This window comes from Gopherus flavomarginatus, chromosome 19, assembly GCF_025201925.1.
Source record: "Gopherus flavomarginatus isolate rGopFla2 chromosome 19, rGopFla2.mat.asm, whole genome shotgun sequence".
Classification (NCBI taxonomy): domain Eukaryota; kingdom Metazoa; phylum Chordata; order Testudines; family Testudinidae; genus Gopherus; species Gopherus flavomarginatus.
Genome location: NC_066635.1, coordinates 13,468,164 through 13,609,924, shown reverse-complemented (window position 1 = coordinate 13,609,924; position 141,761 = coordinate 13,468,164). Strand labels below are relative to the sequence as shown.

The 141,761-nt window shown below is 45.5% G+C and overlaps 6 protein-coding genes across 11 annotated transcripts in view; 3 read left to right on the top strand and 3 right to left on the bottom strand.

Annotated features, from left to right (window-relative positions):
- Nucleotides 1-19,994, bottom strand: part of SLC13A5 (solute carrier family 13 member 5) — a 28,431-nt gene extending 8,437 nt beyond the window's left edge. The window contains exons 1-10 of one of the 2 annotated variants that reach the window (XM_050929612.1): nt 19,739-19,994; nt 15,898-16,026; nt 14,169-14,305; nt 11,983-12,197; nt 9,585-9,756; nt 7,609-7,731; nt 6,696-6,908; nt 4,181-4,302; nt 3,338-3,456; nt 1,118-1,279 (exon numbers count right to left, since the gene is read on the bottom strand). In XM_050929612.1, coding sequence (XP_050785569.1) covers nt 1,118-1,279; nt 3,338-3,456; nt 4,181-4,302; nt 6,696-6,908; nt 7,609-7,731; nt 9,585-9,756; nt 11,983-12,197; nt 14,169-14,305; nt 15,898-16,026; nt 19,739-19,843 — 1,497 coding nt within the window. In that variant the 5' untranslated portion in view covers nt 19,844-19,994. The remainder of the gene's footprint in view (nt 1-1,117; nt 1,280-3,337; nt 3,457-4,180; nt 4,303-6,695; nt 6,909-7,608; nt 7,732-9,584; nt 9,757-11,982; nt 12,198-14,168; nt 14,306-15,897; nt 16,027-19,738) is intronic. The other variant, XM_050929613.1, reaches the window with a different exon arrangement.
- Nucleotides 19,995-33,226: 13,232 nt separating this feature from the next.
- On the top strand, nt 33,227-44,600 carry XAF1 (XIAP associated factor 1). 2 transcript variants are annotated; one of them, XM_050929357.1, is made up of 8 exons: nt 33,227-33,310; nt 35,856-35,991; nt 36,781-36,837; nt 37,829-38,087; nt 39,464-39,531; nt 40,312-40,659; nt 41,437-41,506; nt 42,880-44,600. In XM_050929357.1, exons 1-8 carry the CDS (start codon nt 33,279-33,281, stop codon nt 42,891-42,893), a joined length of 984 nt encoding a protein of 327 aa, XP_050785314.1. In that variant the 5' UTR covers nt 33,227-33,278; the 3' UTR covers nt 42,894-44,600. The 2 variants fall into 2 exon arrangements, with proteins under 2 accessions (XP_050785314.1, XP_050785313.1); XM_050929356.1 differs by lacking the exon at nt 42,880-44,600 and having other exon boundaries at nt 41,437-41,562.
- A 4,414-nt stretch (nt 44,601-49,014) lies between these two features.
- On the top strand, nt 49,015-51,334 carry LOC127037520 (F-box only protein 39-like). The gene is made up of 3 exons (XM_050929346.1): nt 49,015-50,028; nt 50,237-50,413; nt 51,206-51,334. The coding sequence occupies exons 1-3, from the start codon at nt 49,015-49,017 to the stop codon at nt 51,332-51,334; spliced, it is 1,320 nt and encodes a 439-aa protein (XP_050785303.1).
- A 767-nt stretch (nt 51,335-52,101) lies between these two features.
- TEKT1 (tektin 1) lies at nt 52,102-63,876 on the bottom strand. Of its 3 annotated transcripts, none has more exons than XM_050929349.1 (8): nt 63,860-63,876; nt 59,064-59,310; nt 57,980-58,145; nt 56,624-56,752; nt 55,926-56,069; nt 55,004-55,226; nt 53,928-54,124; nt 52,102-52,500 (listed from the first exon to the last, which is right to left on the bottom strand). In XM_050929349.1, the coding sequence occupies exons 2-8, from the start codon at nt 59,251-59,253 to the stop codon at nt 52,341-52,343; spliced, it is 1,209 nt and encodes a 402-aa protein (XP_050785306.1). In that variant the 5' UTR covers nt 59,254-59,310; nt 63,860-63,876; the 3' UTR covers nt 52,102-52,340. The 3 variants fall into 3 exon arrangements, with proteins under 3 accessions (XP_050785306.1, XP_050785305.1, XP_050785304.1); XM_050929348.1 differs by lacking the exon at nt 63,860-63,876 and adding an exon at nt 61,293-61,310; XM_050929347.1 differs by lacking the exon at nt 63,860-63,876 and adding an exon at nt 60,239-60,392.
- On the top strand, nt 63,720-76,191 carry LOC127037524 (tricarboxylate transport protein, mitochondrial-like). 2 transcript variants are annotated; one of them, XM_050929354.1, is made up of 10 exons: nt 63,720-63,881; nt 67,139-67,246; nt 67,389-67,488; nt 68,258-68,302; nt 69,056-69,194; nt 69,898-69,982; nt 70,227-70,331; nt 70,562-70,677; nt 71,450-71,523; nt 72,162-76,191. In XM_050929354.1, the coding sequence occupies exons 1-10, from the start codon at nt 63,767-63,769 to the stop codon at nt 72,274-72,276; spliced, it is 1,002 nt and encodes a 333-aa protein (XP_050785311.1). In that variant the 5' UTR covers nt 63,720-63,766; the 3' UTR covers nt 72,277-76,191. The 2 variants fall into 2 exon arrangements, with proteins under 2 accessions (XP_050785311.1, XP_050785312.1); XM_050929355.1 differs by lacking the exon at nt 68,258-68,302 and having other exon boundaries at nt 63,723-63,881.
- A 5,636-nt stretch (nt 76,192-81,827) lies between these two features.
- Nucleotides 81,828-131,594, bottom strand: SMTNL2 (smoothelin like 2). Its single transcript, XM_050929345.1, has 9 exons — nt 130,596-131,594; nt 99,366-99,453; nt 98,350-98,592; nt 97,594-97,656; nt 94,408-94,483; nt 92,004-92,177; nt 91,209-91,326; nt 89,593-89,744; nt 81,828-83,446 (listed from the first exon to the last, which is right to left on the bottom strand). The coding sequence occupies exons 1-9, from the start codon at nt 130,998-131,000 to the stop codon at nt 83,320-83,322; spliced, it is 1,446 nt and encodes a 481-aa protein (XP_050785302.1). The 5' UTR covers nt 131,001-131,594; the 3' UTR covers nt 81,828-83,319.
- Between the last annotated feature and the right edge of the window lie 10,167 nt (nt 131,595-141,761).

Genomic DNA, 141,761 nt, shown 5'->3' with positions numbered 1-141,761 from the left:
GAATGAAGAGTGCTGGATCTGAACAAAGGAGAACACAAATCTAGAGCCCTGCAGGAAGACTGTCACAGCAGAGAAAAAATAACATTTTACATGTGTACAGCATTTGTAATCCCAAGGGATCCTAACGTGTTTCACCAACTATATGCATTCACAGCTCAAGGCTCCATTGCCCTACACCGTGGGTCATCATTTACACTGTGCAAAGTGGGGGTAAAATGTTAAACTCAGAATGGTGGGGCTTTACACACATTTTGTATTCACTTTGCACTGGGGTAAATGAGCACACAAGGTGCAAGGCAATGGAAAAAACCCAAGCCCTTGGTACTAAACTTGCTCCTCTAAGGCAGGAAAGCATTTATGAGCATCCTAAAGTCTATCCCTATTGGCTTCGATGGCACTTAAGCATATTCATACGGTTACGTACTTCACATGTGCTTAATTTTAAGCTTGTGTTTAGGGTCTATTGACTTCAATGATGCTCCCCTGAATGAGAGACTAAAGAGGTGAAATGTTTTTGGTGGGCACTGCCTAGCATATGAGGGAAATGCAAGATAGAAATTTTAACCTCCAGGCTGCTGGTTGAATACAGCTCCAGTGACCAAAAATCTTTGCCAGCTGACTAGTGTTGGGTAAACTATTTTAAATGAGTTGATGGCTCAGTCCACTTTCCAGTGGACAAGTGCCCACATCACACAAACCACCATCGCAGTTGGCATTAACTGGTCTCCTGATGGGCAATCTCAGGAGAGGGGCCAAGGAGGATGAATTACTTTCTCATTCCGGGAGTTGGACCATCAAGGTTGATGGCCAGTAGCAGGGCAGTGCCAGGGAATTCTGCAGCGCCGCTGCCTGTTTGATACCTATCCCATGGATAAAAAAAGGACTCCAGAGCTGCAAGTCTGGCCTTTTCCCCCCAGCACTAGAGCCAGCTTTGCTATCTGATGGGTTGTTTGCTAGATGCTTTCTGGAGTAACCCTCTTTGCATATAAAGTCCCTTGGCTTATGCCACTCAGTGTGGCATTGCTCCATTTTTAAAGACTTTATCCCTTTTCCTTGATTTTTTAAGTCAATTTTCCAGATCAGCAGTGAAAAAACCCAATAAGAAAAAAAATCTTACCAAGGACGCAAAGACAGGTAGAAAGAGGGTGGCCGTAGCTACATTACTGGTGCATTCGGTGAAGACAGCAATAACAAGTGAAAGTATCACTGCAATGGCCCATGGTGGGACAGTGTGCAGTGGGGTCATCTGATCACCCAGCCATTTCGACAGACCAGAAGCCTGACAAAATCAAGAGAGGTAATTCAGTAAGACACAGAACTCTAGGCCAGCCACAGTAGCTCATACTGCATGTAATGTATTGCCAGATCCAAGTACACACATGAAAACAGGCCATCAACGTTAGTGATTAGATCATTCAAGAGCAAACCAACCAGGTCATTTATAGAACAAGTAATGTGATCTTCCTTAAAAATAGTAATAAGAATAACAAAGGTGATTCCTTGCCAGTTGGAAATTAAGTCAGATTTATTCTCTCTCATTCTGGTCAGAAAGTACTTACATTTTTGCCAAGTAGAAGCTCAATATTGAGTTATACCAGAGACCAAGGAAGCCACACAACTGCAAACATTTAATGAATTGCTCAGAGGAATCATTGAAAGAATTGCTAAGGCTTCTGAAGGTATTGAATTGAATGACTGTGTTTTCCTTCATGAATACTATCAGAGATGAACTCAGTGGCTTACAAAAGTTTTCTGCTATGCAGTCCAAAACCACCATACAGTACTTTGGATCCTCCAGATCCAATGTCTGGGCAACGGTCCAATCCAAGGCTCTGGTTTGGCCCACCATTTAAGAACAGCCCAGCCACAAAGTTTGGGAGATGGATGTGAACTTCCTCAAAGCTTGGCAGTTTGGGGAACTGGGGTTCTGATTCAGACCATCTCAACAGGGGTGCGTGAAACAGTTTTAATGGAGTCAGGATTCTTGCAAATCCTTGCCTATTTCTAGAGCTGAATTGAACCTTTTCTGAAGTTAGGAACATTGGATCAGAGAAGTGGTCCAGTGAGTCCTATGTCCTATCTCTGATGTTAGTCACTACCAGACCCTTCAAAGAAAGGTTCAAGAAACCCCCTTGCGCAGCATTTCTCAAACTGGGGTCTGCAATAAATGCGGCCCAGCTGGAGCCCGCACCCCTCACCCCCTCCTGCACCCAAACTCCCTGCCAGAGCCCGCATCCCCTCCAGCACCCAAACTCCCTCCCGGGATGCTCACCCTGCACCCCCTCCCACAACCAAACTGCCTCCCAGAACGTGCACCCCGCAATCCCTCCAGCACCCAAACTCCCTCCCAGAATGCGCAGCCCACACCCTCTCCTGCACCCAAACTCCCTCCAGTCAGAGCCTGCACATGCACCCCCTTCTGCACCCAAACTCTCTTCCAGACCCCACACCCTCTCCTGTACCTCAACCCGCTGCCCCAGCCTGGTGAAAGTGAGTGAGGGTAGGGAAGAGTGAGCAATGGGGGGAGGCGGGATGGAGTGAGTGGGGGGGCAGGAGGAGGTGGGGCAGGAGTGGGGGCCTTGGGGCTGAGCGGGAGGGGTTGGGGTCCCCAAAAAATGTAAATCAAAATGGGGGTCCTCAGGTTGCTAAAGTTTGAGAACTGCTCCCCTAGTGGATGATTATGGAGTAACCTGCCCATAGAGAGAGTTGCTTCCTTAACCCCTTCAGTAAGTGTTTGCTTTATGCCCTGAAGTATGAGGATTTACATCCCTTCTAAACAAACCCAAAACAGCTCTGACACTCTTAGATACATTGCTGCACTTCTGTTGTCTGGAGTAGAACTGGGTGAGACAATATACAGCAAGGAAGGCCACTCTCCCACTATTTGCACTAAGGAAACCTCAAGGAAGATTTCCTGTCAATATTGCAGATTCTGGAGGCTCAGGTGTTTTGGAGAAGCATGAGTTAAGCACTTGAACTCCTGGAGTTCAATCCCTGAGGGTCACCCATCCTAACCGGAGAGCAATTACGCTAGTAAATAGAGAACAGGCTGAGCTGTTAAATTGTTCAAGTTACTGTCCGGTGCTTAATTTGTAATGAAATTTGTAATGCCGTCTCTCAAGCAATTTTTTTTACATTCATAATTGAGGCAGCAAGCCCAGAGGTGCTTGAGACTATGAACTGCCAAGCCTAGAGGTGCCAGGGCTCCGCACTGGCACAAATTAAGCACTGGTTCAGATGCTGGTTTGGTATGGACCTGTTACTACTAACACCGGACCAGAAAGCAGAGCAGAAAGGTCACCCTTAGACTCAATGGCAGCTAGAGGTGAGGACATACATCGCTTCCATTGGCCAAGGCGAATCCTCCTCCTAGCAGCAGCACGATGTTCCAGGGCATTTTCCTCTGAACTACCTTCCAGTTCAGCAACGGGGCTGGGAAAAAGGGCTCTTCCATCGCTAAAAAGATAAAAGCAGAGCAAAGAATGCTGTGAGGAAAAGAAGACACCGACTTCGTTCAAGGCTGTACATGCAGATGTGCACTTACTGTAGCTACCACCCCAGTACAAAGGAAGTGCTAGAACCCAATGACACACAGTGTATGTGATAGCCCAGGACAGGCATGCTAGTGAGAAAACTGCTCATTTCAGGTGCACAGGGATATACAAGGGTTATGGTCAAGTGCCAGCAGTAACTAAGAAGTGGGATTAGTTCCCAGGAACTGTACACACTAAGGGCTTGTCTATACAAACACTTAATTCACAGCAAGCTGGAGTGTGAATCTGCCTGGCATTCCCCTTTCACACACTCACTGTCCCCAGGCTCCATGCGGATACACACTAAAAGTTCCACAGTGCACTCTGATCTACCTTGCTTTGAAACAGGAGTAGGACCATGTATACTAGGGAACTTTCAGCACGCTGCAGCAGGGTCCACACAGACAGTGTGTGGCAGGCTGGCCTAGGGTAGATTTACACCCGAGTCTGCCACATGCTCATGGTTCCTGCGGACGAGCCCTAAGTCACAAAGGACTGCTTCTTCCAGCACCGTCAGCTGGAGCTGAGAAATGGCTTCACCATCTCAGCACGGTGAGTTGTGATCTCACCACAGAATCATACAGCTGGACTGGCCAGGGGAAAACTCCAAGTCAAGCATCAATATTGTTAATTTTTCTTTCCATTACCTTCTCTGTTCTGTTCAGGGCTAAAGCTATTTCGACTACAGCAGTTGAATTTGGGTTTAGTGGCAGGAACTACAAACAGTAGGAGTGCAACAAAGAGAGCTACACTGGCATCAGTAACGTACCTAAAAGAAAAAGCAGAGGGCAGGTTAGAATACGGTACACCTTTGTCTCAACATATGGCATGCCTCCAGCATGTGTACTATTGTCCCAGCACATGGCATCCATCCAGCACACACCATTGTCTCAGTACATGGTAACCATAAGTCCTATTTACCTTTGTCTGTACAATCTCTCTATTTGGTCTTTAAAAATGTAGCAATATTTTGTACCTTGATATTGCAGATTCTGATATCCAGACTAACAAAACTCCACATATCCACATTTGTAACATCTTACTTAAAATCTCTTTGCAATTCTGTCGTGTCTTCCATTGAAAGATATCAAAGTGTCTTCTCCACCATACTTCTGTTAAGTAGGGAAGAATTATCATCCTCCTTGTATCCAGAGGAAACTGAGGCACGAAATGCTAATTAACTTGCCAAAGGTCAAAAGTTGAATGAATGCCAGGACCAGAACCCTGCTTGGATTTAGGCCCTTTGAAAATATTTCCTTTACAGACTAAGTGGTTAAGGAGCTGAAGTCCCATTTTCAAGAATGAATTGGCGACTAACAAGTTTAAGGGCAGGACTACATTATGGAGTTAAGTCAACCTAAGTTACACAACTCCAGCTACATGAATAATGTAGCTGGAGTTGACATAGCTTAGGTCAATTTATTGAAGTATCTAGAGTATTGCAAGTTTCTCCCATCCACTTACCTTACACTTCTCATTCTGGTGGAGTACCAGAGTCAGTAGTAGAGCAATCAGCAGTCGATTTAGCAAGTCTTCACTAGACCCTCTAAATCGACCCCCAGTGGCTTGATCACCACAGTGTCAATCCACGGTAAGTGTAGACGAGCCCTAAGTCTCACTAAAAGTCAGTGGGACTTAGTGTGCATCCACACTGCAATCAGAGGTGTGAGTGCAACACATGTTGTACATGGGTACTTACTCAGGCAGCTAGGCTGTGCCCAAGTCCAAGTTATTTTGGCTTCACTGCTATTGGTACCCAAGCTAGTTAGATTAAAGTTGGCTTGCATATATCTACCCATGGTGCAATCGAACCTCCAACTGCAGTGCAGACCTACCCTAGGCTTCTAAGCTGGGAGGTCCTAAATCACTTTTGAAAATGGATTTAGGCTCCAAAGTAGCTCATGTACTTTTAAAAATGTTATACTGTAGCAAATACCAAGTCCTCAAAACAACACCCAGGGCACAGATATTTAACATGTTTCCTTCATATTTCAAAGAAAAGAGTCTCACTTATGCATATATTTTATTTAGTGTAGTTGATGCATTTTTCCTTTGTTAGTTTATGTGCAAAGATTTCAAGTGTAAAAAAAAAATCCTAAACACTAGTCTCTAGAGATTGGAACTGTGAACCTCACTAGTGGGTTCTTTGAGGTAGGGGCAGCCTTTTTGTTCTACATTTGTGCAGCACCTAGCACAGTGGAGTGGCTGGGACTCCTAGGCGCTACCACAATACAAATAAATAAAAGAACAACCAACCAACAAGCAACTGCAGGTGACCAGTCATCATCATCAACAACATCAGGTGGCAGGTGAGACTGGTGCATGTGGGATGAGTAAAGACACTTCTCAACAGGAAGCCAAATGAATTCAATCACTGCAGCACAGGTGGGGTGTGCCAAGAAATGCTCTTAATGGTGTTTCCCTTGAAAACTTTGGTGCAAGGTTAGGAGCATAGAAGGAAGATGGAGAAGCCTTTCAAATATCTGAGTCAATTTCCTTGTGGGTGCTGGATAGATTCTCTGCAGATGACATTACTGCATACTAAAATGAAGTTCAATCTGATCGTAACTCAGAAAATTGAAGGGCTAATAGAAATGAACAAACAAATTGGACTGAGACACAAACAGCATGAACTCCCCTCACGTTGGCTGTGCCAGTCTTAGGCTGCAGCACCCTCGTCAGCTGTGCCTCTTTAAAGCAGAGATTGTCAATTATCTGGTGGTTTGGTGCTGTGCAACAAATGAGAACCAGGGGGCGGATCTAGCTTTTTTGCCGCTCCAAGCACAACAGGCAGGCAGGCAGCCTTTGGTGGCATGCCTGCAAGAGGTTTGCAGGTCCCATGGTTTTGGCATACCCACCGCCGAATTGCCACCGAAGCTGCGGGACCAGCAGACCTCCTGCAGGCAAGCTGCCGAAAGCTGCCTGACTGCTGTCCTCGCAGGGACCGGCAGGGTGCCCCCTGCAGCTTGCCACCCCAGGCAAGTGCTTGGAGCACTGGTGCCTGGAGCTGCTGCTGTTGAGAACTAGAAATCAGACCTATCAAACAACTTCCATGTGTGACTGGAGACAGGATCTGAATGAAAGGCCCCTAAGGATCAAACAGGAGTAGAACCAAATAAAGTATTACTAAGTCAGCCAAAACACTGCAGGATTCAAACTTACTCTTCATCTTTATTGAAGAGGAAGGTGGCCCAGCCAGGAATGAAGCCTGGGTCTCTGCTAAACCACAGGAGAATCAGGACAATGAAGAGCATGAGGACATTGAATTCAGCAAAGGAGATGGAGCCTAGTTTCCGGAACTCTGACTTGAGCACATTGAGAGCGGCTTTCTCTTTGTCAGTTCTCTCCATCCCGCAGCCCCACATTTTCCTAAAACTTTAAAAAAAAAAAAGAAAAAAAAGGAGGAAAGTTGTAAATATTTGCTTGCAAGAGAAAATTACTAGTGAATCCACTTTGACACTTGCCACATAGAGCATAGAACTATGTTAGCAACTGCCTAGAATGGCTGCAGAGTGTTATAAAGTGAATAACACCTGACTTATCCTTTGCACATAGCTGCCACTGGTTACCATCTCTTGCTGAGATGTGCAGTCTGGGGGCCAGGCACTGCACTGGGAGTCAGAAAAGTTAGATTTTTTTCTTGGCTCTGCCACAGATCTACTGTGTGACCTTGGGCAAGTCACTTCACCTCTCTATGCCTCTGTTTCCCCTCCCCTAGTTAGATTACAAGCTCTTTGCGGTAGGGACTGTCTCTCACTAAGTACAGTGCCTGGCACAATAGGGCCTCAATCTCAGTTGTGGCCTCTAGGTTCTACTGGAAAACAAACACTAATTACAAAGGTGGTTATAAGAAGCAAAGTTCAATCTCACTACAGACGGTTTTACATATGTGAAGTTTCTACTAAGATACAATGTTATGTGATGTACATCATTCCTTGTCTACACAGTACTTTTCTTTCAGATTGTAGACCTAGGCATGTACCTGATGATAAAAAGACAAACCAAGAGGGCCAGATTCACAGCTGATTTACACTTGCTGAGGATCTGTCCCCTGACATTATATTTTTATACTTACTTGAACCCCATAAATGAAAACTGGAGCCAAAACCAAGATAACGTCAACATCAGAATCATATTAGGAAACGCAAATCCAAACCAGGAAGCAAAATTCAAGATGTCACCATTTTCAGGGAACAGTCTGAGGAGAGAAAAAAACGGATTCTGTATCAAGGTCAAACCATTTGAGTATATTCTCCCTTCTATATGTGCTAATTGGAATAATATAAGAGCCTCAGGGGTCATCCATTGCTCACCCATAAGGGTCTCATCCAAAGCCAATTGAAGTCAGTGGGAAGGCTCCCATGGACTTCAGACTGTACCCTAAATGCCTTGACTGAACTTTCCACTGTTCTTTACAGAATGGTTTGCATTAATTGCACACAGCAGCCCATGTTGCTATTTTTCATAATTCATAGAGCTTAAGGCTACAATGGACCATTAGATCACCTAGTCTGAATACCTGCATGTCATAGCCCATTACATTTCATCCAGTGACCCATTTATTGAGCCCAAATAACTTGTGTTTGTCTATTTTGGACCCATATGACATAAGCTCAGTTTAAAGACCCACAAGTGCCCTATCAAAAACTTGGGGAAATATTCTGCTTGCAACAAGTCTGCTCACCCACCTATGCGTTCAGCATGCCCTTCCCCGAACGCTGTAGAACAAAGGGGAGCTTCAAGAAGGTAGGAATTTAGGGCATGATCCTGCTTCTATTGAAACCAGTAACAAAACTTCCATTCACTTTGATGGGACCGAGGTTTGGCTCTTAGTTTCTAAAGAGTTAGGACACATTTTGAAAAACAGTCTCTAACTTTGTGCCTGGAATTTTGCATTCAGTGTCAGTTGTGGATGTGACTTTATTGTCAATATCAGTTGCACATTTTCTACTGGTTCCATCTGGGGCAGATGGCATTTTTGAAACCTATTGGTCTACTGACTGCTGGGGCTACTGGTTCTCCAGCAGAAATCAGTTGAAGGACAGCAGTGGAGTCTACTGGAATTTCCCCTACAGAGACTGTAGCATTAAGATCAGGGGTTCCCAAACTATTGCATAGTCAAGACAACATCTTAGCAGAGAAAGAGCTTCTTGTAGATACCGCCTCTCCTCTTCCATAACATGCTTGTGGCTTCTACCGCAACTGCTTACAAGGAGAAATCATATTACAGAAATATTTACTGTATTTTAGCTGGCTTTTTCACATTTTGTCCATTATGAAAAGAGTTAATGACAGCCTCCTGTTTCTCATTGCATTTTCCCTTCATTCCCTTATAGATGGAAACAAGGAGAAGCCAGCACCATGTGACCAATCTGTTCTCTGCAGTCCACCAGCAGTCACTCCAAAGACTCCCAGGGTATGTCTACATTGTACACTAACTCTGGGTTCTGACTCAGGTTTGAGCCCAAGTCCCCCTTCCATCCACACATAAATCAGTTTGACTCGGGTCAGCGAGCAATCAGGACCCAGGTCCTAGGACTCTGCCAGGGAGTAGATCAGAGCCCAATTCTCGCTGTGACTTGGGTCCAAACCCTGTCATTTTGCAGTATGGATGCAGCTCAAGCTGCACACCGAAGTCAGAAGGTGTGCGTACAGCAGTATGGATGCATTAGCACAGCTGTGAGACCTAGTATAGGAATTGCGAGCTCAGCTTTACAATGCAGTGTGGACACTTCAAGCACAGGCTTGGAAACACCAGGTCCACAAGCCCAGGTCTCACAGACCTGGGTTTACAATGTAACGTAGACATAGCCCCGGTGGGCTACAACGACAGACTGTGAAACACTGATTTAGAGCTCTACCTACCTACTAGTGCTGGAGCAGAAGATGAGGAGGCAAAGCATGTCATATACATTATTCATTATGACATACAAACAGGTAACTCTTCGAGCCAACATCAGCAGCCACCAACTAAGACTTTCAGTTGTGCTGGTCAAAAAGAAGAGCGAGCCCATTTAAGAGGCTGAAGGACAAATGGCAAGAACAACTTACTGATTCATCTGGCCTTTCAAAACCAGGTTTGGCCCCGTTCCAGTGAGTGTCGCGGTTCCTCCAATACTAGCTGCATAGCACACACATAGCGTCATCCCCTTACTGATGCATTTCTTCACTTCCCTGTCACCAGGAGCTTTGTGTTCATCAGGAACATCGCCATTACCTATGACTGGAAATAACAAATATGAACTTGGAGTGGAGACCAAAAGCTCAGCACAGGGGCAATGTTCTTGGCGCTGCAATTTGTCTATGTCTATTATCTTAATTAATGCCAAGCTATGTTGATTATGTCCTCATATCATCTTATGATAATACTTATGGCAAAGAAAAGGGAGGATGATCCTGTGGCTATGGCACTGAATTGGGACTCTAGAGATTATGGTTTGATTCCTGGCTCTGTCACAGACTTTGTGAGAGCTTGGGAAAGTTGTTTTGCCTCTCTGGGTATGTCTACACTGCATGATAAGCCTGGGCTCTGACTCAGGTTTGAGCCCAAACGCTCCTTCCAGCTGCACATAAATCAATCTGACTCGGGTCGGCAAGTGCTCAGGACCCAGGTTCCAGGATCCTGCTAGTGGGGGTAGGTCAAAGGCCAAGTTCCACTGCAACTCTGGGCCAAATTCTGCCATTCTACAGCATGGACACAGATCAAGCTGCAGACCAAAGTCAGAAGGTCTGTGTACTGGACAACGGAAGTGTTAGTGTGGCTGTGTGACTTGTGTCCAGCCATGGTAAACCTAAGCTTACAATGCAGTGTGGACCCCCAAGCCCGGGTCACACAGACCTGGTTTACAATACAGCATAGACATACCCTCTGTGCCTCAGTTTCCTGCTCTGTATCATGAGGGTAACAATACTTCCCTACCACAGAGAGGAGTTGTGAGGTAAATTCATTACTATCTGGGAGGTGCTCAGATATTATAGTGATGGTGCTGTTCAAATACCAGGGCAGAAACTCACAACTAATATATCCAGAGAAAACATAGGATCCAATTCATTCTTGGTATAAGCACTAAGATCAACAGAGTCGTGTCTGCTGTATTTGCTCTAGTAATACTGTGTCCATCCTGTTGCTTTTTTTGAAGAAGGGCCTAATTTGGAAACACACGGGTATGTTGTTGGACTGCATAAAATCACCATGGAAACAGAGAGCAACTGACCCCACAGTACAGGGGTAGCTTTTTTTTTATTATTATTCAGCACCCATATTAATAGTGTATCACTGAACACCATAAGAAAACCCATTGCCACTACAACAGCTCTGAAGTTAGAAATGGGCAGCATTATTACAAAGCGCCAAGTGAAATCTGTGTAGGCATTTACATGTCCTGCATCACAGTATCTGAGCACCTCACAAACATTCACGGATTTTACCCTCCCAACTCCCTTGGGAGGCAGGGAAGTACTAACCCCATTTTGCAGATGAGGTACTGAGGCACAGTGGAGATTAAGTAACTTACCCGAGGTCAGATAGAGAATCTGGGGCCGATTCGCTTTCTGATTAATTAAATTCAGGTTTCTTGAGTCCCAGTCTAGTGCCCTATCCTCTAGAGTAGACCGTCCTTCCTCCCCTGAAAAGCACTTTAGGTCTTCATCCTACAATGAGCTCTGCATGGCTGGTCCTCTGTGCCTGCGAAGACATTAGGTCTCAGTAAGGGTGCAGGGTTCCGCCTATGCAGAAAAAATCCTGCCTATTGCAGGATCAGGGTCTCAGAAATTCCCAAAATACAAAGAAAGAGACTGTCAAATGTGGAGAGGCAAAGAATCCCCATGAGGGTGAGAATACATTTCATGGGGGTGCAGGTACCAGCTGCAGCTCCTGTTCAGTCGATGTTTGGCCAGTTTTTTATTATTTAATCATTTCCCTCACAACTTGCTTGATAAAGGAACAGCCACTGATCAAGGACAAAACAAAAAGAGAGCAGGTAAAGTTTTCAGATGTGCTTCAATGACTTAAGAGCCTAAATCCCACTGACTCTCAATGACACTTAGGCTCCACAGTGCCAAAGTCACTTATGAAAATGGGACTTAGGCTCCTAAGTCACTTAGGTGCTTTTGAAAATGTTATCCATTGGTTGTAATTTTCAGAGGCTCTGAACACCCAGTGAGGTCAAGGAGGTGTCTGGCACAGTTGAAAATTAAGCCCCAGCTGTTAAGAGCTGAGCACCCAAAGCTGGGAGGCACCCAGAACTGGGGGCCATTTTATGAAAATTTGGGCCTTAATGTATTTAATGGGTTTCTTTCTGGATAAGAACGCTCCTGGCTTTCTTAGGGCCCGGGCCAAAGCCCAGTGACATCGATACAAGTCTTTTCACTGAAGTCAGCAGGCTCTGAATCAGGCTTTTATACAGCAATTGAAACAGACTCTGATTAGGCCTGCTCGGAGGAACCTTACCCTGCACCGACGTCAGGCTCATTGAGTTCTTCTCCTCCAGCTCGATCGCTGAATTCACTTGCCCATTAGGCTGGTCCGTAATCGTCAGGTCCTGCTCTGTGCTGTTCATCTGATCCAAGACAGCCTGGACAATAGGGACCATCATGGCGGTAGTGGCTGTGTTGCTTATCCACATGGACAAGAAGGCTGTGACTCCCATAAAGCCCAGCATCAGGCTGCACATGGAGAAACAGAGGGAAGGGAAGAAAAATAACCATGAAAGCTTTTCTAGGCTTTCCAGCCAGCGCAATCTACTTTCGGGCAACCCTGTACAGCAGGCCCCACTCTGGTGTGTACTACCTGTTCCAGGAAAGGAAACCATTGCCCAATTTTTGGATGGTGCAGCTTCAATGCTTTCATTGGAGTCACTCCAGCAGAGTAGTTAGCCCCATGCAACTCCCTGTGAGTAACTCCATTGTCATGTAAGCACCTATCATTTAGCCAGCGTAAAAAAGCTATTTCACAACAGCGAACCACAAGTGAGGTTGCCTTCCTCTCTTCTGATTATTGTTGGAAATCTGGAAAATTGCAGTCTCTGATATTGTGAGCTCGACTTGCGCTGTGGATCCTGGCTAACAAGGAACAGCTGTGGTGTCAGCCGCTCCCTCACTAACGTCAGCCCCAGAGTTAATAAGCCACAGAATGGGCGCCACTTATGGTTTCCTCTCTGCTAATAATCGGCTGGAGCAGGGTGCGGGCTTTTGGCATTCATGAAAATGGAGACAGGGATCTCAGTATCACTGATATGCTGATTAAATACTGGGGCCAAATCCTGGTGTCTTGAGCACAGGGGATTTGCACAGATGATCTCTGCTGGTGTCAGGGGAATAAAACCATCCCCACAACCCCCTAGACTGAGCAGCACCCTCACAGCCACTTTATAGCCACTATTACTGCCCATGGCTTTAGTAGCAGCTGTTACCCCTGCACTCCTCCTATGCTGCCCTGGTCCCACTGGGCATGTCCTTGCCCCTTCTGGGGCTTCAACATTTGCCATCTGCCCCCTCTGTGCAGATGAAGAAGGAGCTGCCCTGGAAGGCAGCTCCCCAGCCTAAAGGCTGGGCTTACTCCCCCTGGGTGACCTCTCCATTGCCTGCCTCCCCAGTACAACAATTCTGTGAGACTTCAAAGCCATGGGGGTGGGAGGTGGGCAGGATCTGAGCCTTAACAGACTATCAAGGCATTCAGACACACACTTACAAGATCTGTTCTAGAGCCCTTTACAGCTGAACCCACCGGGACCTGACTACCAGTGTCAGATCTGGGGCAGGACAGGTGGGAAAACTCCTGGACCCTCTCAGGCTTGGGTCAGGTCTTCTCCTCCTGCCTGTGGGGTTGGCAGGGCGGTGGCTAAGTGACCTGCTCCTCTCAGCTGCCACATGAGCTGAGGAGTGCAGCACCTCTTACTCTGCAGCACAGTCAGCACAGCAGCGAGTGGCAGCCAGCAGGAGCAGAGCATGCAGCCACCGGTGCATGCAGCCACCACCCTGCTGACCCATGGTGGCACTGACTCAGGTTTGTGGGAAGGGTTGGGCCAGGTCAGAAAATGACTTAGCCCCCTCAAGGTGCGTTTGGGTCCGGTTCATGCCCAGGTTGGGCCTAGAGGAGACCTCTAGTCTATTGCTTGTGGTGGTTTTACTCTGGCTCCCCAAAAAGTCAGATTCAAACAGGAACCGAATGTCAAATCCAAGGGCACCACGTCCCCAAATGGGAAACACGAACACTTAGTGTTAGGAGCTTAACTGGGCACTTGAAACTCACACTGTGCTAGGCACTAAGGGCCTGAGCAGATTCTATAGTGATGAGTGTAATAAAAGAACCTACATAGATTAGAACAGAACAGAACCAAGCTGCCATTAATTCAACAGAAAGACTCCCCATTGACTTCAATGGAAGCTGAATGATGAGTGTCTTCCTCTGCAGCCATCCTGGGCTTTCAAACATTGCATCATTCCTCTGGGCGTACACAACCTCTGGATGCCCTTCCTAGAGCAAGCCAAACAACTGAGGCTTTTGTAGCTTTCATTCTGTGTGCCACAGTTCTCACGCTATCCCCCTAGTCTCCTGGCATCTGAAGACACTTCCGCTAAGCTTGGTTGCTCCTGATCACAGATCGATAGGAAGGCAGGGGTAACAGGGCCTCTTACAGTGGGGGTTTCACTCCGACGATCAGTAGGACCCTCAGTGCAATGCGTTTGTGCAAATTCCAGTGTTCCACGGCTACTGCCACAATCAGCCCCCCGACAAACAGCATGTTGGTGTCCTTCAAGTACTGCATACACACCTGCAATGAGAGGAACTGCCCGTTAGTGTCTGATTCACAAGTGGGTGGCTGGATTTGTCAACAGCCAAGGTACTCTGGCCCTTTTTCCACTCCCATTGACTTGTACATTTTCTCAATTCTATTTGCCTATTCAGATGCTGAGCTGCTTTGGGCAGGGGCTGTCTCTTATCTAGTTTGCACAGCACCTAGTGCAAAGGGGCCCTGATGGTTGGAGCCACTAGATGCTTATGAAATATAAATAACTGCTGAAGTATAGTAGCTCTAAATATTGCACATATGCTGTCTGATTCTCAGAGATGTTCAGGCCCAGATGGGCACTCGGTACCTCTAAAAATCAGCCCCATAATCCTACCCCTAACAGATCATCATCAGGGACTGAACCCGGCACTTTCAGAACCAAAACACAGACTTCCACCACTCCAGCTCAAATAGTATGCCCCTTAGCTGGCAAAAGTAGTAGGCTGTTATCTTCTATGAGAATCAGCTACTAAAGGAGGACACAGCAAACTCTTTGGCAGCATGTTACATACATGCCATGCTAAAAGTATCTTGTCTCAAGCATCTGAGATCACCCAAAGTATCAGTCCCTGATCAGGAGTTGCTTTTGAAATGATCCCTTGGCTTTTCAGAAGTCTGAACTCAGGAGTTTCAGCCAGTGATGAGCTGCCAAAATCTTAACAATTAGTTGCCTACCAGGTCTTCAGTGGCACTTCGGAGACGGGTCCTTCACTTGCTTTGGGTCTTCAGCGGTGGGTCCTTCAATGCCACCAAAGACCTGGAACGAGTGAAGGACCCGCCGCCAAAGACCCGAAGTGAGTGAAGCTAGAACACAAGGTGGGTGAGATAATATATTTTATTGGACCAACTTCTGTCAGTTAGAGAGACAAGCATTCAAGCCCAGGGGCAGCTCCAGGCACCAGCACACCAAGCACGTGCTTGCGGCGGCAAGCCGCAGGGGGCGCTCTGCCGGTTGCCGCGAGGGCGGCAGGCAGGCTGCCTTTGGCGGCATGCCTGTGGAGGGTCTGCTGGTCCCACGTCTTGGCGGACCTCCCACAGGCTGCCGCCGAATTCGCGGGACCGAGGGCCTCCCACAGGCAAGCTGCCAAAGGCAGCCCGCCTGCCGTGCTTGGGGCGGCAAAATACATAGAGCCGCCCCTGTTCAAGCCACATGTCTGGCTCGAAAGCTTGTCTCTCTCATCAGCAGAAGTTGGTCTAATAAAAGATATTACCCGACCCACCTTGTATCTCTAATATCCTGGAACCAATACAGCTACACTGCATACGATTGCTAGAATGTCATTTTAAAAACTTGCTTCCAGGATTTGACTGTTAAAGTCTCACTCCAGCTCAAATCTTCTCAGTAAAACCGATAAGGAGATGAAATCTAACTAGATCCTTACCTGCACCAGAATTTAGGGGCAGCAGTGTCAACCACACAAGGTGATATTATCAGTGCTACTTTCATGATGAAAAGCAACTCAGCAAATGTGACAGGCACAGAAACATTGGTGCATTGGAGTACGCTGGTCTAGTCTGGTCTGGGCCCCTGAAGTTTATGCTTAAATTGAGGCTGATCTAGAATCAATTCTTACCTTTTTAGACTCCAGGATTCCAAACATAGGAAATAATATAGCAGGCAGGAGAGCTGTGATAGCCAATGGGATGACCTCTGTGCACCAGTACACAGCCATAAGGATGATGACATAGCCACACTTGGCCTCCTGGAATACAAGCAAACAAGGGTTTAAGCACAGGAAATCAAATGAGTGCTGAATGCACAGGGTCCGCCAATAGATCCCAGGATATAAATAGCAGCGCTCTAATCAAATGGTCTCTTAGGGGAGGGAAAAGAGTTTTTTTAATAGGAGTGTTGTTATCTTCTACTCCAAGAAAAGATTCTTAGACACCCACCTGGTGCAATCTGGTAAATTTTAAAAGTAAAAATGTACTCAATTGAAGTTTTCCCACAGACTTCAATGGGGCCAGGATTTCACTCTCAAAGTGAATTTTGGGCCTGATCCTGAGTGGTGCCGAATACCTTCAACTCCCCATTGCATTTAATTGGATCCAGGCCCATCTCCACAAGAAGCCAAATCCTGAAAGAGACATTTGATCTTTACAGCTTAACCAGTTACTCAGAAACTAGCTTAAGTGAACATTCACATCACATCCTAAAGCCCGGCCTGGAAAACAATGCATGGGCAAAGCTAGGGGCGTTTTAAATGCACAAGGACTTCAGGCCAAAGCTTAGGGTGTGGAAAAACCAGAATTTCCATAGAAATGCAAACATATGGCTAACTTACATGTTCAGCTTTCAATTGGCATTTGATTCAAGCAGGAGCTTCCATGCCTACTAGCCAAGATGTTTAGAGGCAATTCATGATTTTGGATGTCTGTTTTTAGGTGCGCATCTTCAGACACTTAAAAAGGGGCCTGATTTTCACAGGGCAGATGCTGACTTTCTGAACATCAGGCCTCCTTAAGGTGTCTCAGGTTGGACACTTGACAATTGAGATACCAAAAATCACTAGTAGTCACTTGAAAAATCTTTCATCTGACTGAGGATCATTATATTATAGGTATTAAATTGTTTCTCTGAAATTATAATGTTTTCTTAACATGGAGATTGTCTAGGGTGACCAGATGTCCCATTTTTAAAGGGACAGTCCCGTTTTGGGGGATTTTTCTTATACAGGTGCCTATTACTCCCCACGCCATGTCCCGTTTTTTCACAATTGCTATCTGGTCACCCTAGGGTTATCTGGATTAGAAATGTCTAAAAATGTCCTGTTAAACTGTTGCTGAGACATTTTTATAGCCTAGTGATGCTAGGGTTTGTAAATTCAATTTTCTTATGAGAAGTAAGTATTTATTAACTGACTGCAAACATTATTTTGGCTCAGGTGTAAATGCTCCATAGTTCACAATTTGCTTTTGTTTAAAATAACAGTTTGTAGGGTCTTAAGGATGGGCAGGGGGCGCAAAACAAACAGGCTGGAAGTTGATATTCACAAATGTGCTGTAAGGTGTTTTTATAAGCCGGCATGTGTTGCTCATTTTTGCTGAGAAGCTCTTTATATGAGCAGAAATTGTTATTTACAAGTAATTGGAAATAATGATCAACTTAGAAGGAGGTTATCTACTGAGTATGCTCTGTAAAGAACAATTCTGCACAGGCTAGAGTACAGGAGAGATATCAAGGGAATAGACTTAATTAAGGTTTCTATGACTTTATAATGTGATTCTAGGTTTTGCAGCAGTAGCTAAGTGTTAGAATTTATCATATGTGATTGCATTTGGCCACTGTGTGAAAAATAGAAAGCGCTCTGAGGGTCTGAAGAAGAATATTAATCTCACAATAGAAGCACTGGTTATTTAGAATGTGGAGTAAATAATTTACTGAAAGTTCAAGAAGACAGCAATGCTTATAAATTAACTCTTATAGACACAGGCAATTCAAGCACAGTCCGGTTTAGAAAACTGAAAAGCAAGCACTAAGGTTAGAAAAATATAGTCATGATTAACGCCAACAACTGCAGAATGTTGATTTTGCTTCTTTGAACAGGGACAAAAAAAACATAACAATCTGTCCTCTTGGAGGGCAGTTGTGAAAGTGACCACTGATGAATTCTAGTAAACTGTTATGCAATCCTGTAAGCTCCTTTTAAGATGACACAATGTTTCAGCTGAATACAGATACCTGAATACAAAATACCTCACTAGACTCTCATTAAATTATAAATTTTATAATTACAAGCTTATTTATTGAAGTCTGTATTGCTACTCTTGCATACCACAGCCCCATCACAAGCTTTGGCATTGATCCTACAATATTTGCTATCCATCTAGAGCTTTTAATCTTTAAACCATATCTATGAAGTCCCCCCCCCCACACACACACCCCTCAACTCATAGGAATTTCTCTTCCACTGGAGTCTCTCGAGCTGACCAAAAGGCAGGACTGTTATTAGACAGGTAAACCAAAAAGGGTGCCTTTTTTGTTGACAAACATGCCTGAGGTTTTTCTGGAGTTTAAAATATGCCGAGCAATGTAGGTCAATCACAAATGAATAGTTGTAACATTATTATTAGAACAGACCCTAAAAGCTATGCCAGACTAGAATATTTGCTGCAGACATGGGTTTCAAATTTTACCAAAAAGAGACAAAAAACATAAAAGGCCTGATCCTACGTGGCCTTACTCCAGCTCTGCACTGGCATAATTCCACTGAAATCAAATTATGCCAGGGTACAACTGGTGTGACAGCACTGAATCATCAGGCAGGTTTTACTTCTCGCTGCACCAAGTTAATAATGCACCTACATAGATTTTCATGAGAGGATCTCAAAGGACTTTACAAATCTCAAACCTTATAACATGCCTGTGTTATGCTCATTTTACAGATGGGGAAACTGAGGCACAGAGGTGTCAACTCAGCAAGTCAGTGGTAAAGCCAGGAGTCTAACCACTAGCGGAGGTGGATGCTTCTGACAAAAATCAACACACATGAGCCTAAACTTGAAACAATGTCTTTGTGGTATCAAAGTTGTAAGACTATAAAGGCAAAAATGGCGTGTTTCATGTTTGAGTCTGTGGGTGACCCACTCCTGGCCCTGAGAGGTTTCTTATAACCCTTCAGTGACTGCATTCATTCTACTTCAGAGGGTCTTTTTGTAACATTTACTGCCTAGACAGAGCTATAGACTGGGACCTAAATGCCTTTTCCTGTTTAAAGGTTACCCTGCAAGTGATCCTAATCCAGTCCTTAAAACTTGACATTTACTAACCTGATCACCCAAAGAAGAACTATATTTCAGGAAGTAAAAGGTAAAAAACAACCCTCCTCCTCCCTCCATTTGAACTGTTTGAGTCAACAAATTGGATTTATTTAAACAAATTCCGCTCCAGATTTCTGGGCAGAAATCCATGCATTGTCCTTTCAGTGAATGAAAGGCTGCAGCAACCCAGGGACTGTGAGGTAACTTGGGAGCTGGCATGCCCTTAGTGAGGACACCCCTGGCGAAGTGGCCAGAAGTCCTGGCTGGCGCTGGAAGGGATGCAGCATTGGTCTCCTCAATTGCTACTGGGTGCTGAGCGCTTCTGAAAACGTGGCCCCAGCCGGGCCGTGGTCATGGCCCGATCTGAAGTCCCTGCCTGCCCCGTGGGCATGGGCAAGGAGCAGCCCCAGGGGGAGCCCCCATAGCGCTAGCGAGCTGACATCGGGGAGCAAGCGGCTGTTCCGCACTAGACTCCAGCATCCCCCTGGGCATCGCGGGTGCAGTTAACAAAGGGGGGGGGGTCCCTCTCCCGGAGGGAAACCCGAGAAAGCTGGAGAGCGAAAAGTGACCTATGCGCGGACACACACACACACCGGCTGGCCGGTCCCGAGGCGGCAGCTCCCAGCGATCCGGACCCCCCCGCCAGCCGCTTACCTTGGTGGGGACGAGCAGGGGCAGCGCCAGCAGCAGCAGCGGCGTGCAGAAGAGGACGACGAAGGATTTGAATCTCAGCAGGGGTCTCAGGCACGGCGGGGCCATGGTCCGGCGGGGGGGGGGTCCCACGGCGTGGAGCGGGGGGTCCGAGCCCAGCGCAGCGGCAGCGGAGGAGGGCAGCGAGCGAGTGAGAGGGACCTGGCTGCAGATGGTGGTTTAAATACACCGGCCGGCCCGGCCCCCCCCTCACCCCCCGCCTGATTGCACCGCAGTGACCTCAGTGCCGGGGCCGCTGCCTCGCCCTGCTGGGCACAGCGCCCCGCCACCAGAGGGAGCCCCCCCGCTGCCCCTCCTCTACCCCCCCGCCCCGTCTAACCCCCTTCTCAGTGATCCAGGCACACACACACCCCGCTGCCTCCCGCGAGCCACGCACAGCCCCCCTCTGCCCCCCCGTGAGCCGGGCATAGCCCCCCCGCTGCCCCCCTGTGAGCCGGGCACAGCCCCCTCCCGCTACCCCGTCTAACCCCCCCCCCGTGAGCCGGGCACAGCCCCCTCCCGCTACCCCGTCTACCCCACCCCCCGCGAGCCACGCACAGCCCCCCCCGCTGCCCCCCTGTGAGCCGGGCACAGCCCCCTCCCGCTACCCCGTCTACCCCCCTCGCGAGCCACGCACAGCCCCCCTCTGCCCCCCCCGTGAGCCGGGCACAGCCCCCTCTCGCTACCCCGTCTACCCCCCCCGCGAGCCACGCACAGCCCCCCCGCTGCCCCCCTGTGAGCCGGGCATAGCCTCCTCCCGCTACCCCGTCTAACCCCCCCCCCCGCGAGTCACGCACAGCCCCCCCCAGCTGCCCCCCGTGAGCCGGGCACAGCCCCCTCCTGCTACCCCGTCTAATCCCCCCCGCGAGCCACGCACAGCCCCCCCCGCTGCCCCCCTGTGAGCCGGGCACAGCCCCCCCGCTGCCCCCCGTGAGCCACGCACATCCCCCCGCTACTCCCGTCTAACCCCCCCGTGAGCCACGCACAGCCCCCCCCGCTGCCCCCCTGTGAGCCGGGCACAGCCCCCTCCCGCTACCCCGTCTAACCCCCCCCGCGAGCCACGCACAGCCCCCCCGCTGCCCCCTCCCGCTACCCCGTCTAGCCCCCCCCCGCGAGCCACGCACAGCCCCCCCGCTGCCCCCCGTGAGCCACGCACATCCCCCCGCTACTCCCGTCTAACCCCCCCGTGAGCCACGCACAGCGCCCCCCGCTACCCTCCGTGAGCCACGCACATCCCCCCGCTACCCCGTCTAACCCCCCCCCGCGAGCCACGCACAGCCCCCCGCTACCCCCCATGAGTCCCCGCCCGCTACCCCTTGTCACCCGGGCACAACCCCCCCTCTACCCCCGTCTAACCCCCCCCCGCGAGCCACGCACAGCCCCCCCGCTACCCCCCATGAGTCCCCGCCCGCTACCCCTTGTCACCCGGGCACAACCCCCCCTCTACCCCCGTCTAACCCCCCCCCGCGAGCCACGCACAGCCCCCCCGCTACCCCCCATGAGTCCCCGCCCACTACCCCTTGTCAACCGGGCACAACCCCCCCCCGCTGCCCCCGTCTAACTCCCCGTGAGCCACGCACACACCCCCCTGCAACCCGCCCCCTCCCTGTGAGCCACTCACAGCCCCAAGGGGGGGGAGTGGCAGGATCACGTGTCAAACGCCAACACGGCCCCCAGCTCTCCCCTTCCCGTCCAGCACCATCCCGTGCCCGTGGGGCAGGGATCATGTGCCAGCCTCCCCTCTCCCCGTGCACACATTCCTGCCCCGTGCCAATGGCAGCGTGTGGGGAGGGGAATCATGTACCAGCCAGGCACCCACCTAGTTCTCGCCAGCCCCCATCCCACGCAGCCCCCTGTGCCCATGGTCCTCCCGGGACCGGGGGCGTGTGTGTAGGGGCTGATCCTGAGCCAGGCCTCCCCTCAACCAGCCCCCCCTCCAAACCCACCCACCCCCAGTAACCTGGGGGCGGTGGGACTTGGGACCATAGGCAATGCAGCCACCAGCCCCGAGTACTCTTGCGAGCTGCCTTTCCCAGGCCCTGTAATGATGGGGGTGGGGGGGGGGTGATGGGGAATCTCTGCCCTGGCTGGTTGCCTGCTCTCTGGCTCCCGTTGAGAAGAGTCCGCTGGGGGAATGATCAGGGACTGGGATCAAACTCCTTCGAGCAACCTACTAGTACAAAGCATTGATCGCCCAGGGCACATGGCAACTCCAAGCCCCCTCCCCTTCTCCGACCACCCTTGCCAGCCCTCTTCTCCTGCAGCCGGGCAGCCCCCGCTCCATCTTCTCCTTTGCTCAGCTCCCCCCCCCTCCACTTTTCCTGCCCCCCTTCCCTACAGGGACACTGGTAAGAAGGAGCCAGGGCTGTTTGCTTCATAGAGCCCCCTCGTGGCTGCACAGCAGAAACTTTGTATGCAGCGGTGGTGTCCTGCTGGTCCCAGGCTGTTAGAGGGACAACGTGGGTGAGCTAATCTCTTTCATTGGACCACCTGTTGCGCAGAGAGACAAGCTTTCCAGCTTACACCCGGCTCTTCTTCAGGTCAGAACAGACCAGAAATTGGTCCAATAAAAGAGATTAGCTCATACACCTTGTCTCTGTGGCAGAAACTATCTCTCCACTTGCATGACAGCTCACTGAACGCCCTGGAGTGCCATCATGTTACCCACGTTAGCTGCCTGAAAAGAGGAGTTATGTTGTGATCGAAGGGGAAGGGGGCTAAGCCAGGTTTTGCCAACATGACAGTTGAAACCATGCAAGCAATTATCATATTCATGGCTGATGTTAGCTGGGCTGTTATTACTAACTCATGTTATAAAGCCATGCTGGCTAGCAGACCTCTGAGTGTTTCAGCTGCGGGCTGTCATTTATAGCACAAACAAGGAGGAGTCCTTGTGGCACCTTAGAGACTAACAGTTACAAGAAAAACCTTCTCCACGTTGCTCATGGAAACTGTGCTAGGATCCTGCAAGCAAGAAAAGCGTTTAAACGCATGCTTCCAGTTAGCGTGAGCTCTACTCCAATGTGGGCACGGCTCAGCTGCGCTGAAACATGGCTATCCTGGGGCCATGCCAGGTCCTTTTCACTTGGAGGGAGCTTTGCTCAAGTGACGACCAAGGGGTCTGATTCTCCACTGCTTTGCGCCGCTTTGAGAGAGTGGAGAATTCTGGTGGAGTGGCATTTTTCCTGCTTCGCACACAGGTGTCAACAACAATCGGAAGTGCATTGCTATGGGGAACAAGGACTTGTGGATCTAATCCTGCAAACCCTGATGCAGGGCCAGTGCAGCCACTGGGGCGCCTCATGTGAGTAACTGCACGCCCTCTGAAAGGGCTTTGCTGATGACTTAAGTTGGCAGGTTTTGGCCTCTATGACCAGGTACTCCAGGCTCAGAGTCACAAAAGGAGACGCTCTGTTCTGCTTGTTAAAACGATGAATGCCCACAAAGGAAGTGAGTAGCAGGCTGGAGCCCCAGCAGCAGCCCGTCTGGGTGACATAATGAGCCCAGAAAAGATTCCACAAAAGTGGGGAGGCTGAAAGGGAGCTGGAATCAGCTCAAACCTGCATTCATGTGTCCAGTCTCCAGCAGCAGATAAAAGTGTCAGAAGCTCTTGGGAGACAGACCAGTTCTCCAACCTGAAGCAAATACTCACCAGCAACCACACACCACACAACAAAAACACTAACCCAGGAACTTATCCTTGCAACAAAGCCTGATGCCAGCTCTGTCCACATATCTATTCAAGTGACACCATCATAGGACCTAATCACGTCAGCCACGCCATCAGGGGCTCGTTCACCTGCACATCTACCAATGAGATATATGCCATCATGTGTCAGCAATGCCCCTCTGCCATGTACATTGGCTAAACCAGACAGTCTCTACACAAAAGAATAAATGGACACAAATCTGATATAGGAATCATAAAACTCAAAAACCAGTAGGAGAACACTTCAACCTGTCTAGTCACTCAGTAACAGACTAAAGGTGGCAATTTTGCAACAGAAAAGCTTCAAAAACAGACTCCAAAGAGAAACTGCTGAACTTGAATTAATATGAAAACTAGATACCATTAATTTAGGCTTGAATAGAGACTGGGAATGGTTGAATCATTACACAAACTGAATACATTTCCCCATGTTAAGTATCCTTACACATCTTGTCAACTGTCTGAAATGGGCCATCTTGATTATAACTACAAAAGTTTTTTTTCTCCTGCTGATTATAACTCATCTTAATTAATTAGCCTCTTGAGTTGGTATGGCTACTCCCACCTTTTCATGTCCTGTATGTGTGTGTGTGTGTGTGTGTGTATATATATATATATATATATATATATATATATATATATATATATATATATATATATATAAATACACACATACATACACACACACTTACTATATGTTCCATTCTATGCATCTGATGAAGAGGTCTGTAGCCCACAAAAGCTTATGCTCAAATAAATTTGTTAGTTTAAGGTGCCACAAGTACTCCTCGTTCTTTTTGCGGATACAGACTAACACAGCTGCTAATCTGAAACCTAACTGCAAATAGGTAACTCCTTACAGACTAACATGGCTGCTACTCTGAAACCTGTCCTTATAGAAGCTGTACTGTTTGCTGTACCCAAGCAACTAATACAAACATAGTTAACTGGCCTGTGGCTTCGGTGGAGAGGCAGCAATTGTGCTCGCCCAGTAAACACAGAATACAAAGACAAAACCAACCAAGTAGTAGGAGATGCCTTTTAATGGACTAGCTAAATCAATACAGAGAAAAAATCTTGGTTGAGGAGGCTGCTCCTATTCCTTGTTCTGACAAGGAGTCCTCATGTGGCCTTGGGCAATTCACTTAGCCAACCTGTGCCTCAGTTTCCCCATCTACTACAGAGGGGCCTTGAGGCTTCATTCAAACCAGTCTTCAACATGCCTTAGATAATTTAACTGCCTGTATTCTATGAAAAGGAACAAAAATCCCAAGTAATTGAGACTTGGAATCTTCATTGATTGACCAATGGAAAAATCAGAGCAAGAGGTACAAGATATGCAAAAGGAGACACATGGATAATGGAACGATCCTCCTGTCTACTGTGGTTTGAATAAAAAAATGGAGTGTTATGTCTTCAATAGGAAAAGAAAGGGAAGGAATGTTGGAAGCACAAAGTTCCCTGCAGTGTTGGATAGCAGTTGGTCTTGGGCAGTTCCAGAGATAGGAAAAAATTAAGGGAGAGAGGGAGTAGGATCCCTATGGGGAGAAACAGATGAGGAGCAAAAGAAGAAACTGGCAGAGAGTAATCTAGACAGATGGATCCACCTGAAAAGATGTGACCTTACCATAACTCTTGGAGTTTATGAAGGGGCTGAATTCTGCGTGACCAGTTGCAGCTGAACTAGAGCGAGAGCTTAGAACCAAAATCCTGAGTCCAGACACTGCTGAATTTGGGGGAAAGAGAGGGGGCAGCTATAAAATTCAGACCCTATCTCCAACAGGACAGAACAAAAACAGAGATCTGCCTCAATACCATTTTAACAGGCAGGTAGTACCAGCTTTGCAATATTGCCAGGAGCCAGCCAGACACAACATCTTATAAGGCAGGACCCATGGCAGAACTAAGGCCTGCATTTGCAAACTTAGATGCCTAAAATTAGGCTTCAAAATCTAGGTTAGGCACATCACTAAACGCTTTGACCTGTAGGAGTGATGCGCACCCACCAACTTCACTGAAGCCAATGGGACTGCAAATGCCCAGCTTATTTGGAAAACCAGGCCTCTTCTACTGACGTGCCTGGACATGGACTTTAGGCACCCTGCTTGCAAAATTCAGACTTACAATCTTGCCTGTCCACGAAAATTAATTAGACTTACTGGTAATTAAAGCCATTGGGAGTTGACTGTGCCAATCTCAGAAAAACAGATCACAGTTTCTTCTGGAGTTATTACCACCTTTAGGGCCAGATCCTCTGCTGGAGGAAACCAGCAGAGATCCATTGAAGTCAATGGAGCAATGCCAATTTACACCAGTGGAGGATGTGGCTCACTTTACTTTGTTTCTTAAATTCCGTTCAGTGGTGGCAAAAGTTTGCATGGGCAATGAGTAAGTTTCCTCAAACAGCCCCAGGGTGACCTGGGTCAGGCCACCTACAGGGGCCCATCCACTGCCTGACCTCTCTGCTGAGGCTGCCAACAAGGGTGCTAAGTGGCACCAACTGTGATGTGGATCTCTCTCTCCACTAGGAAGTGCACAGAAACCAAACAAGCCATTACACATGAGCCTCCAAGCAGCTGCTAGACTGAACGAGCCTTCAATCACTTAGTGGCCGGCTGAATCAGAACCCATAACGCAGAGAAGTGAAGAAGCTCCCTATCCCATCGTTGCTATAACCCCAGCAAGCCAATCCCTCCCCTTCCCATTTAAACTAGATCCTCCATGCCTTTAAACACCTCCCCAGATAATGTTTTATTTCACTAAAAGCAGCAGAGAGTCCTGTGGCACCTTATAGACCAGGGGTAGGCAACCTATGGCACATGTGCCGAAGGTGGCACGCAAGCTGATTTTCAGTGGCACTCACACTGCCCGGGTCCTGGCCACTGGTCCAGGGAGTTCTGCATTTTAATTTAATTTTAAATTAAGCTTCTTAAACATTTTTAAAACCTTATTTACTTTATATACAACAATTAATTAGCTATATATTATAGACTTATAGAAAGAGACCTTCTAAAAATGTTTAAATGTATGACTGGCACACAAAACCTTAAATTAGAGTGAATAAATGAAGACTCGGCGCACCACTTCTGAAAGGTTGCCGACCCCTGTTATAGACTAACAGACGTATTGGAGCATGAGCTTTCGTGGGTGAATACCCACTTTGTCAGATGCATTCACCCACGAAAGCTCATGCTCCAATACGTCTGTTAATCTATAAGGTGCCACAGGACTGTTTGCTGCTTTTACAAATCCAGACTAACACGGCTACCCCTCTGATACTTTTATTTCACTGTGTCAGATAATTCTCTGTGTAAGAGGCAATGGCCCAAGTTTAACCCATCTGTCACATGGGTCAGTCTAGCCCATCAGGATTGGACCTGGTATTGAAACTTATCTATATAAAAACATAGATTAGAGAAGATGTGGACGGTGGGTACACAGAACAAATTAAAATAAAGGAGACAGCTAGGGCCAGATAACTTCCAGCCTACTGAAGTGTTTAGCAGGGGTAGAGGCTGAGGGAGTGTGATTGGACAGAATGGGGAAGGACAGTGGCTTACAATGCCACCCATGCCCGGGAGCGGCTCTTGGGAGGTTGCTAGCGCTTCTGGCTGAGACGAACATATTTGATTTGGCAGCTCTCCCTCCTGTCCCCATCCCCCTCAGCCTGTGCATGCATAGAGACACCGGTGTTGGCCGGATCCCAGGATTCTGTGAGAATGGCAGCTCTTTCACATGGCCCACATGAGCCTGGTCCCTGGCTGCTCACAGGCTAAGGGGCACCCACAACTGTTCGCATTGCTGCAGAGACACGGCTGAGCTTGCAAAGCCAAAGCACCAGGAGTTGGTTAGGTTTCAAAACGGGCTTTAGCCAGACCCTCCCACAGACCTGAAACCCACAGCAGCATGAATGACTCCACCATGCAGGCATATGAAGAACCACTTCCTGCAAGTCAGCACTACGCTAAGGGCAGGGCAGGGTTTTCAAAGCTGAGCCATGGACTCCCCCGGCCTTTAACCGCCATTAAAGGACTGTTTGGAAGCTGGAGACTATTTGGGCTAGACTGGGATGTTCTTCCATAGAATAGCGTGACACCTAGCAAGAGTCAACAAAGCAAAAACTTTAAATTCAGTACAAAAACAAATACAGGGGCCTGATCCAAAACCTTTGGACTAAACGGCTCAGCTTCCATTAATAGGTGTTGGATTAGGCCAGTGGTGCACTGTGTTTCTACAGAGCCACCTTTCTGGAGTCTTTCAAAGCACTTTACAACCATTAATGAATTAAGCCTTATAAAACCCTTGCTATTCATATCCCCACTTTACAGATGGGCAAACTGAGGCACAGGGAGGTTAAGTGATGTGCCTAAGCCAACACAGAATCTGTGGCAGTGCTGGTAAGAGAACTCCAGCCTCCTGAGACCTGCAATTTAAAAGTCCGTCCTTTACCCTATAGATACAACCATGAATGTCAGTTTCATTTGATCTGAATACTCTTCAGAACCATGGCACAACACAGGTCCACCAGCGAATGGGACATTGCAGCAAAATATCTGTCAAAGGGTCTGACAATTGCAGTGTTTGGGAGGTAAGAGTTCCAGGTGGGGAAATTAGAAAATAAAGACTATTTGGTGTAATCTGGCTCATTTCAAAGAAATTGCTTTTCAGAGATATCTTCTCCTCCTCCTGACCCATGGATTCCAGTGACTGCTGTTATCACTAGACAGGGACGGCTTACAGGTAGCAGTGGGCTTATTTAGAGACAGAAATTTCTCCGAACCCATCCATCTTCAGTTCAAACACTGGCCAACCACATAAGCACACATCCTGCAAGCACAACATCCTGGTGTCAAAGCAATCAATTTTTAAAAACAATTAAAACATTGCAGCTTCAACAATATTTGGAAGTGCAAAACCTTAATGAAATTAAACTCACCAAGACCTGAAAGAGCTCTGATACTTGTGGGGGGGAGGGATCTGATGCTTAAATGTACTAGGTTTTAGCAGAAAACTTCTACTGCCCTGTCTTTTGACACTGAAAAAAACAACTGGTTCAGAACTTAGCTCTCTGTATGATGCTTAATTTGATCAGACGCCTAAAACATGTCTTGTGTGTAAACCTTCTAGTGCATAACGTAATCGTACAAGCCTTAAAACTGAAAGAGAGTTATTACTGGCATTCAGGGGACATCACTGTTCATTACCTTCTGTTTCTTCTGCCCTCCTCTGCCACACTAAGTACTTTTTGTAGCCTCCGTCAGTCCACAGTGTTCTTTTAGGAATATCTTTTGACTGGGTTCCTATTGCAGCATCTGATATTTTTCCAAGAAGAGCTTTTGTAACTCTGAACTTACAGTTCTTTCGGTACAATCCCTGTGCCCAATAACTTTCTACATAAAAGCCTTCATTATGAACCTCTTGGTCACCGTCCCTTGCTGACCAGACTTTTGAGCCCCAGATGGTACTTCCAGTACAGTTTAGTCAAACCCCAAGGAGAGTTTCAAATACTGTACACAGTAAAGACTGAAAAAAAATTTTTTAAATTGTAATTGGCAACATTGTAGTCTGCCTGTCCTTCCATTACTTCCTGATGGCTGCCATCTCATTTACATATTTTTTCAAAAGCCTTTTCTCTGCTGTGTTACATAATTTGTGTTTATCCAAATGAACATTAATTATTTCCATGTCTGGGCAGTACTGGATTTTTTTGTTTTGCTTTTTGATAGAGGCAGAAAATTAACCAGAGTGAAATGAACTCTGATTTAATAACACTTAGCCCACGTGTGGCATTCTGGAGACACTCTGCAAACATTAACTAAAGATTCTTCTCAACCCCCCAGTAGAGGAATGAACATTATCCCATATTACAGACAGAGGCAAAGTCTCAACATTTTCAAAGTATCCAGTGATTTTGGGTACTCACCTTGTAGTCAATTACACCACTGCAAAAGGAGTGCAGTCATTCGCTTTGCATGGGTGCAAATGACACAGGGCAAAGCAATGAAGAATCTGAGCCTTAGGACCTCATTTTCATAAGTATTGATTTGCATGGGTCTAATTGATGAGTAAAGAAAGTTAAGCACACGTGAAATAGGGTGACCATCTGTCCTGAATTGGATGGGACAGTCCCAAAATGCAGAGTCCAAGTCCCGGTCCCAGGCGGCATGGCTTCTGCAATTTCTGTGCTGTGGGGCTGGCTTGGTGTGGCTCTCCACTCCAGGTGTTGCACTCTCCAGGGTTGCAGTGTCATTCAGTTTTGGCTCTGTTCCCCTGATGACCAAATTCCTGAGAGTAGAGTTGTGACCTGGCTCATAGGATTGCAAGGCCACTCACTCAAATTTGGCCTACCCGACCTCTTGTCATTATGACAGCTGGTTTAAATGTGCGTGGCACCGGGACCCCAGAAGTTGCAGAAATCCCGCTCTAGGCTGCCCAGGTACAAGAGCAGAAATCCAGATTATAGCAAATCTCGTTGCTTTGCCCAGAAAATCCCCTTCCTTGACGTCTATCTACCTGTCCAACTGTCCATCCTTCGACTGAGCCCCTCTGAGTGTTTTATATGACTGGAAAGCACCTAGCAGATCATGGGCATTACAATAAATAATAAATATGAAATATTATCCTTTGCAACTAATATTTGAGTCACTGTATCTTCAAAGCCCATTTAAAGGTTAACCAATATATTTGTAATAGATGGTTCATCAATTGCTAGAGAGTCTTACAGAATCCAGCAAGTCAATACGTAGCTTATAAACATCTATATCACTCTCCTCTGGTGTGCTTATTACTATCTCTAACATATTATTGTGTCTGTAACGTACTTATAACACCTATTAACTCTTTATAAACCATTTATAAATGGAACCTTAATGTAAAGAGTGACCATTTGTTTCCATTATTAGTGCTGCAGTAATCTCATGTTTCCATTCACTGATACAAGCTTTTCGTCGTCAGGACATAGGTTGTCCACCAGGAAGTCCTAACGGAAAGAATTCTATCAGGATTGAAACGGGGAAGGGATGCAATGGAACAGAATTCTACTACTCTTCCCCCTAACTTATTCCCTGTGATTCATTAGAAGCGCATCTCTAGAAATCTAGAGCCTTATAATGATTTACACTTAGTCCAAATTTCATGTGGATCAGCAGCCAAAAAGAAATATCCCAGCACAACACACATACAAGCCTTCTTCCACAACCACCTATATCCCAGTCAGCTCACTACGCAACAAAAAGACGACTTGCAGTTTGACTGGAAACATCAATAGATCCCAACTGTGTTGGACCAATGAAAGAGAGTGAATTCCACAATCAAGAACCAATCACTGAAAATGTCCTGTCACGACCCCTGCTCTTTAAATCTAGTGCGTTTGCAAGTTCAAGTGCCCCCGCAGATCCCAACCATCACAATATTTGCACTAGGGCAAAGGGGAGGCTTGAGGCCCACAGATTTGCCTTTCTTCATACCAAAAAAGTTCTCCTGACATGGCTTGAGGGTTATTAGGCAAAACAAAAAGCCATCCCAAGAGTGATCTGGAAGTGTTACACTCCCCAAACCCAGGACTTGTCTCCACAGGGAGGCAGTGTGCTTAGAGGTAATGGACTGGGACTTGAGAAACCTGAGCTCTATTTCCAGCTCTGCCCCTGGCCTGCCGGGTGACCTTGTTGGGCCCCCTGTGTATGTAAAAAGGGGATCATGATCTCTCTTTATGAAGTGGTTTGAGAGTTATGATAAATGGTGCTCTGTGAGCACTAGGAGTTAATAGGAAGTGCCACAGGTACCAACCATCTTTCAGGGGTGAGAAGCACCCTGCAGCCACATGCACATTTTTTCCCATTGATAGTTCTCTGGACAGACAAAGGGAGAATGAATGAAAGCAAAGTCACCCCAAAGGGATTCAGACCCGTGCCCTGATGTAAAGCCCAAATGCTAATGGGAAACTGAACTTGGAAACCAGGCCATAGGGCTCTTTCTGATTGGCTAAGATAACAATGGACATTGTCACATGGTCAGAGACCCGTGAGCTGTACTAACAAAGGAGGATGTGGCTTGGAGGAGATACAGACACCATGGGGGATTGGTGAGGTGGAGGTAACCTTTCTAAGCTACCTACCAACGCCCGAGCTGTAAGTAATCTTCCACAGTAGTAACAAGACAGCCTGAAGCCCACTGAGTGAGATTCATCTTGAGATTAGCCTGTGGTGTGTTAGATTATCTGCTTTTTATTTTATGATGCTCTGTCTACGTTCTCCCCCACACAAACTCACTTAAAGTAGGGCTCATCTACGACACAACTAGAACCAAGTCTCCTGACTCCTAGTCCTGTGCTCATCCATTAGGATAAAACGTTATGGATGGAGGGAAACTTGCAGCTCGTTTATAAGCAAAATGTCATACAAGGTCGGTTTAACAGCCAGCGGATGCCGGGCTCCTTCTAAGACCTTTGAGAAAATGCCCTAGGTATGAAACATTCTACCAGTTTCCCACACAGTGACAACTTGAAAACAGGCTGGGAGTTTTTCCTTTGGTCATCTTGCTTCATCTGTCAGGGCTTTGTCCCAAGTCAGATGAATATTGGGCAGGTTCACATTTCAATTTCTGATGCACCTTTTCTTAGAGGATCGTATCCTGCACTTGCATGGGTTCTGGACTAAATAGGAGATGGGAAAGACCCATTAGACCAGGGCTGGGATTTACTGTATAGTGCAAGCCACACAAAGCCTGGTTAGAGAAAAATAAGAGGAAAACAAGGGAATGCTAACTCCCTCTTGTGGTCACCAGGAAGGCTGTCTGCCAAGGACCAAGGAATCCACTGAAGGCCATTCATGTTTTCTTTGTCCTCGGCAAAGGAATTCACAGCAAAGGGCAGGAATGGGGTGGAGGAACAGATCCCTGTGCTGTCCCCCTGCAACAAGAAAGTTTGACTCTGCAGACTGGCCATCTGATCATAGGCAGCCTCAGGGCTGGAGTTGAGTGGGTGAAGAGCTCCCCCTTCCTCTGAAGGCTTTCACAGTCCCAGAGAAAAAAGTCTGCATGCAACTAGGCAAATTACTTATTGCAGTCCTTGTCAACCGGGGTACGCATACCTCTGGGAGTATGCAGAGATGTTCCAGGGTGTACAGCAACTCATCTACATATTTGCCTAGTTTTACAACAGGCTACTGAAAAAGCACTAGCAAAATCAGTACAAACTAAAATTTCATACAGACAATGACTGGTTTATACCATTCTATATACTATACACTGAAATGTAAGTGCAGTATTTATATTTCAGTTGATTTATTTTATAATTCTATGGTCAAAATGAGAAATTCAGCAATTTTTCAGTAACACTGTGCGGTGCCACTTTTTGTATTTTTATGTCAGATTTTGTAAGCAAGTAGTTTTTAAGTGAGGTGAAACTTGGGTGTATGCAAGACAAATCAGACTCCTGGAAGAGGTACAGCAGTCTGGAGAAATTGAGAGCCACTGACTGATTGTATTCAAACTAATTTGGGGTACAAAGGAAGGAGGTGGAAATACCACCCCAAATACAGCACCTGGAGACTTGGTTGGATCTGTTGGCTTTGAGTCCATTCCAGGACGGGACTCATCCCAGCTGTTGGGGAACAACCACCACCACCAAACACTGCCCCTCCCTACTCACAAGCACTCTTCCTGTTTCACAGATTTTGTTGGCAGACCTGTGATTTAGGGTTGGGTTAGTATGACAGACAGTTTCAGTTTCATTTCTCTCCCTACAGGGTGACCAAATAAATAACGAAAGAGAAAGAGGGGCACAGCCCCAGAGAAACCATGGAGGAGGAGAGCAAGTTCTGCAAGAACTGGTAAGAAATCCTTTATTTCCCCGGTGTGATATTTATATCTGAGGGTTATAGAGGCTCTAGCCCCATGGTTCTCAATCAGGGGTATGCAGAGGTCTTCCAGGGGTACATCAGCTCATCTAGACAAGTTTCTAGTTTTACAAACAGGATACAGGAAAAGTACTAGCAAAGTTCATACAAACTAAAATTTCATGCAGACAATGACTTGTTTATGCTGCTCTATATTCTATACCCTGAAGTGAAAGTACAATATTTATATTCCTGTGGATTTATTTTATAATTCTATGGCAAAATGAGAAAGTCAGCAAATGTTCAGTAACAGTACACTGCCAGTTTTTTATTTCTAGGTCAGACTTTGTAAGCAAGGAGTTTAAGTAGGGTGAAACTTGGGGGTACACAAGGCCAATCAGACTCCTGAAAGGGGTACAGTAGCCTGGAAAGATTGAGAGCCAGTGCTCTAAAACAATGAGGAGGCCGGTGGCACCTTAAAGACTAAGATTTATTTGGGCTTAATCTGTTAGTCTTTAAGGTGCCACCAGACTCCTCATTGTTTTTGTGGCTGCAGCCTAACACGGCTACCACTCTGATACTGCTCTAAAGAGCTCCCCTTCGTCTCTTTCAGTGAGGAGGAAGGCAGGGGCAGAGCAGGTTGTTGAGGCAGCCAGCAGCAATGTGGTTGGAAGGGTTATCTGCTTTGTGTTCAACTTTACAAACAAGCTGCCAAGAGTTTTTAAACTACTTTTGTATTTTAAAAAACACACTTTTTTCTTTATCATGGACAGATCCTTCCCCGTTGGTTACTATCCTTCCCCATTGGTTACTGTCCATATTCTGCTTCTATGTGCACACACCTAGGAACACAGGAAATGCCACACAGGGTCAGACCAGAGACTCATCTGTCTGTGGCAACAGCAAGTACCAACTGCTTCAAAAGAAGCTGAGGGAATTCCCTGATTATGGACTAACCAACCTAAAGGGAAAGTTAGTTTTCATGAAATCTGGAATAGGGATCTGTAGCAAGGTGCCTCCAATCCCTGCCAGTGCCTCAGTTTCGCCTCATGCCCAATGGTTCTTTCTGCCACCAAAATGACTTAACTCTCTGGCTAAGTCCCCCAAAGTTCCCCCATCCAGGCTAATCAGTCTCTTCATCCTCCCATTAATAGCAGGGGTCACTATGGCAGCCTAGGGTAGTGGTTCTCCAGCTAGGGGTATGCAGAGGTCTTCCAGGGGGTTCATCAACTCATCTCAATATTTGCCTAGTTTTACAACAGGCTACAGAAGAAGCACTAGCAGAGTCAGTACAAATTACAATTTCATGCAGACATTGACTGGCTCATACTGCTCTTTTCATTGGAATGTAAGTACAATATTGGTATTCCAGGGGGTTTATTTTCTAATTATATGGTAAAAATAAGAAAGTCGGTGATTTTTCCATACTAATGTGCTGTGACAGTTTTGTATTTTTGTGTCTGATTTTGTAAGCAAGTAGTTTTTAAGTGAGGTGAAACTTAGGGGTATGCAATACAAATCAGACTCCCAAGAACATAAGAACGGCCATACTGGATCCATCTAACCCAGTATCCTGTCTCCCGCCAGTGATCAATGCCAGGTGCCCCAGAGGGAATGAACGGAACAGGGAATCATCAAGTGATCCATCCCCTGTCACCCATTCCCAGCTTCTGGCAAACAGGCTAGGGACACCATCCCTGCCCATCCTGGCTAATAGCCATTGATGGACCTGTCCTCCATGAACTTATCTAGTTCTTTTTTGAACTCTGTTATTGTCTCCTGAAAGGGGTACAGCAGTGGTTCTCAAACTATTGTACTGGTGACCCCTTTCATATAGCAAGCCTCCTAGTGCAACACCCCTTAAAATATATAAAAAGTGTTTTTAATTTAAACACCATTATAAGTGCTGGAGACAAAGTGAGATTTGGGGTGGAGGCTGACAGCTCATGACCCCCATTTAATAACCATGTGACCCGCTGAGGGGTCCCAACCCCCAATTTGAGAACCCCTGGGGTACAGTGATCTGGAAAGGTTGAGAGCCACTGGCCTAGCGGGAACCCATACCTAACTTCCCAGCCTTGGGAACCCTAAACAAATTATCATAATCATGACCAAAAATCTATGGAGTAGATCCTCAACTGATGTACAGTGTCCTAGATCCATTGAAGACCAAAGTTCTCCAAACTTGAGGACAGCTAGAATCCACCTCCAAACTTCGCAGCGCCCCATCTGAATATAGGGCTCAATTCTCCTCTTGCATTAACTTTACCCCTGTGTGACTTAGTTGGAGTTATTCCTGATTCGCACATGTGTGAAAGGAGAATCAGACCCAGATATTTTGGGCCTAAGTCCACTGAAGGTGCCTGTCCCCTTTAAAGATGTTCATAGTAGAACAGCACCACCTCAGTAATGGAGTCCAAATGTCTCAATCAAACAGGGCACAACTATAAATATTAATCTCTAATGTTCAGGGACAAGCCAGTTGAGTTAAAGGAGGTCCAGTAACATTCTTTTCCTTCCCCTTTTCCATGCCACACAGTAAACGAGATGTGTCTGCTGCCAATTTCTCTCTCCACGAAGCCCACTGCATGCGATTTCTTGCTGTCTGTCCAGAGTGCAATGAACCTATTGCTCTAAAGGAGATGGAGAAGCATCAGGAAGAAGAACATAAGCAGGTGAGAGTTGCTCTATTTCCTGAAATAACAAGAGCTCCCAGCTATGAGCTAGGTTTCATTTTAGCTCGGCCATGCTATTGGATGTCAAATAGCAACGAACGACTATAGCTGAAGAGCAGAAAATATCCTCTCCTCCCGGCTCACAGCTCCCATCCAGCCACATGGCACTTACATGCTCAAGCTGAGGGTCTGTGGCCTAGAGAACACATAGACCTGACTCCACTTTGTTACGCCTATTATATGCTTGTGTAACGCCATTGATTTCAGTGCATAAAACTAGTGTAACAGAATGGGGAATCAGGTCCTACTGGAGCCATCTTCAGCAAGTGTAAATCAACATAATCCACTGATGTCAATACAGAAATGATATCTTACACTAGTTGAGCTTCTGTCCCTATATCGATAGGGCTATAGGCTCCTAACTTCCATCTAAATCAATGGGAGTTAGGACCCTAAATAACTTTGTGGCTCTTGTCCTTAGCACTGAGCTTGGCGAACTTTCAGGTTTGGATGCCTGAATAAAATGGCCAAATCCTGCATTTGAACAGCCAGATCAGAATTGTATTTTCCATTAAATCTTGCATAACATAGCTCAGTCCCTGCTGCAAAAACTACAATCTCCACCAGCTTTTAATCAAATGGGATGAAAACAGAGACACCATACTAGGCAATTAGCCTGAAGCAGAGTTGGCATGAGATGCCACCAGACATCTTTGTAGGGTTCCCCCATGATCTATTTTGTATTTTCCCCTAAGCAACCTACTAAATCTTTTCCCCCTTCACTTTCAGGTCAGATGTAAACTGTGTCACCAAAGCATGCAGAAATACCTGCTGGAGAATCATGAGGTGAGTAGAGTGATGTATAATATCAGAATCCTATTCAGATCATCTCTGACAAATCACCTTGAGATGCACTGAAAAGGAATGACTGCAAAATAAACATCTTGACTGCTGAAATGTAACAGCGCCCAAGTCAGACAGCATAAGCATGACAGTCATTCCTTAGTTTAATTTAACAGAACATTTTACAGTTAAACAAGCATTGTGCGCACTGTCCCTACCCTTCTCTTCCCATGTAGTTTTGCAGGGATTGTCTAGGAGAGTCTATGACCTCTGCACATCTCATGGGGCCCAATCTTTTCTGCCCTGCCGTCCAAGCTGATGTCTCTTACAATTCCAAGGAGGAGGCTTTGAAAAGTGAGAGACCATTCTAAGCATAGGGGTGACCTGCAAGAAGGTGCAATGCTGAGGTGGGAGAAGCAGATGGTGGGAATGGTTAGGAAGGAGATGTGGAACAAGGTGAGGATGGAGAAGTTAGCGGCATAGGCACCGACTCTGTGGGTGCTCTGGGGCTAGAGCACCCACAAGGAAAAAATTGGTGGGTGCTCTGCACCCACCGGCAGTTCCCTGTCCCTCTCTGCCCCAGCTCACCTCCACCTCCTCCCCTGAGTGCGCCGCGTCCCCGCTTCTCCTCCCAGTGCTTGCCACCGCAAAACAGCTATTTCACAGCATAACAAGCTGTGAGAGGGAGGGGGAGGAGTGGGAACGCGGTGTGCTATGCGGAGGAGGCGGGGACAGGGCGGGGATTTGGGGAAGGGATCCAATAGGGACAGGGAGGGGGCGGAGACTTTGGGGAAGGAGTTGGAATGGGGCAGAGGCAAAGGCAGAATGGACCGGGGGTGGAGCAAGCGGTTGAGCACCCACCAGCGCCAGGAGAACTTGGTGCCTATGGTTAGTGGGGACATTTTCAGAGCTGGCAGCGATTTCTGCAGCCCAACATCCTTATGCTTTCGGCTTTGATTTACTGTTTGCAATAATTTCCTCTGCCCACATGCAGTCCTATAAATGTAATGAGCGATCACTGAAATGCACATTCTGTGAGCTGGAAATGCCCTTCAATAAGCTGCAGAGGCACCAGAAGGCCTGTGGTAGTCGCACTGAGCTCTGTTGGGAGTGTAACAAATACATCATGTACAAGGACTTGGACAAGCACAAAGACATTTGTCAGAATGGCAAGAAGCTATCAAGCAATGGTGAGATGCACTATCAACCCAGTGAGGAGTCTGCTCGTCAAACCTCTATTCTCCCACCCTCAGGTACCCAAAATCTCTCATGATCTGTAACAGGGTCACATTGCTCCAGCACCTGTTGCTTTGGAAATTCCCAGTTATCTGTAATGACTGTATTCACAATTTTCTATGACTTTTGATAATCCAGGTTGTCCTGTATAGTGTGAAAGTCCCCACAAGGGGTTATTGTCTAACCAGCCACAGCCAAAGGGCCAGTTTCTGCTCTGAATTACATCCACAACTGTAAATCCAGAGCAGTTCTGTTGATGTCAGTGGAGTTGGTCTGTATGTATAGCGGCATAACTCAAACATTGGGCCTTATTTTTGTCTACAAGAGGCCCCTGGCAATGTAAAAGGGCCTTAGTGTAAATAAGAGTCACACCTTTGATTTTTCAGCTAGTGACATTTTAGGGCCTGATCAACGATTCCTTATTTTCCCCCAAATTCCTGTTGGCTTTAAGGGTAATTTTTGGTTGTGCAAGAACTGGAGGACAGTGTTCTCTGTCAGGCAGGGACCACAATCCCAGTAAACCAATCTGATTAAGTTTGCATAACAATCCTACTTCTATTGCAAACTGCCAAGAGTGACTAAACAAGCACCTTTGCAAACACACTAGCTGAAGCGCAACAAATTCACCCCCTTCCTGGGGTTTGGCTTAATCTTCAAGCTTGACTGCTCTTGGAGCCCATGCCCTAGAGCCTCTCAGTCTCCTCCTGATATCATATCTCAGAGAAGCAAACCCCACTTAAGCCTGTCCCACCAGGTTCAGCGCTTGCTAATCTGGTAGCGTATTTAGAGTCCATGTTGCCAGCCTGTTATAGTGACCTTTAAAAGGAGCACATTTGAGCGATAGGCTTTCTTCCTACTGAAGTGTCAACAGCCAGGCACATTACTGAAGTATTCGATAGCATCATGGTCCCTTGGGGCTGTGGATGGTTTTCTGTTGGGTAAGAGAAGAGGTCTGACCAGAGGGTGACAGGATAAGTGGGTGATCATTTGTGAACACTGTCCTTCCTCAGAATCATTGGTAGGCACCATGAAGAACAAGGGGGGATACAGAGCAAGAACGTACTCACTGGGAAATATACAATCCTTTGTAGCATAGCACTAAGTAGAGATGGGCCTGAGGTGTGAAGTGTGGATCCAGACTCAGATTTCAACCACTCCAAAGTTCAGCAGGGAAGGAAGGTCAGAACTTGAGTTTATTTAATAGGAGCCAACAGTGAAGTCCAGATCCATATCCGCCTTAGGCTTTGGTCCCTTGAAGTTCAGTGGTGTTTGGATCGGGTGCCTCTAGGACTGGTCAGCGTGACCTGAGTTTGGGGAGCCTGGGTATGGTATTTTACTGACTTGTGCCAGCTCTGCGCATTACTGATAGATCCTTTCCTTTTCTCCTCTGAAGGTCTCAGTGACAATCTTTGCCAGCAGTGCAATAAGTGCTTCCCAGATGACCAGTACCTCCAACACCTGGTAAGTGGTTTGGGAGCTAAACCCGCAAAGAGCTTGGGCCTCATTCAAGCCAGGCCTTTTCTATTTAAATCCACATATTGGTTTCAGTAGGACAACATGTTTTGGCTGCGCAGTTTGCACAGCTCTTGGTATCCATGGCCAGCTGGCAACAGCTACACATGCCCTTGTGACCACGAGCTTGGCCCTTAGCACCAGTCCTTGTTTGGCAGGGCTCCTCCAGGGATCTTAGCCTCTCACTGCTGATGCAGAATGCAAACAGCTGTGACATTCCATGCCCCCTGTATCCTTCTCACCCACTTCCTAGGCAGTGGCACGTTGAGATAGACTGGTCAATAAAGCCCTGAAGCATATAGGCCCCAGCTCTGTTGCCCTGAGGGGGTCTCTGTTCTGAAAAGGCTGCTACTAACCTTTGAGCCAGTTCGATGGTGCCTTTGCTGCAGAAGCTTCTAATGAGAACCTCACTCCTCATTGGAGCATCTACCTGGACTCCATCCTCCTCTCTTTGTAAACCACCTGCAAACACTGACTCCCCCACCCCAGAGGGGACTTTTAGTTGTAGTCGGTTTTGTAGAACTTTTCTCCCTCCCTACTGTTTTTTAAGACCTCCATCTTTATTGGCGTTTAGTCTCCCATTATCTCATTTTGATGTTTTTAATTCTTTCTTATATTAAACCGCTGTGCAGACTATATCTTTTCCCAGCACCATCAAGGACACCCATCATTGGTTCACCATCTGGCTATTTCCTTTTTTCTCTCATTCTTTTTAACTGTCCGCCACAGAATGAGTGTAGCCCACTCTCCAAACTGGCGGAGATTCTCGCCAGCCAGTCAGTTACAAAATCCCACCCGCTCCCACCTTCCTCTCTGGTTACGTCTCCCCCCCGTGAGAATGCAGCCATAGCGTGGAAGGACGTTCGCCCGAAGCGGAAGGAAAAGGACTTATCTTCTGCGTCTAGGCCCTCCCTCAAGCCACTGAAGAACAAAAAGTCAGCAGGCCGCCCTGCTTTCACTGCCACAGTGGATCCTGTACTGCCTAAGGCTCTTGAAGACCCAATGACTTACGATGTGTTGGTGACCTGTTCCCAGTGCAATATCCTCCTCCCAGGTCCGACTCTAAGGAAGCACGAGGTGAGAAATGCTACGTACGCCACTGCACACTCTTGGTGATGGTGGACAGTGAAGGGGTGCTGGGGACAGCCAGAGGCGCCGACTCTGTGGGTGCTCCAGGTCTGGAGCACCCACGGGGAAAAATTAGCGGGTGCACAGCATCCACTGGCAGCCAAGCTCTCCCTCCTCGCCTCCTCCCCCCCAACCAGGCGCGCCGCATCTCCATTTCTCCCCCCCCTCCCAGCGCTTCCCACCCCCCTGCCACCTAACAGCTGTTCGGCGGCGCTTAGAACTTTCCAGGAGGGAGGGGGAGGAGTGGGAATGCAGCACACTTGGGGAGGAGGCAGAGAAGAGGCAGGGATTTGGGGGAAGGTGATGGGGACTTTGGGGAAGGGGTGGAATGGGGGTGGGGCAAGGGCAGGGCAAGGGAGGCAGGGGTTAAGCACCTACCCAGCAGAGGGGAAGTCGGTGCCAAAGGTGGCAAAGATGGCTTAAAACCTCCTTTAATCTCCCTCTCATCCCTGCCTCAAATGCAGTAATGGAGTAAGTAAAAGTCAGGTCCCTTGACTCTAGGGTCAGATCCTGCAAGGCACTCGTCCTCTTCTTCCCCCTTCACTTCCCAATACATAAATACAGCATGGGGAGTGTGATTAGGGTTATGCTGTAGCAGGGGCGGAGCTAGCCTCAGGTCTGAAGGCCTGTGTCGGGACCGAGTTGTCTCCTAACCAAGCGTGGATCCCTTAAGGATGCAGGGCTATGTTCTTTTGTATTCATTGTCATTATTATTCATTTCTTCAGAGAAAATGTCTGCGTCTAGCTTCTTTGCAAAGTCTCAGGAGGAAACCAACATGGAGTCCTGGAAAACAAGGTATTATAATATTCCTAAGAAATACAGTAGAACTCAGTTAGAGACATCTACAGTTGCTGGGTTAATCAGGATGATGGGGCATTTCCCAGAGCAGGTGCCTCTGGAAACGTTAAAGATCAAAGAATCACAGGGAAGCTGGGTATTTCAATGAGGATAGTGGTATGTATACCTATACAGTCTCCATGTTTAGAAACCATGCTCTGATCTTCCAGGCCCCCAGGCCCTTGTCAAGCCAACTCAGTAGGAATGCTTAAATTTGGCCCTAGCTGCATTGCAACTGCCAAAAGCTACAAGTTAAGGCAGAAAGACTAGAACTTGGGTGCTCCCAACATCTAGCCTTATGTTCTTTCCACTTCAATAAGCTGCCACAGGTCAATACTGAATTTTATAGCCACTCTCCTGTGGGAGACTTTAAAACAAACATATCTGCATTTTCATACCATTAGGAATTTAAAATCAGCTCCCTGCTGTCCTTGTATATAGTATGAGGTCTTCAGCTGTCCTAGCAGACAGGATTTTAGGTACTCAAGATGCACAACAACACTGAGAACCAACAACAAGTTTCTAGTAATCACATCTTAATTAAGGGCTTGTGCACCCACCCGTGTTATACGACTTGAATTATGCTGTTATAATAAAAACAGTACAACCCCACTAGAATGGGCACAATTATACCAGTCTAAAGGTGTTTATTTCTGTATGTAAAGGGGCATTAAGTGATAAGGCACCTTTATACCAGTATAATGACATCCACACTAGGGGTTGTACCAGTGTAACTGTACTGATAAAACTATAATAATAATTCACCTGACAGTTATACCAGTGCAAAAACAGTGCACAGACCTGGCCTAAGTGATGCTAACTATAAGGACCTTGGGCCTAATCCTGCAATCGTTACTCAGGACAATCTCCCATTGCTTTGTATAATATTTTCCATAGACAAAAATGCTACCTTATACTTTTAGCTAGAACTATCCTTGTTTTATATCAAGGGGAAAAAAAACAAGAACAAAAGTCCATGAAAGAGCATACAGTGTATGTCTCTCCTCAGACAGACTGCACCAACCTGAACACAAAATGGCTGCCTTTCTCTGTAGGCAGCATATTTACACGCTGAAAGATGTCATACAACTAAAACAGAGAATGCACCACAGTGTGAAATTAAAGGGAGTTTTGGCTGACTATGGACTACAGGATTGTACCTTGAAATACTTACCCATTCATTACATAGTTTGTATTCAGTTTCCTTGTACTTAGGACTGTTCTAATGGACTCAGTCAAAATGAGTAGGGGGAGGTAAGGGCATACCTTCATGGGCTTACCTGTTCATTGTAAAATAAAAAAAATTATATCGGGTTTTGTTTGTTTTACAGAGGAGCCTTTCTGAGGCACTCCTGGAAGAAACTGGAACCAGAGATGCCCCACCAGACCCCAGGCTTCAGTTCAGCACTAGTAACGGCATTCTAAACACATGGCTTTATACATAGCGAATAAAAGCATCATGCTTCCTACACTAGACTGAGAACAAAGAAGCATTATTGGAAATTTATTCTGAACCAAATAGGCTCGTCGTCAAGCTTTCCCATAAAGCTCTGCACAGCTGTGCCCCAACAATTGCCATCCTTTTGGGCATTGACATGTCATCCTTCCTTAGGGACTCACTTGTTCTCTGTGCCCTGCCTGTTACAAGAGCGGAGGTTAAAGGTCCCATTCTCCTCTCAGCTATACTGGTGCGTCGTGGCTGAAGGTGCAGGAACGTAACAGAAGTACTTGGCCCACAGTGTTTCCACTGATGCTTTCAAGGTGTTGGCTTTCAGCTTTGACCCTAACGTCCCATAGTGATCCATCCCACACCACTAGACAGGTTGTACTCAGGTCCACTGGCCTCCTCCCCCAGCCACATACACACACACCCACCCCTGAGAGCAGCCTATGCTTCGCAGTCACTTTCCTTGAGGGGAAATATTTTCCCTCAAGGAATTTAGAAGCACTATAGATTCCCTGGGCCCGATGCTGAGCATCTGCCATATCCATTGACTTCAATGAGAGCCTGACTGACTCATAGTGTTTGACCCGGCACAACAAAGGGCTAAGTACTGGTCTCTTTGAACTTTATGGGGGCTTAGCCATGGACTGCAGGACTATAGCCCACACGGCTTAGCCCTTCATTGGCAGATGAGAGTGTTCAGCCCCTGGTGTTACTGAGCCCAAACTGCTTCACCACGAACTGAGAGGGGCAAATGGTGGAAAAGTTAAATCTCCAGCACAACAAGTGGAGGTTGTATATTGAGACAGCTGTTGAACTCTAGTTGAGTGAGAACATGTAAAAATGTTACCTGTGAACACATAAGATTATTTCATTGGTACCATGTTTTCTCTGTACTGGAATGCTCCTAGCTGTATGTGATCCTATCCACTGGTTGCTGGGAGCTGAGCAGAGTAATCACGTGAAGTTGTTTGCTAAGTGTGTTCTCAGCCAGTTCATCAATCCATTTGAAAATGAAGGTTGATTTACGTTATTTGAAGAAGCCAGGCTTCCAAACCACTGAAGTGTGACTGAATACGCCTTGCTTCCCATCTCACGTTCTCATCAACAAAACATCCAGCTATCAGAATGAACCAAGTTTGACTATTGAAACGAGACCTACAAGATAGCTCTAAGCAGGATGAGATTTTTCCAAGGCTGCCAGCACTAGCCTAACTCATTGCTTCCACTGAAGTCAGTAGCTGACTTTTAAAGACGTCCACCACTTTTGACAAGCCCTTTCTAAATAGCTGCTGAACAACTCCATGTTATGGAATATCGATAGCTATAATTGCTTTTTGGGGGAGAATGGGCCTGTAGCTGGAACTAACTCACACTCTGTAGCAGTTTCTTACTGAATGTAAAATAATGTGTTTGTTTTACAGGTGTGCATAGGATAATAAATTTAGTATTCCAGGTCATTGTAATGTGCAAAAATCTATAAGATTGTATTATCTCTGAACCAAAGAGTGTTTATTGTCTATGCAGAGCCCTACCACGTTGCAGCCCTGATCCTTACGGGGGTTTGTTCCTCAGGGTTACTCCAATAAATTTTTGTTATAATAGAAAGATCTACTAGATTAGTCTCTTCATTTTTGTCTGCACAGCACACTGAGGCCTAGGTCTGGGATCTTTGGGTCCCAGACTTTTATCTGCAGTAAATGAATTATAATTGGATCTGTTTCAAACCCTTTGAACTAAAAACAGCTTCAATCTCACCCCGAAATACTGTTCTAAACAGCACTTGTCAATAGAATCCCCACCCTCCATTGACAGGGAGAGCCGTGGTACTGCAATACAGCACAGTAACTACAGCAAATGTTTCAGACTTTAGGGGGAGGGGAAGGGTCACACTCCTTGGCTGATTGTGGTAATCATGTTAAGCACCATATCACCAGAAATAATAAATTTAGCTTAACACAGCAGGTTGATTACAGGAGGGGTCCAAGGAGAAGGGGAAAAAAGTGAGTGAACAATAATGTTTTAAATTTCATTGGAACAAAGATTTCCACCACCACCCTCGGCCTCTCATTAATACCCTGGAAGTCCAGAACAAAGTCTGCTATAATCCTGCACATTCCCCCCACCTCAATCTCCCTCATGTCAATGAGGTTGTACAGGTTTTAACAGAAGCATTTAGCCCCCTGCAAACAAGGGCAGATAGGAACAAATTCACTACCTTCATGGGGTGTTGGTCCTGCTCATAGTAGGGATGAATCCACCAAAGACATGAAACGCCAAAAAAACCTGCTTGCTTAGTCCTAGGAAGCAGATAGAGACATAGCTGCAGGGGGGCTGGATTAGCTAAAGACAGAATCATTAAAGGCTAGTTTGGTAGCTAGGCTCCTAGTTTAGGAAGTGGGAGAGCTAGGTTCAAATCCTTGCTCTACCACAGATGTCTTGTGAGAACTCAGGCAGGTCACCTAGTCTCTCTAGGCCTCAATTTACCACCTGTACAAGGAGCATAATGGTCAGTAACATTTCTGTAGCCCATTGGCCTGACCCCCTTCCCAGAGTCTGGAACAGGCCCTCTTCCTGACTTTATTATTCAAACACAAAACTCACCAAACAAAGCTAGTCCCTTGACCAAAGCAGACAACAAAGGTTTCACCCTCTGTTCCAAGGCCTGCCATAGAAGCCTGTTTGCTTTCTGTAGTTTTCTTTTTGACAAGCCCCTTTCAGCCCTTTATAGGGATCACCTGATCCCTTCCCAGCTGGGTGTGATAATGGAACAGGGCTGGTGCCCCCTGGCCTTTAGAGGAGCAGACCACCTTGTTACAACTACCCTAACTCGCAGGGATATTGTGAGAATAACAATATCAACAACTGTGAAGTTCTCAGATAACTACAGTAATGGAGAGCTGAGAAGTACAATAACTAGATTGGCCCTGCCACCAACTGCTACATCTTCTTTATGGGTTAAATTTGATCTTCAGATGCGTGTGCAATTCCCACTGACATCTAAGAGTAGAATTGGATTATCTTGCTAACCACTCCTTCTGTTTAATAGCAGTCATTTGGGTTTAGTAACATAAGGACAGCCATCAAAAAACAAGAGATGGAACTTGAGCTGTAAATCAGACCCCCCGCCCCCTAACCCTAGGACGCTCCTCGCTGAGCACAGGCTTTGGCTCAGGCCCATCAGAGTTAAAAGCAAAGTTATAGAACCCTGGTGCACTCATGCTTTTAACTTCTCCAGCATGTGGGTTGCATGTAAAACAAGACACTGTGGTACAACAATTAAACCAAGTGGGCTGGGGTTGAATGGAGCAACTAAGTGTTTGTGTAAATATAAATATATATCCCTTGTTGTTACAAAGAGAATTTGCAAAAGCTGTACTGATGCAGCGACAAGTCTGCTTGAGTATGTGGACATAGTGCAGGGAGCTGGGAGTTGCTCTCATTCATCTCATTGGCTGTTAAAACTGAAGTTTAAGTTTCAGTTGAAGTTAAGACTGACAGTTCAAATGTCAGCCTTGTTTACTTTCACGGCTAATCAAAGCATGTAGGGATGATCATATTAGGCAAATCTGAACAGTATACTGTGAGTAGCATTTTATACTGGTGTCACGAGTGGGTGGGGCTCAACTTGTGGGTGGTGCTTGAGAGAGTACAGCTTTCTTTCCAATTTCACTGCCGCAGGGATGAAAGTGATTTCAGCTACTTAACCTAAAGCTTGAGTGCTGTGGGGCTGTTTTGTGTAAAGATAAATTCACGCTCCGATGACTGCAAAAATATTCACAGTCCACCAGCTTCACAGGCATCTGATCCGTAACATGTTAAATAAGTGAAAACTATGTGGGAAACTATGGCCTAACATCTTCCTCAAGCAAATAAAACCCAGTGTCAGAAAACTCAGCAAATATGTGCAGATTATTCCATACACTTGTTTTGCGTGGAGTGGTCTATAAAAGGATGGAAGCACTATCTTGTCATAAGTGGAAACCAGCTTGCATTGCATGCATGAGGTTTGGGGCCCCTAGGTTAAAAGCTGGAGCACGCACCACTTTCTTCCCTTGCAGTTTGTGGCTCAGCTTCCAGACGCATCACCTGGTTTCATAGAGGGAAAGGGAGGATGTACTGCAGCAGCCCCCCAGATTCCTTGGGTGCTGTTTGCACTGAGCTCCCAAGCAATGCATCTTTCTCTACTTCCTGCCTTCACATCAAGGACACTGCTCAACCAATTTTCTCCCCATTTGTACTGGGATAAGGCCAGGCTGTGCCTGCGACATCACAGAAGCTATCTGCTGTTCCCTCATAATGGCTGAGTGCAGGCACATGACATGTCTCAGTGCCCACTGAGCCCTGCCAGGACAAGCTCAGAGAGGGAAGAGTGTTGGGGTATGAATGCCTTCCCACCAGTCCAGCATGAAAATCAGAACCGGTAACTAATTCCTCTTGCATCACATGCCTTGTGTGTCTCATTTTTACAGCCCTCCATCAGATTTCCTGACTCCCTACCTGTGCCTTAGCCATTGGACCACACTGGACTCCTAAAATGGACTGAATAATTGGATCACTCTATTGGCTGAACAGCTTAATGTTTATTTCCCTAACTCCTTGGATGTGATGTTTCAATAGACCAATTTTCAAAGGTTTTTGGAAAGCGTCAGCAGGCCTTTACAGTGCCTCCCAAAATAGGCTGTGATGTTAACCCAGAAGAGCAGATGAAATCAGCAGGTTTTGCTGGTTCATCTCAGGCAGTGCAGTTAATCTGTGCAGGGCAAAGGAAAGCAACTCTTTGTACAGTACCAAGCATACTGGGTTGAGGCTGCTCAAGAAATAACTGATCATGCAGCAAAGCCACCTTCAATTACATTGGTATTTTCCAGGAGCTTCTGGAGTCTGCATAGATATAAAATTTAACAAATTGATCTGGAACTTCTATATCATTTTATCATTGAAGGTTTAAGCATTATTGGAGGTCAAGGAACTGAAAGCGTGTCCTTTGCTGTTGCTATAATTTTACCATTGCCCCTGTGGCCTGAGCAGTGAGTCAACGCTTGGAGCTTTGCCGGGTTGTTTCTGTTGAGAGGAGAAATTGATTATATGAGTTAGGTATTTCTTTGTTGCAATCCTGTTAACTTACAAAGAATGTACATAAAGTCCTGTCTCCCAGAACAAAGTAGAAACAAACAACAGGCAATTTCCTTGCTCAGAAATTCCCAGGGCTGCCACTCCAGCAAGTTCTGTGCCCAGAAGCTCTGTCTCTCTGTTTCCTCTCAGGCCTCGTCTTTGCTGGAGAAAACAAGGTATATTCTTAACATGAGTTAGATAACCTGAAGTAAATCCTAGTGAAGATAAGGCAGTTGAAGTTGTCACACAAGTGAGCGGGTGCTTTTTAACTTGACACGCTAACTTGCGTGAAAACTACAAACTGCCTTGTTTTCCCTAGTTTACTTTAGTTAACTCAAGTTAATGCACCTTTTTTTCCTAATGAACACTCAACTTCAGGATTGCACTCACAACGGGGTCTCTGGCTTTCTGCTGGCTTCCTTTAATACATGTGCATGCTTTTGTGTGCACACCTTACAAAACAATGCCCTAGCCCCTTACACTGGCAATCAAGTAAGCCTTTCAACCCACGTGATTTAGCTCCTCTTAGTCCTCATGCCTTTTATTGTCTCCAGCTATCACTACATAAAGGGGGTTTATTGTTCCTTCCACTGAGCTTGAAAGAAGGATGCTTAGCACACACACTGCTTTAACCTGGTCTGCCATTGTTTTTGGATCACAGACCCACTTGAAGGCAGCCATTAGCATCTTTCAGCATAACAGTATTATGCTTATTTTCTCTTTTGGTTAGATCACAGTTTAGATCCAAGAGCTCATGTGGTCACCATCGTCCGGATGTAAAGAGGCAGGATTTTTGCTATTCACTTGGAACGTTCTCATTGCAGCAAACAAAACTAGCCACAGCCTTCCTGATCTAGAAACCATCTAGGTTTGATTCTGCACCCAACAAGAACTGACTGTCTCCTTCATGGAGGATGACAGTGAACAAGAGCAGAGTTGCTGGGCCTATTTGCCTGACGTCTGCCTGAGCAACATGTTCTGGTGGCTAGATGACAGAGACAGATCTCGGGCTGCTTTAGTCTGTAAAAAATGGAATCAAGCCATGTACTCAGGCTCTCTCTGGAGAACCAGAACAATCACCTTCAGTGGGCGGCCATCCAGGTCAAACACATCCGAGTTTGAATCTGCTCTGTGGTACGTCAAGAGATTTGGCAAGTATTTGGAACATCTAGAAATCAAGTTTCTGAATCCTTACAATGCTGTGTTGACCCGAAAATTTCAAGTGACTATGAGGGGGCTTCTCTCGCGCTTGGGCAAATGTAACAGCTGTCTGGTATCCCTGACTATTCAGCATCTGGAGTTGGACCGACTGGTCTGGAAAAATGGGATCAGGACTCAGTTTATCAAGAACATAAGTACTTTCCTGAAAAGAATGAGCAAGCACCTTGATTATCTCAATCTGAAAGGGGCAAGAGTGATGCTGGAAGAAGGCTGTGAGATTTTGAGCTCTTTGAGTTACTTGAAAAACAAAAGTTTTGCCTCTGAAATCAACATAGAAGACTTCTTCAGCCACCATCTTTCCATCTACAGCAGCCCCTTGTTCCACCAGACTATGTCCACATTCCGCAACCTGGTCATCCTGACTCTCAATTACAACTGCATCTCGGATGAATTGCTGGACATCCTGTGCGAGAACAACGCCCATTCTCTCTGGACTATAAACATCAAGTGCCACACCCATGACCCTCATGGGCAGGTGGTTTGGGGAATGTCCTGGGCCAACCTAGCCAAGAGAGCACCCAAACTGAAAGTGAACTTCTTCTTTGAAAGAGTCATGAAGCACAACAGTCTAGCCAGAATACTCTTAGCAGAGATCCCACTCAGAAGCATCAGTCTACGGAGCTGCTATTTCAGTGACCCGGATTGGTCGATGAGGCCAACCCTCACCACTCTCTTACCAGCCTACAAGCACAGTCTGCAGGTATGGTGGGAACAGCAATAGTTTATCATTTTGTCACTAATCTAACCAGGTGGCCGTGTGGGCGTTGTACCAAATTGTCAGTGTAAAAGTGAAACCCTGACCCATGAGGTCATTAGAGTTCCACAAGGCAGTTTTCACAAGAGATGAGTCCCATACATAACTGCCCTGCTCGTTGGTACCAACATTGACTCTGTTATTTATTTTCAAGAAATTAACACTAGAGTTCAACAATGACCATGAATTGCTGGATGAGGAGCTGCTGCAGCTCGTGTTACTGTGCGAGAGGCTGTTCTTCCTCAAAGTCTGGGCCTTCCTCAGTGTGGCATTTGTGGAGAGGCTGCTGCAATATCGGGCAGAAGGGAAATGTGTCTTGTGTACCATGAAGGTAAAAAGTTCTTCTCAAACCTCCCGTCCTCCACCCCGTCAAAACGTAGTTTACGAATATACTAATGCAGCCCTGCCTCTGAATGCGATTTTAAAGTTACCATTAATATCCAGGGAAAGGGGTTGTGAGGAGGTGTAAGAATCCTACGTGTATTCCCAAGGTACACTCGCAGAGACGGGTCTCCTAAGTCCTGACCAGCCCCACAGAGAATGCTCAGAAAAGGTCATGATAACCCCGGTGTCACCTCTTCCAGAATCCCACTCCGTGCTGGGGAGCCCCCTATAAAGAAGGTCCTTATTCAAGAAAACATTTAAACACATCCTTAAGTCCTATTGACTTCAGTGAGACTTAAACATGTGCTTGTAGTCCATCCTGAATAGGGATGCTCTCCTGAATTGTGGGCAGGGACAGCTGCAGCCAGGGGAAACCATCCTGCCAGGGAGCTAGCAGAACCCCAGAGCCCTGTGCCTCCAGCAGAGAGGCAAGAGCTGATCCTGGGGATCAAGGGGTTCTGGGGGCAGAGAATGAGGCACTCTTTTTCCCAGCTATTCTAGTTGAAATCCCAAAAGCAGGGAAGCCTAGATTTTCATTCAGCCTGTAATAAGGAATTTCTCACTGACGGCACTGGGAATCTTGTCTGAGCAAAAACTGAGTAAGGACTTCAGGATTTGACCCCATTTATGAGCTGGCTGGCTTATCTAGCAGTCTCAACAGCCACCCGGGCTTCTCCCTATTACTAGCTTAACTGCAGCGGCTGCATTGTGTGTCTGTGATTGCTGTCCATCCACCCAGGTGAGGATTTACACAACCAGGCATGAGACCAGCGAAGAGGACCGACTGCTGCGAGACATTTACAAGAAGTTCAGAAACCTGATCGACTCAGAGCTTAATTATTTTGTCATCGCCTACCCAATGGTGTGAGCAGTGTGTGATGAGCCAGGAGTTAAAATAAAAACCAGTCACACGAGGAAATGTCTGATCTGTTCCTCTGAGGAAGTCTGTGCAGAGACTAATGGTATTAGCAATGTCCCTGACAGGGAAAGCCACTGAAAGGGAAAGCCCACTAGAACTGTAACAAGCAGTGGGCAATTTTAGAGGCCCACATATTAAAAACCTGGCTTTCGCAGATGGCCCGCAGTGTCTCATCTTTGCTATTTTGTCTTGTCTTTGCAATGGCACTGAAGGAAGCAGACAATATTATTCTGCCAGGACAGTCACATTTAAAATAATACCTAGCTCTTATATAATGCTTTTCATCAGTAGAGCTCAGTGTGCTTTACAAAGGAACTCATTATCCCCATTTTAGATATGGGGAAACTGAGGCCCAGAGTAGGGCTGTGACTAACCCAAGGTCACCCATCAGGCCACTGACAGAGCCAGAATAGAAGTGAGGTCTCCTGAGTCCTAGTCCAGTATCCTATCCATTAGGAAACACTGCTTCTGCCAGCAGTTATCTTACGTTGGGCTGAAGTACATTCTCCATCCATTTGTCAGTGGACGGGTGTACACAGCACCACAGCTGGCCCTAACTAGCTTCCTGTCTCTCTAACATAACTAGTCACTTTGTGTGGAATATCTGTTCTAGTTTATGTAGTTTAAAAAATCTGTCAATGAAAAGCAGTGACACTGACAGCACTCAAGATACACTAAGTGGCTGGAATGAAGGATTTTTTCTTCTTGTTCCATAATTTTAATGTCTACTGGAAAGCTTACAATAGATTTTCTGGGACACAGCAGCTGGGGAGGAGACATTTAGGTCTTTTTAAATTAATTCACACACCTAGGCCAGGTTCTGCTCTGAGTCACACTAGTGTAAACACAGAGTCGCTAGGTTAATGTTCAGTGGAGTTCCTCCGGCTTTGCCCTGGTGTATCTCCCAGCAGAATCTGGCCCAGTGTGGGGGAATGCTGTGTCTGACATCAGGGCTTCAGAAATCGTTAATGGAAATGGACTTCCTCATCCGCATGCACAGCACTTCGTCGATGTACAGTGTGTTCTCCTTGACCTGGATCTCCTCCTCCAGCAAAAGCTGTCGACGGCTCAGACCTTTCAGCTCCACCTCAGCTTGTGCCAAAGTGTCCTTTAGTCTAGGGGTGAAACAAAGAGAGACATTAGTTTTGACTACATGTACCTCCTTGCTATTGAGCAACATCACTTCCTCCCAATGTGAAACCCACAGGACGGGATGTGGCGGGAGGAAATCTCTGTGAAGATCCCCTTTGGTTTCTCCTCACACTGTTCCACTGGGGGGGTGGCCCATCCAGGCAGGATAGATGTCCTCATACCCTGCAGGTCCCGTGGCCTTCTTCATGGAGGTCCGGTGCCTCCAGGTGTTTGGTCCTCTCTGTCCCACTTTGCTCTCCAGCAATGCAGCTCTTTCGTAACCACACTATCAGGGACTCCTCCTGGCCATGGTTGTCCAGGAGCCCTTCCCCTCTCCCTCTTAAAAAGGGGTCTCAAATGGCAAGATAATATGGCTCCTGGTTCCATTACCTTCTCCTTACAAACTCTGCTGGGTATAGAGGAATGCCACCAATCCCCAAATCCCCATAACAACCCTGCCAGCCCTTCCCCCAGATATATCATCAGATCAGCAAAGAGCACTCCACATAGCCTGGGAGACAATGCCCAGAAGTGGCTGAGCCCCACTTCCACATGGGAGGGGATACGTCCATTTCCTCAAGGTTTCTTCCACATATGATCCAAGAGGTGCGACCTCCCTCCCCTTGTAAACAGCACCATTGGATTGGGAACATGCTGGGTGCTGGCAATTTTGCAGAACTGACTCTCCCAATTAAAATGATTTGAAGAAGGTTGCTAAGCCACAACATCCTACAACCCCATTCATGCTCCTCAAGCAGAAGCAGATGGGAAATGGTAGAATGAAAGGACAACAAAACTATGTAAAAAGTATCATTTTTTTCTTGACAATAATGGCGGAGCTGGGGCTCGGATGCTCCGGGCATTCCCATCACATCTTCTTTTTAATCATTTCAAGACCTAAAGAGTTGAAAAATCACATTAATATCCATAACTCTGTCAGGGAAAACAACATGACACAAAGGGTATGTCTACACAGCTAAGCGGTGCACAGGCTAGCCTACCCAAGCTAGTTTGAATCCAGCTAACACAGGTAATGACTGCAACGATGAGAGCGCAGCACAAGCTTCTGAGCAGGCTAGTGAGACAAATATGTAGCCAGGGCCTGGGCTGGGCTTGTACTATCCATGCTGTGCTGTCTTCACAGCTGTTGTTACCCTTACTAGCTGGGTTTAACTTAACGCATGTAGACAAGGCAATGCATAGTTTTTGCTGTGTAGACACACCCTTAAAAAGGGTTCTGATACCCTACCATCAGATCTAGAAAAATAGGTATACAGAATATTGAAAACGTGGTAACTGTGTGCGAACATACATGTCTGTACATGTGCCTGGATTTATTACTTCTTTGGCCAGTTACATTTGCCCAGTGACCTACACCACTGACTTCTTGCTGTTCAACCATTTCACTTACCTCTGAATATTGGTTGTGATCTCCTGAACCTCACTGATCAGCCTGTATTGCACCATATCACGACACAGCTCCACATTGGGACGATGGGTCCTCGTCTCCAAACGTGTGTGAGCCACCTTGGCAGGTCCTTCTTTATCGATTATAGCTTTCTTTAAGGCCGCAATGTTCTTTTCCTGGGATGTAATCTCATCCATCACCTTAGTAAATCAACAAAGGGAAGTACTGCACGGTGCCACTTGAAAATGTGATATCCTCTTTAATAATGATACTTTGCAATTCTAAGGTGTTACTTCAATCGTTGATCTCAAAGTACAGAGGTGAGTGAGGATTATTACCCCCAGTTTACTGATGGGATAACTGCAGCACAGTGGGGAGGGAAGGATTAAGGTCAAGATTTTCGAAAGTCATCTCTAACACTCAATTTTTTGGGCGTCCAATTCGAGATACTTAGGGCCTGATTTTCAGAGGTACTGTACTAAGCATTCACAACTCAAGCTGAAATCTATTTGAGTTGCGGACACCTGTAGAGTAGAGCATCTCTAAAATTCAAGGGGTGAAATCCTGGCACCATTGAAGTTAGTCTCAAAACTCTTATTGAGTTCAATGGGCCAGGATTTCACTCCAGGGGTCTTAGGTTGGGCACTCAAACACTGAAGAATCCATAATTAGAGGCCACTTTTGAAAATTTGAGCTTAAATGACTTGTCCAAGGTCACATAGCAAGCGAGTGATAGAGCTGCGAACAGACGCCATGTCATCTGATTCCTAGGTCCAGACACTGCCATTAGACCACAGCAGCCTCTGAATGGCTACTATCTAATAGGTAGCACTGTGTTATCATCAAAAGCCTCCAAGCTTTCATGTGCCTTGTAGCACATGCAGTCATGAGGATTTATATAACTGGGAATAGAAAAGCTAATGGTACTTCAGTTATAAAAACAGAAAAAGCACTGGGCTTTGTCCAGCTTAGAACTGCAAAGTTTGAATTCTTAAGGTACAATAGCTCAAGGCATTGCATCAATAGAACTGGCTGATGTCCTTGTCCTATTTTCTCTGCTGACTGTCTCTAGCATTTACCTTAGCAAGGTGGATCTCCAGTTTGTTTTTTGCATCTTTTGTCTCCTTCACCCTGTTCTTAAAAGCAATGTTCACCGTCTCGCACTGCTTGCGCATGTCACTTGCTGTCTGGGATAAGATTCGGTCAATCAAGGCCCTGAGCGCCAAAGAGTTGTTTCTCTGCTTGTCGGCCTTTTCAATATTTACATTTGAGAAATCTACCCAGTCTTCAGGGCTCACAGAACTATAATAAAATAAAAAAGGTCTCTTTATGTATCTTCAGCCCTCTTTGTGTATTCATAAATGTGCATTAACGACAGAAGATCTCTATTAATACGAAAGAAGCAGTATTATTATTGCTTATTATTATGTTAATCATTATTAAGCAACATTATAATTATTGACCACAATCAACATCAGGCTCAATGGTGCTAGGCATTGTACAAACACATAGTAAAAGACTTTAGCTTAAGAATGAAATAGACAAAAGTTGGGTGGGGAAACAGAGGAAGCAACTTGCCAAGGTCATACAGCAGATTAATGACAGAGCCAGAAACTAAACCTAGATCGCTTGAATCCTACTCCAGTGGCCAATCTACCGGACCACACTCTGCAGCCATTAAGATGTGGAACTGGAAGTTAGATTAGTAAATCCAGCGTGGGTTTCCAGTGACATGGAGTTTTGCTTTCATAAACAATTAGCACCAGAGCCATTCAACAGAACTATAGTCCATTAGTTATGAGTATTGTTTTTAGATGAAAGGCACTCAGATACTATGGTATGGGCCGCAGTATAAATCCCTAAGATAGACAGACAGAGACAGTCAGACAGATAGCCTTATTATAAAAACTGGAATGGGTATGTTAGGCCTTGTATTACAGGGATAGTTTATATTATGTCTGTATAACCACTGGATGTGGAGCTAGGGAAATAACCACTTACTTTCCTTCAACCTTCACTACATTTCTGGCATATCTTATATCAGGTGTATTGTTTGTCAGGTTGGAACAATAGTTATCAATTGTCAAGGCGGTGAACTTGTCTTTCAGATCCATCTCCAGATTGTATTTAGCTGAACGGTTTAACCTTGGGGGAAAACAATTAGACTCTGTTAATCTAAAACCTAACAAAATAATTATCCCGTTCTCTTTTTAATGGAGGTAAACCACCATTAAAGGGCTAAATTCTGCCATCCGCTGGCCCTCAGAAATCCCACTGACATTCATGCAGCTTGATGGCAGGAACAGGTAAATAAGAAAATATGAATGTTATTATCATAATAGGCAATACTGTGAGTTACAGGTTGTAAAAATCTAGGGCATGCTGCTGCTGCCATTGAAGTCAATGGTAAAACTCCTGCAGGCTTCAGCGGTGTGGGATCAGGACAGAGGCCCTGGGAGTCAACGGCTGCTGGGGCATATTGTGCTGTCAGTGTCTAAACAGAACTCTGCACTGAAATCAGTGCTGCTAAAAATCAAATGGTATGGTCTAGGCCCTGAGAAGTACTAACTCCTGCAACTCCCCTCTGATTTCAGCAGCTGCTTAGCACCTCTGAGGATTTGACACTAGCCATCCTACAACCTGTCCAGAAGCACTCCCCTGTCTGAGCTATCCGGTGGTTTGTTCCTCTGTTGAGATACCTAATTTGCTCATTGGTTTGTTCCAGTGTGCACTCAAGCAAAGCCATAATCCCTTGGAGCACTTCAACTTCCTTTATCAGTTCCCGCTCCACTTCGTCATGGACCAAGTCAATCCCAACTCGCCTCTGCCTAAGAGAAAGAAGAGAGAGCCATCACTCTGTGTCGACCATTTGAGTATTGCAGCTCTGGAGATCCAAAACCCTTGTTCTTGTTATAACTGATTGGAAATAGTCACCTTTCCACTCCTAGGACCTGATTCTCCTCTGGTTTACATTAGTGTAAATCAGGAGTGACTCCATGGAAGGCAACCAAGAAGAAAATCAGGCCCTTTGTTTGCAGAGTCAGGAATAATGCTGCTTTTCTCTTTCCTGGCTTATTTTCCAAAGGTTTTTTTAAGATGAATAAAGCAAGGAAATCTGCTCAGAACACATGACGGATGGGCCTGGTCCTGCAGCCTTTCTTCACATGCTTAGACGCAGTGAAGCACAAAAAGGACTGGGCTTTGTGACTTGTTCACTTTGTTTTCATATATTGGTCATGTTTCTTAAACACTTGTTTATTTAAGGCCTCATCTTGAAAGGTTCTGAGCAGCCTTAATTCCCACTGAAGCCGATGGGAGCTGTGGGTGCTCAGCACTGTTGAGAATCCATCCGGACCTGAGCTCTGAGGGCAGTCCTCCATGTCTGCTATCAAAGTCCTAGAATTCCTCAAGTTTCATCCACTTTACACCCTGCAACTTGATGACCTGCTTTATTGTCACCACCCTTCCAGAGAAGGAAGCCTGCAGTGCACTTGAAACCAATCAGTGCTGCTCTCCACTCAGCCCAATGGGATGCTCTTGGATTTCCCTTATTTTCCCAAGAGGTCTGAAAGCACTGCCTCCATTGCACTCCCAGCTCCTGCTGGCCTGGAGCCATATGGGAGACAGAGGCTGGGAATCCAACCCAGATCTCCCCTACTGGAGCGCAGGGCACAAAGCACTTCCTTCTCTCTGGGTGTCTGCCTCTCTTACGAAGAGCTTATATCTGCAAAGTGCTGAGCACCTGCAAATCCTGCTGACTTTGGCTGGGATTTCCAAAGATATCTACAAGAGCAAAGTTCCAAACTCCCACTGGATGTCAATGGGAGCTCAGCACCTATTTCCCATAGACAACCTTTTAGAAACTCCATCTTTAGCAGGGGTTGCAGGGGTACCGCACTTTGCAGGATTGGGCCTTACGTGTCATACATCCCAGGCCCCGACATATCATTTATCCAAAACACTGTCAGATTTTTCATTTTTTTAACATTTTAGTCATTAATTTTTTTACCCCCCCTTAATTATTATTATTGTTGTTGTTTGGCTATTACCCTTACCTGTTCAAGAGACACTCTTGAGCGATGAATAGTGGCTCTTTACAGCTTTCCAATGCTTTCTCTAGCCTTGTCTTAAAAGTCAACAGCACCTCTGTCTCATTAACAATCTGTTCTAGTTTGTCATCTAATTCCTGCTTCCAGAATTTTATTTCATCAAGTCTCTGTTCTGCAGAATGAAGAGACATTTCAAATTAATTAGAAATAAAAGCCCGGCTTTTTCTACAGGGCCTCACAGCCCAGCATTAGCCATGAGCAGAAAGGGACTCGAGCCACCAAAAGTGCTGTGCACATAGCTCTGTATGCTGATGTACGGCAATGGTTTCGCTAAAGCACTGGACTATGAGCCAGGAGATGTGGGTCAATTCCTGCCTCTGCCACAGACTTCCTGTGTGACCTTGGGCAAGTTGCTTGATTTCTCTGTGACTAAGCTCTTTGTTTGTGAAATGGAGGTGATGATAATGATACTTCCTTTGTCTGTCTTATCTCATTAGACCGTAAGCTCGTTGGGGCAGAGGCTGCTTCTTACTACATCTATGTACAGTGTACAATGAAGCTCTGGCCACACTGGGTGCCTCCGGGTACTATTGTAATAAAAACAATAATGCTTTCAAAGGGTCAGACTGTAACTGGCCTTTGCAGAGATACATGGGTAAGAAAGAGGATTCTCAAGTGCAAATCACAACTGCATCCACCTTACCCCTGGCACCCTGATGCACAGTCTCTCTCTGAATTCCCTATGGAACATGGTGGAGCTACACCATTGTCCATGGTGGGACAATGTAGTGTGTGACTCAGTGTTGCTGTTGTTCTTTTTTCTTTTCTCAGTCCAGACTCTTGCCTTAACAATTAGTTAGTAAATATTACACCAGGATTGAATTTGTCTCCCTACATCTAACAGATGCCTGAAACTGTTTGGTTCCATAAAATATAAAATCCATCACAAAGTATTTTTTAAAGGATTTGGAAATGCATCCCCATTTTTCTAAGGGAAGGAGAAATAAGCCATTAAAACTATTTAATATCTCCTGCTTTTTGAGAGTCTCCCTTAAACAGTCCAATAAAATAACAAAGCCCACATGATCACCTATTTTCTTGTTAACGTCACTTTGGGTTTTCTGCGTTGTTTTTTCGATTTCATCCACCAGCCTCTGGCTCTCAGCTACAAGTCGCTCTGATCTGGATCTCTGACTCTCCGCACTAGCATACTGTGTCTTGCTTGCAATATGCCACTCTGTGGGGAAGAACTTGGGTGGAGCTTGCAACAGTTTGGCCATTGTCTTTTTGAAAGATCCTGAATGTAAAGCAGCAGCTTAGCTCTTCGGATGGAGAACCTGAAAATGGGATAATATCATATCAGGTCATTTGGGCACAGATAGCAAAACAAGCTGCCTTCAGGTCAGAGAGGATAGGGTGGAAACTGGGTAAGTAGTAGCCCCTGAATGAAGTAGGTGAAGACTTCACGTGGACCAGACTTCGGGTCAGCTTGGAGGATGATGAGGGAGAGGGAAGGCACTGGAAGCTAAACCACATAAAGCAAAATCATGGGGGATGGAATAAAGGGAAAGATGGGGCTTGTAGGGCAGGGAGGAGCAGGGAGAGAAACTGAAAAGGAATATGGAAGAAGGTGACAGATAACATAGGGAAAGAAAGAAAAAACACGGGGAAAGGAGAAAAAGGAGAGTGAAATTACTCAAAGGACAAATAGGGAAAATTTTAAAAAGAGAGGAAGACAAAATCAGAAAAATTCTCTTGAAGAGAAAGAAGAGATGTAGAAACAGGGGTAGAGGTGACAGGAGCTGAACATTTTGAAAAGAATTAAGCAGAAACATTAGACTAAGGGAAAACAGACCTGAAAAAAGATGGAGGATAACATACACCAAGAGGTACAAGGGAAGGAGAAAGTGGAAGGAAGGACAGAAGAAAATAAAACAAAAACTAAGACCAACTAAGGTAATTTTTGTTACTTATGGAAATGGTAATGCTAAGAGGTCATGAAAAAATACATGAATTTGGTACAATATATAAATGTATTATAATATACCCTTGTGCTGAAAACATGATTTTGTGCTTCCATCCGACTGTTTCCCCAACAATCCCTTCCCTAAACACACACAGCACACCAATCCCTCCCTTTAAATCCACTCCACTCCCATCGCTACCCAACAAATACAGACATAAATCAGTCTACGCCACCAAACCCACCCACACCCATCTGTCCCCTCAAACCACACATATACTTTTGCTGGTGTGGTTACTGGCCTGACTGTTGCTTATGGCAAAAGCTGGCCACGTTCTAAGATCTTGGCTTCCCTTAACCGGCAGATTCACTCCAGATTGTGACTTCAGCTCAGTTGCTGCAGCAGTGAAGCATGTTTTTTCCCTGAGACTGACTATTTCAGGAGCAGACTCAGAAACAGCCTGCAATATACACAAACCTGTTCCTATGGGAACAAGGGAACACTTCACCTTGGCAACAGAGGCGGAGTTCTGGAAGAGGCACATGGCTGGAGAATAATAGTGCTTTCCCTTCCAGTACATGAGCATCTATCTATCTCTCACGCAGAGACTTAATGCACTTAGATTTATTGTTACAATTAATTATGTTAGAGTGCTTACAGCCTGGGATAAGCAGCTTTATTATTTTAAATCTAGCTAACTAACCAAATGAATTATCATCTACCTTGTACTGAAACCTAGTAACAAGAGCTTTAAGTGACTGTCTAAATTGTAACCAATTAAATACTTTCAACAATATTTTGCAAGCACTATTTTGTTTTTAAACAGGCAGTTATATTTTTTTTCCTTTCAGGGAACAAAAGATCAGGAGCCAGAGACAAGAAAAGATGGATCTGAACTGAAAAAGGGATTAGTCTAGATATTATGACGGTCAGTGCTCTGTAAATATCAGATAGCTATAGGTTACCTGAAAGGAGAAGGATCTGGTATTTAAGACATGGAAAGAAGGGAGAAGAGAGGACAGGAAAGAGAGATGTGGAGCTTTGAAGGAGAAAGAAGATGGAGCTGAAAAAGTTGAAAACTGGGGAAATATTCCAGATCACCCTGAGAGCTAGACTGTGCACACAGATCTAAGTCCGTATGTCTCTGTCATCCCAGATTGTAAAGTCCACCTGAGAATATTTTAGTGTGACACAGTGGTATCCCATTATCTTTCTTTTGGTTCTGGAACTTTTCCACTGACAATCTCAAGCCTGCTCCTGCTCCTCAGAGTTAAGGGCACTCAGTATTTTGCACGATTGGGCCCTGGCTTATTATCTATTATGTAAAGCCACTAAGAACCGGTGAATCTTTTTACCTGAAATAAGTGTTCTGCATTTCTCTTGCAGCCTTCATCCTTACCTGTGTTAATGCCATTAACTGGAGAAGAGAAAACATAAAACTTTGAACTCAAGTCCAAGAGAAAATACTTTCAAAATATTTTGTTTGTAAAACGTATTTATTTGTAAATATCAAGCCTATACATATCCTGTTTATTGGTTTATGTCTCTAAAACTTCCTCTTTATTTTTAAAACCTCACAGGGAACCCTTAAAGAAACACCGTCAAGTAATTTTATTTCCTAACTTAAATTATGGTTAACACAAGTTTTAATTAAACGTAATATGGATGAAGAGGATTTTTTTAAAGTTAAAAACAATCAGAATCATTTTATTTTTAATAATTAAAACAATTTTTAACATTCCCAGGTGACTGTGAACCCAGACACCATCTCATGCTAATCCACGAGAACCAGAAAGAGAAACTGAGCAGTCAAGTTTCCCTATTTGAACGAAATGTAACAATAAAAGAACAAAAATAAGCAATTGAACAGCATAAAGGGAAAAGGAAATTTGATCTTTCAAATTTTTCTGATTTTAATCATTTTTAAAAATTAAATAAAAACAAGGTATTTAATAACCTCAGATAGAATCATAGAGATGTAGGGCTGGCAGGGACCTCAAGAGTAGAGCCCTGCATGGATACAAAATTTATATCAACGGATGCTGACATCCGTGGATATAAAGCAGATATCTGCAGAGCTGCAGGGCTCTACCAGGAACCACAGCGGCGTAAGCAGCAGCATGTCAGGCCACTGGTCACAAGAGCCAGCCTGGCAGCTCCTCCAGTGTGGCTGTTCTGCCCCCAGCCCTGCCCACTGGGGCAGGCACCAGGCTCACCAGCAGCTGTCCCTGGTCACACTACTGTGTGCAAAGAGCTCGCATGCTCCCGGACAGGAGACACACTCTCAGGGCTGGCTCTAGGTTTTTTGCCACCCCAGCTCAGGTAGTCGTGATGTCATCTTCTCCCAGAGCCTGCAGGGGCTTTACCCCTCTCACACTCGGCTGTGCGGAGAAGCCCCGATATAAGGGGTGGCACAAGGCAGCACAGCAGCCAGTGTGCAGATGAGGCGGCGCAGCCCCTGCAGGACTCGCCCTCTCTTCGCCATGTAGCGGCTGGGCCCTGGCAGCTCAGCACCCTGGGTCTGGAACTTCCCCTTCCCACTGCGGCCAGGGGCGCGGCGCCCTCGCCTCATCTAAGTGGAGCAGCTCCGAGAGAGAGCGCAACTGCCCCCCCCAAAAAAGGATGGCTGGAATGCTGTCCCTGGAAATGTTCCGTCCCAGGCACGTGCTTGCTTTGCTGGTGCCTACAGCCGGTCCTGCACCTTCTGCTGCGTGGAAGGGATGCCTGTCTGGGAGCTGCTCACAAATGCTAGCATGACATGAGATAGTTGCCAAAGAGCCTGGTGCCCACCCCAGTGGGCAAGGCTGGGGGGACAGTACAGCCATGCCGCAGTTGCTGCCCAGACTGGGTGCTGGCTCCTGCGAGCAGCAGCCCTACACACTGATGGTTTCACTGCTGCCATTCCTGCTAGAGCCCTGCAGCTCCACAGATCTCCACTTTATACAGATATTGGCATCCACAGATATACATTCTGCATCCACACAGGGCTCTACTCAAGAGGTCATCGCTAGTCCATCCCCTTGTGCTGAGGCAACCTGGCCATGCCTGACAAGTGTTTGGGAACGTTTTCACTATCGGCTGTATCGGCAGGTAGCAATCGATTTCTTGGGTATCGATATATCGTGTCTCATCTAGATGCAATATATCGATCCCCGAACATGCTCCTGTCGACTCCGGAACTCCACCGGAGCAAACGGCGGTAGTGGAGTTGACGGGGGAGCCGCGGACATCGATCCCGCGCCGTGAGGACGGAAGGTAACTCGATCTAAGATACTTCGACTTCAGCTATTCTATTCACGTAGCTGAAGTTGCGTATCTTAGAGCGACCCCCGCCCCCAAGTGTAGACCAGCCCTTTGTCTAACCTGCTCTTAAGACCTCCAGGGATGGGGGATTCCCTTGGAAGCCTATTTCGCTATTTAACTAGCCTCACGGTTAGATTTTCCCACCATACAACCTACATTTCCCTCGCTGCATATTAAGCCCATTACCCCTTGTCCTATAAGGCATGTCACTTGATGAGCCCCCCCCCCCAGACCCCATCTCCTCAATGCACTGGGCTTTGCTTCCAGCCTCCCCCTCAATGCATAGACCCTGCAGCATCTCCCCGCCCCGCCCCCCTCGCCTCTCCCACAGCCAGCCAATCCCAGAGCCGCACTATCCCCGCAGCCAATCAGCTGCCCCAAGCCTGAGCCCGCCCTCCTGCACCACTCGTCAAGATTCATGAGGCCTCATGAATATGCAAAGCCAGGCGGCCAATAGGGGCAGCTCAGCTCGTTCCCGCTTTGGCGGGCAGAACGGCCGGGCGGCCGCGGGTGCGATTGAATTGCGATGCGGGAGGGCGCAGACAGAGCCGCCTCCATGTCCGCTCAGCCAGCGGTGCCTCGGGCCGCGGCAGCCACCGCAGAAGCCAAGCTCACCCACCCGGGCAAGGCGATCCTGGCCGGTAAGGCACCTCCCCGGCCGTCCCCGCGCGGGGAGTGAGGAGGCGGAGCCGCGCCCCGCCCCGCCCCACGCGCAAGGAGGGGCCAGCGAGGCCGGGGGAATTCACACTCCCTGAGTGCCCGCCCGCACCGCACCGCACCGCCCCCCGGGGTGTCACCGTGTGTGTCGCCCGCCCCGGCCCCGACCGCGGCTTTGCCGAGTCCCTGCTGGGGGGCGGGGCAGCGCGTGCTGGTGTGAGGGGGCGTTGGCTCGAGTGTGGGGTGCAGCGGGGGGGGGGCGGTCTCAGCGGGGCTGGTGGGGGGGAGAGCTCGGCTTCAGTGGGGCTGTTGGTGTGAGGGGGCCGATCTCAGTGGGGATGGCGGAGCGGGGCTAGTGGAGAGGGACTTGTCTCAGTGGGGCTGGGCAACGGAGGACCTGTTGGGGGAGTGGTCTCTATGGGGCTGGAGAAGAGGGGCTGGGCGAGGGAGGGCCTGTTGGGGGGGTGGTCTCTATGGGGCTCGAGAAGAGGGGCTGGGCGAGGGAGGGCCTGTTGGAGGGGGGGGCTTGGTCTCAGTGGGGCTGGTTGAGGGCCTGGGGTTGGTCTCAGTAGGGGTAAGGGGCTGGTTTCAGTGGGGCTGGGTGAGGGAGGGCCTGTTGGAGGTGGAGCGGTGGTCTCTATGGGGCTGGAGGAGAGGGGCTGGGCAAGGGAGGCCCTGTTGGGGGTCAGGCTAGTCTCAATGGGGCTGGGCAAGGGAAGGCCTGTTGGAGGTGGAGGGGGTTGGTTTCAGTGGGGCTGGGCAAGGGAGGACCTGTTGGGGGGGGGGCTTGGTCTCAGTGGGGCTGGTTGAGGGCCTGGGGTTGGTCTCAGTAGGGGTAAGGGGCTAGTTTCAGCGGGGCTGGGTGAGGGAGGGCCTGTTGGAGGTGGAGGGGTGGTCTCTATGGGGCTGGAGGAGAGGGGCTGGGCAAGGGAGGACCTGTTGGGGGTCAGGCTAGTCTCAATGGGGCTGGGCAAGGGAAGGCCTGTTGGAGGTGGAGGGGGTTGGTTTCAGTGGGGCTGGGCAAGGGAGGACCTGTTGGGGGGGGGTCGGTCTCAGTGGGGCTGGTTGAGGGCCTGGGGTTGGTCTCAGTAGGGGTAAGGGGCTGGTTTCAGCGGGGCTGGGTGAGGGAGGGCCTGTTGGAGGTGGAGGGGTGGTCTCTATGGGGCTGGAGGAGAGGGGCTGGGCAAGGGAGGCCCTGTTGGGGGTCAGGCTAGTCTCAATGGGGCTGGGCAAGGGAAGGCCTGTTGGAGGTGGAGGGGGTTGGTTTCAGTGGGGCTGGGCAAGGGAGGACCTGTTGGGGGGGGGGGGCTTGGTCTCAGTGGGGCTGGTTGAGGGCCTGGGGTTGGTCTCAGTAGGGGTAAGGGGCTAGTTTCAGCGGGGCTGGGTGAGGGAGGGCCTGTTGGAGGTGGAGGGGTGGTCTCTATGGGGCTGGAGGAGAGGGGCTGGGCAAGGGAGGACCTGTTGGGGGTCAGGCTAGTCTCAATGGGGCTGGGCAAGGGAAGGCCTGTTGGAGGTGGAGGGGGTTGGTTTCAGTGGGGCTGGGCAAGGGAGGACCTGTTGGGGGAGGGGGGAACTGGTCTCAGTAGGTTTGGGGTGGTTGGTTGGAGGTGAAAGGGGGTGATGGCAGGCTCATGATAGCTGTAATTTACCGTGTACTAGGAGAGCCATGGAAGGTGGCACTGATGTTGCTCCTGGTTCCTTGCTGCTCTAGCTTCATTCCAAAGACAGTGGTGCTGACCTGGCTGCTAAGTCCCTTTTCTTTTTGTGTTCATTTCCTTTAATGCCATAGAGTGAGCTTCCCCCAAGGGATAAGGAATGGTCTCAAAGAGGGGGCTGTGTTATGCAGAGAGATTTTTGGGGTGAGTGGAGCCATATGGGTTTCCTTCATCCTCCCTTCTGCAAGAAATTGTCAGTCTCTGGTGCTGAAGGCCGGACTTTCAAAATTCCCATTTAGGGACCCAAGTAAGGGCCGTAATCTCCCCTGCTTTGCACCTTGTTTAATCACTAATTCATATTCAGAGTGCATGTAAAACTCTACTGTTTTGCTTTAGTAGAGTTTTTACAACTGTTTTGTACTGGGATAAATGATTACAAGGCAGTGGAGAATCAAGTTGTAAAAAAATTGATTTGCAGTCATGTCCGTCATTTGAAAGCTGGAAACACACACCCTTGAACCGAATTGAAATATAATGATTTGGAGAGGTTTCTGGATGAATGGAATGGGGGTAAAAATGGTAAGTTAGCTTAAAAATCAGGACTGATCTCTTGAAAAGCGTGGATAGCATGTGTGCAGACTAGGGGCCTGATGCTTCTAACATTAAAGTCAACTGGAATCCTGCCTTTAATTTCAGTGGGAGATCCTGAAAAGTGATCTCACATTCCAGTGAGGGCTTCTAAAAGGTTATTTTGAATTTAGCAGAAGCCTGAAATGAAATATTCCTTGATTAATTGTTGCTGAGTAATGTATTACTCTAAGAAGAATTCTGTGGGTGAAGAGAGAAAGGGGACCTCTTAAAGTTTGTATAGATGTGGTCCAAAGAATAATAAAACTCAATTGGATATTGGGAAGAGTCAAAAAGGGGCGGGGGACAAAATTTCCAAAAATGAGTATCTAAAATATTGGGCCAGATTTTCACAAATGCTGAGTACCCACAACTCCAGCTGAAGTCTAAAGTGAAAATCACCTGATCCAACTCCCACTAAAATCAAGAAGTGTGTCCATTGGATTTGTATTGGTGTGTCTATTGGTTTTTGTCATGTTTATTGGTTTGTTTAATAATCTGTGTGAGCTGGGTGTTAAGCTAAAGTTATACCACCATCCTTGTGATTTCCATAGTTAATATTTTGACTTTTTAATGGAATCTCTCCTCTCTAACTGCACTTAAGCTTCACTATAAGTAGCCACTCTTTTTGTTTTTTGGATTGTTGGTGTATTGCATGTGTAATTTAGGAATTATTTCTCATTGTCTCTATGGAATTCTTCGATCCTCTCCCCTTTTGTCTTGGCTGTTTGGTTTGTAATAGTTAGCCAGTGGTTTTTTCTGGGTGTCTTCTGGTTTTGAAATGTTTCTGCTGTGTTTCGGTACTTACTGCATTGTTGACAAGCATTGTTGACAAAACTGTTAATAGGATAATTTGCAACGTGGATTGGCACAGTGCAGTATGGCACAATTTGTGTGTTGCTTACTTTTTGTTTATAAAAAATAACAGCATAACATTTCTACCTCTCTGTTCTGTGCAGGTGGCATTGCTGGAGGTATTGAAATCTGTATCACGTTTCCCACAGAATATGTGAAAACACAGTTACAATTGGATGAAAGAGCAAATCCTCCTCGGTATAGAAGCATTGGTAAGAGGATAACAATTCCTATTTGTGTGCATTTTAAAATATCAAACAAAGTTTCTAGTAGACTGTTAGCCTAGCAGGCAAATCTCTATAATTCATTTGTAAAGTAAAAGTTGATTATCAAGACTTGGAAATTGTCTTGCAGGTCACTGTGTGAGGCTGACCATTCAGGAGCATGGTGTGAAGGGTCTGTACAGGGGCCTAAGTTCTTTGTTGTATGGCTCTATTCCAAAATCTGCTGTCAGGTAAGGTGATCTCTAAATTATTATTCGTAAATATAATAAACATGTCCAATTTGTGGAAGGACTTCACTGATAGGTTTTTAGCAGTTTTATAGCGTGCTTTTTCACCTATAGATCTCAGAGTGCTAAATGAGACTGCTTTTTTATCTTATTTGTAACTATATCATTTGCCACCATTTTCTCTCTCTCTCACACACACACACACACACACACACACGATTTCTAAAGGACTGCGATGTGCTCAGTTCAGTTCTCTTTCTTGAGCTCCATCTGTATTTTATTGGCCTTGCAATATAGGTCTTGGAAAAATAATGTTCTGTATCGAAACTTTTTGCAGATTCTTAGGCCAGGTGAACATCTGAAAAAAAGGCATAACTTTAGTTTGACTGTTACACAGTTTGAAAGGGGAACATAGTGTGAATGGTCCATTTTATACTCTTTCACTCTTAATAAAGACCCAGTTTGGGATCATAGTGTTTTAAATGAAGTAGTAGATACTATAGATTTAACATTGCAAGGCTATTTGTGGTATGCACTGGATCATACATTCCAGGGTCAGATAGTGATGGCTATAAAATGTCAATTTTTCATTATCTTATTGGCTGCTGCTGGTAGGAATAAGATGACATTTTTACTACTTAGACATGTGATATTGTTTCATTCTGTATTTTTGTCTTCTGTTTGCATTTCTTAGCTGGTGCTTTACTGAGCTTTACCACTTGGAATAAGGCTGTTATGATAGCACAGTCTCCTTTTGATTTGTTTGTCATAGTTATTACTTCAGTAATATCAAGGGAAACATACCAAATCACACTGGATAAGATTGTCACTCTCCCTTCTTGGTGGTGGTACTTGTCCCCTTGAGTCCCCGTGTGGGTTACCTTGATTGTAAGTAGCAATGTGGGCCTAGACAGTGCTTCGGCTCCCATGTACGTAGATAAGCAGTGGTAGGGCAGGGTTGGGGAGTGGGTATAGCCTTGGCTCCCTCTCCCCAGTGTTCTACCAATACAGAGGGGAATGTAAACTGTCTTAGGTATAGGGCTGGTACAGATTGCGTCTCTTTTTGCTCCCTTCTCCTCCCAGAGTATGGTGGGACCATGGAATCATACTGTGGCTATGAGCAGGACTGTGGTCTGTTCTTTTCCTTGGGCAGCTTATTTGTTCATTGCCCTTTGCTCAGGGCATGTGGCAAAGTCATAATCTCACCCCCAACTTGTCTTCATTTCCACTTTACTAACACTGGATCAGGGAGGAGAATGGCACATTTAATTTAGCTTTTTCATTTCTGATTGGCAAAGATTTATTTTCATAATAGAAGGACTTTGGTTAAGGGACTGAAGGAGAGAGAAGTTTTCCAAACCACAGGTTTTTTAGTCTTGGTGAGTTGCTGGGATGCCAGTCCTCATTAAAAGTAATTAAACATCCATAGCTGAGGATCATTACTTTTTTTGAAAAAGAGAGAGGATAGAACAGTGGGCTGGATACTTCTGACACTGTCGTTCAAGGTGCTACCTGTCTGCATTCGAGAAAATCTGTGGTGGGGAAAGCAAAGCTCTTCTGTTCCCTGCAGGTTTGGCATGTTTGAGTTCCTCAGCAATATTGCAAAGGATTCAAGTGGGAAACTAGACAACAAAAGGAGTTTGCTTTGTGGCCTTGGAGCTGGTGTTGCAGAAGCTGTCCTAGTAGTCTGTCCAATGGAAACTATAAAGGTGGGCAGAATGTTAATGTTCATAGGCTATAACATCATCTACTCCTTGGAAACTTCTTCCTGTCAACTAAACAAGTCCATTACTGTTTCCTCATTGTGTTTTTAAAATAGCACAAGCTAAAATGTAGTAGGCCATTTTCATCCGTCTTTAGGCAACTAGACAAAAATATTATCACTTTACTGTACAAACATATGTAGTTTATGAAATATTTTTGTTTAAAAGGCAGGAGAGGGATTTTTCCCATAAGTTGGCGGTATTGCATAACCTAACAAAATAGCCCCTATTCATGTTAAATGATGGACTAGAGCAGTGGTTCCCAGACTTGTTCCGCCGCTTGTGCAGGGAAAGCCCCTGATGGGCCAGGCCAGTTTGTGTACCTGCCACGTCTGCAGGTTCAGCCAATCGCAGCTCCCAGTGGCCGTGGTTTTCTGCTCCGGGCCAATGGGGGCTGCGGGAAGCAGCCTGGGCCAAGGGACATACTGACCGCTGCTTCCCACAGCCCTCATTGGCCCGGAGCGGCGAACCACGGCCACTGGGAACTGCGATCAGCCGAACCTGCGGACGCGGCAGGTACACAAACTGGCCCGGCTTGCCAGAGGCTTTCCCTGCACAAGCGGCGGAACAAGTTTGGGAACCACTGGACTAGAGGATAATAGTCATGAGACAATGTTGTGCTTAAAGTTTTTGTTTTAAATTGTTACAGGTGAAGTTCATTCATGATCAGTCCTCTTTAAATCCAAAGTACAAAGGGTTTTTCCAAGGTGTCCGTGAGATTGTTCGGGAACAAGGTATAATCATGTAGCAAAAACTACTGTGGGTTTTTATCTCCACATAACTTAATGGGGGAATCATAAACATCCTTTGTTCTATTTGAGCCTAATTATATAAGATAAATGTGTTGAGAGAGAACACAGTTTGTTCCAGTGAATTATCCAGTCTTTCAGTAGACTGGCAGGTTCATTCTGGCTGTCTGATTTTCACTCACACTTTTAAAATTTATATATAAAATTAAAATTATGTAATCTGTTACAGGTTTACGTGGAACATATCAGGGGCTGACAGCTACAGTCCTCAAACAAGGCTCAAACCAGGCTATCCGTTTCTTTGTGATGACTTCCCTTCGAAATTGGTATCTAGGTAAAATGAGTCAGGCTGGCAATTTAATTGTATTATGAGAAGTAGATAAAATCTTACTTAATATTTTTTTTAAACTTGCTTAAATGGTTATGTTGTAAAAGTTTGATCAGTACTTCCTCCTGTTGACCACTTAACTGAATATGAGAATATATTCTAAATTATTTCTAAGAGCATTAGCATTTTAGAGGTATATGGTCTAAATGCTTTATCTCCTATATGTGCTTGATCAGGTGATAATCCCCACAGAAAGATGAATCCGCTTATTACAGCTGCATTTGGTGCTGCTGCAGGTGCAGCCAGTGTCTTTGGCAATACTCCATTAGATGTCGTCAAAACCAGGATGCAGGTAAAAATCACTGTAGAAACTAATTTTAAAATGAACTGGCTCATGGATAGTGGATATCAGGACACTTAGCAGAGCTCTGATGTTTCATTTAAGAAGGCAATAAAAACCTCGTACGCTGGTTTCTTACACCTACACTCTATCTGGGTTAGTGTGACTCTTGAGGATTATTATTACTGTAGTATGTAGGAGCCCTAGTCATTGACCGGTACCCCATTGTGCTATGCACGGAACAAACACTGTGCAAAAAGACTCATTTAACCAAAAAGTTTGCATTTGACTAAAGATCTAGCATAGTGCTGTGCTAGTGGCTGTGTCAGGTACCTCGCATCACAACTACCCTAAAGGGAACCACATTTTGTGAAGAAATCCTTGGATTTACTTGGTTTCTGCTGAAGTTTTACAAGCTTAATTTCCATTTGTAAAGGAAAGGTGTATTAGTGATGGCATATCATTGGATTTGTCTTTAAAAATGAAAACTAGGCATAAAATCTTCAAAATTTGTGACTGGGATTTTTTTCACAGAGAAACGAATCCAAAGTGGCAGGTAGAATTTTGTGGAAATCCTGCAGTTTTCTCTCTGGGCCGCCCATGTTTTTCCACTGTTCATATCATTTTAGCAGGTGGTACTGTGACAGTTCTGGGATTCTGATTGAGGGGCAAGGAGGTGACATTTTTCCAAAAAGCCATTTCTTAATTACAGTTCATACTGGAATTCGCTAAAAGCTGAGATCTCTAATCACTCAGCTCACTTCATTTATATTTTGCATTTCAGGGCCTGGAAGCCCATAAATATAAAAATACACTAGATTGTGCCTATCAGATCCTCAAAAAGGAAGGCTTATTAGCGTAAGTAGATTCAACTATTATCTATATATGTACAATATTATAGCTGCAATATTTCACTGAAACTATTGTTTTCCGTATTTTGATGGGTGATGCTTTTTAGCCCAGCCTACACCTCTTTGCTAGAGTGGAATTTATCTTAGTACTGTTGTTTTGGTGTCTTTCTTCATGAGTTCACTTTTAGTGCAGTTTAGAACTAGCATATACCATTTACAACTACTGTGCCTTACCCTCCCCGGCCCCAAATGACTACGTCTGTCACAGACGCACTAGTCACAGAGGAAAAGAAGGTGGAAGCATATTTGATAACTTTCACTCCTCTCCATACACGCGTCTGGAACAGTTTATGATGTTGATCTTCTATAAGAACTGTTGCCTATTTGCCAGCAGATGGGACTGATTGCCAGTTTATGAATCTGATATAATCAGTTACTGTAGGCAACTTGTTTTAGGAATACTTATTAGAAACTATTTGCAAAACTGTAAAGTTCAACTTGCTGTTGAAGTTGACTTTGTGAAATAGTTTTATAGCTGTATTCGAAACTTCATTGATGAAGTCGTCTGACTTTTTATTCCCAAAACTAAAAATATGTTCTTGCTTCTGTGAAGCATTTTCTTATTTATAATTCTTCTACCTACAGATTTTACAAAGGAACAGTTCCCCGTCTTGGCCGAGTCTGTTTGGATGTAGCAATTGTGTTTGTTATTTATGAAGAAGTGGTCAATGTTCTCAACAAGGTCTGGAAAACTGCCTGATGCTGCTTTTATAAGACTGACAAGGACAGTTTGGATAGCTGGCTAGCCAAGTCCAATGAGTGCAAATCTCAAATAAATTTTCTGCCTATGGTTTATTATCAAAGGTGTTTGAAATGCAGACGCGATCATTCCATCTTCATTCTTTAAAGTGACAAACCTGTAATCCAGACATTACACCACTTCAAAGTGTATAAATTGTATGGTGTAGAGAAAAGGCTAGTAGAGCAGTATTACTAACTGCATGCATGCTGGCTCCTGACACAGCTGAAATTGGTGATCTTGGTAGGCAGAAAACCAATTAAAGTAAAAACATTTGGCCAGATTCTGCTGTTTACATGAGTGTATCTCTGGATTTATTTTGTTGACCATTAAACTCCAAAGAAGCCCCATCTAAACACAATGCTGTGTTAAACAACTAAAAGTTTTTTGTTTGGTTTGGATTTTAAATGTATTTTAGTTAAACTTTTAAGCTGTATATGGACACTCTCTCTCTCTCTCTCTCTCTCTCTCTCTCTCTCTCTCTCTCTCTCTCTCTTTTTTAATCTAAACCAGACTTGTATAGCTAAATTTACCCTGAGGCAGGGTGAACCACATAAACTAGTTTTATGTGTAAGTAAAAGTGCACTGGTTCCAAAACAGATAAAGGTAATCGGATTCTTAACATGTGCAATTTCTGTGTGTAGACAAGGCTTGGGTGCCTTCAATAGAGTTACTGTTTACTTACACTGATATAATTGAGAGCAGAGTCTGCCACACTGTTCTTGAAAGATCACATATGCTGAAAAATTGGAGAAGGGAGCACACTTCCCATGCCGACTGACGGCATCTGTCAGGCTGAATAGCAACTGTGTAAATAGCTTTATTTCTTATTTATTTATTTTTACTTTTTGAGTTTGATTTCTGGGCCAGGAGAAACTGCCTTGTAGGCTCCTGCTGTGAAAATGCTGGGCCAGCTTTCTGATTGGAGGCACTAGAAGTGGCAAGGAATACTTGGGACCAGATGACTGGCATATAATAGGGATGTAAATATCGGTTAAAAAAGTGAACTGTTAAACTGTTAAAATTATATCATTTAATTGGTTAACTGACACCACTCCAGTGCAGGGGTCCCAGTGGAGCTGAGGGCCTGGCTGGGACTGTGGGGCTGGGATTGTGCCAGCTGGCCAGGCTGGGGTTGCTCCAGTCAGCTAGCCCGACACAGCTCGGGCTGCTTTGGCCCAGCACAGCCAGCCCCCAGGGTTAACGGTTAAGGTCCAGTTAACGGTAAGCCTAATGCTTACCGGTTAACCATTTAACCTTTTACATCCCTATTATAGCACGACTGGGCCCTTATATATTTACTTAAGTAAAGCTCATGTTGAATTCGGTGAGTCTTACTTGAGTAAGGACTGCTGGTCTAGCCCTATTCTGAAATTGCAGAATAAAGTTTCCAAAACTTCTACAGTGTTTCATGCTCTGTTTGTATTCTAGTAACTTTATTTTGCCATTGCAATCTTACTAGAGATCTGGCCCCAGGTTTCACTAGCCCCTGCTTCCAGCTTCTTGAGGGACATCACTGAAAGTTGCTCTGATGTTCTGTCTGGAACAGGAACTCAGGGAGCTGCATCTTCAAGGGTTAGATAATGCCCTAAAACATATTTTGTAGTATTTATATTTATGAATGGATAAATACGTTGGTTCTTAATATATGCTTTAGTAATCAGCCTGCCAAACTGGAACACTGAGCATGGCAGATGGGGGGTTTTGTCCCTGAAAGAGAGAATAAACTTCAGACATTATAACACTTGTTCTTCAAAAATGATCCCAGTTGACCTCTTTATTTTGGTGGTACGTTAGTCATTAAGGCATTTGAAGACATTTTTAATCTGTGAGCATGGATCCTCCGGGGGATGGGGGTGGGGGAAATACTTCTCTCTTACGCTAGTGTAATTTCAGAATTACTTCAAGGGTTGCACCAGTGAATCTAAACCTAATTTGGGTCCGAGGTGCATACAGTTTAAAAAAAGAAAAGCATTAAAAAAAGTTGGGGAAAGGACCAGATCAGTGTAGATAAACTGTCATTTAACGTACTGTATCCTATAGCATAGACTTGTTGTGGCATTTAGGCTTGGACAAGCTAGAAAATGTCAAACTAGAGCTAAACTCCCGGCAATTTAGGCAAAGGATCATGTCAAAACAAAGGTACTGTCCTGTCTCCTATTATCCCTGTAGTATCTGAACATCCCTTCCTCTTGTAGTTCTCATCACTAGCATTTGGTTGAATTTGTCACCAAGTACAAGAGAGTGCTATATTGCATCAATTAAAATTGGAAACTTGGTTGTAGAAGCTTCCTTTACTGTACAGGAAACTTGTGCCAGTCTACTCTCACTTGCTCTCAGCAAGCATTGGCCAACCGCATGGTGCATGTTTCTATGAATTGGCCATTTACATTCGATATCCAAGTATTTCTGTAATCTGAGACTTGCAGATAATTTGCTGCTGGGTTTTGTTGAATACAAAGCACATGTTATCGAGGTTGGGGACATACAGAGCATGTTAGGAACTCCTCTAGAATTGGGAGCCATGTTAAGACATATAACAGGTGTTGCTTTTAACTGGCCATCAAGGTATACTGTATTTAACACTTCTGCTGAATTACTGAACTATTCAAATTTTATGAAAATTAAGCTTTAAAGTTATGTGCATTACTTCACAGCTGCCATAACATGGCTGCTTTACATAGTCGCTGGTACCTCCAGAATAGGCTTCCACCTTCATAACTTAAAGAATAACTTTATTGCCAAAGTCATTATAACCCTCTTTACTCTCTCAAGAAACAGCAAGGCTGTCCCCATGCACTTTTGATTGAAGTTTCCACATTGACCAAAATTGTGTCCACTAAAATCACTCTGTAGTTGCCAAAACTTCTTGATCCTCAGTGACCCGTCTGTCTTAACTACGCCATCAAAGGGACACCAGATGAGTTGTCTTGGCCGACTGTTCTCTGTTTCTACAGCTCTATCTTCAGCCTTAAGCAGTCTGCCATTTATAGCTGCATCAGCCACTTCAACTCTGGTATAGATAACCAGTTCAAAGCCTTTGTAAATGTTGTCCAAGTTCCTCATTGCCACAGAGCCTAAGTATGATTCATTGCTAAAAATGGCTTTAGTGGCCACTTAGTTTCAAAGCTCAGCTGAGGAGGAAGCAACGCCTAAGGTGACAAACTACAGTGACAGAAATAGTTAGAACAGTGGCTATGTGAAGGGAGTTGACTCTGGCCTATCAAATAGAAATAACAAAACTTTAAATACTAGGAAGTTAAGCTTAAACAGGAGAGAGCGGAGGAAGTGACAGGAAAGCATCAAGTCTGATCATGAAGTTTAAATGTTGAGGGGAGTGACTTTTAGAAATACAGCAGTGTTGAGTTGTATGTGGGTTTGGGGACTAGTGTATTTAGATTTGTTCATTTAGTCATACTGGCTCATAAGCCACCTATTTTGATATTCTGAATCTGCTGGACCAGAAACAAAAACACATCATTTTCAGTTGTGGCAAAATCAGAATGATTGTGTTCATCTACAGACAGCATCTTTACAAATTGGCAAGTAAAAATACTGTACATAGTTAAGCTTATTTGTACAATACCTAGTATTGGTTGGGTCAGTAGAATATGGACTTGCCAGTTGGTCTGGTCAGTACTAACATGCAATTACTAGAAGGTCTCTAATTTTATCTATTACTGGGCAACGTAACAAGGGAATGCTATATAGATCAATGCTTCAGGGAGAGCCACTTTCTAATGTTTGTGCCTCTTTTGGTGTTTCTTTAACATTTCTAACTTGTTTGCTACATTTATTTTTAATGTTAAATGTTTACAAGTTCAATCTTTTGTCTCGCAAAAAAAATAAAAACATCTAAATATGAAGCTTCTAAAATTTCTGTTTAAGTGGATTTCATCAGGGAAAACAAATGAGAATGATACATTTCAAAAGTGTTAATCACTGGGTGAGAAAATAATGGATCAAATTTTGCTTTTGCTTTAAACCAATGCAATCTTGTTGCTTTCACAAATAAATGAGAGCAGAACTTGCCCACTGTAATCTGATTAGTGATGGATATATTTACCCAAATAATATGAACTACAACTAAAGCAGAATCTCTGCTGCAAAAGATATTTGTTCTATATACCTCTGTATTCTCCACAGTTGGATGGTGCAGAAGGAAACCATCTCAGAAATTCAGTAGAAAAGTAATCATGCTTGGACATCCTCTTCTCATTCAGCATCCCTGCCAGTGTTCTCCTTAGAAACTCCACATAACTACTGGATGGAACAGAGGGATGGAGCACCTATCCAGCTATTGGAGGTGATTATTTTTTAATGTTGTTAACTTGTTCTATCCCTGCATTTTTACTGTGGAGACACAGTTGGGGCCCTTAGATAGATACAATGGTAGTTGGTTCTTGAAATCTAGATATGGGGGTTCTTTGTAGGCTGCACACTAATTGATGTATAGAAATTTATCATATGAATATGCATATTCACAACCTATACTGATCAGATTACAATGTTCAAGCACTCCAAGTGGAAGTGTGTACACAACTTTTATGAATGCATTCCCAAAAGTCTTGTAATGGGTTTCTCACCTCTCACTAGCAGGGTTGCATAGGGGTATGGTTTGAGAGAGTCTAGGGGAATGGAAAGTGAAACCCACGTTCTTCTGAGTATTGCCTGTTGCACTCGCTATGGGAGGCAGGTACGATAGTGAGGGTCTGGCTGCACTGAAGTTGGTTGGCGTTTTTGGCAATGTGGCGTCTCTCCTTTATTCATTCAGATCCCCCTGGTGCTGCACGTGTACCTTACTTTGTCTCTGATATAATAATTAAAGTTACTATTGATCACTTTTTTAAACATCATTACAGATATTTCAAACAATCCTCTAAACTGTACATGCAGGTTGGGAATGTGTTCAAATTTGCATAGTTGAGTTTGCACTACACAGAGTGATCTTGAACTGATTTCTAGCCATTAGAGGTCAGTGTTCTACTGCAAATGCTTAGATGTACAGCAGGGAAATGTTCAGTTACTGTTATTGGTAGTGAGCAGCTGATCTTGTATTGTAAAGGGTCAGCCACACCTATCTAAACAACAGGGATAGGCAACCTATGGCAGTTGGCATGTGTGAGAAAGGCGGTATGGAAGCTGATTTTCAGTGGCACTCACTGCCCAGGTCCTGTCCACCGGTCCGAGGGGCTCTGCATTTTAATTTACTTTTAAATGAAGCTTCTTAAACATTTTAAAAATCCTTATTTACTTTACATACAACAATAATTTAGTTATATATTATAGACTTATAGAAAGAGATCTTCTAAAAATGTTAAAATGTGTGACTGGCACGCAAAACCTTAAATTAGAGTGAATAAATGAAGGCTTGGCACACTGCTTCTGAAAGGTTGCCAAACCCTGCTTTACAACCAAACAAAACATGACAAATCTCTATCCTAAGGAGCCTACAATTTGATAACTATATTTACTGAAGGCCTCAGTGTGCAAACCCTGCTCCAAAAGTGAGGATTTGCAGGCTTGGGCCCCCTAATCAGTTACAGTGAAATCCAGGAAATCTCTGAAAAGGAAAAATATAACATGTTGAGTGTTGTAGAAATTGAATGCAAAATAATCTGGCCTTACAAGGAGGCTCGAGTTGCCACTGAATAATATGATTGCTCTTTTGTATGCATTGTGGACTGGCTCTAAAATTTTAGAAGGACATTGGAAAACCCGTGAGCTGTCTATTTCAAAACTGCCATTTGCCATTGAATCAGATATACACCACTTATGTTAATCTCTATTAGATGCCGGTCTCCTACTCTCCCTTTCTAAGAATAGGTATTTGTGGAGCCAGAAAAATAAAATAAAGAAATCCCAGCAGAGGTGTCCCTAAAACCGAAGCCTTTAAGTGCAAGCACATGCAGAACTAGTTATATATTTCATTATAAATTAGGTCACATACTATTAACAAATTGAGAAAGCAGACAAAATGAAGAATAAGTAAAAGTTGCCAGTGCAACGTGTGTGTGTGTGTGTGTGTTTAGAGCTGGTTTGAAAATTTTCAAAACTTGCAATGTTGATTTTAAAAAAACTTCAGACAAAGCTAAATTTAGTTGAAAATGGGCTCATATTTTGTAATGAGCTCTAATATTTCTATTACTTTCAAACAAATGTCCAAGAATATAACATAATTGTAAGATAATAGTTACTTGCTGCTAGCTAAATGCAAAAGACAAAGTCAGTGGCCATGTCTGAAACAGTGAAGGAGAGAAGGTCTGGTGCTGCACAATGTTTGTTTGTCCTGTGACTGCGTCATGAATATATCTTCTCTCTAATTCTTAGGTTCTAGGACTGAAAGAGACCTCAAGAGGTCATCGAGTCCAGTCCCCTGCCCTCATGGCAGGACCAAATACTGTCTAGTAATGCTTATCATCAGTGTATCTCAGGCGTGGTCTACACTGTGGGGGGGTATCGATGTAAGATACGCAACTTCAGCTATGGGAATACTGTAGCTGAAGTCGAAGTATTTTATTCCGACTTACCTCTCGTTCTCACCGCGTGGGATCGACGTCTGCAGTTTCCCGTGTCAACTCCGCTACCGCCGCTCGCTCCGGTGGAGTTCCGGAGTCAACGGGAACGCATTCAGGGATCGATATATCGCGTCTAGATGAGACATGATATATCGATCCCCGAAAAATCGATCGCTACTCGCCGATACGGCGAGTAGTCTGGATGTACCCTCACAGAGCTCTGTACAAACAGGTCACTATCATTATCCCAATTTTTACAGATGGGGAAACTGGGGCATACAAGTAGCAGAGCCAGGAATATAACTCAGGTTTGCTGGAGGACCTTGGGCAAGTCATTTCAGCTTTCTGCGCCTCAGTAGATTTGCATTTGGCCTTGATTTGGCAAAGTACCTAAGTCCATGCTTATGTCCTATTGAAATCAATGGAGCGCAAGCCCTTTGAGTGGGGGCCTATATGAATGAATCTGGGGTGATGCAAGGTATATGGCTAGTAAGAATCATACTGTATTGCCCTACTGGCCATGTTAATGGAGACAATACTGATGCTGTGCTGTGAGAAAAGGTCTGTAACCACAGTAAGTTCTGTCTCTAAAGACAAGTTTTCTTTCATAGCATTTCAACAGGAAAAAGACTTTGACTATTACTGTGAAATAGAATCTAGAGCTTTCCTACTCAGAACACATTTTGTTGAGCAATAGTTGTGCGTATACATTTAATCTCCATCATGATTTTGGTCATTCAAGACTGTTAAAACTCAGAACACCAAAACGTTATCTGACAAGTATGCAAAAGCTTGCCAAACCTCTGTCCACTTCCGTAAAAGCTAGAAGGATAGCGGTAACCGGGGTGCGGCGCCAGTGGCACCTTATATTTTTCAGATGTGCATAAAGGCTTTCAAATTGTTTCCACTGTGACATTAGCAACAGGATATCTGCATTATAAACAGCAGGATGCTCTCCAGCTTGAACTGTCAGTTTACGTATTCAGTTAATGGCTTTTCCTTATTCTTTTTCAGTCTGCTAGAAAAGCAAGAGCTCCAGCTTTGTTTATATTGGGCAATAATATATTCTACAAGAGATGGGGCCTGAGCCAAACTCCCAGTCCAAACGCCATTGAACTTTGGGTTGTTTGGTACCTGATCCAAAACTCTGTCCAAACTATTTGGATTGGAAGAAAACGCTCCATCCAAATTCTTCTGAACTTCGGGAAAGTTGAAACCCAGATTGGAATGGTATAGCTTGAGCTCATCTCTCTGATTGAATTGATGCAACACTTTTTAGCATGAAGGGGGTACAAAGCATTTCACATCTGAAGTGCAACTAGGAAACTTCAGTGTGTGTTTCCTGTTTGAGGGATTCTCTTTGAAAACCATGAGGGAAGTATGTGTGTGTGGTGGGGTGTAACTACATAGTCAACAGCTCTTCTGCTTGTTGGCCTCCCGCCTACCCCCATATGTAGGCTGAGTAACTCAAGAGCAGCGCCTTGGAAATTAATGGAGTTTCCCATGTTTACACCAGCTTATCCACTGGCCCAAAATTTAGAACAACCAAACTTTAGAAAGTTGTTGTAGTGAGAAAATACGTAGCTATTGCCTGGTCATTGCTATGCAGTGGGCACAGGAGGGGCTCAGCCCTAGGCTTGTGATGTAATTATTTCGGTAAGGTATCTGTAAGTCCTGCTTCAGACGTTGGAACAAAATAGGCTGGATAAGATGAGACAAAGTGGCAATGAGGGGGAGAAGATCTGTAACTCAGCAAACCAAGACCTGACCATATAAATTCGTTTGAGTTCAGTCCATCGGACGAACAGATCTGGACCTGCCTGAACCATCTCAGCCTGCTTAGTAATTTTTTCGACAGTTGCACGCACATTGACGTGTACTGGTTCTGTAGTGGTTGCTCAGACGGTGTAGTTCTTATAAGGAAGAGAGTGATCCTGCTCCCATTGAAACCAACAGAAGTTTTGTCATTGACTTCAACAGGAATAGGAGTGTGGCCAAAGTAGTAAAAATCCTCCAGGGATGGTACATTTAGCAATCAGTGTTAGCATCATTATCCCTCCTGGGCTGGCTCCTAATCCTGCAGTGAGAGTCCAGCCTCCTGTCCCTCTACGTTGACTCAATTGAGTACGCTTGTGCATTGTGCAGAAGGGAAATGTGGTGACGTAGTTGGGCCAGATTGCTGTAGCTCCAACACTGTAAAGTGCTGTAGCTCCGTTGACTTGGTGGCATGGTGACTGACCCCAGCTGAGGATCTGGCCTGGGATATTTAGCAGGTCTGGCGTTTGAGCTGCACATGCTTAAAAACTGTAGTTTCAACTAATATTTACATTTTTAAAAAAATCTTGCCAGTTTTCTGTAAAGTGGGGAAGGGGGGGACAGGCAGCAGTTGCTGGCTCTAGAAGTCAACTGAGGAGAAGCAGGATGATCTATGGGACAGAATCCAAGCTGTATCTATCTTAGCTACACATACAGCTCCCATCACCATAGTATCTGCACATCTTATTGTATTTATCCTCACAACACCCCTGGGTGGTAGGACAGTGCTGTTTTTCCCCGTTGTACAGATGAGAAACTGAGGCTGAGAGTGACATGGCCCAGGTCACACAGGATATCAGTGGCAGAGAGGGGACTTGAATTCAGTCCGAGTCCTAGGCTGCTATCCTTTGCAGTGGATCATCTCAGTGTAGATGAAGGAGGCGGCTTAGTAAGGAGCACAGCACTCAGAGAGTGAGCAGCTGTGATAGTCTCTACCATGCAAATAGTTGTAGCCTACTAAATATACTATCCTTTGTACTGCAGTAGGACCCAGCGGTTTCAGTCATGTCCTGAAGCCAACAACGTTGCTCTGGATTTACAGCCCTATGACTGAGATCACAATGGGCCCCAGTGTGTTGTTTTGCCTTTAAATTCTAAATATATTTCTGTTCTGAAAAAACTTCTCGGGAATCTCTTTCCCACTGTATCCACCAATCAGCCAGAAGCACTCAGCCAAAAGGAGTTTGACATATATTTTATTATAAATGGTCGTCAATACAGAACCAAAGTCATTTTTATAAATATCTGTGAGGAACAGGAACAGATGCAGGTAAAAAAACATCCTTTAGCAAGAGCAATCTGCTTGCCTGGCTTTCTATTGTACTTTCTATTAGTTTGTTCTGTGGGGGATGGGACTTCAGTTTTTTACATTCATTGCAAAAAGCAAAGCTGCTGATCTAGTGAACAGAAGCTAGAGGGTGGAGTCTGTTCTTTTTTCCACAGGTGTAAATTTCGAATAACACCACTGAAATTAATGGGGTTACTGTGGGTTAATGAGGGTTAACTGAGGTCAGAAATAGTCCCAGGTGATCCAAAACTCCCAAATCGTTTAGTGGCACCTTAGCAGACTCCCTCAGCAGGGAGGCCGAGGATGGAATGGGTCATGGAGATCGTGCCTAGGGCTGGAGTGGAGGCACATTTCTGGCCAGCTTCCTCTGCTGCTGCCTGAGTTACACCTGTTAAATAGGACTCCTGAGCAGTTAACCTTCGCCACTTTGTAAGCACTGAAGTTATGACCATGTACATAAATGCATACAAGTAACAGCCCCACTCTTCCCGTGCCTCCTTAGCAAGGATTTAAGCCAGGACCTCAACCAACCACTTGAGCAAAAGATTTTAGGTTTGACACCCCCCCACCCCCTGGCACATGCTGATGGAGTTTGTTACATAGTAATAGCCTATATGGGGATTTGAGCTCAGATGCTAAGTGGGTTGTGTCCCTTGCCTCTAGTGGCTGATGCAGATAAAAGATAATAGCCTACTACTGCTGCAGGTGAAGTGTGTAACTCCTTTAGCTTACGTGGCAAAGGCCGTGCTGTGGTTTCAATCCCCATATGGGCCACTGATTTGTAAGAACCCCCACCAGCGGTTGTTATGTTGTGCGCGCACACACACAACAGAATTAACACCCCTGAGGGCAGTGATAACTTGTATTCACTAGAGGAGAGACTACCTTCCTTTGTGAAGTCTTGGTGTAAACTTCCTTCTGTTTCTTGTGTGCTACACTGGACAGAGAAGTAGAAAACATATCTATATTATCCTGTGTGGCTTAAACTATGGTAGGAGAGAATGACTTTGAAGCAAAGATGCTCTTACCATACAGAGCCATGTGTCCCAAGCTGACTATAAGGAGACTTTTATAATTTAATTTTCTTCAATCTTTTAACACAACTGTATTTAAAACAACTTATCACTAGCACCAGAATGACGATTTCTGCCTTTCCCTATGCTTTTCCTGTGTTATACTGGCCCACTGCTGTGATCAACACTTTGGGGCCCTGCTTGGTAACAGTGTAAGCAGTGACATGACTGAATGCAAGCATAGGGACGATAACAAGCTTCTGAGTGAACAATAATGGCCGCGCTCTATTCTCAAAACACTGCTCTCCTTTTGTTGAGAAAACACCAGGGTCGTCTCAGTATGGGGTTGTGTTCAAGCTTTCCAGTGGGTTTATTCAAAGCGGCGCAGGTGATTGTATAGTGACTGTACGTAGGTGAAAACACACATGGGATCTGGCTTGCGTCCCATCACCATCATGTCATCCACTTCTATCAGGCGGTCGCAGTGAGCCAGTTTCCTGCAGTAACCCCAAAACAGAGCCATCAAACAAAGGGTTATCGCCAACTATTTCCAGTATCCATTTGCTACCCCAGTATTGGAATCACTTGGGCTTGTATCAAATAGTGGAATTTTCTCTCAAAGAAATCTATATAACATTGTAGTTAACACTGAAATGGTCAAGTTTGAAGGCTGCCATTTTCTATAACCAGAGAAAATTCCTGTTCCACCTCTCTCTCTCTCTCTTTCTCATGGTAGGGACAGTCCTGATTTTTGGGTCTTTTTCTTATATAGGCTCCTATTACACCCCCCCCCCCCACACACACACACACCCTGTCCTGATTTTTCACACTTGCTGTCTGGTCACCCTAACTCATGGTCTGATTCAAAGCTCAGTGGGATTTTTTTTCCATTGGTTGCAATAGATTTCAGATCAAGCCCCTAATGCTCTTCTGGCCGCATCCCTGTCTCTCATCATGCCATAGTTCCCCTGCCTCTCGCTGGGCCTCAGCAAGCAGAGTCCCTCAGGTTTGCAAATCCGCTTCTCCCACTGGCAGGAGAAAGGAAGCCTGGGTCACTCCAGTTGTTCAGAGGGAAACCCAGGGGCTGTTCTGCCGGCCAGTAGGGATGCTTGCAGAGGACAACAGGGGTAAGTGAAGTGGCAAGGGAATTCATGAGGAAGGCCTGGATGTTTGTTTTCGGTGAAGTGACCCAGGCAGCAGTCCTGGATAGTCATCAGGTTCAAGGGCTGATAGGCTAGGATCCAAGATCAGGCAGAAGGGGAGATGTCTGTTGAGGCCTGGGGTGACAGAAGAACTGTGGAATGATGCACACTAGGCAGACAAAGGTTTGTCCAGTTGAGCCCAAGTGACGTGGAAGGAAATGACACACCAATCTTTCTCTGCTCTAAAAGAAAGCACCAAGGTCAGAGTCAACAACAGCCAGGGGGAAGCTGACATTTCCACAGGCACCTCTTATCTAATAGGTTACTACTGAATTTTCGGAGTCTCTTCTGGTCCAGCCCACATTTATCTTGGCTATGAAAAAAGCTGGGTTTGGACCACAGGCTGACTGGTCCCTTCGAGAGGGAGGGAGAAGTCCAGTGCACCTGGGACTGATTACCTGCTACCCAACTAGGCTTAAAGGAAAGCACGTGGGCCTTATAAAGGGGCAGTCAATAGTAGGGGAAGGTTGACTACCCACTGATCTCTCAGCTCAGGCTGGTGAGGCTGCTGTGGGAGGGCTAGTGCATGAGAAGGCTGAATTCCAGCTAGGAAGGCTGAGAGTGGCTGCTTGGTGAAGAGCCAACGGGGACAGAAAAATTGCTCCAGGACTGGCTGTGCATGCTAAAGCTGAGTATGAACTTGTGTGTGGTGGTGATGGACTTTATTTGAGGACTTTGTTTTGAACCATAAATATTATTAAACCAGCCCTAGGCTGGGGTGGTGTTAACCATAAGGAAACCTAAGAGAGTCCTGAGAAAAAGGGGAGACTAAACCAGGGCTGTACAGATCCACCTCGTGCAATGAGAGGCACTTGGGAGGTAAGGCATTCTATTACAGTTCATGTCAGAAATCAATCTGCTAAAAAATCGTGATGCTCACTCTCGTGATTGTTAATCAGCCGCACGCATAGGAAAGATTATCTTCCCCTATCATTTTATTTATCTGTGACGGACCTCGCTTGCAGCGAGCTCAAATACGGTGCATGGCCTTTATGGTGAGAGTTTCGCTTCATGGCAAATGGTGATTCCAGTTCTAGTGAAGTTTTGATTTGAAAAACTTCACTCTGAGGGGTCCCTACTGTACATCAGTGTAACAGTGTTTGACGCTACATCAAAAGTTGTAGGTGCCTGTAGCTGTGCATTGCTGCATCCTGTGATTGTTTGGAAAGAGCATGCTGAATCTGACTGTGTACCCAATGGAGCGTTCTTATTGTTACCCGAGTTAAACTGCACAGCAACTGCGTATGAGTCATGTTTACATTGGGTCAAGCAACTTAAAAATTCCTTCCTTCTGTAATTAAACAAAATTACCAAATAGCTGAAAAATTCCCCTTTGTTATGAATTTAGCAACCCCTGGCTGGTCTCATTCACTGAGCCGGTGTGCCAAAACACGCGGGATGACGCAACTGCGTGGTGTTATCCCTCTATGTGTTTTACAGAGATTCCCCTAACAACCAGGGCTGAGATTTTTCAGAAATGCACAACGCTAGCCACTCTCTGCTCCCACTGAAGTCAACTTTCATGAACATCAATAGGAGGAGACTTGCAAATCTCACTCCAGAAAACTAAACCACTTGCTGCATCCTTTCGATCTTTCCAGAGAAGCTAGATTTGCATGCAAGCCTCATCTAAATTGGGTATTAGTGTGGGATTTTCAAAGGGGTTTAAGAATTAGTTGCCCAATTCCCACTAAATGTCAATGAGACTTGGATGCCTAACTCCCTGAGGCTTCTGTAAACCTTAGTTTCTTTGTTCTGTAAATATCGATTTCTTTGTTAATGGTTACTGGAAAACTTCAGTAAGAGTCACCTATTACCTGTATCATAAAAAGCTAGAAAGGATATAGATTCTTCTCTGTCCAAATACAGGATATAGAACCAATTTCCCAAAGAGCAGTGAAATAACACTATAAGGCCGGTTAAAATGAAGTGCTTATAAAATCATCCCACTCAGATGACACACTTACATTGCAGCAATTACCTAATAAAGCTTCAGTCTAATGTCAAACCCCTTAAGACCAGTAAATGTTTCTCTGTGCAGAAAACAGCAGAACGGAATTTAATGGAATGCTTTAAACTGTTAAAATGAGCCACCTTCCATAAACTGTAACACTTCAGAGCTTTTCTTGTGATTTGTTTTGGCTGCTGTCTGGTTCTTGATTTTAACTTTGAACGCTCCCAGTACATGTTGACTTCTGGCATAATGGAAAGATTAGCTTTTATAGCACAGCACAGGGTTTCAGACATCAGGTCCTTTATGAAGCTACAATGAGCTAGCACATACTAGGGTTTTAACAAGAATATTGCTAATACTACATTCTCCATTAGGCCATCTGCACCTTCATTAGCCTGGATTTGGTCTTGACAGTGCTGACTGTGCCAAAGCTTTGTTCCTGCTGTTTACTCTTGGGAAGAAAGAGAGGAAACATCATCTGAAGTTCCCACTGGCCTGCAATAGAAGAAACAGCTGCAGGAGTCTGGAGGGATGTATCTGCAGACCTTTGCAGCTGGGAAACACAATTAACTCAGCTCTGCCTTTAATAGCAAGTGAACCTGTGCTCCGTGTGACACTGGGAGAGTTCTGTGGTCTATAATCGCCAGACAGCATCTCTTGGTAGATTTTCTTTTCTTGCTACCATCTATGGAACAAAATAGTACTGAATATTTTTCAAGTCCTAGTTAAGAGACTTAGAGTATGTCTGCACAGAGATAAAAGACCGTGGCATGGCTGCAGCTGACCTGGGCTCCGGCTTCGGGGCTACAAATTGCTGCATAGACCATAGGGACTGTCCATCTCTGCAGGGTCCTGCAGCTTGAGCTCCAGCCCAAGCCTGAACATCTAGACAGCAGTTTTACAGAGTCCGAGCCCCATGAGCTCAAGTCAGCTGACCAGGGCCAGCCGTAGGTTTTTTATCCCTGTGTAGATGTACCCCAATATAGACCAACCTAAAGGGTATTTGTGCCAATGTAGCTACACTAGTGCCACTACTAGTGTAAATGTACTGCACTGATAAATACTGGGGCCTTGTCTACACTGTGTGTTAGTCTGCATCTGTGGGGTGTAAATTCTAGTGCACACTAACGTTACACATTAACTGGCCTGTGTGGAGCCAGCTGGTGTGCATTAAAAGTTCCCTAGTGCGTGTTAACATAGTACTGTTTGAAACAGGACTCGGCACTCACTAAGGATCGTTTAGTGTAGGTTAGCTTTCAGTTAGGGTGCATGTGGGCCAGTTAGCATATAGCATGCTGGTGTACACTACAATTCACACCCCACCGATGCGCACTAACGTATTGTGTAGACAAGCCATGCTGCAGCTTACTCCAGTTTCAAACCACACTAAGTTGCACTTGTGCAGCACATCTACACTGAGATTTGTGCCTGTCTAACTACACTGGTACAAATCACTCCCCAGCAAAGATGGGCCCTTAGACAAATGTGTGTGTTAGCCTAGGGCTCTGTTGTTGACATTTTAATTGCTTTAATTTATAATGATAAGAGTGTACAGACATAACTTTCCTCCCTCCTAACAGTATTTCACAAAGCAAAATAAGTGTTGCTCTAAATAACAATGGTATTCCACTAAAACAAAAACAACAAAACATGAGGGTCTGAGTGTTTGTTCCTTAGTCACCCAAAAGCCAGGAGAAATTCAGTTCAAGAAAACTGTCCATTGCAGAAACTCAAGTACACAGAATCATGCTGTGTATATATGTCAGCGGCATACTGGTTCTATACATACTGTAAGCATGCATAGCAGGACCGGTAAAAGAGCTTTGGTACTGCATTCCACTTTACTTGCTATCTCCTATGTTAACACCACAACTAGTGTCTGCTCAAAGACCACTCACATGCAGCCTCTTGACCGATGCATGTTTTACATTTTGTTTTGCCACTTAATTTTGTGTTTATTTCACAGATCAACATCATTTTACAGCTATAGAAAAATAAAGACATTGGCTGTGTCTTGCACATACTTTGCCATGACAAGCTCACTGAGAGGTGTGTGGGAGGGGGATAAATCTCTCATTGCAAGTGTCCTTGCAATAGCCACTCTTGTTCCCTTGCAGGGGATGCCAAAAGGCAGTTCTCCTACCTGCTGAGTTAGAGTACTGTAAATGTGAGTTTGACTGATTAGGCACCATGGTATCACGACTCTTGGGACTGTTGTTTTGGTTCCTGGTTCCGTATCCTAAACTTTTCAACTCAAAGGCAAAGAATCCTTGACCTCCTAAGTTAAAGTTGGAGGAGCAGATCCTGAGCTGCTGTAAATCAGTGTAACACCATTAAAGTTAACGGAGCTACGCCAATTTACAGGATCTGGCTGAGAGTAATTTTTAAAGTGACCCAATTTTCTAACAATGGAATAATAACTTCTTTTAAATTCAGTTTGCTTGTATTTTCCACTGCATGTAAATCACCTTGTACAACCCACCCTCCAGCTGTCTCAAGGAAAGTGCATGTATTCTGTCCTCTGCTACACTGAAATCCAATAGGCTGTCAACGGTTATGAGTCATATGGTCTGATCTGGTTACTTTGTCATAGTTACTAGTAATCCATCTTAAGACCATTTCTGTTTTTTTCCAAATCTCAATTAATAAAATTTATAAGGTTTAAGAGCTTTCTAGATGGGTATTTACATGGATTTAGAAAAGCCACCTGTCGGGAACATGCAGTAATAACTGTCAGCAGAAGTTGTAAAAGCTATTTTAACTTATTTCCCTCAAAGGACTAGAGGGAAACAACATCTGATTAGACAACAGCCCAGGTTGACTTAAGCTACTGAATGGAACCTGAATGGAAGTTCTTTGGTGTGCAAAAGAAAGATCAAGTTAAGTCTCCAGAAAGTGTTAAAGTGAAAACCATGAATTTCCAGACCTAAATAAAGTGCATCAGAACTTCTGGTTAGTGCATGTACCCACACTCTGAAGACCCAGTCCTGCCTCCCACGGATGTCAGTAGCAAGACTGCCATAGATTGCTGTGGAAGCAGGACCCAGCTATTAGAAGCTGCAGTGGTAAGTGCTTTATAGATAGTCTGGTGCTAAGCATCATGGGGGAGATGCTCCTAAGTGCTGAAGGTGAGATTTTCAAATGGTACTGATGCTCCTAAATCCCTTGTGTATATAATGCTTTAACTCTGGGATTAATGTGGTTGATAGGGAGAACTGGAGCGGGCAGGCAAGAATCTGAGTGCATGAATCCAAAGACACAGAGCCCTGGAGTTTCTTTGCAACAACTTACTGATTACCAGTCATCTGCTAAAAATGCCTCTCTTGATTCCTGAGCCTTTTGCTTTATGTGATGTCTTGTAAAGTCTTACTCCCTTTTTTTGGCATTACAAGTGTGAGCTTGTGATGCAGTGTATGAAAGAGAAATGATCACAGTCTTGTGAGACTTTAACTGGATGCACTTCAGAGCGATCTAAAATGATACTCACTCAGCCATGGTGAATGCCAGCTCAAAGTTCTGCTTGCGGTTAGCTGGGTCAAGCGCATTATAATCGAAGGCTTCGGGGAAGAAAGAATGCACGAGGGCACAGAATGCCATCCCATCACTCCAACTCGAGGAGAAGTTCTGCAGATCAAGGTGCTGTCAGAATGCAAACAGAGTTTCAGGGCTGTGTACGTGACCTTCTCTTACTCACCAAAGGGAACATGCAGAGTACGCAGCAGATGCCTTATGGTTTTTGTTTCCTTGTTTGTACATCCATTACGTTATTTGGGCTAAGAGGAGAATTGGCATCCTCAGCCCTTTTGTGAAAGTTAGTGCAGGTGCAAAGCAGATGTGTAGTCCACAGGCCTGATCCAAAGCCCAAATGAAGACAATGGAAAGACTGCCATTAACTTCAATGGGCATTGGATCAGACTCTCTTTTTGTCTACTCTAAACTGAGAGCATTACTTAGCCCTGTGGAGTAGTCGCTAACCGGAGGATGGTATTTTTCTGTGCAGTGCTTAGTGTCGTATAAAGACTAACCTGTATTGTTTGCTATACATTTAGGGTCAGATTAGTACTGACTTGCACTCTGAATAGCCCTGTGAACTTTAAGGGCATTGTCTGAAGGTTAATGAGGGGACACTTTGGCCCATTGGGACTGCACACAGTGTAGGGCCATGCAGAAACTGGCCCATTTGCTGTTACAGCAAAGAGCCAAAGTCATTCTGGATTTGCACCCATGTAACAAAATGGAGCTGGGCTCTTTTGCCTTGTGCTGCTAGACTTTTCCCCACCATACAGAAGTCAGACCTAATGGTTTCATTAGCAGTTGGAATATACCCCTGAGTTTTGAGTTCAACAACAATTATATTTTGTTTTCTCAGAATGAAACTCTGGAATGGGCATTCTTTTGTTCTTATAAATCTAGGAAATTGTCCCTCTCCCCTGGCAATTGCATTAGGCAATGCAGTTTAATGCTATGTAACTCTTAATGGGACCTCTTCCAGGCCAGATTCTCTTCAGTTACACTAGAGCCATCCCATAGATATGAACGTGCTGAAACTGGGAGAATTTAACCTCAAGCATTTAATCTGATGAAACATCTCTAACTCCAATCTAGAGCAGTCTGGTCTACGGCATAACAGTTGTCTTGGTCTCCAGGTACTAGTACTACCAAGTAATCTCCAGCCCTATCCGCATCTCATTATATATAATAAAGGAGGCACACACTGCAATTAGCAGAGAGTGCACAAATGTCAGATGGATCCTGTAAACACACGCAATCCAGACCTCAATCCAGCAAAGCACTGAGGGCCAGATTTTTAAAGCTATTTAGGCGCCTAACTCCTATGGCGAGTTGAGTGCCTACATATTTTAAACAATCTAGCCCTTAAGCACTAACTTCAATGATGTGAGTAGTCTCACTGACTTCAAATGAACTAAGCAATACACACACAGTTTCTCGGAGGAATTGGAGACAAGTGATAAATGTAACCCATTGTCTAGTGCATTTCAGAGTCACTCACTATGGAACACACTTTCTGAGTGAAGTTTCTCTAGAAATACTCAAATACGTTCCCGGAAATAATTAAAATGGAAAGCAGTGACATCCTCTCACCTTGTATCCTATGGTTTTGGAGCGACACCAGTCCAGTAGAATCTGCTTAATGCTGCTTGCACTGGCGACCCCAAAACTCTGTGACCGCTTCAGCTTTGCTTTGGACTCTCCTCTTCCTCTAGAAGAAGAAAAGGGAGAAAACCTTGATGAGAGGAGACTAATCCTAACGACTTCCCGGCAGCTTCGTGCCCTGACAGAGACAGTAAAGAGCCCATAAACACAACTTTTTTTTGGCCACCCCTTGCCTATGTGAGGCATGCATAGAGGAAATCCTGGCCCTAATCACGCTAAAGGGAAAACCCCTATTGACTTCAAAAGAGTCAGAATTTCACTTCTAGCTTCTATTTACAGGATAAACATTGAGGCAAGGACCATGTCCTGTAAAGCACAGTACACATTGTTGGCTCTCGAGTAACAATATAAAACCATGAAATCCGTCTCCTTTTATGAGCGAGCCAGAGGGCGGTTATTCCAACACTTCCTTCTGAACAACACCCGCTGGGCCAGGAGGGTGAACATACAACAGTTCGAGCTCTGAATTTCCTGGCTTCCGTTCTTTTCAGGTTGACCGCCTGACATTACTGAATCTTCATTCTTGGTTGGAATGTCCACCAAGGGCTTGAGCCAGTATCCACTGGAAATGCTCCCACTGCCTTCAGTGGAGCTGGATCAGGCCCCCAGATTTCCTTTGCTCAAATTTCCAAGTCTGGAGATCCCTCTGCTATAAGTCATTAGCAGAATATTTTCCCAGTACTGAGCCCCCTTGGATGCAAGAGGGACTAAGGAGTGACATACTTTCCACTGTCCTGCTCAAATTTCTCAAAAAGCGCTTTCCTGGCTTGCGTTCCTGAAGTGCGTGGCAATGTCTGAGACCGCACCAGCTCTCGCCTCCTTTCCACTTGGCGATGTACAGTCGGAGGTGGGGAACAGGATTTGGGTGTCACATCATAGTAACTGTCTATGGTATTGCTGAAAGAGAACACCAAAACAGTCTAAGAGAAACTATCCAGAATATTGGGTATCACCACAAAGCACTGAGATCAGTAACAGCAAAACTTCAGCAACCTAAACACATGGAATAAATATTTTCAAAAGTATGTGAATAATTTAGCCGTTTTCAAAAGTAACTTGGGTATTGGGGAACCTAGATCTCACTGAAAGTCAGTAGGATGTAGACTGCAAAAGGCTAGGTCCCCAAGGGTATTTAGATGCCTAACTCCCGTTGAAATCAGTGGGAGCTAGGTGCTTAAATAAATATCTATATCTAAATAAATATCACTGTTGAAAATGGGACTTAGCCATCTAAATCAGGCGTTGTAATTCTGAGCAGATCAACTCCTAAATCCCTTTAAAAATCTTAAGAGTTAGGCACGTAAGGTCTGAATCCTCATTAATTTCCAGTGAGATTTAGGCATCTAAGAGCATAAGTCACATTTTTGGTACTTGGGCTCCTAAGTCACTCATACCAAGCCCAATCCTTTGCTCCTATAAGTCAGTGTAGCTCCACTGCCTCCAATGGACCCAGGCCAATTTACACTAGCAGGCCAGTTGGATTATATTATATAGCAGGGGTAGGCAGCCTATGGCACATGTGCTGAAGGCAGCATGTGAGCTGATTTCCAGTGGCACTCACACTGCCCGGATCCTGGCCACTGGTCTGGGGAGCTCTGCATTTTAATTTAATTTCAAATGAAGCTTCTTAAACATTTTAAAAACCTTATTTACTGTACATACAACAATAGTTTAGTTATATATTATAGACATAGAAAGAGACCTTCTAAAAACGTTAAAATGTATTACCGGCACGCAAAACCTTAAATTTGAGTGAATAAATGAAGACTTGGCACACCACTTCTGAAAGGTTGCTGACCCCTTATATATCGCTTTCCACTTCTGTTTGAGGTTCCTAAAGCACTTGACAAATATTAGTGATTTAAGCTACATAGTACATACGTGAAGGAGGGTGTGTTACCACCATTTCCAACCAGGGGAAACTGAGGCACAAATCGAGGCACTGACTGGCTCCAGATCACACATCTGCGGCAGAGCTGTGAATCAAACCCAGATCTACTGACTCTAAGTCCCATATATTAAGCCCATGATGATCATTCTTCTATGACTTAGCCACCAAGGAGCTGGTGTCACATCCTAATTTATTAGTTGTTCATAAGAAATGTAAGACCCTGTTTAGGGAAATTTTCAGGGCAGATGCAAGCCCAGTTTAAGGGGGTTATGTAATCTATGCTACCCTTTTTCTTGATGAGGTTTTGCATGCTGAGGATGCCTTGATAATGCGACGGTAATTGTGATACTGTGTAACCCTCTACTAAACAACTGTGACTGACTTATTCAAAAAGGTGTGGTAGTCAGCCTTTAGGAGTGAAGGCAGAAAGTCACAGTGTGTCCTGTAAGGAGTTTAGAAACTTAAAGCTGTAAACTATGCTGCAGGCCAGTCAAACTAAGGATGGTTGATAGGTGTCATGCATTCAAGTGCCAAAAATAGACCCAAAATAACAACTTTTACACAGCCGAGTGCTTTAAAAGGAGTTTTCAGCAGCCCGGGCATGGCTATTAAAGAACAATTTAAGCTTTTTACATCCCATCTGTGCCTGTTCATGCTGGGATTAGAAAAGGGCTGGCAACCTGGCAATCAGTAGCAAGGTTGTGACAGTGAAATTTGTATGAGGGTGGAACACTTCATGCATGAGGACAGGTCACTAGCTTAGCTAAAGCATGATAAAGTATCTACTGCAGGGAACAATCCTGCACTGGCTGTGGGAACTGTCTAGATCAAAGGTTATCAAATTATCTTGGTACTTATGTGGCCTTATGTGACCCACAAGCCCATCCTTCCCTCATCCTGTAATGCAGGGCAGCTAACCACATGCTATTCCCAACCTGCTCCTAACACAGTAACCCATTTCTGGGTTTGCCTTTACTGTTAAATTACGTGACAAACTAATTTTAGTCTAAGCATCAGCGTAAGCTTGACAGTTCCTGAGAAAACCTGCAGGAGCTCTCTTTGTTCCAGTCTGTAGTTCCTTCTGCCTCAGAGACACTCAAACTCTTTTGTAGACTGGAGCCAATAGGACGCACTTGGTCTGGCTGCCAGGGTAAGTCAACAGAACACTTCTGCATTTAGGCTACGTTGAATACACTCAGAAAAAGTCTCACTGAAACAGTCAAGGGAAGATCCTACCTTTCACTAGCTTTGGTTCCACTAGTCAATCCATAGCTCATGGCTGACATAGACTTTGTGACGGAAGTGCTTTTCTCTGTATAAAGAGCAAGAAAAACAAGATGCATCAGTGTTGAAAGTATTTTCTCCTCTTCCCACACATGTTTTTAATCTATTTCCTGACACGTGGCCACACATTTATTCTTACTCACGGCAATGAAAAGTTGCAGATTTCTCTATAAAAGACCTCTGCCAGCATGAGCTAATGATTTCCTGGGGAGAGATTCTCCCCACTGTCCCAGGCACCAGACATCACTATAGTCACATACAGGGGCAATAAACAGCTCCCAAGGGGCCACAGGACAATTCCCCTGGTGCAGACACTGTGCTGGGACTTCACAGGTAGACCTACACTGGCCCTCCCGCCAGTCCCAGAGTAGAGGGCATGCTGGAGATGGAGCCAGGGCAGGAGGAAAAGGTACTATATCGTAGACTGCTATGGTCATTCTGGCAGACCATAAGCAGCCATGGGGAGGCTAATATAATTTAAAGTAGCTGCACTACAGGCTACTTTAGTTCCACCAAGGGCCATTCAGCCCCTAGAGCAGCCCAGGTTCAGCAGGATGCAAAGATGGCTTATAACAGAGCTTTGCCCCTACCTCTCCCTGGGCTGCATCTTCTGTGTCATGCCTCCCGGAGGCACAGCCCAGGGTTTCCGCCCTGTTCAGTACTTGTGCTCAGGAATGAAGCGTTAACACTAAGGGGCTGGTTCTCTTCTCCATCAGTTTCATATGCATGTACCTGCATCGACCTCATTGATATACTCCCTGGTACTGTAAATGAAAAGGCAATTGGGCCCTAGGTTTTCAAGTGTAAACTTAATTGCCCTTTGAAAACTGAATGTGAAGATTCTTCATCTCAGGTTTAATCCCTGGACTGTGAAGGGACAAGTTTTCCTGTGCTCTTCTGCCCAGAGCTCATCTGGATCCTCACCTTGCAAGCCTGTGGGAGCCTCTTGTGCTAAGAAGTAATGCGTTTTCTAGGCTGTGTCATTTCTGCATCCCTGCTGGACTGACAATGCAAATCGGTTTCAAATGGCTTTGTTGTCTACAGAGAGTAATAGCTTGGTGATGTGGACTAACAGCATTTTTGGACAGCGTTCAAGTCATTTGTTTAGCCATGAATTAAGAGTCTCTGGCATTTTGTCCTTTTACACATTCGTGACTCGAAGAAAGGGTCAGATGTTGAAAAGTTAAGTTTTCAAACCATGCTACCCATCCCTAAGGCTCCTCCAATGAATTTGCTTTGCCACGGTGGTGCTGTGTGGCTGCTCTCCCAAAGCAGCATTGTTTAGCAGCTTTCCTGGTATGTACCAGGGTTTGATCTGCCTTCATTTGTATTCCACCCATGTTAAAGTCTGTTCCCACCAGCTCTCTGGGCTGCAGCTTCACACAGCTCTTACTCCTACCATGTTCCCCGCAGCTGAGAGGTCTGGTCGTTCTCTCCTCCAGAAAATCATGTTTGCCCCAATGTACAGCAAAGAACGCAAAATCAGTCTGATCTGGTAGCACCCTGGCCTCAGTGTGAGACAAACCATTAGAAAGCGAAGAGAATAAATTCCCTTCTAAGAGTGTGATTTATGAAGTGTTTGTGGTAAGGACAAAGGGCATTGTGAAAAATCCAAAATAAACTGAAGGCCTTTCTTTGCTCTGGCTGGATCATCTTCAGGGTTTGTAAAACCAAACCCCATTGGCAAAGTACTCCAAGGGCATGTCTACACAGCAAAAGGTGTTCGCAGGCTAGCCTACCGGAGCTCTTCTGAATCCAGCTAGCACAGGTGAACAATAGCAGTGAAGACAGCATAGCACAGGATTCAGTGCAAGTAGTTCAAGACTGGCACAGACCCTGGGCATGTACTTGCCACACTAGCCATCTCTGAAGTCCACGTGGCACTGTCTTCACCTCCATTACCTGCTCTAGCTGGATTCAAGCTAGCTTGGGTAGGCTAGCCCATGAACAGGTTTTGCTGTGTAGACATGCCCTGAGTCTGAATGGACCATTGCCCTCTGCTAAGAATTGATTTATTGACTCTCACTGAAGTCAATGGAAAGACTCACCTTGACTTCAGTGGGGCTAAACTGGACCTCTGCATGCAGCCTTGTAACGCTCTTAGTGTTACTACATACTGATGTAATATAACCATCCAATTAAAGATTAGTGGCTAGACAACTCCTACTCGGTAGAGATGGGACCAGATCTGAACCCCCAAGCGCTGCAGCATTGGCTTCCTTGTATTGTTTAGCATAATTATGTGTGAAGGGTTAAAATCCATGTGCACTTTATATAATAACCTGGCATATGGATTGTGCCAGCTCTTTCTCAGACCCAAAGTCCAGAGTTTGGTCTGGAGACCAAAGGCCTAGCAAATAGTAAATAGCTAAGAGAAAGCTGGAGTAAACAGATAATCTTGTTTTGCTAAAATAGGCCTGGTCAGCAAATTGCCAGGTGTTGGAGCTAAGAACTAAATAATTGTGTCTTATTCAGAGTTGCAAATTGAACAAAGGATCCCTGTTCCTATTGTGTCAGTCTCTTCTGTAGGGAATGTTCTTCCCACAGATCCAACCTTGAGTTTATGAAAAGTTGGCACCATCAGTATAAAATATGGCATCTTTCCACCTCCCTTCCCAGGGACCAATGCCTGCCTTAAAACATAAAGAAGACAATCTGTATTGTCATATACTTTCACTGTTTCTTTGCTTTAGTCCCTAGAAATATACCTGTTGAACAATCAAAGAAGTTGCTCCATTCCTATGAACCCCAAATCAAAATTCAACATATATATTTTATACTAATAACATTTTATCAAAGTATTAATTAAATGTTAGCTTGCTAACTTAAGACCATGGGCGGAGACATTATTTAACCTTTTAACCATTGGCTCATGTGCTATCTTGTCTTGCTGCAAAACCTATCCCGGGGTGTGGAACTGCCTACCCCGTCACTTTCCCCCGCCCATAAAAAATCTATATATTCTATTGTAATCAATTAATTGACAGTGTCTCTAAGCCTAATAAGCCAGGTGACACTCCGTCAGCGCTGTGTGTAATAAACTCCTATGCTTGGCTTCTACACGGTGTGAATTTATGTCCTTCAATGTGGGTTAGGGATTTACCTTCCGTGCTGAAGGGCAGAGAAATTAACACTCACCTGCAGCTATGGAAGTGCTCATTGTTCTCACGGAACTTGAATTCCAGGTCTTCACAGCAGTCACTGAAAAGCAAAAAAAGACAGAGGAGGGGTTTGCTTGTTTCTTTGTTTCAATAAAAGGGCAGTTAGGAGAAATTTTTGATTTAAATGGACAAAATTTCTCTTGTTGGCAATAGGGCTGGACCTTCCTTTCACAAATCAGGAGTTCAATGGCGTTCCATCAGTGTCAGAGTGGTGCAATAGGAGAATCAGGTCCATGCACCCACCTCCCTCCTATTTTCCAACCCACTCTAGTCAGGATTCCTTTGTTTTATTCCAGGCCGCATTGCTCACTCCTCTTTGAAATCTCGGGCAGGTCACTGGAACTTCCTGCACTTGAGTTTCCTCATCTATAAAACAGAAACAACAAGACCTTCCTCATGGGGAAGTTGTGCGCAAACCACTACGGCTTGATCCCAAAACTGCTGTAGTCAATGGAAAGACTTCCACTGACTTCAGTGCGCTTTGGATCAGGTCCTATCTAACCCCAATGGGAGCAACTTCTATGTAAAATCTGCAGTGTGTGACTTAGGCTCAGATAAACTGGACTACAGACATCACAGCCGCTAACCTTTGCATGAAGTGCAGTTCAGAAAAGAAGAACGCTGAATAGTGTGAACAAGAATCAAATTATATGAGCTTCTGTTTTATTATTTTTTTTAAATCAGAGCTGGCTTCAGTGAGCAAATTATTTTCATACCTAGAAATGTCTTTTACCTGATTGGCTGGAAGTTTTCATCACAGCCTCATTCTGGCTCCTGCTCTGCCCTATCAGGCCACTGGTAGTATTACTAGTTCCTGATAAGGCAGAGGTTTCTCCTGAAAACTTCTCTGATACTCTTGTTATTGCAGTAACAGGAAGGTGGGGCATCCGTAAGGTTACTGCAGGGGCATGTTCCTCGGTGGATGAGTTTGACATCTGAAGGGAAGAGGTCACTTCCTGTGAGACTTTTGCCTGACCTAGGGTATTAAAGGAAACAAGGAGAGAGAAATACTTTTATTGACAGATATCTTTAAAAATACAAAACGCTATCTATGCACCATGGCTTTATTTAATTTTATTTTAGGAAAGCCTGGGAATAACAATCAAATTTCCCCCAGCCGGTTATGTCATTTATGCACAGACTCAGATGTAAATTGGAAGTAACTGATCATATTCTACTCTTTAATAGTCTTAATTAGAAAAGCTTCTTCAGATGACTAGTCTGCTATGTTTCCTGTTAGGGCCACTAAGTCTCGTGCCCTGCTGCTGGGGGTTAGGAGGCAGGACTCCTTTGTTCTTTCTTGGTTCACTTAAGCCGTCTGTGCCTCAGTTTCCTCTTCTGAGAAATAGAGATAATAAGACCTTTCCCACAGACAGGTGGTGAGAGTTAATTAATAGTTTGCAAAGTCCTTTGAAATGTATGGACAGGGAGGCATTCAGAATACAAAGTGCTGTTATTGTAATTGGAAGTCATGCTGATGATGGGTCTTAGGCCCCGATTCTGCAGACCCTTAGGCACGTGCTTAACAAGTTAATGGTTACTACTCATGGTAATGAAATGAAGCATATACCTAAGTGTTTCAGGATCAGGGCCTTAGCACAGCATTCATGCTGAAACAGTTCCAGAGTAAGACACTGGCGACATTAGAGAGCTGCTCAGTAGACAGAATTGAGCTCTTGACCGGAAGCAATATTTTGCATTCAAAATCGATTTTAAAAAGACTCATTTCAAGTATTTCTCTTCTCTTACCTGCCAAAGACTGGTGTCCGTTTTCAACTATGGAGGAATTAGAAACTCTTCTAGTCTCAGGTTCGTTGTGGTCATCCGGGTCCACGCTCTGCCAAAACATTGCACACAATGCTTGAACGATGGTTTGGCTTTCAAATTATTAATGGTAGTCGTCGCTATAGCACCTAGAGGCCCCAAGTGAGATCAGGTCCCATTGTGATAGTCTCCATGCAAGAGAGTGGGAGACAGCACCTACCCCCAAAAGCCAAATCATTCAGGATCACACTGAGTATCTGAACCATCTGGCTGCTGCCCACTGCAAAAGGAGCGCTGGTGATAAAGGACTAAATCCAACCCTTGGATATGTAGCCAAGGGCAGATTGGCCCAGTGCAGAAAGGAGGGGTTTCCGGTGCTTAATTTTTGCCCCAGCACCTCTAGGCTTAGCAGTTCAGAGCCTCAACACCTCTGGGCTTGCTGTCAGTTTTGAATGTAAAAAAATTGCTTGAGCCCTGGCATTTCTTTCATGACAAATTAAGCACTGGGGGTTTCCCTTCCTGTGGCACATAGAGGATACACTGTGCTCAGGTGGGGCATTTTCTGTAATCACAGGAGGCATCACACAGGCCAGTGTCAGCCTTTTCCACCCTCTGCTACTTTAATACATTGGAAGTTCTGGTGCTCCTCCCCCTGCTCCCCCCCTCCAGCCTTCCAGAGTTGTATTGTGACTTAAAACAAAGCCCTCTGCTACACAGACAGGATGCATGGGCTGTTTCAGAACTAAGTCCGACATGCTTTTAATGTTAGCAAATACCACTGCCATCCACTTGTGGGGAACTGTAGGTGAGCACATCTGCTGTTAATTTAACACAGTGTGGAAAATAAAGCCTGATCATGCTCCAAGTGAAGTCAATGGCAAAACTCCTGTTGATTTCTTTGGGCGCAGCAGCAGGATCAAAATCAGTGCTGTCTACCTTAGATCAGTGGTATGCACACCACAGGTGAAATCCTGGCTCCACTGAAATCAGTGGCACAACTCCCATGGACTTGAAGAGTGCCAAGATCTCACCCCAGGACAAGAGTCTGTACCTTTCAGTGAACTGAGTGTGATCTTTTTCACAGATGCACATATCAGTAATGTGTCACTGTTCTTCTGTACAAAGTTAATTTATTCTGCTTTATAGCCAACTATGTCATGTCTTTGAATTATTCTGCGCTGTCTTCAACACAATATCTCTGTCCTGTGAAAGCTACAGCATGTGCATATCTCTACAAATGAGTAATTCTGTTGACGCCTGTCAGCCCATTCACATGTGTAAAGTTAAGCCTTTGCAGGATCAGGGCCTAAAAGAGGTGCTGGGTGTTTAGGGTGCTCAGCACCTCACAAGATCAGACCCAGGATTTGCATGCACACTATGAAAATAAATACAGAAACAGAGTGAGGGGCCAATTCTGCAAGCACTGATGCAGATGTAAAACGTCACTTAATTGAATGGCCCCATCCACTTGAACGGGTCTGGTCCTGTGAGTAAAGTTAGTCACGCGCATCAGGATTGACTGCAGGAGTGAGGCCCAAGTTATTACAGCAGTATCCCAGTAAATCTGTTCCCCATTCTGTACAAGATGGGCAAAATAAAGGCAACTTTTTCTCCACACATACGGTCCAGTTGCTGATTCTAACTTATTGTAAGTCTAAATTCTAACCTAGTATTTTTACCTTAGGAATGATTTAATGGCCTTTATGTAAAACAGTGGTATAATTTATGGCCAGTAAAAGTTTTCCACTGGGACAAGCTGTTGAGTAAAGCCCATAACTCTTCTCAACATTAACTTGAAGAGTCCCTTATGTTTACACATGAATCTTCTTTTTACAACATTTACAGGGCATTGCATAAAACTACTTAATGTTCTACACAAGTTCTCTCTACTTAAGGCACATAAAATGACAGTCATTACAATTAGATGACATATGGAAAGAGTATTAGGGGAAAAGTAAATATCCTAGCACTTTATGACTGAGTTACCTCTTATAACTTTTGAAATGTTGTTTTTGGAAAACTGCATACTTTTTGATGTTTGCTAATTTAATTCCAGGCAAATCAGCCAAGAACGTTTTGTTTTTATCATCCAGCAGAAAGTACGCACTTTCTGGCTGCAAGGGCCCCAAAAAAGAATATGTTTTGCAGTCACATGATTACTTCGATTAAAAATGTTGTGGTACTTATACCTGTTTATGGGAAACTGCGAGTTTCCAAAGTTAAAGTCCATGGGAAAGTTTGAGGTCACTGTAAATAGACTTTACACCAGACTGGCCCAAAAGTTTTTTAAAAAATCTGCAACACATTTGTGTGTTTATTCAGTCTAAACTAATGATGAAAGAAAAAAAAAGCAGTCAGTTGTGCAACTGGGTTGTCACATTAGATGCAAAAGTTATGTGTCAATTTCTCTCTCTCTGGATTCAGACTGCAGGATTAAACAAAACAAAAAATCCCACCGGAGGCAGAGTTGCCCACTCACATCATTTTATCCCAACCCTCACAATATTTGGTGTTTATCTTAAAGCCTTAGCTCCTGGAGGCAGGTGATTTTATGAGTCTTCATTTTCATTTTCTTTTTAAATGGAAATTTCTAACCATTATGGTTGTGGAGAAAAGCCTGAAAATGTGAACTGAGTGTGATCTGAAGATGCAGAAATCAGGAGACTGAAAAATAACTCATAATTATTATTTTTTTAAAAAATCATGATTAAGACAATGTTATGATTTTAGGGCCTGATTCATAACTTGTGAACTCTTGAAGTTGGCAGACTGCATAGGGGCATGCTCTATTCCCCACTACACCCGTGTAAATCTGGAGCAACTCAGTGGATTGAATGGTGTCCCCGGAATTTACTCGCAGTGTGACTGAGAGCAGAGTTTAGCCCAATATATAGCACTTTATTGTTTACACTTGTGACAGTGTGTAGGATAGGTGTAGTTATATACCACAGTGAAAAGCAGGCTGCATCCACACTGCGGTGTGTAGCTACACATGGCAGTGAAAGGCTCCGGCAGGGCAGAGGGCAGTGGGACACCACACGGCTAAAAATAGCGTAGACATAGGCGGCCCTGCTTGGACGTATAGAGCGAGCCATGTAGGATATATATACCTTAAGCTTCTGGTGTGTCTGTGCTCTGTTTGCCTAAGCAGTGCCTCACCATCCACACTGCTATTTATACCTGGGCTAGCTGGGTGTGCAATATCTGTATGCTAGACCCCACTGTAAATGTAAGCGTAGCCTAGAATGCTGTTAACTTATACATCAGTAGCCAGATGCTCAGCCAGTGTAAATCAGCATAGCTCCATAACACTCGATTAAACTACACTCATTCACAGCAGCTGAGGATCTGGCCTCAGGTGTTAGAAACAAACACATTTTACCTCTGTTGCTATTAGCACATTATTAGAAGTGACAGAATTTTAAAAATCCAAATTCCTTGCCACTAGTTATTCACTTACTGTGATTTATACAAAATGTTAGAGGAGCCAGCCTCTCTTCACCTCAGTGGGACTACACACCCTGTTAAAGTTAAGCTGGGGCTTAAGTAGTTAGCCCGTTTGGGCGTGTGCCCTCAACACCCTGCAGAATTGAACCCTAAGGCTCATTTCAAAATAAAAAAGGCCAGGTTGTAACATAAACAGGGACACCTCTGTCTTGTGGTCTGTCCATTAGCCAAGCTTTCTGCTTTGGCTTTTGCTATACAGTAAGTTACTTTGCACAGATGTTAATCATATTGCTTAATCCACTACTGGAAGACACTCAAATACTATGGTAATGAGGGTGGTATAAGAACCTATATAGAATAGAAAGGAAAGAGGCAGCATACAGGTAAGTAATAATTTTCCCCTGCATCCACATTTGGTTTTCACGTGGAGGAAATCAAAGTGATGGTTTGATTTCACAGAGTTATGCTGTGGCTTCATAATAAACTATTAGAATAACTTAGTGGTGGGGGGAAAAAAACACATTGCATGTAAAATGCAGAAAGCAAACAATCAACCCAAGGTAAGTCTGCAGAAAACGTGGTTTCCTGGCCCTTATTTGATTTTTAGCATACTCCTGTTTATCCTCGCCCATCGCACACTCAGAACATGGGACAAGGACCTTTCCTGCCTTACCGTTAGCTTTTAAATCAAGCACATTCTTTCTCTTCAGTGTTAATTCACTGGGAATTTCCATTGTATTTTCCACTACCTGAGATGTTTATAGTTTTACTAGTCCTAATCCAAATCCTCACAGCTCGTAATGATCTGTTCTGGGGATTGGGGTCCCATCTGCACTTTATACCCTACAATATCAGGTGATCCTGTTACAATGGTAGTTTAAGTGCAATTTGGGAACAAAGTATAAAATTATGGTTAAAATCCTACACTACTAAAGTCAGTGGAAGCCTTTCCTTTGAGTTCAATGAGAATTGGTTTGGGTCCTATATTCCCAGTTATGACTGAACCTTATGCTTTGCAAGGGCATGGCACAATCTGGGAACACAGTTACAATTTTTAAAAATGGTTCGTGGTTTTGGGTGCCCAGCCTGAGACACTGTTAAAGGGATCTGATTTTCCAAAGCCCTCGAAGTCACTAGTCATTGGAAACCCCTGCCCTGTGCTCACACAGAATTAGAACTCTGATCAAGACTAAGGCCCTGATCCAGCAAAGCACTTAAGCACACGTTCAACTTTAAGCACCTGGGCACGCCCATTGTGGTCACATGCTTAAAGTTATAAGGCTACTTCACATTTTTGAAGTTACACGTGTGTTTTTATACTTTGTTGGATCAAGGTCTGAGGTATAAAAGAATGTGCCAGCATGTTCCCCAAATTGTTTACCATCAATCTATATAAGCCACACATGCCTCCTTTGTTAGTTTTATGTGCTTATGAAAAGGCACCATTGGTTTTTACCACTACTTTGTTTACAGCTTCAATAACAAAAGTGACACACACTCAGATTTTCCTTGGTTGCCACATCAAAATCCTCTTAGCTCCTGGGATTTTAGGATGGTCACACACAACAACAGTTTTATCATCCCTGGAGGTACACCTTCCAGCTCCATGCTGAGATGCTGCCGTGTACTGGATCTGCGCACAGGAAACTTTTGTTCACTACTTTATTAGTAAGAAATGTAGGAGAAAATAATTCCCATAAAAGTGTGTGTGTTTGGAAGCTCTCACTCTTTTCCAGCATCCAAACTTTCTTAAAAGCATCCGAGCTGTTCTAGGGCCAGGGCGGCTCCAGGCACCAGTACAGAAAGCAGGTGCTCGGGGCAGCCAGTGGAAAGGGGCAGCAGGTCTGGGTCTTCGGTGGCAATTCGGCAGCGGGTCGTTCTCGGAGGGAAGGACCAGCCACCGAATTGCCACCGAAGAATGAAGCGGCGCGGTAGAGCTGCCGTTGAAGTGCCACCGATTGCGGCTTTATCCTTTTTTTTTTTCGCCGCTTGGGGCGGCAAAAATGCTGGAGCCAGCCCTGTCTAGGGCCATCTATGCTACACAGGGTCAGATTTTCAAAAGAGCTCTGCTCCCATATAGACACCTAAATAAGGGCCCTATTTTCAAAGGAGCTCACACCTGCAGAGGGGGCTCTTCAGAATTACCCGTAATTTGATCTCTGAATGGGTGGTGGGCTCTTTAGAAAATCCAGCCCTTAGACTTCGCATTCTACAGCATATCAAATATAGCGGGAAAATGGCATCTTTAACAAAATATTATTTTGTCCCTCATAATCAAAAATAATAACATTTTGTTGCTAATACTGGAGCACCTATTATTCCCTAGGTGAACGTTTCTTTGTACTTACATGGCAAAAATGAGACTGCATCTGACTTATTCCTGCTAAACTAAATCAGTAACATTGTACACAGACCTCGTAACTTTTTTAAAAATAAAAGTTGTTTGGGAACTTCTCTGTACCCTGAGATTAGCAGCAGTTATTTTGCATGAATAAACACAGTGACCAGCCAGGACTCACTGGAGAAAAGTACAACAAATATCCTTCCTCAGTCATATTTTTATTCTGTATTTATGCCTTACACAACAAGGAGGGCCAGAGCCTCAACCGCTGTATGTTGGCGTTGCTCTAGTGACTTCAATGGAGCTACATTGGTTGACATCAGCTGAGAATCCAGCTTATAAGATTTTGCCCTATAAGAGCTAAGTCGTGACATTCTTATTCAGGGAAGTCTCCCGTTTCATTGGTTGTACTCAGCGGGAGCCATGCCTGAGGAAGGACTGAGTGGCTGCACCCTGTTCTCCACGGGGTGCTAGTCACCCCTGAGCATGGCGCCAGCATAAAGCTGTTGTGCTGCTTAAATGGCAGAGAGAATTTCACTCACTGTCTTCAGTGCAAGCTAGATCAGGCCCTGACTAAGGGACAGTTTTGATGCCCAGAGTCCACGTCTTACAGTGATACTGTCAAAAGATGAGAAGCGATTTTAAATTTTTATGCTCTGAGGGGGCCTGGTTTCTAGACTGAAAATGTGTCTTTTTAAGAGGAAAATGCACCAGCCCTGTCAATGAGAAATTAAAAGCCAACCAAAAAAAAAAGTGAAATAAAGAGACCCAGAATGTTCAGAGCTGGCTGGCATCTCAAGGGACTATTTAAAAACAAACAAAATACAGTTTTTAAAAATTGGAGAATTGAATCACTATTTTCTTGCTAACTCCTGCTAATGGTGCCCATTTCCGCAAAGTACTATGTGCCCCACAAGAAGGGGGATCAGCACTCTCATTGGACAAGGTGCTCGTTCTCAGGCGGTACTCAGCACTCCCATTGGATGAGGTGCTCCCTCTCAGCACCATGCAGTAGCAAGCCCCATGGTCCAAATATGCTATTATCCACTAAAATCCATTGTAAGCGTGGAACCAGAGGTGAGTAGCCTTCAACAACATGGAGCATCTTCACCTAGAGGACTGGAGTGTTTTACCAAGGCTCTGTGCACTGATGTCTAAAGAGCATGCTGCCCTCCACCCATTACTGACATAGGCCGTGGTCCAGCAAAGTACTTAAGCAATGTATGTAACTTCAATGGAACTGCTCACATGTTTGAAATTAATTATGTGATAAGTGTAAACAGGCAGTCCCCAGGCCCAGTTCAGCTCTCAATTACACCGATGTAAAACTGGAGCAACACCACTGACTTTAGTGAAGTTACTCCACATTTTGTGCTGCTGGGGGAAACAACATTTGTTTCCTGGGGGTTGCCTAGAGACAACTTTCTCTACCCTTGCACTTCTTCTTGGTCCTAGGGAAGGAGTGAGGGAAAGGGCTATCGCACTCTGGCACCAGCCAGAGACAGTCTGATCCTAATTAATGGCCCATCTATCCTGCAGATTTCAACAGGTTGTAAAGTGCACTCCACACATGGTTGCCGTCTGCACAAGTCACAATTAACATGTGGGCCCAATTGTCCTTGGCGTAGCTCCACTGATTTCAGTGACATCACATAGTCAGTAACGTGTCGGAGGTCCCATGTTTTGACCATGCAGTGAGCAGGGATGTAACATGGCGGTCAGGCTACGCCCTAGTGTTCTGACTTGCTGCCTTTACACTTTGGCCAGGTTGTTTGCCTCCTCTCTGTGGTGCTGCACGAGGCAGCATGCAACCAGGATTCAAGATCAAACTTCGCTCGACAGCCCTGCAGAGCAGCTTATTATTGATGACAGCCTCCTCCTGAATGCTGAGCTGCTGCTGCTCTGTTTGGGGGGATTTTCACAAGTGCTCAGTACTGGCCTAATTCTGCTCTGATTGAAGTGAGTGATTAAGCTCCGATCAGCTTCAATGGGAGCAAAGGGAAACCAGCACTGAGTGCTTCTGAAAATCCCATCCTTTTATAATAAATTTTTGCAAAAACCACTGACTTTTTTTTTCTTTTTCTTTGTTTTAAGGAAACCCCAACTAAGAATTCCACAAGCTTTGCGAACTGACACATAAAAGGTAGGTCAGTTCTGGCTCTTTCTACCCTTGATAGTGTCAATTTACAAACTGTAGGGAATAATTCTCTCATCTGACAAAATATTTACATGACTTGTTTGCCACAGATGAGGCAAGCAGAATAGGAGTTACAAAAACACCCCCATGATGCTGTATCCGCAAGATAAATAACAGCAAACCTCCACTGAAACAGAAAGTGCAGCTTACCCAAGTGTTCTAAAGCATGCTCATTGCTTTGGCATGCACAGAAACGGATGCCTCCGACAGTGGACACACTCACTTTCTCCAATTTGCAGCAACTCAAACACAGTTTAGTTAGGGAAAGGTGAAATCCTGGTCCCACTGAAGTCAAAGATAAAATTCCTGTTGACTTCAATGGGGCTGGAATTTCACTCACTTTGTACAAAGTGGCTGGATTGAATTTTTTTTTTTAAATGCCAAAGGACACTCTGGTGCCACTGTTCTCTGTACAGAACTCACAGTGACTTTGATGGGAGGTACTGGCTCTTGGCTGGTAAATGTGCAGAATGGATTTTTCATTGTTGGTTAGAGTTGTTCAGGGGGGTCTTTATCTGTTAGCATCCCCTTGCAGAGGCTTGCCCACCTACTCTGTCCTCCTCTCTGCCGTCACACCTAACTCTGCATTTGTCAAGTCCACGTCAAGGACCAATCCCTTCTGAATGGATCCTCAGTAGACTCTGCCCCGTAGGATAAAGGGGAGCAGAAGTTCCATGGCTTGAGTAGGGGCTAATCAGCTCTAGTTTTCCAGGACTTAGGAGTTTTTTCTCTGAGAGCCCCTCGATGGGATACACATGGGAACCCAGGCCCACCCACTCCACTTGGTTCCAGCTCAGGGGTCTTGTCAGGGACAGCCAGACCAGGCCTCCCCTCAAACCCCTGGTGTTCCCTGAGCTACTTCCTACCTCTGTAATCGTCCCCACAGCGTCTCCCTCTTTGGTGGGTTGGTTTGTCTAGCTGCGTCCCCCTCTCTCTGGGATCCTCTCTCTGCAGTCCCTCCGTCCCTCTGGCAGCCTCCCTGCCTGGCTGTCTTGCTGCCCTTTTATCTTCACAGCACAGCTGCCATGTGGGTCTGCCAATCAGCTGTGGCTGAGCAGATGGGCAGTTGCTTTGTCCGCTGAATCAGCATGGGGTACACAGACCACATGAGACCTACGAATAGCACAGTTGTGACCGGAATGTGTGTAAGAGGGCACTGGTTGTCTGTGAGTCAGGGTTCCATTCCCAGCCCTCCCATGGATTTCCTCTGTGACTGACCCCAGGCAGGTCACTTGTGCTGAAGTTTTCAAAAGTAGCCTCTACTTTTGGGTGCCCAACTGTAGATGGGGGGGGGGGGGGGGGGGGTGGTTTTCCTAGGTGCTGACCCCTACAGCTCCCACTGATTTCAGCTGGAGTTATGAGTGCTCAGTGGCTCTGAAATGTAAACTCCAGGTGTCCAGAGCTGGGCATCCCAAATTTCATACACTCAAATTTAAAGACCACTTTTGAGAATGCTTTTCTCCTCCCATGTAAAACAATACTTTCCTACTGCCCAGGATACTGGGAAACGACTTCTAGACAGAAGGTACAATTCTAATGAGAGCCTGGCGATTGACAGAGCTGCTCCAAATCCTCCCGCTCTCTCTGTGCTGCACCCCGGAGCTCCCCTGCACTCAGTTGAAATGGTTTTGTTTTAAAGCCCCATTAGAAAGGTTCCTTTCAGCTGGATGAGCCCTGATAGGAACACAGGTGATGATGACATCGCTCTCCAAGGAATGTGCTGCCTGGGGTTGCTATATGGTTTGGAAAAGCTGAGAGAACAAACATCTGCCTGAGACACCCTGAGAGACACTTAATTATATGCCCAGAAAATTGCCTTTTCAGCCTGGAGCTGTCAGTCTCTCTCAAATCCATATTTACCAAGACACCAGAGCCCCAGTTAAAAAGAAGTCATTCTTTTTTAAATGAACATTTAGAAAGAAACAGATTCCAAATGGATGTAGGTGTTGATTCTGATGCACCCGACGACGGCTGAGAATAGGTTAGTGAATTCACTGACAGCAGCAAGACAGAATTCAGGCAGATTAGGCATTATTCTTTGCAGACAATGCATTATCCTACCCATTAGACTGACTTCCTACCATGCTGACCGTTGTTCTGTGGATTTATTGTAGGCACACTTGGTAATTACAGTGTCCTATATATCAGTTTAGTGTGGGGGAAACTGAGGTAGTGTTAAAGGAGAAGCTGGCTTTGTGGTTAAGATAGCGATCTGGGATTCAGGAGATCTGGCTTCAGTTTCTGGTGCTATCCAGGCAGAGTACTGCTATTTAGGTGCCTAACTGGGGGCTGAGCAATTCTGAACATTTGGCGGTTAGCACTGGAAAATCTATTCCTAGGGGTCTTTTGAAACTTTGGCCTTTAACCTCTCCATGTCTCAGTTCCCCATCTCTGGCATGGGGACAACAATATTGCCTTTGTCTGTCTTGCCTATTTAGATCGTCCGTTCTTGGGGGCTGTCTCTGATATGCCATACATATGTAAATCAGACCCTTGAACAATGGAGTGCTGGTGTTGGCTGGGGGCTCTGAGTGCTACTGGGATGCACGGAATAATGATGGGGGAGGGAGAGAAGACCTGATTACAGGAGAGGAGAAGAAGCTCAGGCTCCTGAGTTATATTCCTGATTCCACCTCTAGGTGCATCCTGTAATCTCTCTTTGCCTGTTGCCAAGTCTAGTGATGCAATTGTTAGTCTCTTGATAGCTAGTGTTTTTATGAAAGCCCCCATTCCTGGAGGCATAAGATTCAGTGACCGTATGAGCTTCCCTTGGAAAAAGGTAAGTGTCTAGCATTCGTGGTTGCAGAGACAGGCTTGAAAATGTGACCTCAGGGCAGCCTCAAGGCTCAGAAATCAGAGGGCAAATCAAAATAACCCAACATTTGTTATATTTTGGAAAATCTCATGACTGTGGGGGGTCTGACTCATGATTTTTGAACATTTGGCATTGGCGATATGGCATAATGGTGCTTTGAACTTCTCTAACTGCTTCCGCCGGAGGAGCTCAAAGTGCTTTGCAAACTTTAATGAAAGGAGCTTCCCAGCAGCCCAGTGAGGTAGCAAAATGTTATCATCCCCACTTTACTGCTGGGCAACAGGCACTGAAAACAACAGCAGAACTCCCATGGATTTCAACCGTGCTGAGAAGTCATCCTCTATGCCTAGCATATCGCAGATCACTGATACTACAGAAAAGGGGAAAGGCACAAGAGGTGGGGGGAACACAAGCAGGCGAGGAAGAAGCATAACATGGTCATTCCCTCTTAAGTCTTGTGTCAGAGTAAGAAGCCATTAAAGGAAATGATCTATTAGATAACACTAATATTCTCTAGCAGCAAATGACCCTGCAGCTTTGAAAAAGCCTTCAGCAGTGAATGTATTTGCACTGCTACAGTCCTTGGAATGATCTCCCAAGAGATGAGACAGAAACCCATTGGCACCTTTTTAAAGCTAGACTGGCAAAAACAGCAGTAAGTGTAGAATAGGGCGCGATCCTGTACTGGCAGAGGAGTGGACTAGCTATTTTCCAGCACAAGACCAAATTTTGTTCTAAGCTGCTCCAATGTGAATCTGGAGAAACTGCACCTATGTCAGTGAGGTTTCTCCCATTTTGGAGCTGAGAGCTAAACTTGACCCTATGATTCCATGATAACATCAACAGGAAGCTATTCCTTACTCCTCCTGCAGGCTTTCCCCATCTGTTTTTATAAAACACTGTGCATGCCATATACAAAAGGCAATTGGTCTACATGGCGTGTTGGGAAGAAAAATGTATTATCCAGGTTTTCTGTAGCAAACACGGGAATGTAAGTTCATAGTGTTTAAGGTCAGAAAGGACCATTCGATGGTCTAGTGCAGTGGTGGGCAACCTGCTGCCTGCAGGCCACACACGGCCCATCAGGGTAATCCGCTGGTGGGCTGCGAGACAGTTTGTTTACATTGACCATCTGCAGGTACGGCCGCCCACAGCGCCCAGTGGCTGCGATTCGCTGCTCTCGGCCAATGGGAGCTGCAGGAAGCGGCGCGGGCCACAGGATATGCTGGCCACTGCTTCCTGCCACTCCCATTAGCCGGGAACGGCTAACTGCAGCCACTGGGAGCTGTGGGCAGCTGTGCCTGTGGATGGTCAATGTAAATAAACAGTGTCATGGACTGCTGGCGGATTACCCTGATGGGCTGCATGCGGCCCATGGTTGGCTGCAAGTTGCCCACTAGTGGTCTAGTGTGTCTTCCTATATATCACCGGCCATTAAATTTCACTGGGTTACCCATACAGAGCCATCTCTTTACAGCAAACCATTCGATAACTGCAAATGCAAGACAAGCTGATCTTCTGCCAACCCAACTAGGTACCCTGTCATCAGAGTTAGCGATGGCAAATGACAATTAGGCCATCTGGTTCAGGAAATATTGACCAGTTGAAGCTCCAGCCCAAATAACCTTATGGGCAATGCTTTGCAAACAGATCTCCCTGAGCATGGCTTTTGCAACGGTGCAAGAGGAATGGTGGGAGAGGCGCTCCTCATCCTATGCCACTAGTTGGTATTTAATAGAAAGCCCTGCCAGCTGTCCCAAGGCCTTTCCGAGAAGGGACATACAAGCAGGGAGTTACCATGGTCCCTGACTCAGCCAAGCTTGTTTGCCAGTTGGAGTGCAGAAAGCATGTAGCGCATACTGGAGGAACACTGGAGTGACTCATGAAGTTTCTGCCATGCATTTGGTGGACGGCATGTTAAACACGATGAAAGGGGACTCTCCTACAACAGAATCCAAATAGAACACTGTTGCTACATTTTTAGACTCACTATCCTATTCAGACAGGCGCGGAGCCCAACTCCAAACACTACAGAAAGATCATCGGTGATAGGGTTACCACCGGCATGTCAGAGATGATTAGTGAGAAAGGAGAGAGGACTTCTTCTTCCACTAACAATCAGAGGTAGGTAGAGGAGGAATGCAGGGATTAAAAAATCTGACAAACAGCAACAGATTTCGCAACAAGGAGCTGATCCTCAGCAGCACTGCTGTTGCTCCAGCGGCCTGCTTTTAAAATCATTCTTCAAACACATGACATTCTTCTCCACCTTCACAATAGTGGCCCCCAGATATGGGTCCATGATGGTGTCAAATAAAAAAAGTTTAGTGCCAAGAAACCAGATCACTGGCAGAAGCAGGGGTATGCAAGATAAAAGCTTCTGCTCTAATAGCAGAAGCAGGACCAGGGCAAGAAAAGTGCTGAGCTCCAGACTGGAGGTAGTTATTTCATGTTCTGTGTTCTCTCTGCCCATATGCCATAGTCATCTTATTGCATGACCAGATTTAAGGATGGCAATCGGAATGAAACAAAACTCTGTGACTATATATTGGTATCCTCTTGTTCCTCCTCTGTAGCTATACCTTTGGGCATTCCCCTCTGAGGGATGTAGAAGATGCCAGACTTGACATCTGTTTTTGCTACATTTATACATTACTTCTTTTCTTAAAAAAAAATAGAGGTAGTCTGCAAAAATGTTACGAAACCAGTTAGCATCTGATTTCCTTTTTTATGGGAAGTTTTGATAGTTTTTAAAAAACTGATTTCAGATGTAGTTCTCGAGAAGTCAAGGTAGCTTAGAGGCAGGGTGAGTGGTTTGCTATGGAGATGAAGAGTCAGGAAACCTGGGTTCTTTTCTCAGTTATGCCCCTGGCTTATCACATGGCTGTGGTCAAAACACTTATTCACCCAGGGCCTGATTCTGATTTCACCAATGTAGAACAGGAGTCAATCCACTGAAGACAATGGATTTATACCAGTGTACACCCAGTTTAACTGAGCTCAGAATCTAACCTTCTCTGTCTTAGTCTCTTCTCCTATAAACGAGGGTAATCCTACTTACCCACCTTTGCAAAGTTCTTAGACAGCCTCTGTGAAAAGGTGCAATATACATGCAAAAAGAACAGGAGTACTTGTGGCACCTTAGAGACTAACAAATTTATTTGAGCAAAAGCTTTCGTGGGTTAAAGCCCACTGCCTCCGATGAACTCCTCGTTCTTTTTGCTGATACAGACTAACACTCTGAAACTTATATACATGCAAGGTATCTTTATCTTGAATGAAATACTCACATTAGCCCTAGCCCTGACATAAACTTGTCTATTTTCACTTGTATGTGAAATAATGGGAGTTAAAATTAATCACTTGTCAATACTTTCTGTCAGAAATAAATGACCTACCATTTTCTTCATTTAGATTTCTGTCAGCACGCAGATGTACTCAGCCTATTCCATCATGAGCTAAATGATTCCCTGGAAGTTCAATGGTGTTGCACCAGAGATGAATCTGGATCCTTCAATATGCAATCGAGACTCAATATGCAGTTGAAAGCACCTAGATGAGATTTTAAAATGCTGCCTGGGGAACTTAGACACATGGTTCATGCCAAAATTAATGGGTGTTGTGTCTCTAAATCCCCTGGGTAGCTTTGAATATCTCAGTCTTTATTGCCGAAGGTAGTAGTGCTAAGTTAACATGAAAACACTTACGCAACTCCATAACATTGTCACCTGGTGGGCCTTTAACACCAATATTCAGCTTCATTCTGAAGCATCGTAAATCGTCACTTTTTTTCTCGTGAAACTCGTTTTCTGGTAGCTACAAATTTGCAATGAGGTGCAGACATCTGGAGTAATTACCAGCTTCCCTTATTGGTTCTCTGACAGCAGTTTCTATTGGCAAGAAGAGTTTCATGCTGGGGTGTTAACAGAGAAAATAATGGCAAATAAGGAAAAATAGCTGCTAGGGTCAGGCCGGACCCGGCACCTCAAATCTGAACCTCTTTTAACTTTGGGAAGGACGCTGGGTGAGCTGGCATTTGGAAACGCTGACATTCCATGGTGAGTTGAAATGTGCTGAATAGATCAGACTCCCAATTCCCCAGGCAAACACAGGTAGGAGAATGCTCACTGAACAGAAAGTGCCCACACGTGTAGGCTGATGGCTGGAAGGGAAAGGGACAAGTCTCAAACCGTTGTCTGAGAAGGTTGAAAACCACTGTTGTAGGGGATACTTTTTACTGGAAAATGGATGAACTTGGAAGAATCAGACTGTTCAGGTTGTGGAAAAACAGAGTCGGGTAGGGCAGGAGATATAATGGCAGGAGGTTAATGAACTGACACCAGCTCCAATTCAAGTCTGAGAGACGGGATCAAAGAGGTGCACAAATCAATCAAACAGAGGTGTGGACTGGCCCGTCTCTCCTTTAAATAGTTCCGTCCGGCTTCTGAGGACAAGAGGCTTTGTTGATCAGAATAAAGAGGAACTGCGAGGATTAAACAACAGGCAAGTGTGTGCAATGCAGAGGAAATCCCCTCACACAGCCCATTCTGGCAAAAGGGAAATTGTATTAGCACCTCTCTGACTGCATGCAGTGCTACTTAGGCAGGTGTTAACACTTTTCCCCTAGCTAGGGATCAATGCAGGACAGCAGCGTGCACCTTAGCAAGACTAGAAAACCTCAGTGCAGCATGCTCCTGTGCCCAGCACAGGCATCATCACAGCGTCGGATCAGATTTTATCACACGAGACAGCAAATTAACCATCACAGCAGTACCCTATCTGTAAAACTGGGATAACAGAAATATTTCCCTACGCTGCAGGGATACTAGGAGGAGAAATACTTGTAATTGTGATCCCAACAGTAATGGGATCCATAGGTAAAATCTTGCTTGGCTCAGAAACCAGGTTTTGACCCTCGATGTTCAGCAGCGAAGGAATTCTCAGGACTGATACACAGAAACCTCCTACACGTAGAAAAACAGAAAGCAAGTGGCCTTTGCTGCCAGGGTAGCAACATGGCAAATGCAAAGATAAAACATTAGCGCTAAACCCTGGGAGCTGTAGGGTTTTAGTAAGCGAAACTTGGATTTGTATCCTGCAGACAGAAAAGCACAGCTGTTGTTTTTATTGATTGCACCATACTGGATTATTTGCATGGTGTTAAATACAATTGTACAAGTTACAGTTCATGGACCTAACATGCAACCTCATCAAGGCTTTTACTGCACAATGTGTGCTCTCTCTTTCAGGAGAAGTCACACCAAGTATGTCTACGCTGTGATAAAAAACCCACTGCGCTGAGTCTCAGAGCCCAGGTCAGCTCACTGCAGCTTTCGGGCTAAAAATAGCAGTGTGGACATTTCGGCTCATGCTGGAGCCGGCTATAAGACCCCACAAAGGGGGGAGACATTTACATTGCAATTTGATTGCCCTGCAGTCCGAGTCAGCTGATCCAGGCCAGGCTGCAAGTCTTTATCACAGTGTAGACATACCAGCTCTAACCTATTGCCTTGCTTTCTGAATATAGCTTTAATTTACCCATAACATACCTATCAGAGCAGATACAGCCTTGATTACTGAGTGAGGTGCAGGCTGACTGAGAGACTAACGGATTGGGGGCATTTTGGGAATGCAAACAATTTCAATTTCTTTAAAACAGCAGCTCTTACTTGACTAAAATGCCCATAGACTTCTATGGATGTCTTGCCTGCTTTGAGGGCCACAGGATTTGGTGGATAATTAATGATTACTAATTGCCCAGATTTTCAGACGTGATTAGCGATTCTGGTTGCCCAACTGAAAGCAGCTCGATTTTCAGAGAGTGGGTGCTCAGCACTTTCTGAAAATCAGCCCCTTTTAAGGTGTCTCAGGTCGGCCACCCAAAAATGGAGGCATGCAAAATCATGCCTGAAAATCTTGATTAGTCATAGAATAATAATAAACAGGTATTTAGAGAGGCAGTCTTGCAATGGATGTCACGCTGCAATCTTCCAACTGGTTTTTCATGTGCACAATACCTTACAAATGTGAACTAACTAGAAATTCCATAGCATTATTACAGGCATTGTACAAAGCCTTATTTAAAAAGACAGTCCCTGTCCCAAACAGCCTGTTTAACCCATTAGGGGACAGAGGGAGCAAGATTTCTAAAAGGGCCTAAATGTTCAGTCCCGGATGGTGCTGAGCACGCTCCAATCCAGCAAAGCACTTAAGCACTTGCTTGATTTTAACCATATGCTTAGTCCCCTGAAGTCAACGAGACTGCATATGTATGTAAGTGCTTTGCTGAGTTGGGGCCAGAGGGCAGGATCATGCCCAGAATGTTTTACCATATCTGGTTTTGTCAAATTTGCTTTTATGAGGTTTCGTGGTGAGGCTGTCACTTGTTTCTGAAAATGATCAGGGGGAAGATTATTTTTTTCCCCTTTCCAGACCCCATCTTGCACTTCCAACACTGGCAACATTTCTATCGACCTCAATATGATAGCTCAGTGGTTTGAGCATTGGTCTGCTAAACCCAGGGTTGTGAGGTCAATCCTTGAGGGGACCATGTAGGGATCTGGGGCATAAATTAGTACTTGGTCCTGCTAGTGGAGGCAGGGGGCTGGACTCGATGGCCTTTCAAAGTCCCTTCCAGTTCTAGGAGATAGGATATGGGCCTGATGTTCAGAGTGGCTGAGCACCCACCGCTCCTGCTGACTTCAGGAATAGTTCAGGGCGCTCATCCGCCCTTCTGAAAATCAAGCCCATGAGAAATGTTGCCTTCAGGACAGGGCCCTTAGCAAATTCAGTGCTGGTGAAAGGGGCTGGCTTGCCACTGTTGGAGAAAGAAAAACCAAAAAAAGGAAAGCTGTGATGTGAGTAAAGGGCTGAAGCAAAGACAAATGGTACTAAAATGTAGGGGGGCGTGGATTGGAAAAGAAAATGAGAACAAGGCAAACAACGTTATCTAAAAAAGAGAGAAGCGGCAAGGACATAGAGAGTGCCCACTGGGCCGAATTCACACCTGGTGTAACTTCTCATGTAACTGAAGCCAGGTCGACCCACCGCCTGCCATGCAGAGTATACAGATTCCAGACAGCTTGGCTAGCACATGTACCGCAAAAGGTTATCTAAATGATCTGGCTCCCACTTCAGAAGACTGTGCACCATCAAGGCAGTAATTTGTGCAGCATTAAGAGAGCAGCTTTCTAACAAGCTTCATGCGGAGGGAAAAGATTCTGGGAACTGCTTGATGCCATTATATCATCACCAAGGTTTTAGGGCCAAATGCAGCGGGGCTGTGACAAATGGCCCTCAAATGAGTCCAGACAAATGCTGCCAACACATTACTAATGTGCACCTCCATAGCCTCACTCCTGGGCCAAAAAAAAAAAAAGGTGCAGGATCATGTCCTTGGAACAGAAAGAATTGGGCCTCAAAAGATCACTCAGCCACATGACCAGATTTTACCACAAAACAATTTACTTCAAACATTGGTGGAAGATTCTTACCAAATCCACTGCAAGTCTTTAACTCTTTTATCAGTGCAACACGGTGGTCTGCCTCCAAAAGAAAGAAAAGGGGCCCTGGAGCCAGCCAGCCCTGTGCTGAGGCAGTGCCCCTGTAATAACAGATGTGTGGGCACAGCAGAGGGAGTGATCAGAACCAGCTGGGAAGGGATCAGCTGATTTCCTGGTGCGCTCTTGTCTCCTGTAAAAGCTGTAAGAGTGGGTATAGGAGAAGCTCTAGGAAGGATGATGGTTTCTAGAACATGGGAATTCCCAAATGTTTTCTAGGAGGACTGGTAAGGAAGACCATGGGTCGGGGGAAATTAGCTGTTGGATTTATGTTGAAGTGGTTTGTTCTGGGGTATGCTGAAGATTATTGGTCCTACTAGTACATAGTGCCCTGAAGAAAGGTCCTGAGCAGACTCTGGGTGTGGTGTTAATCCTTTGTGATCTGGAGACAGGCCAACAGCCTGCAAAAACAGAGAGAAACTTGTTCCTGGATGGCTTCAACTACAGAAAATGGGATTCAGACATTTGCTGCATTACTGAGCAAGTGTCTTAGGGTTCCTGGAGACCATTTTGTTTTCATTATTCACTGCAACATTTCAAATGTAATTGAAGTAAATAAACACTGGTACAGGAGGGCAGAATTTGGCCCTACCTGGAGGAATTTCACTGGAATGACTAGCGTGGCATAAGCAAGGGCGGGGTTTGGTTTGTTTGTGAAGACACACTAATGGGCCGTGATTCTGGATCCTTTCTCAGGGGAAGTGAAGTCAGTGGAGTTACTCCTACTGGAAAACTGGTGTCAAATCAGTTATATCCTTCAAAAAGAAAATCCTAGGGATTTTTTTAAAAAATCCAAATAGGAATGTTATAGAGACTAAACAGTTTAGTGTAGCTAACGTAATGGGAGGAGTTCTAGGAGCCAAACAAGTGGAGATCTGTAGGTTTCTTAATAACTAACCTTACAGAACAGTTTTGCTACCCAGTGTCTAATTTTAGTGTTATTAGAGTCTGTCTCTGAATACTCGGGGCTCATTCTCCGCTTCCTCACATGGCTGTACATGTGGAGCAATGCTACTGAAAGCAGTAGTTACAGCGGTGTAAATGAATGAGGAATCAGGTCCTTAATGTCCAGAGCTCATTCTGATTGGTAAATGGATGTCACATCTCTGCACTAATTCCCAACGGTACACAGGTAGGCCTTAAACACTGAATTCAACAAATCCTTGCATCATGGATCCTATCAAATGGGAGATAAATCAAGATTTTGCCATTGGAACTTGGATAATCCCTCTGTTGACTGGGCACAAGCCAAAACGGAGCCTGGCTTCCTCTTCCAGAGCAGTGTTTCTCTGCAGGGTGAGCAGGAGTATGTGTAATGAAACTTGTTTCGGCCAGTAAACAGATAAGACTCAAAATATATGCAGGGAGGGAGCAGGCCTGTGGGTGGATAAAGTGCCAAGTCAGCACAAATACTGTTCATAGTAGATCTGCACCTTAATATGGAACTTTAGAGCATCAGTTTCTTCAAATTAGGCATGAAGGGTCTGTCTACACTGACCAGGTTACAGTGCAGCCGCGGCAGCGCTGTGATATGGGCAGTGTAGACCCGCTTTATCACAGGGGAGAGCTCTCCCACCAATTAAAAAAAAAAAAATCCACCTCGAATGAGCGGTGGTAGCTTTGCTCCCAGCAATAAACCACGGTCTACACTGACGCTTTTCAGCACTAAAACTTTTGTTGCTGGGGGGGGGGGGGTCTTTTCACACCCCTGAACAACTCAAAGTTTAGCGCTGAAAGTGGCAGTGTGTTGACAGCCTAAAGCAGAAGTAAAAAACAGCCAGCTCCAGTTGACACTTAAGAATTGCATATAAAGACCTACACTTCAATTGCAGTGAAGGCAATTTAGAATGGACGTTAGAAAAATCCTTCCGAACTGTCAGGGTGGTTAAGCATTGGAACAAATCACCGAGGAAGAGCGTGGAAACGCCATCACTGGAGGTTTTTAGGAAGAGGTTAGACAAACGCTTGTCAGAGATGGTCTAGATCAGTAGTTCTCAAACTGGGGAGCTTTGGGGGGGTGGGGGAACTTTATTGCACACATTCAGAACTGGGCAGCTGGAGAACAGTGGCTGCTGGCTGGGCTCCCAGCTCTGAAGGCAGCAGAGAAGGAAGAGTGCGTCTTCCTGAGTGCTATCTATTATACCTTATCTAATAACTACTCTGCTGTGTGAGGAGAGAGAGAGAGAGAGCTGTTTTATAGAGCACTCCTGCAACAACACTACCTATAACAAAACACTGCGGACTCCTTCAATGAGGGCCCTATCCTGCATGGTACTTAGCAGCATCTGTCAGTGCCCACTAACCCCTGTCTATGTCGGTGGGGGTCAAAAGCACTGAATGCTTCCTAGGAGGCGTTCAGCATGTTGCGGAATCTATCCCTATGGGGTCAGTTGCACCTAGCCCTGCTCAGGTGCACTAGGGAGGAAGAGCAGAGGTCAAACATGTACTGCAGTGATGGGTGACGGTACAGAGCCTTGAACCCTGAACCCTCAAAACGCAGTTAGAACATAAGGGTGGTGCTGCAATAAGCTAGTGCCAGCCTCACTATGCCCTCTGCATGGTGATCCCAGGGCCCAGCACGCCAGCCAGCAGTGCTTGTCCCACAGGGAAGAGTGCACCTTGTACTTTATTCCAAGGTGGTAGAGCAGCTGTGCTTGCTTGGTGTGCTTCCCCAGCACACACTGAGGCATTGTTCCTGCTGCAGGCTGTGGTTTAATGCCCAAACTGAACCCAAACCTGACATTGTTTGCATGCGGCCTTTCTGCAGTGGAATAATACACGCACAGCCTTATCAGAAAACCTGCTTTAGCTCAGAGGGTTCTCCCCCCGCCCCGCCTAATCAGTGCAATAAATCTCTCTATGCAGCAGACCTAAAAAGGCATTACACATGAGCTGTTGTAAAAGACATGGATGGAGTCACGTCTGCCTTCCTTCCCAACTCCAGATACTCTCCTGTATCCAGTTAGGGTGACATTCAGCCTGACATAATGGGCTCCGACGTGGCTCTCTGTACCACGTAATGCCTGCGTGGGGGAGCACAGACAAAGGAATACTCAGCACTCCAGTGCCAGGTGCTAGGCTGGCTCCAAATGAGCTGGTGCCAAGCAGGACTTGAGAACAGATCAGGTGCACTGAAATCTACAACTTGGGTGGTCAAGTGACTCAGACCCCCACATAGATGGCTAGGAGGGTTAGTGACTTGTCGGCGGTGTTGCTCAGGTGTATCGAGCGTGGATTCTGGTCATCCTTCCTGTCTTGTCATGGAGCTGCTGTACCTGTATCTGCACATTTTCTATTACTTGTATTGCAGTCGCACCAAAGGGCCCTAGACAAGAGCAGCGATCCATTGTGCTAGGATATTGTAACAAACAGACATAAAGACATGAGGTGAAATCCTTCACCCAGGGCCCCCACTCCAATTAGCTTAAAATCTAATTCTCTGAGGAAAGCAGGAGAACAGGCAACAAGTACGTGGTAGCTCAGGACATACACCGGACCCTCGCTAGAACGCGGGATTTGGGATCCATGCGCAGTACCGCGTTAACGCGGAGACTTCATTAAAATGAATTGCAATTAAAGTAATTACATTTGGGATCCATGTCTGCGACCGTGTTATATGCGAATTCGCGCTATATCGACGTGCGTTCTAGCGAGGGTCTGGTGTACTAAGTTTAAGCTGTGGATCACCTCCTGACAACTGTGTAGTGAACACTATGAACACTCCTCCCCAAAAGCTCACACCTTAGGAGCAATTGGTCATCCTGACCAAATGGGGCCCCAGGCAAGGAACAACTTGGTGCCCCCTCCCCTGCATTGCCTTGGTAGGCCATTTCACAACTTTGATGCATGATTTGCATGCATGATTTATCCCTGTCAGATAAGATAATACATTTGCACACTAGGATCTGTAAATCTGTATTTATTCATGCCATATTTAAGCAAATAAATTCCTCAATTTCTTCTGCACTGGGACCATCGCTACTGCCTAAAGCCCAGTGTGTGGTGTTCTGTTTCAGATATTTTTCCCATCAAATTTGCCCCTTGCTGCAAACTAGATTGCAACTGAGCTTTTCGCTTCCTATACTGAACGCCTGAAGACTTCTTCAGCAGCATCTTTTATTTTCTGCAGGGTAAAATGGTATTAGGGAGAGCAAAAGTCTATGATCCGCATTTTGCATTAAGCATAGCAAAAGAAGTAACGGTATTTCTTTTATATTGTGTAGATAGGGATTCGATAGAGATCTCTGGCATCTCATTAAATATGTCCTTTTACTAGTCACTACTTACACTCTTCATATCTTAAAACACAAGTATACTTTCACAATTACACAATAAAACAAGGTTCACACTAGCACAGCTAGGCTCTCACTTCACTTTGTTCTTATATCTCACTGACTGACAGGCAATGTCCTGCCCCTTATATACCCGTGAGGGCAGGGCTGACAACGTTCTAGGAGGTTTGAGGAAAATGTAGTTCTCAGAAAGTCTGGAAGGTTCCACAAGGTTCTACTAAGGTCCAGAACATTTTAGGAGGTTAGTGAAAAATGAATCCACATAGAATGTCTGAAGAAACATGTTTCAAGGGTTCCCTATTTTCCCTTTTATCACTAACAACAAAAACAGCACTCCAAGCCTGGCACCCCCAGGCTATTGCCTGGTTCCCCTGCCCTTAAATCTGGCCCTGTATATGGCTGCATTTGCTCACTCATAATTTTATCTTTAATTTTTTTTCAGGAACACATCAATTTGCGGCATAGTACTACCTTGCCGTAACTGAGCTAGAGGGAGCTATATTGATCTACCTCGTTGGCTCGTTTTCTCTGGGTAGCCCAAAGTTGTGAATGGATTGGTGCCGGGGGTTGGAGGGGGAGCCAGAAAAGTCTTGTAGCAGAAGTCCAAGTGCTTGCAAGTGTCTCCTATAGAGATGGTTGGAAAAACCTGTTTATTTCCAACCTGTTCTCCCCACCGCCCAGTTTCAAATTAAAATTAAACTTTTTTGAAAAAGTGACTTTTTTATGGGAAAATTTTGAAATAATTTGAACGGAAGCATTGGTTTTGATTCAGTTATCAAAAAATAGATATCAAAATTTCAGATGTTTGGGGTCCCCCCCCGTTCTTAGCACTGAGTGCACTAGGTCCATAGGAACTGCCAGACTGGATCAGACCCCAGGCCCATCTAATCTAAGATGCTGTCACCCACAGTGGTTGGTACCAGGTGCTTCAGAAGGAGCAAGGTGTAAGAACCCCAGAGTAGGCAGATATGGGGTAATCTGCTGCCCCTACTCTGAAAATCTATGTCTGGAATCTTTCGCTTTCCTCTTTGTCTTTGCTTTTTTCCTTTCCAAATTTTCAAAACTTCCTCAGATTCTGAAAAGCTAGAGTTGCAGAGTTTCATTTTTCTCTTTACTCTGTCACTTATTCGTTTTATTGTACTGGGGGTGAAGGGAGACAGGAAAAAAGGAGAAACAAATTTGATATTTTTGGAAAACTTTAGGTTGGAAAAACAAAAGTCCTAACATTTTCCTGTGGAAGGTTTTGGTTTAGATAAAACTCCATTTTGGGGCAGGAAACTTGTGTTGGTTGAAAAACTTCAACCAGCTCTAGAATCCTGCCTGATCCTGCAGTGGGAAGTGAAGAACCAAAATCTGGAGGTGACAGACATGATCACACTTTGGGTCTAACAAGTTCAAACCTGAATTTTCCCAAACATTGGAAGTGTAAAAGCAGCAAAGAGTCTTGTGGCACCTCCTAGACTAACATGTTTTGGAGCATGAGCTTTCGTGGGTGTGTCACTCTAGATCGGAACTTCCCCAGAGTTCACAGTTCGGGGGCTGAGCTATCGTGGCAGGTTCTTCTGTTGATCCACTTTGTAAAGTGTCCAACACAGAATTCCTGTTGACTCGTTGTGGTAGGTGTTGCTCATTAACTCCACCTGGGAGGTGAGAGTGACTCTTCCGGGAGAGGAAACTAAAGTCTGAGACAGAGAGGCCTTGGAGAAAAATCAAGTACAGCCTAGCTTTCTTCCCAGTTACTTCACCTGCTATCAAGGAACCCCAGGCCGAGGGCTGTGTTCATGCACTAATTCTGTGCGCACATATGTGCGTGTGATGGATTCAAGCAGGGTAAAGGATGGTGCCTTTCACAGCAGTTTTGGTATAGGCTCCTCTTTCTAGCTTATATGGCCACAAGAACGATGTCCTCTTGCAGTGGGCACCTTTACATGCCGGAATCTGAAACTGGATACATTCGGTTCTGTTCATCACTAGAACAGAGCAACCAAAAATCACCCTAAATAAAAGGTAGCATGTCAGCGGTGCTGTGTGTGTGTTCTGTTTGAAGGGGGAGTTTCCAGACATGAGAACCTTAATCTTTCATTTGAATAATCAGATTGGCCTGGAAGCACCTAAAATGGACAGGATCCTGGTAGGGTCCCATGTTTGAAAATCTGGCCTATGTTAACTTTTCATTCACATAGAAAGTCGTTCTTTTTCCTTCACTCTCCACCAGGGCTGGTGAATGAGATCAGAGCGTGAAATCAAGGTTGTATTGAAGTCAATAGCAAACTCCCTACTGGTGTCAGTGGGGCCAGTATTTCACCTTTCCAGTATGTCTGCACTGTATTCAGAGGAGTGATTGCAGCTAGTCTAAGCATCCTCGCACAGCTTTAACCTAGCTAGCGCCACTAAAAATAGCAGTGAAATTGCACCGGCGCAGATGTTGGCACGGACTGGACATGCTCAGGGCCGGTGTGCAAGGAAGTTTCGCGCCCTAGGCGAAACTTCCACCTTGCGCCCCCCCAGCCCTACAGCAGCTCCCTGCCCTGAGGTGTGCCCCTCATCCCTGTGGCAGCTCCCCACCCCCTGGCCCAGGGAGCCCTGTGGTACCTCCTCACCCCAGCTCACCTCTGCTCCACGTCCTCCCCATGCACGCTGTCCTGCTCTAATTCTCCTCCCAGGCTTGCGGTGTCAAACAGCTTATTGGCGCCGCAAGCCTGGGAGGCGGGAGAAGTGAAGGAGAGACTGCGTGGTGGAACCCCTAGGCTGCTGGTGGCGCGCTGACCCAGGGGAACCCCCAGGCTGCTGGCTGCCGATGGCGGCGCGCTGATCCAGAGGAACCCTCGGGCTGCTGGCTGCCGGTGGCGGCGCGCTGACCCAGGGGAACCCCCAGGCTGCTGGCTGCCGATGGCGGCGCACTGATCCAGGGGAACCCCTGGGCTGCGGGCTGCTGGCGGTGGCGCGCTGACCTAGGGGAAGCCCTGGGCTGCCGGTGGCACCCCCAAATCTTGGCGCCCTAGGCAACTGCCTAGTCCGCCTAAATGGTAGCGCTGGCACTGGACATGCCCACCTAGAACCCTGGGCACATACCCATTGCCTGCCTGCCAGGGCTCTATGCTAATGTGGCATTGCTACTATTTTTAGCTGCAGTAGCTGGATGAAAGCTTGTGTGTGTGTTGTGTGCCCACACCCACTACAGTCACAACTCCAGCTGCAGTGTAGACATACCAATAGAGGAGGGGGGACTCTTTCGGAGGCATTTCCACTGAACTGCTGACGTGAGCAGAACTCCACAGAGGGTTTGTGTTGGTCTCCGGTGATGTGCATGCTTAAAAATGAAACTGACCCCTAAAAATCACTGTCAACAATTGGTATCCTCCATCTGTTCCCCCAAGACTTCAGCAGCCAGCGTGCACTATGGAAACATACCAGGCACGCTCATCCCTGCACAAGTCAAAGCCATCCATCATATTGGTGTAAATTCAATACTTTTGTTTTCTTTTAGAGCTGCTCGAGGTAGCTCCAGCTGTAAGTGCTTTCTCACCTTTCCCCAGGGGATCTGCAAAGCCAGCTGCTCTGAATGACATCACTGGTAACTGGGAATGACAGCTCAGGCCAAGAGCTGTCTGAAACATAGTACAGAACCAGTGACCTGCGGTGAGCTGAAGCTAAGAAATCCAACCCCATTTTCATAGCACTAGCAGCATGCACTGCAGATTGACATGCAGCTGGGATCGGGGAAGCTGTACTACTGTAAATAATGGAAGCCCAAGACGCTTCTGGTGTAAGTTTCCACCATCTTCTTTGGAAAATACAAAATGATGGGCCCGATCTTGCATTTTGGCGGTGCTCAGAGGGTTAAATTTGATTCTCACATGCATGTGGCAAAATAAAGAGCCAGCAGAACAGAGGAGTGTGACTCCTTGAGAAGAAAGCTTCCATCAGAGAAATAAACAGGGTGGGTTTCTTCTGCTAGGCAACTTACTAAAGAGGGAGACATAGAGCTGTGAGGCAGCACAGTGAATTACATACCGCCCTGCACTGGGATTTGGGAGACATGGCCCTGCCGCTAGGCTGCTGTGTAACCTTGGGCAAGTCACTTGATCTCTATCTTCTCCCTCTAAACTGTAACCTCTTTGGGACGGGGACTGCCCCTTATTGCTATGTCCAGTACTTAGCACAATGAGACCTTGTTCTCAACTGGGTCTTTTAGTCGTGAATGCCATGACAGTAACACCTAATAGTAATAACACGAAAAATGCAATGTTTTAATTTTGCAGAACTTTGTTCAAAGAAGCCTGGTATTAACATCACAAATATGCAAAAAGATCATTTACATGCTACTGGATGCAAAACCATTTTTGTTTGAAAATGAGCCGATTTTTGCTTTTGAAAGCATCCTTGTTCTTTAGTGAATTGTGAACATTTCCTATTTTTAATTCATAACAATGTACAGGAAAAGATTTGCACAGCTTTGCCCTTTAAGATGTGTTTTGCACACTTCTATTAATCACTCCTTTCCTACATTAAGAAAATGCTTAAATCGCAATTCCCCACCACCCCCAATTTCAAAGATGGGGAAACTGAGGCAGAGAGGGTAGCTAGTGTCAGAGCACCCAGTCCATTGCCCATTGAAGTGAAATATTTCTACTGACTTCAGTGGACATGGTCTGTTTATGGCCCCATTACCACAGTATCTGAGCACTTCACAATCTTTATACTGAGCCTTACAATACTCCTATGAGGTAGGAAAGTGCTGCTATTCCAGTTTTACAGTTGAGGTATTAAATGACTTGCCCATGGTCACAAAGGAAGTCTGTGGCAGAGCAAGGACTTGCGCCAAGGTCTTGAGTTCTAGACTAGCACCTGAATCACGGGACCATTCTTTTTCTCTGAACTATTCTCATCCTTATTGTAAGCAGGATTGGACCCAGAAATACATGCATTAGTAATACAAACAAAATCAATAGCAGTGTATCAATTTTTGGTATTCTTGTGTTTCTTTTCCCTACTCTGGAGGTGAAGTCAATGGGGCCAGAATTTCACCCTTGGACTCGTGTCCCACAATAATAGTAGCTACTTCTCAATCAAAGAAAATATATGAACTACCCCCAACTATTTTCTATTTGCTTATATCATATTGCATTATAACATAATTCACGAACAGGAGTCAGGCCACTGCTGCCCAGATATCAGGCGCAGCCCTAGTGAACTGGAGATATCTCCACTGATTCAACACCAAATGATGGATTGCAAAGTGTTTAATGTCTAGCAGTGAAAAGGGAATGTTGCTAATCATAATGGAACTGTAACTAGAACATGTATTGGTCTGTTCTAGCCAGGCAATGAATTATACTCTATCCAGCACCGTGCTATCTGAGGGCCTCCTAGTAGCATACTTGCATCTGTTGGATGTGGTTCTTAATAATACATGGAGATTTACCTCGCTCATAGAACTGAAAGGTTATTAAGCCCAGCCCTCTGCCTTTACTAGCAGGACCAAATACTGATTTTGCCCCAGATCCCTAAGTGGCCCCCTCAAGGGCTAAACTCACAAGCCTGGGTTTAAAAGGCCAATGCTCAAACCACTGAGCTATCCCTCCTCATTACTAAACAGCCAAGAGACTTTTTAAAAATTGTTTCTAGCTGCCCGCGTTACCTATGTGTGGTGGTTTGGTTTGGTTTCATTGCAAGTCTTGTGATGTATGAAGCCTTAGCTCTGGGAGTCATGTTGATTACATAAGAATCTCAGTTGTCCTTTAATAAAAAAGAAGTGTCTGGTTCCCAGGGCTGTAGACAAAAGCTTGAAAACATGACCCAAGTATTCAAAAACCAGGTGACAAAAAAAATCTTTTTTTTTAAATCTTGTGGTTTATATTTTTTATAGTGGGGGTTAACAATACTGAGTTTAGCTGATCTCTTTCTGGTCTATAGTCCTGACCTGAAATCCTCTGGACTGAGTGGAAAGATTCCCATTGACCTGAGTGGGCTTTGGATCAGGAGCTGTGAGATTTCTTATGTATGTACAACAGGCCCAATCCTTAAGCACTTCTCTAGTCCAGTGGTTTTCAAACTTTTTTTTTCTGGCGACCCAGTTAAAGAAAATTGTTGATGCCCACAACCCAATGCAGATGGGGATGAGGAGTTTGGGATGTGGGAGGAGCTCAGGGCTGGAGGAGGCAGAGGGATGGGGTGCAGGGGTGGGGCCAGGAATGAGGGGTTCAGGGTGTGGGAGGGGGCTCTGAGCTGGGGCAAGGGTTTGGGGTGTGGGAGGGGGTCAGGGCTCTGGGATGGGGGTGCAGGCTCTGGGGTGGGGCCAGGGATGAGGGGTTTGGGGTGCAGGAGGAGGTTCCAGGTTTGAGGGTGGCTCAGGGTTGGGGCAGGAGATAGGGGTGACAGCTCTGGGGTGGGGCCAGGGATGAGGGGTTTGGGGTGCAGGAGGAGGCTCCAGGTTTGAGGGTGGCTCAGGGCTGGGGCAGGAGATAGGGGTGAGAGCTCTGGGATGGGGCCGGGGATGAGGGGTTTGGGTTGCAGAAGCAGGCTCCAGGTTTGGGGGTGAGAGAGCTCAGGGCTGGGACAGGGGGTTGGGGCACAGAGTTGGGGTGTGGGCTTACCTCCAATGGCTCCCTGTCAGTGGCACAGCGGAGGAGCTAAGGCAGGCTTCCTGCCTGTCCTGGCACCATGGATCGTGGTGTGCCCCAGAAGCAGCCAGCAGCAGGTCCAGCTCCTAGGCGGAAGCGTGCAAGCGGCTCCGCGCAGCTCTCGCCTGCAGGCACCACTCCCCTAGCTCCTATTGACCGGTTCCTAGCCAATGGGAGTGTGGAGCCAGTGCTTGGGGTGGGGGAAGCACACGGAGCCCTGTGGCCCCCCAACCCAGGAGCCAGACCTGCAGCTGGCCGCTTCCAGGGCGCGGCGCGGTGTCAGAACAGGTAGGAACTAGCCTGCCTTAGCTGGGCAGCACCACCAATGGGACTTTTAACGGCCCAGTTGACGGTGCTGACCAGAGCGGCCGCAACCCAGTGCCTTCCATTCTGTGACCCAGTACTGGGTCATGACCTGCAGTTTGAAAACCACTGATCTAGTCTGTAAGAAAATCTCCATTATCTTCAACGAGAGATTTCCCTAAGGACAGAGTGAAGTCTGACAACGCATTATGGGAATTAGTTGTAGCAACTGGGCTTGTTGGACCTTTGTGGAAGCATGAAATGAGTTGCAGTGAGACTGCAAAGAGTGAGCAAATCTTCCTAGGACAATGCCTTTGGAAGATTGCAACAAATGAAACTGCCCCATAAAACAATCTTGGCTCAACTCAGTCCAGTACAGTCACTTGATATCCAAATCACCCTACAGATCGCTCTGCAGGAGGCAGTGACGCTGACACTTGCCCATGGTCAAGCTCTTTAAAAAGCTCTCAACTGTTCCCAGCCAAAGGCCCTTTAAATAGGGTTAGTACTCACTCATGCACTGATCCAGAGCCTCAGTTACCTCAGAACAGTTTTGTGCTTCTCCACTGACTTAAACTCCCTTCCCTAGCCCCTGCATAATCTATTGGGCATCAGGTGATTCTTGTGATCGACATGGGGGCCCTGATGGGGTGGGAAAGGTGTCCATTGTCTGACTACAACCTCCAGGTGGTAGGGGCTGTCCCTGATCCTCCGTTCTTTGTACTATAATAAACAATTTGTCTGGGTATCATGTTTCGGGCAGAGTTTGTGCTCAACTCTGTGGGGTTTCCCTGTACCAAGCTACTGAGAAAGCACTTTTATCTGCTCTTGCGAGTTTATGACCTTGGAATGACAGCTTAACAGCCTTATCCTCCAGGGCCCATTCTCAGAGCCATACCACTGTCCTGCAGGGAGGTGGGTACCCAGGGACTCCCCCTTCTGGAGATCACTAAATCACCCCTGACTGCAAGGAATTCAGTTGTTGCTCATAAAAAGGCTCCTGAAGAGAGGGCTTCATTTTGCCTTTGGAGCACACCAAGGGGCACACATAGTTTCCTTGGACAAGGATTCCTTGGGCAAGCGTGAGGGCCTTAGATATATAGCCATGGCTCTCCCAATGTCTTTCCTCATTCAGACAACCCCCTTTGACCCAAGAGGCCTGATTCAATGGAGTTATGCCAATTTATAACTTTTGGGGACCTGGCCCCACATGCATAAAGAGCAATGATTTTGTTTTAAAACCATTTATGGACAGGAACTAGCAGAGATAGAAACAATCTTGAGATGAGCTTCTGTTCAGAGAGACATCAGAGAGTAACATCACCAGATTTCAGACAGGGTGTTGCAGAGGTAGGACTTTTGCACTATCCTTGACCTGGCCTTGCCAGTTGATTTTTGTTTAAGGGAGTGAAATCTCTGATCAGGCCTGGTTCACAAATGGGCTAAGTCTATCAAATGTTCGGTTCAAAACACGTGGAGAGGGGTGTTGAGATTATTTAAAATGCCTGGATTAGTCCCTCCTGTGCACAGGTGCTCCCCAGTTGGGGGTAGGTGCCCCTGCCTCCCAAGCACCCTGCAATGCACCGCCACCCCCGAGGGGGCGCCCCAGCACAGGTTCCCGCTTCCGGCAATGCTTACCTGGCTCTTGCCCGTCATGGATAAGGTGGCATGGCTGGAGAACCTGGCCAGCCTTGTGCCAGCTCCTGGAGAGCTGGGCCCCCCAGCTGCCCCGCACTCCGCAGCCCAGCTGTCCGGCAGCCCCGCTGACCTGCTGAGGGCTTCCACCTGCCTGGCCAAGCGCTCCACCTGTGCTCGCAGCCGCTGGTTCTCCTGCTGCAGCTCGGTGACGGTGCGGGCCAGCGGGCTGGCGAGGCGCAGCACCTCGTCCACTTGCCGGTCCACCCCTTGCTTGAAGACCTGGATGTCCACATGGATCTCCCGCACAGCGCCCCGCAGCGTGTCCTCATAGCGCCCCAGTGCCTCGCACACGCTCTGCGCGTCCTGGCTGCTGAGGTCCGCGATGTCGCTGGCCACTGTGTCCATGTTGGGGGGCCAGGGACTCTTGTCGGGCTCCGGGCAAACTCTCAGCCAGTGAGGCTGGGGGCTGCAAATGCAGGACACCCCACTCCAAAGCCGAAGGGTCCTGGCACCGGTCCCTGAGATCTCCTTGACACAGTTTAGGAAGGCAGCAAGCCAGTCGCTGGTATCAAAAAGGTTGAGAAACACTGGGCTAAGGAAAGCCCCCAGTCCTTGCTGCAGGGCAACCTCCTGCCTGGAGCAGTCGCACGCTCACTTCCCCGGGCTCCAGCTGGCTCTGTGCATTCTCCTCGCTCTGGGGGTGCCCTAGGATGGGCGAGGCTGCTCCAGCCGGGCAGCTCTGCCCAGAAAAGCAAAGGAGAGAGGGTGAAGTTGAAGGAGCCCTGGCCGGGAGCGAGAGCGAAGCTGGCTGAGCAGCAGGGCTGGCTGTGTCTCTCTCTCCGGCTCCTCCAAGGAGGCGATGCAATTTCAGGAGGGGACAGTGCAAAGGGGTGGAGAGGGGGGCTGGCTTGTTCGCAGCTGCCAGAGGGCTGCTTGGCTCTGTCAACAGCTCTCGCAGGGGGACACAGGCACTGGAGGAGCTGTGCAGCTGCAGGGGAGATGCTCTGGGGTGGGAGGAGGGGAAGGGACAAGGGGGCAGAGAGGCAGGCTGGGTGGGGAGGGAGGATCAGAAGGGAAAAGCTACGGGTGGGGCAGGAGCTGTGGGAGGAGGTGGCTAGGAATGAGGGGGAGCCAGGGGAGAGGACTGAGCAGGGGGTTGCATATCTGGTCTTTCCTGTGTTGCTTGGATGCTGCTGCCAAAGTAAACATTCCTTATCGCTCCCTGGGGGAGCCCGGAGGCAAAGGGAGAGGGGACTGGATTCTGGGAGAGTAAAGACACACACACACTCTCCCACACAACTTGTACACGGGCCCGTGGAGGCCCTTACCTAGACCTGCTCCCACCCAGACACAGCTGCACACACGCTCCCCGCGCCACATGCCCACCAGTACTCACCTAGGGAGAGTCTTGGTGTGGCAGCTCATGCAGGTGTTTCCAGAGATCTGGGTCTCTGGCAGAGGTAGGGGGTGATCTACAGAGGCACACACACACTTCTGTATGTTTGCATTTATTTATGGTATTGACTCTTTACCGAAGTTGGCCACAACCTTCAACCCCCACTGATTTCTCTTTCCTCCTTGATTTGTGTGAACACCCCCTTTTCCTCTCCCTTCTCTCCCGTCTGTGGGAAGAAGGGGCCCAAGTCACAGCTCTGAGTCAACCCTACAAGCAAATGCCAATGGCCTATGAGACAATAGATGCTTTCTTGCCATAGGAGGGGTCAGCGCTCAACAGTTGTCCTGTGACTGGCAGCAGCTGCCCAAAGACTGTGGAGTCCAGAATGAGCTGCAAACTTGGTTAAGTACTGCCTGGAGGTATGCCCACACATGTATGCCCACACGTGTAAATCAGGGCAGAGCTGGGGCTATGCTAGGCCAAGTTTATTCCTGGGGTGACTCCTGCAAAGCCACTCCAGTGAGGAGCCAGCTTTAAAAATGGGCTCGTTACAGCATTGCCCTCTGTCAGGGTTAAGATTCTGTTTGTTTTTCTCCAAGCCCCCAGCTGCAGGAATTAGGATGTTAGCTGGGACATCAGCTTTCATGTATTTAAAGTAAGTTTCTAGCCCTCGTGGTTGCAAGAGAAAAGCTTGGCAGAGTGACCACTATATGCTCCATATCAAAAGGAGGTAAATAAGAAGAATTCACTATTCATTTTTAAAATCTCATGATTTTTAAGCCAGTTTTTGGGATTTGGGGGGGGGGGGAGTTGGTCACAATCTTTTTTTCTCATTGAAAATGTGGACTTTCAGTAAAAATAAAAAATAAATTTCTTTCAGCCCAAACTTAAAAATTATAATTTTGGAGGCATTGGGTTTTCCAACAAAAATTAAAAAAAAAATACAAGGAAAGAAACCACCTTTTTATGAAAAATTTCATTTAGTTGAAAGCTCAATTTTCAGTCAAAAAAGGAAAGTTTTGATAGACATTTTCCAACAAGCCCTAAGCAGCACATGTCTGCTCCAAGGAAATTCACTGCTTTTGGTGTGTCTGGACCAAGACGAGTAAAGAATAATTACATCATAATGTTATTTATAAAACCACTTCTCTCCTTGTTCATGCATGTGAAACATTGCACAATACAGTAAATACAGTAATGTGAAGGAAGGGCCTTCCTGATTTTGGAAGAAATTAAAATCCAGTCTCAAAGTATCTCTCTCTCTCAGAATGAGGGACACTTGCTGTTTGAATCGTACCCGGCCCTTTTTTTGTTTTTGTTTGAAATCTCCTTCTTCCAAGGCATCACAGCTGGATGCAGCCTTGGGAACGTAGCAGCCGCCACAAACAACAACAAAACCATCATGAAACAGATAATATCAAAAACAAACACAAGAAGAAAATAAATAAACCAAGGGGCAACATTACCAGGGGGGAGAAGACAGACACACTCTGTCCAAAAGCTTCAAGGCTGTCTAAGGGACTTAGATGCTGGAATCCCATTAGGAACTTTGTGTCCAAATCTCCTAGGCAATTTGGAAAATCCGCTCTCGATCTGAGTTTTTTTCTTTCTGCCTCTTTTTTTAAGTCATGCCTGAAAATAAGATTTTTTTTTTAAATATAATGCAGGTCGTTGTGCCTGAGACAAATCCTCCAAAGTCTGTGGGAGTGTATCCACACACTCTTGTCCTTAGTTGTTTGTGCTCTACCTCTTAGGATCAAGCCAAACAGAGGCCTAGATTAGAGAGAAGCAAACAATGCCCCAAAGCAGCAGTACCATGCCATCTTGGTAGAACAAAACCCACTTAGCTCGTTTCTTCTCTCCAAATGAGACACTTCTGGAAATCTGTCCAGTACAATGAAATCAACCTTCTTTTCCTGCCAGCATCAGATAGGCCTTCATCTACACTGGGCTTTTCACCAGATTTTAGAACCGTGGTGAAATACAGTTCCAGCCGAAATGGTTTCGAGCATGGCTTGGCTGACCAGCGTGGTTGGGGGCCGAACCATTTTAAATGTGTAAGCTGCATTTAGAACTGGGCTTCTAATCAGAGTGTGGCAATTACTTTGCCTCATCTATGCTGGCCAAGCAAACCATACTCCAAATGGTTTAGTCAGAATTGTCTCTCCAGCCTTATGAAAAATACTGCGCTGATCCCAAACACCGCAGTTTACATGACCACAGTTATTTCAGTTGTCTGGACTATTACTGTAGAATGTTGGTGTATATTCTGTAAGGATTTTGCAGCATTTCTAAATCACCTAGCACTACAGCATCCGGGCATTAGTGCGATTCCAGTACATGTTTTAAATACCCAGCGTAGCTGGAGCTTTTGGGCATGTTCGGGCTCAAAGAGAGGTCCTGCTCTGAAACGTGACTCTGCAAATGGCATTGCGGGGCTTATTGCATCTCAGTGGGTTGCAGATCAAATGTGTTCAGCTTTTGGCTTACACATGAAAAGATCTGGTTTTAATAACTGCCAGCCCAGAAAACTCCGCCTGGGCTCTGAGAATCAAGTCATTCCATCTTGCACATCTTTAGAGGTGACAAAGGCCTGGCAAATCCAATTATGCCCTCACTGACATTTGGCTAAACCCACTGCCTTCAGTGGTCTCGCGATGGAGTTCCTGGCTGGAACCCAGTTCCCAGTTCCATCCCTGCTTCATGAAGTGGAATGTCACTAGTATTTGTTTCTGATAGTGCCCATGATGTGCTAGTGCTATACAACCCTGCATCCAGGGCCGCCCGGGGGGGCAAGTGGGGCAATTTTCCCCAGGCCCTGGGCCCCGTAGGAGCCCCCACAAGAATATAGTATTCTATAGTATTGCAACTTTTTTTTTATGAAAGGGGCCCCCAAAATTGCTTTGCCCCAGGCCTCCTGAATCCTCTGGGCAGCCCTGCCTGCATCTGAACCTGGAAGGTGTACACAAAAAATGGATCTGAATCTGCTGCTCAGCACTCCATGGGACCAGGACCTCAAAGTCTTTCTGTTGCTTCAGATTGTAGTGCTGATCATGTGAGAATATTGCCTGCAAAACTGCTCCTGTGCGCTCCAAGAACTAGTGCATCAATGGTAAGGGGACTTACTCACATGCATGTGAAATTTTTAATTCAATTTTAATATTTCGGCAACTGTGGGGCACCTTTAGGGAGCCTGAAATTTTCTTAGAACCCAATCCTGTAAGCCTTAGTCAGATGACTCACCCTTATTCATGCAAGTAACATACATGCAAATAATCCCATTGCAAATAGATCTGCTCCCATAAGGAATATTTGTCTGAGAATTGCAGGTTGCCTGAGCTTTTTCCTAATGTTTGACAGGAGAGTTCATCAGATTTAAATATATTTTCCCCCTGATAATTTCTTTCATCAGTAGATCCATATCGTATTTCAATACTATTGCACCTTTGGAGCTGGACTATCATTTTGAAATATAGAATGTAAACATTTCCACAAAGTCGTAAGAATCCTACTTAGATCCTTTTAAAAAAAAATCTGTCTCATTTGATTGGGAGACAGGAAAGAACACTGTATTACCTAATCTAGTAAATGTTCCAACAGTTATTTCATGTTAAAGCTTAATGCCAAATTTTTTTTGTGTGCACGTGTTTTTGTAACAACCTATATAGCTATTTTGGCACATCTATGCTGACCCAGTGCCATATTTTTTTTCCAGTGTTTGGAATCTTTGATATCAACAGTGCTAGCACACAACAATGTTAGACAAAAATAGCTTTATTGGCAGCTATAAAGCTTTCAAAAATTTCTCCTTGAGGTTTGAGAGTGAAAATCTGGCACATCCCCCCAGCCATGAGATCATCCAAATTAAACTTAATCCAGTCAATTAACTCCTACCCCTGTACATACCATCAGTAAACGTAAATCCAAATGATACCAATTGACTTACATTCTTGGGTTATTTGCTAGCATGTATAGAGGATGATAAAATAACCTTTTATTCAATCAGTCGTGTAACATAGAGCTAAAACAAATATTAAGTCAGTGTTAGCTGGCAAGGAGAAATTCTGCAGCGATTCAGATGTTCCCTTGAACATTGAAATTTGAGTTTGGGATCTGTGGGAAGAAAACAAGTTGATTGTTATGGGTTTCGTGTGCTCACTCCTTAGTTCCAGTTTTCATAATATTTGGATATTGTATTTGGCATTTTGGATACATATTTGATGAGGGCATAATTTGGTCAATAAGCATTCGTAGTGTACATTGCAATGTGCAGGGCATGATCAGCTGGGGGAAGATGTACATGAGGCAGAATACAATGCCCAGGCACAACCAAATAGTTAGAGTGGGAAGGGAGGGAGGGGGATTTTAGACACTGGTCAATCCTTGTGTTTCTGGGCCAGGTCCTCAGCAGCATGTGTAAACTGATACAGTATAGATCCATCCAATCCAGTTGCCATACATGTTTACCAATTACTCTGAGCATTATTGGAGTACACGTTGGACTTGAGCCTGGCCTGACGCTTGTTTTACATGAGCCTAACTCCTGTGATTTCAACAGGCCTTTTCTTTTAAGGTAGCTTAATCTGATGCCCCCTGCATGAGTTATTCCTGCTCAGGGGCTGGGAAACTCTGCAGGGTGGAACTTGCTCTCTGTTCTCCTCTTGGAGGGGCAGGGTGGGGAATGGAAAAAACTCAGCGGCTGCAACTACTGGTTTGTTTTTATTGTGAACGAGGCAGCACAACAGAGGGTTAAAAAGGAGGCTCCCAGCCTTTGTCACAATCCCATGGGCTGCCGGTCTGTTTTCTCTCACAAGATTTACGTCAGTGTGTACAGTGACATCATGCCCCTTATCTCCCTTGGAACAGGCCACAGTGCCACAGGGGGCCTTCCGCCTTCCTCTTCATCTCCGGAGTCAGCCTTTGCTGCTGCAGCCCCAGCATCTCTTCTGAGCAACCCTAGCAGTTGTCAGACTGTGTGAGGCCCTGATTCTGTAAGGGGCTCCAAGCAGGCAGACACCAGCACACCTGCAGGGACCTGCTTGCCCGATCAGGATCTAGATTTGTACCAAAAGTGCATATAGTAACTGGCTCAGATTGGGTGGGGGTGTGGAGGGGGTGTTTACTTGTCAGTTATATCCACCCAGTTAAAAGAGGTTGTGTGTCTTTAACTCTGGACATAATTTTGCCACAATTCAATATCACAGTCTGGGCCAGATTCTGCACAAAGCTACAGTAGTGCAATTAACTGTGGAGTGACTCTCTTGACTTGCTCCAGGTTATCGCTGAGAAGAGAATGTGGTTCTTGTCTCGTATTGCTAAGGTAACCGTTGACAAGACTATCTACTACAACTGTATCTGGCTATGACTGTTGTAACTCAAGGCTGGTTGGGTTTCAAGTAGAAAGTAGGGATGATCTGAAGTTGGTGGAGTTGCAACACTCACTTACCCCAGTGGTCAGATTAGCCCCAAGGGCCTGACTAGCCCACTCTCACACTGGTATTAATCAGGAGTAACTCCATGAAGTCAATGGCATTATAGTAACATCAAACTGATATCAGAGAAGAATCAGGCCCCAAGAATAAGAGGTGTAATCTGCTGTCTTGAGCACAGGACTCTGGGTTAGAACAAAGCCTGTCTCTGCTGCCCTGTTGCTGTGGGAGCTTGGGAAAGTCATTTAAACCCTGTGCCTCAGTTTCCCCCTTTTAAACTGAGGTTAATTATACTGACTTGGCGTTTAGTGGTATTGGAGGAATTCATTAGTTAGTGGGCCAGCTCCGCAGCTGGTTTCAGTGGGCTCCACTGAAGTCAATGAAGCTACGCTGATGCACCAGCTGAGGCTCTGACCCAGTAAGAGTCACTTGTTTGAGGCATTGCATTATCCAGCCTTGTAGGAGGTTAAGTACCCTTGACATTGGTTCTGTAAGTTAGCACAGTACTTGAAGGGTGACAGGTTATTTTACAATTAGTTCACAAAGGCGTCTTTTGTTGCTCCCGATATTGTTCAAATCTTAACGTGATACATCTGGTCAATGTAATATAATCCAGCTACTTCATTAATTTCTTAAAACCCAGATATAGACTCGTTCTTTAAAATAGCTTGAGAGGGAGGGAGGAAGGAAGGAAGGGGTAGGGCTCTCCTAGTAATGGCATTACCATCCGTACTGAAGGATTCTTATGCAGCATTGCCCTGTCCTCTAACCTCCATGATTTTGCAAAACTTCCACATCAGCACAATTGGTTTTCCCCACAAAATCCCAGAAAACGAGATTTGTAGGTCCATAATGATTGGAAGACAATATTTATAACACGTGGAAGAGTGGAAAGAGGCTTAGCCAATGAGTAGCCCAAGTTCCAGTCTCCTAGAAAACCCCAAATGTGGAGCTGAATATCAGGTCCAGTCTGCCCACAGTTTTGGTCCTGGTATAACTGAGTTTAGGAGTGCAGGGCTTTTGTTACTGAATTTTACCAATGTAGTTAAATTGCTCTCATCCCAAGTGGAGATGGTTATGTCACTATAAAGGTGCCTTATACAGAGATAGCTTATTCCCCTTCCCATCTAGGAAGGAGCTATATCTTTATACAGGGATAGCTGGGTCCACACTAGGGAGGGGTTGTACCACTTTACTACACCTGTGGATAATTAAAGCAGGACAGTTCATGAAAGTTTTGCTTCAAGATAGCTCAAACCAAGAATTCAGGGAGGTTCTGATTGTTTTCTCCCAAAATAATCATGCTGAGCTTTAGTCTTCTTTACTGTAAGGCCACTTTACACTGCTCTAGTGTGCCGCAGTATAAAGAGGCCTTAAAGAGTATGTCTTCCCTGCAGCGTTAACTCAGGTGGTAGGCACCAGAGCTAGCTTAACCCAGACGTGAGTAGCCACACTGCAAAGCCCTACCCAAGTTACTGGGACCATAGTGTTGCTGTATTCACTCATGTGTTTCCCTAAGGCTTCTGGGGGCACATCTGTCCCTTGGTTCTTAGCCCTGAAGTAAGCTGAGATACTCTATGATTCTGTCTCAGTGAGCTGTGGGAGAGCTTGCCTGTCTTTCTGGGCATGTGGGGGAATTGTGGGAAGGCATTGGAGGACTGACTGTCAGCAGTTCTGTGATTTAATCTATATCTTCATTGCAAAATGGGAGGGTTACCAGCCCAAGTGAAAGCAGAACCCAGACTCTAACCAACCAGCGGGGCCTGCTAGCCAGGGTTAAAAGCACCATTTAGGTGAAAGGGTTTTGTGTGCAAATGGGAGAGTGGGGTTAGGGGCAAATAAGAGTGTGCATTAACTCTGCAGTGAAGACGTACCCAACCCAAGTGTAATTGTACGTACTGATCCCCTTACTACCATCGTAATGTAAAGTGACGTCAGCATAAAGGAGAATCCGGTCTACTGAGCATGGTGGCCTGAACCCAGACTGGGAAGCTGAGTTCTAAGACTGACTCCGATGACATCTGTGACCTTGGGTGAGTCACTTGTCTTCTCTGTGTCAGCTTTCCCACAGCTAAATGTGGATAACGCCACCTGCCTACTGTGATGGAGCAGGAAGCAGGGTGGATTTGACCTGGGAATGTTGCAGGAGCGTTATATTGGGAATGGGGGACTTCCCTTGAAGGAAGCTACCTGAGCCAGGAGCGGGGTTGGGAGAAGTGACACCTTCTGCCTGGGAGACTGAACAAAGGAGAGGAGGAACTGAGGGGAGGGGGAAGAGAGCTGCTGGAGGAGGTTTTGTTTTCAGTCTTGGGCTGGGGGTGCAAAGCAGGGAACCCCAAGTCTGGGGTCTAAGCTCCCTAAACCCCCCAGAAGGACTTGATTGAGGGGTTCTGGTTGTACCTCCACGCTCCACTTGGGATTGTGTTCCTGTCATCTAACAAACCTTCTGTTTTACTGGCTGGCTGAGAGTCATGCATGGTGAATCTCAGGAAGAGGGGTGCAGGGCCCTGACTTCCCCACACTCCGTAACACCTACCAGTACTTCAGGGATGTTGCAAAGACTGAGGGACAGATCGTGCTCACGTGAAGAAATGGGTGTGTCGACACTGATCTCAAAATCAGGTTCTAATTGACTGTTTGCAAAGGACTTTGACTGACGCCCCACTCTTTGGTCCTTTACGCGTGTGAGTAGTCCTTACACGGGTACATGAGGCCTGAGTAAAGAATTATTCTGTACCTGCTGCAGGATTGGGTCAGAAAGGTACCTGATCTAAAACTCAGCAAAGTCAATCCAAACACTCCCATCGATTTCAGTGGGCTTTGGATCAGGCCTGGGAATGAGACATGGCCACTATAATGTCACTGCTGCCCTAAAAACAGAAGCGGTGCCAGGATTTGTCCCAGCATGCACGATGGCTATGCACACAGGAGATGGTATTTACAGTAGGTTGCCATGTACATAGAAAGTTTAAAGTTAGTTTGTTGTGCAGACAGACACATTCCACAAAGCCCCTGCAGCAAGCTGTCCTCTAAATAGAATATGTACAACAGGCCACACTGCAGTTGCCTTAATCCAGAAATGCTGGGCAGCCCAGTGAAATCTTCAGCCTTGTGAAATATATAAATATATGATTTATGCCTCTGGTCCCATACTGGGAATTAGACTTGCAGGCTCTTTTCCCCCCTCTTTCTTACAAAAAACCTAGCAAGAGACAACAGGTGATACAGATGGGGAGCACAAGGAAACAATGAGACATAAATATTGGTCAGTGGTCTAAAGGCACTAATTAATTAGTAAATTGTATCATGCTAGAACAGGGGCTGGCAACCTTTGGCACGCGACTCGCCCTGGTAAGCACCCTGGTGGGCTGGGCCAGTTTGTTTACCTGCCGTGTCAGCAGGTCTGGCCGATTGCGGCTTCCACTGGCTGCAGTTCACCGTCCCAGGCCAATGGGGGTGGTGGGAAGCTGCAGCCAGCACATCGCTTGCCCGCGCCGCTTCCCACCATCCCCACTGGCCTCATTTCTGAACCTCCAAACTTTGGGGTATTCAATTTCAGGGTCTGGATCTGCTTGTGGTGGGTTAGGCCCAAACGAATGAATATCTCCCAGGCTCAGTTTGGTTTCCTGAATGACCCCAGAGAGACCTAGTCTTAGTAAGAGCGTCAAGCTGCCTTTGTGGAATGGATTTTAATCAGATATTTCTACAGCAGGCAATTGTTAGGAATGTATCCAGGCGTACATGCTATTAGTCAGATATTCTGCTGTCCGTGATTTTTCTGCTGAGTCTTTCCTTGTTTTACGATAAAGGGCAAATCATCATAATTGCAGAAGAGATGATGACAGTCAACTACTTACAGTACCATGTTGCTCTGCACTTTACAACAGGTAGAGATTAATTATGAAAACAATGAGGTCACTAGCGTTGTCAGACTTGAAAGCTGTGCAAACTGTATCATTTATAATTAATAGGTGACTGACTCCCAGGCTTTTGTAAATATGTACTTTTGGGTGATATCATTTTGCCCTCCTGAGGTTTGCTCTTATCTTTTCCTGCCAGAACATTACATACGCTAGCCAAGAGTTATGAGAAGTATGATCCTTAGAATGTCTAGATAATGGTTTAGGTGCCAAAAAGTTCCCAGGTTATACAGAGAAGCTCTTGCTTATTTTCAGTTTTGTTACATTTCTGGGGAGCGGAGCTCTAGAAAGAACTGGGGCCCAGAATCCCATTTACATTAAGGCCTTTTTACAACGCTCTGGCAGTGTAGAGAGGCCTTAAATTGCATCCACACCCACTCTAAGACTCCTTTACACCGTCAGAGCAGAGGAAAGGGACCAT

Excerpts from the sequence above, each read along its gene's own strand:
- LOC127037524 (XM_050929354.1), top strand. The coding sequence starts at position 63,767 with ATGCGGGAGGGCGCAGACAGAGCCGCCTCCATGTCCGCTCAGCCAGCG. Across the intron at positions 68,303-69,055 it reads AACATACCAAATCACACTGG|GTTTGGCATGTTTGAGTTCC; the intron begins ATAAGATTGTCA and ends TGTTCCCTGCAG. Across the intron at positions 71,524-72,161 it reads AAAAAGGAAGGCTTATTAGC|ATTTTACAAAGGAACAGTTC; the intron begins GTAAGTAGATTC and ends TTCTACCTACAG.
- LOC127037520 (XM_050929346.1), top strand. The coding sequence starts at position 49,015 with ATGGAGGATGACAGTGAACAAGAGCAGAGTTGCTGGGCCTATTTGCCT. Across the intron at positions 50,029-50,236 it reads CCTACAAGCACAGTCTGCAG|AAATTAACACTAGAGTTCAA; the intron begins GTATGGTGGGAA and ends TTTATTTTCAAG. Across the intron at positions 50,414-51,205 it reads GTGTCTTGTGTACCATGAAG|GTGAGGATTTACACAACCAG; the intron begins GTAAAAAGTTCT and ends CCATCCACCCAG.
- TEKT1 (XM_050929349.1), bottom strand. The coding sequence starts at position 59,253 with ATGGCCAAACTGTTGCAAGCTCCACCCAAGTTCTTCCCCACAGAGTGG. Across the intron at positions 54,125-55,003 it reads TGGAGATCCACCTTGCTAAG|GTGATGGATGAGATTACATC; the intron begins GTAAATGCTAGA and ends TGATTTACTAAG. Across the intron at positions 52,501-53,927 it reads ATCACAACCAATATTCAGAG|ACTAAAGGACACTTTGGCAC; the intron begins GTAAGTGAAATG and ends TTTCACCCCTAG.
- SMTNL2 (XM_050929345.1), bottom strand. The coding sequence starts at position 131,000 with ATGGACACAGTGGCCAGCGACATCGCGGACCTCAGCAGCCAGGACGCG. Across the intron at positions 98,593-99,365 it reads CGGACACCAGTCTTTGGCAG|GTCAGGCAAAAGTCTCACAG; the intron begins GTAAGAGAAGAG and ends TTAATACCCTAG. Across the intron at positions 92,178-94,407 it reads GGAACCAAAGCTAGTGAAAG|CAATACCATAGACAGTTACT; the intron begins GTAGGATCTTCC and ends GTTCTCTTTCAG.
- XAF1 (XM_050929356.1), top strand. The coding sequence starts at position 33,279 with ATGGAGGAGGAGAGCAAGTTCTGCAAGAACTG. Across the intron at positions 36,838-37,828 it reads ACCTGCTGGAGAATCATGAG|TCCTATAAATGTAATGAGCG; the intron begins GTGAGTAGAGTG and ends GCCCACATGCAG. Across the intron at positions 40,660-41,436 it reads CGACTCTAAGGAAGCACGAG|AGAAAATGTCTGCGTCTAGC; the intron begins GTGAGAAATGCT and ends TCATTTCTTCAG.